General features: G+C 33.2%; 4 protein-coding genes and 1 non-coding gene across 7 annotated transcripts; 2 read left to right on the top strand and 3 right to left on the bottom strand.

The window, feature by feature from the left end:
- Positions 1-20,457: 20,457 nt before the first annotated feature.
- On the bottom strand, positions 20,458-33,270 carry LOC145255520 (uncharacterized). Of its 2 annotated transcripts, none has more exons than XM_080113981.1 (3): positions 32,492-33,270; positions 25,884-25,948; positions 20,458-21,633 (listed from the first exon to the last, which is right to left on the bottom strand). In XM_080113981.1, exons 1-3 carry the CDS (start codon positions 32,542-32,544, stop codon positions 21,377-21,379), a joined length of 375 nt encoding a protein of 124 aa, XP_079970107.1. In that variant the 5' UTR covers positions 32,545-33,270; the 3' UTR covers positions 20,458-21,376. The 2 variants fall into 2 exon arrangements, with proteins under 2 accessions (XP_079970107.1, XP_079970108.1); XM_080113982.1 differs by lacking the exon at positions 32,492-33,270 and adding an exon at positions 32,246-32,401.
- Positions 28,898-28,970, bottom strand: Trnaa-agc (transfer RNA alanine (anticodon AGC)). Its single transcript has one exon. It is a non-coding gene; the product is annotated as a tRNA-Ala (tRNA).
- A 3,786-nt stretch (positions 33,271-37,056) lies between the features above and the next one.
- On the top strand, positions 37,057-37,416 carry LOC145255500 (uncharacterized). The gene has a single exon (XM_080113963.1). The coding sequence runs from the start codon at positions 37,057-37,059 to the stop codon at positions 37,414-37,416; it is 360 nt and encodes a 119-aa protein (XP_079970089.1).
- A 7,770-nt stretch (positions 37,417-45,186) lies between these two features.
- Positions 45,187-47,966, bottom strand: LOC145255646 (N-alpha-acetyltransferase 20-like). Its single transcript, XM_080114187.1, has one exon. It carries the CDS (start codon positions 47,638-47,640, stop codon positions 47,119-47,121), a length of 522 nt encoding a protein of 173 aa, XP_079970313.1. The 5' UTR covers positions 47,641-47,966; the 3' UTR covers positions 45,187-47,118.
- Positions 47,967-53,736: 5,770 nt separating this feature from the next.
- Positions 53,737-121,679, top strand: LOC145255647 (cell cycle checkpoint protein RAD1-like). 2 transcript variants are annotated; one of them, XM_080114189.1, is made up of 9 exons: positions 53,737-53,878; positions 64,189-64,344; positions 94,404-94,498; positions 98,032-98,143; positions 103,123-103,245; positions 106,961-107,025; positions 113,641-113,785; positions 115,229-115,312; positions 118,385-118,520. In XM_080114189.1, the coding sequence occupies exons 1-8, from the start codon at positions 53,816-53,818 to the stop codon at positions 115,268-115,270; spliced, it is 801 nt and encodes a 266-aa protein (XP_079970315.1). In that variant the 5' UTR covers positions 53,737-53,815; the 3' UTR covers positions 115,271-115,312; positions 118,385-118,520. The 2 variants fall into 2 exon arrangements, with proteins under 2 accessions (XP_079970315.1, XP_079970314.1); XM_080114188.1 differs by lacking the exon at positions 53,737-53,878 and adding an exon at positions 54,940-55,097 and having other exon boundaries at positions 118,385-121,679.
- Positions 121,680-131,477: the final 9,798 nt, after the last annotated feature.

A 131,477-nucleotide genomic window follows, 5' to 3' on the forward strand; every position in this document is an offset into this window, starting at 1 on the left:
AAAAGACAAAAACACTTTTTTTTCTTCTTTTTTTAATTAAAAAGTAAATGTTGTGGTAAGGGTTTTTAAAAAATTGGTCTTGAACCTTAAAAAATACAAAAGAATGAAATTCTTTAATATAATAAGGATGAAACTTTTAAAGCTGCGGCGACTTTTTTTTTTACTGTAACCAAGCTTATAATATTAATGACACTAACATCTAGTTTTTAACATTACAAAAAATGAAAATGCGACGATAGTTTAGTGGAACTGTAAACAAAGTTGCTAATATTAATAATACAAAATGTAGTCTTTACACGGCAATTAAGAGAATCGTTTCTGTTTTCATATCAATTTACGACACTAAAACCAACGATATTTTCATTAAATTAACACATTTCAAAAAGAAGCTGCGGCAACTTTTTTCTACATTTTTTAGGACTACTTTTTTTGTTTAATTAAAGAATAAATGTTATGGTAATGTTTTTAAAAAATTAGTCTTTAACATCGCGAAAACGCGACGAAAGAAAATTATAATTTTTCAAACAAAACTTTTTGATAAAACAAGGATGAAAATATGAAAAAAGGTTACTTTTTTTTTAAATTTTTTATACGACCTGCCCCAGTGTAGTTATAAATACCCCCAATCACCCCATGTTAAGAACTACTTTCGAGGTTGGGGGATGTTTTTTTTTTCGAAAGCCATTCTTAACATGGGGAGGTTGGGGTGTTTATAATACGCTGGGGCAGTGGGGCACTGGGGCACGTCGTAAAAATTTAACTTTTTTGTTTCTGAACAAAGCTTAGTTTTTAAAATAAATAATAAATCGTAGGTTTTTTTTGTTTTTTGTTTTTTAATAAAAATTACAATTCCTCTACAACTATCGTCGCATTTTTCATTTTTTGTAATGTGAAAAGTTTCGTTACAGTAAAAAAAAAAAAAGTCGCCGCAGCTTTAAAAGTTTCATCCTCGTTTTATTAGTTTCATTCTTTGTATTTTTTAAGGGTAATGAATAATTTTTTAAAAACCTTACCATAACATTTACTTTTTAATTAAAAAAAAAAAAAAAAATGCCGCAGCTTATTTTTTAAAATGTTTTCATCAAAATATCGTTGGTTTATTGGTTTTAGCCTCATAAATTATGATATGAACACAAAAACGATTCTCTTAATAGTCGCGTAAAGACTACATTTTGTATTATTAATGTTATCAACTTTGGGTGCAGCAGCTGAGATAAGTAGGTCCAGCAAACAGACGAGCCTCGTTCTGAAAAATCTGAACAGTTAGGTCACGTGAAATGTGACACCGGTGCTTCTACCATTATTGACCCTTTGAATGATGGATATAGAAAGAATGAGCAATTTTGGAAAATTTTCACTTGTTCGTTATGTTTCATTTCTTTATGTTTATAGTAATAAATGTTCGAAGTTTCTTTGAATTTTTTCTTTCTTTAATCGTTTGAATTAAAAAAAAATGTTTGTACTTTTAGCTTAACTTGCTTTTATATTTCACCATTTCGTTTTTTATTTATTTTTTATTTTTAGTAATAAATGCTTTTCTACATTAAAAACCGACCTTATGTCTAACTCTGCCCTCGTTGGGAGGCAAGTAAATAGGAAGTCATATTGCGGCTGAAAAATGTTGTTCTAAGTTAACTAGCCACTACTTGTGTTTCAAACTTTAAGAAAAAAAGCACTTTAAAATAGTAAAAACACTGAAGATTTTTTTCGTTTTGGAAGTGAGTTTCAGGCGCCCCTATTATCCCAAAGAACCAACTATGTAAAGAAACACTTTGCAATATTTTTCAATAATTATTTTTAAAAAAATTCTTTACAATCAATTTTTATTTAAAATTAACAAATTATTTTCTAAAATATTTTGTTTATATATGTTTTCATTTTGTTTTTAAGTAAAATTAAGAAATTAATTTTAAAAAATAGTGTTTATATCCATCTTCATTCAAAAGAGTTACTTTTCAGTAGCTTCAACGGTTGTTAACCTAAATTTTCCGAATGTTAGAACGAGGCTCGTCTGCAGGACCTACTTATCTAAGCTTCACCCAACTTTGTTACATTAAAAAAATTCGTCGTTGCTTTCTTTTTTTTTTTTTTTTTTAATTTAATAAAAATATCGTCGCATCGAGCGTCCTAAATTATGAGATGAAGAAATGAACAAATCTTTTAGTAAATGACACACAATGACAATTGTAAAAGAGCTTCCGACTTTCATAAGTTTTCGACTATGCTGATGATTAAAATCTCATTTAAATTTGGTAGAAACAAGTACTTTTCGATGATTTGGGGGTATCTATTCCGAAAGCAGTTCTAAACATGCGGCGGTTGAGTGTGTCTATTCCGAAAGCCGCTCTTAACATGAGGAGGTTGGGGGTTGGCCACTAACAATAACCGTACTTCAATTTTTTACAAGGCCGGTTAACGGATCCTGCTAGTAATGTCACTGAAACGTTCCGATTAGGAATTGACTGTCTAGTGACCCGGGAAATAGATAACTATTTTGCGTTTAATTTATTCTTGAAACTGATCCCCTACGCTAAATTCTGAATATTTTAAGTATATAAAACTAGGCAAAATACTGTTAGAAACTCGCTCAATATATATTACCGTGACATAGGTTGACATATATTTGGTGTTTTTTTAATAGTATTTTGTCTAGTTTATTATTTATAGGTTGTTTACATGTAATCGCCTGAAAAAAAAATATATCATTTTTTAATTTAGGGTGGATTGACATACGATGTAATGGCACAATTCGACCTTTGTACTAAAATATGGTTTGAGTACAAATAAATTACGCATTTCATAATAATTTAGGTAATTAAAGTAGAAATGAACCCATATTTTTAACGTAAATTAAATATCCACTTACAAACACCGTTTTAAAAAATATAGCGTTTTTGGACATTGTTTACTGGTCTGATGGAGATAACTCACTTTTACGAAGAGATTCATTGATTTTTTTTTTAACGAGAATTTGGACGCTAAAATCATCGCAATTTCGAGGAATTGTAAAAACAAAAAATGTGACTACTTTTTTTTTTCGACAATTTCTTTAAAAATCTTAAAGTTTTAAAAAATATAATCTTTAACAAAATAGAAAGGAAACACAACCATAATTGCAGAAGAATTGTATTTTTTTTTTTTTTTTAATAAAACGTTTTATTAAAAAAAAAAAATGGACGACGTGTCCAAAAGCGCGTTAATAAATAAATAAATAAATAAATAAATAAAACAATACGGAGCGTTTTAATTTATTATCAATTTCAGAAATAAGTTATGGGTTTGAATTTATCGCCTTTCCTTAACGGATCATTTTCGAAGTACTCTGCTTAACAAGTCTGCATAGCATGAAATTACTGTTTATAAAATAGCAGTGGAAGTGGGCATTTTTATAATAGCTAATAAAGGAAAAACGGGTACTTCTACAGTTTATCGCCGAAAATTGAGACACCATTTTTTTTTTCGCGCACCTGTTGGATTTTATTCCGAGGGAGAAATCAATATTTTAGACTATGACCGAAGCATGAAATAAATACTTAAAAAAAATTAAACTATGTAATGATTTTTCGGTTTCATTTAAATTAATTTGTCGTTGACCCTTCAAATTTGCTTTAATTCAAAATGTTTCATCAAAGTTCAAAAAACAAAACAAACAAAAAAACTATTTTATAAAAATCCTATGTTGCTTTCATTACAAAATTGTTTTTACGCAAACTTTTCAATAAATGTTTTTACAATTATTTTTGATAAATTTTTATACAGTAAATGTTTTGGTTTTCAAATGGCGTTCGCCCAGTTTAGACAATTATGAATATGTCATTTTCATTTTCATTTTCTGTTTTTAATAAAAAATATATATTTGTTTCTTACAAAACTTTCCCGTTTTCATTCAAGTAAAGATTAAATACCCCGTAGCAGACGACAAAGATAGGCGAATATTTCAAGGGACACCGGTTGTTCGACCTTGACATTGTCGTTAGTTGTCACGTCAAATAGCAGACATATTAGAATGTTCGCGAGCAAGATTTTAAAAAAATATATTTACAAAACTTATAAAGATTTAAAAGAAAAAAAATATATTTACAAAACATTTTCTTTATATTAAATATTTACAAAACTTTTAAGGATTAAAAAAAACTTTTTTTCTATTTACGCAAAACATTTTAATGTAAATAATAAAACGAACGTATTTAAACAAATATACTTAAATAAATGGGTGTCTTTCTGAGTACGTTCTTTTTTTTATATATATTTACAGAACTTTTCAATAAGGGTTTGTATTACTGTACACATAAATTCGAAAAAGTTGTCAAAAACATAACAAATAAATGTTATCAAAGGCAAGATAAGTTACTTTTCTACCTAACTGGATATGTTTTCAGTGTTTTTATTTAATGTAACATGTTTATTCAGTTCGAAAAACATACTGTTTGCCGATCTATTGGAAAATTTAAAATGGCGCCCGACTCTCTCTTTAACACAGTAAGTTTGGGAAAACGTGCTATAAATATAAAACTAGGCAAAATACTGTTAGAAACTCGCTCAATATATATTCCCGTGACATAGGTTGACATATATTTGATGTTTTTTTAATAGTATTTTGTCTAGTTTATTATTTATAACACCTTTTCCCGAACTTACCGTGTTAAAGAGAGAGTTGGGCGCTATTTTGAATTTTCCAATACATCAGTAAACAATGTATGTTTTTCGAGCTGAATAAACATGTTACATTGAATAAAAACACGAAAAATATATCCAGTTTGGTAGAAAACTAACTTATCTTGCTTTTGATAACATTTATTTGTTATAGATTTGTTTTTTTGACAACTTTTTCGAATCTATGTGTACAGTAATACAAACCCCAAACCCAATATTTAATATTAAAGAAAATGTTTTGTAAATGTATATTTTTTCTTTTAAATCTTTAAAAGTTTTGTAAATATATTTTTAAAAAATCTTACTCACGAACATTCGAACATGTCTGGTATTTGACCTGTTTGCAAACAACCAACGACAATGTCAAGGTCAAACATTCGGTGTCTCTTGAAATGTTCGACTATCTTTGTCGTCTGCTACAGGGTATCTAATCTTTACTTAATCCCTAAATCTAAACATTTTCAATTAAACAATGACGAATATATGTTCTCTTTCACTTTCTTTATTTACTTTTTTTTATAGTTCTTTCCGGAAGTAATTAATATCCAGTTTAATTTTTTTTGTTATTTATTTCTAACTTCGGCCATAGTTTAAAATACTGATTTCTCCCTCAGAATAAAATCCGACAGATGCGCAAAAAAAAATAAATAAATAAATAAATAAATAAAATGGCGTTTCCATTTTCGACAATAAACTGTAGAAGTGTCCCAAAAAGTTGCGGAAAATAAATATGCAACAAATAAATGTAACCAAAGGCTACCTTCTACCTACTTGAATAAGTTTTTTGTGTGTTGAAAAGTAGTGTCAAGTCTGAGTTAGAAGAGGGGAAAAATAGCAGTTTCGTTACAGCCATATAGACAATCGCTCAAAAATCGAAAATTAAACAAAATACTAGTAAAATATTACATTTTCGCACGATTAGTAACATTTATTTTCTGTGTATTCTACAAGTCTTTTGCCTGAATCTTCGATGGGCTTAATTGGGTGGGACGGAATGGATTTTTTTTTTTCGTTCTAACTCAAGACTTGTCAATATTTTAGTTTTTCAGTAAGTAAATAAACGCGTTAAAATAAATTAAAACACAAAAATCTTATCGACGTAGATAAAAGAGTAACTTAACTTGTCCAATAACATTTGTTGCATACTTATTTATTTATTTATTTTTACAAAAATGCTCATTGTTGAATTTGAGATGAATCCCCTAAAAAGGTATTTTATTTATGGTATCGATAAAAAAAATCACTTGAAATAATTCAATTCATTTATGTTAAAACTTTTTGATGGAGTTCCAGTTTATTATGTAAATCCATTTTCACGCGCGCCAAATATTCTGGAAAACTTTTGAAACAATTGTTAGACAATGTGGTTATGTTGATTCATCACGTCCGATAGCAGCCCAGGGTCATGTGACGCGTGTTTATGTAAAACCCGATCTGCCGAACTGAATGAAACTGAAACGAAATAAATACATTATAATTTTCGGACTTATCGAATCCGAAAATGATAATGTATTTATTTTGTTTCCGTTATATTCAGTTCGGCAGATCGGGTTTTACATAAACACGCGTCACATACACTCCTAAGCTGCCATCGGGCGTGATGAGTCAGAATTTGTATGATGTACGCACCCGTGAAAATGTCATATTCCGAAAATCACTTAAATTTGATCGAGTAGTTTTTTATGTATAGAAAGCAATTTTGTACGATATTTAGCGACTTTAATAGTAAATCGTAACCATTACAAAGCTGATTTTTATTTCTGTAATTTTAAGTTGTTTCTCTTTTATTTATTAAATTTGGCGCATCAGGACACAACATTCTCACTTCCTCATGACATTTGATTTTTTTTTTTAATTTTCAGTGGCGAATATGTATAAAAAGATTTTTGTTTATTTTTTTTTATTGTTTTTTAATTAGATTGAACTCTGGACTTGCGCAAACTTCTGAAACAAGACGAAGTTTCATTTTTGCAAATTTTTAAGTTGAAAAAAGCTAAGGGATAGGGGGCGGATAGACTAATATACAACAACAAATCTTTTTAACAGCAAAGTTAATGCTTAGTTGTAAAATTATTTAAAGTAAAATAAGATTCACCAGGTTTTATTTCCAATGTTTACAAAATTATTTAGGTTTATTTAACAATTTTTCATTAAACAAAATGTATTTATGATTATTTTATGAAATTGATAATATTTTTAAATTACGCTGGAAATTAGTAAAGGATTGAATAATTCTGCACCTGTGATTGAATTAAAGAAACTGTTGATGAGGATTTTGTCCAATCGAGAGTTGATATTTTAAAACCACATTCGCTGCTGCTGTTGATTCCTATAGGCTTTAATTCCTCTCTCTCATTCATATATATATATATATATATATATATATATATATATATATATCAGGGGCGGAGATGGGACTAGTACCACTTGTGCCCGGCACGACCAATAACTCGGTCAATGTTATTCAAAATGGATTAAAAAATAGATCATTTGACCAGAGAAATGTAGCCGAGAAGCGAGAAATTATCGAAGTTGGGCGCCCAACTCCTTTATTGGTGAATAAGGTTAGAACTCGTTCATTCCAATCCAAATGGTTTAATGATATTGACTGGTGTTAAGTGCGAGTAAATCTGAGGAAAAACTCTATTGTTGGCCTTGCTTTCTTTTCACGTTAAAATCAGGGCAATCATGGACTGATACTGGCAAGGTATGTTAGTCAATCTGTGCTATACAATGGAGTGTCACACAATAGCAACTATGATGACTTACTTTGGGTCCACGGACCATGGGTTGGGAACTAAAGTTGACAGAGGGTAGTGGGGGGCACGAGTAGCAATAATAGGCTAGAGTCGCCACTGAGATATATATATATATATATATATATATATATATATATATACTAGCAAAAGTACCCGTCGTTGACTGGGCTCAAAAATAGTCTACAGAAAATGAACTCTGATTTATGAAGGTATGATAGGTTATACAAAGGAAGGCTTGTAAAGAGATGGCTTCGAATTTGGGGGTATCAAAACCAAAGCAAAATATGATGAAAGTAAAAATAAAATAGATAAACCCCATAATTTATTATACCATACCTGTTCACACTGAAACACTTATTACAATATTTTGTGGATCTATATTAAAAAACCTTGTTAAACTTTGAGACATATTTACATTCTATGGAGGTCAGGTGCGAACAAACACCCCATGATTTTATTATACCATATTTCTTCAAACTGAAACATAATTATCAAAGTATACTTACGCAGATAGATATGAAAAGTCTTTATTAAAGTTTGTGCCTATTTCCATTCTATGGAGGCCAGGTGCGAACGCAGACCCCACAATTTTATTATACCATCCCTATTTAAGTTAAAACATACTTATTAAAGTATTATTATGTACATCTATATCAAAAACACTTGTAAACGTTTTTTTTATGATTTTTAAATTTTTTATTTCCATACTTTGTGGATGCAGACCCCACAATTTTAATGAATCATCATTATGCCAGATCAAACATACCCATTCCTGTGTCTCGATACATCTTCTATCATTATATGTGATCAGTTTTCTATAATAGTCAACCATATAGGAGCCTGTTCGTAACCAGACACACACAGAGACGTTCAGCTTTATATTATATTATATATAAATCATTTCTTATTCTTTTATATTTTAACTGAAATTCTCACAATTAATAGCATTCTGTCATTTCTAATTATGGTGGACATTGTTGTTGTTGTTATTATTATTATTGTTATTATTATTATCTTTCTGATAATTTTCTGTCAAGGCAGATTTAAAAAAAATACATTTATTAACTCATTGATTTTTGTTTTTCTTCCTAATAAAGTAATTAATATTTGAATTTATTTTCAACAGTTTATTTTGTATCACATTGCTTTTTTTTTTTTTTTTGCACTTGTATTTGCATAGGTAATACCATTAAATTAACAATTTAGTCAGTGGAGATATGAAAAATGAGACTCCTATATGATTCGGACCCGTGTTTACGCAAGAGATACTCTATAGACGCACATGGATTTGTATCCTGTACGAGTCTCATTTTTTACTTTGGGGTTTTCTTTTGTTTATTTTTCAGTCCAGGGGACTAAATTAACCGTTTATTAAATGTTATCTATGCAACCACAAGTGTCAATAATCAAACATCACGGTACATAATATAATAGTGCATTTTTTTTTTGTTTTGTTTTTTAACAAATTGCCAGATGAGATGGTGATTGCAGACAAGATTATCATATTGAATTGGATGAATCCATTAATGATGTTTAAATGAAAATAATTAAAAAAAGAAAAGGAAGGAGGATATTTCTGAGAATGATCAGATAACAAAATATTAACAGGGTTTTATGTATATGCAAGACTCTTGAATCAGGTCGATTTTTCTAGTATATATAGACAAAATGTTGATAAATATATAAATCCATTAAAATGAGTGACATTTTGTGCTCCAGAATTAATTTTTTTTACATAGTCACCTCTATTTTTGATGCACTTTTGCTAGCAGTGAATGGTGGCTGTGCATGGGCATATGGAGCTCACTTTGTCATAGTATGGTCGTTCCAAAAGTAAAGCCTCCTATTTAACAAAAAAAATCTTTTTAATTTAACTTAAAAAGTTAAAGAGCTACAAAGACTAGAGCAGTACCATTAAAACAAGCAACTTTTTGGGCTTCACAATTTATTTTTCTACATTGTTACCATCATTCTCAATGGACTTTTACCAGGAATTCAATCACGCATCTGTTTCTAGTACACGTTTATGACAGGGGTTGTTTTCTTAGAGTTTCACACCGTCAATATCTGCAACAGAGAGATGAAACTCAGGTCATAAATGTATACATCATAACAATGCAAATTTCGAATGGAGTAAAAAAAAAAAAAAAAAAAAAATATGAGGTATTACTTTTGGAACGCCTCTCGTAGTTGTTTCCATTAAAAAAACATTGTTTCCACCATTAGAAAAAAAAGATTATTTTATTGAAGCTTTTCTTACAAAAAAAAAACAAAAATATTTCTTAGATACCTCTGTAGAAGGAGTGAAGTACACCTGTAATCATCCAACATCAGCGACCGTGACACATTGCTTTGAACTGTTTGGACGGCTACAGACTGACCATAGCTTCACACCACGACCTCCTGCATTCTAGAAAGTAAAGAATTCCAGCTGAGAGAAACATTTGGAAGATTGAAAGAATGCATCTCATGCATGCTAATCTGAAATACTTTATGAAGATAAGTATACAGTGGATGTTGGAAGTTTCATCAAAAATACACACATACATACATACATACATCGATAGAGAGAAATGAAAAAGAAAAAAGGAACAAATCATCCACATTTCGTCTTTACTGCAAGACTTCCCCTGGATGAAGTCTCGCAATAAAGATGAAACGTTGATGAACACATAACTTGGTTTGTTCCTTTTTCATTTCTCTATTTTGTTGGAATACTATTTCCATTATTCTCATCAGATATATACACTCTACATGTTTTATTTTCTCTTTTTGTTCATATATTAACTGGTTTATCCTTTGGGCTTTGATAAGTAGTAAAAAAAAAAATTACTTGTCTGTCTAAAGATAATTGATTTTAAGATATGTAAGGGTTGTACATAATGATTATTATTAATGATTGTGCTTTTTTTTTAAATGGAGAGACAAACAAATAAGCAGACTGAAGCCTTTTAGTCACATGAATTTTACTTTCCTGAAACCCTAATATATACAGTTTGTTAATATATACAGGTTGTTAATATATACAGTCTGTTAATATATACAGGTTGAACCAAAAGTAGAAAATGTTTGTTGAAGCAGAAGAGGCAGACTTTAAAACTGTTTAAATCAAGAAGAAATACAATTTGAGCACATTATTACAAGAAAAAGAAAAAGATCACTGATTAGCATAAATGTGAAATTTTGATTTATCTAGTATCTTGAGCTTTCTGTTATCTCGATAGATCGTAATGTAAAGATAATATCTATCTTTTGTTATTTTAATTATATTTAACGAAACGTGTATACTTGGTTTTATCAGTTGAAGATCATTTGGCAGTTCTTTATTTCATAGCTGTATTCTTGAAAATATTTTTTTTTAAATCTTTTTTTTTTTTAAATTGTAACTTAAGGCCTAATTTTTTTTTTTTTTACACATCTTTCGTTAAAATTAATCTTTACAGATCCAGACTTTCAGTTTTCCATAAAACAATACTTTTCTCATTTCGGTTGTCATTGACACAATGTTTCACCTTTGATAGCCTCTGAGCTTTTTTGTGTTCAGTTTGTAAAACTTGTGAATGTTTACATTTAAGTCGAGAACCTGTATGGAATTTTGAACACAAACGGTTATACAACAAATAATCAAATTATAATGGGGTTTCCTAAAATATGTTTGTGACTTTTATTCTGCTTATTTCCATCTCAATCAATCGTTTGATATTCCAATGTTTTTTAATTTTATTTATTAGAGGAAATCTTGTACCTAAGAGTTTGGTAACAGTTGCAAACAACTACCTTATGTTTTTCTATGCCTTTTGTCTATGAATTTAATAAAAGTTTTCCAAATGTGTGTAAACAAAAGAAAATGTTTGTTGGAACTTTTTACTTTTAAAACCATTTTTTAAAATTTTTTCTTGGAAAACTAATATTTTAAGCGCTATTCTTTCATGAAAAAAATATTAAGCTTCTTTTTCTTTGTATCATTTGGATTATTCAGACTATTATTGTTCTCACTCCAGATTTTATTCTTACAATTTTTCAGCTGCTATATTTCCAACCTTCTTCAAATTTTTTTTTTATATACACCATCACTTTTCAGTGTTAGTATCGCACGTAAAAAATTAACATTTTAAGGGAGATAACTGTTGAATGTTTACACATTTTTATTTTTTTATTTTTAATACATCATCTCTTCGGTAGCAAAAGCTACTAGTGACTCTAGAAGTAGCAGTATAGCATTAGCCACAGGAACTGTTATCACTTATTATAATCTGGATGCAGATAGGATTTCGTACAGTCTGTTAAAAAAAAAATAAATAAATAACGCTCTAAGGGAGATAACTTTCGGATCTTTTTTTTTTTTAGGTTTATTTTATAGTTGAACTTTCGGTTGCATCATATAAGCAAAGTTAGGAATGAAGACAGCTTAATACACGACTTTCGACAGATGTAACCTCCATATTTTCTATAATATATAATATTTAATTAATTAAAATCCAGGATGAGAACAGTAGTCTGAATAATTTAAAAAATCCGAAACATAAAAATCTGTCATTGTTGAATTTATAAATATATTAAAAGTTTTAATTTAAAACTTGTGTTTAAATTGTACAACTTGAACAAAAATTGTATGTAAAGAATTTTTAATTGTTTTTAAAAGAAAAAATTATTTTGTAAATTTGAAGTTTATATATTGTTTAGTATTATGTTATTGACCTTTTGTCAACAGTAAAAAAAAGATATATATATATATATTGCTTTTTGAGAAGAAGAAACCCTCCTTTGAAATATCAACATCATGATTTTTTTAAGTAAATATTGCATATTATTATCTTCAATTATTTTTTTTAGCCATTTTTTTCTATCAATCTTATTAAATACATTTTATATAACTTTATATTTAATATAAAAATAAAATGTTTCTACCCAATATTGTCAGTCTTTTCATTTTGGTATTTGTTTCACATCATTTTTATCTATTAAAAAAAAATAGTAAATAAACAAAAATAATGTGTAAGTCACATAGAGACGAGGAACACATAGATACACAAGAATTTAATAATGCATAAACAATAGGACACTTAATTGTTTCCTGGTGCTATCAGATCAGAATATCAGAAGCATTGATGTCATTTTTTTGTGCAGAAGACAACCAAACACCATGAATAAATATTTGAACATATAAACAACTTGATACATATAAACGTTTTCTAAAATGGCTGAATTTGAAAAGGGTTGATAAAACAAAACAAACGTAACGTGAAACATAAAACAACCAAACTAAACACCATGCATAAATATTTGAAGAATTTAAAGCATAAAACATTTTTCCAAAATTCTTTTTCAACATTAAATAACTTGAAAAGTGTTGATATGCCATAAAACAACCCAACCCAATTCTTTATTATTTTATTGGTAGATATTGACCCACATATGCGACTGACGTTGTTGATTTAAGATAGAGATGAACACCCTTAATCTCCATACCCCATTTTATCTAAGATTTCTCATACAAATATTTTGTAGTCCAATAGAAAAAAAAACATGCATGGCGTGGCATTTCTTGTGCCTACGTGACAGGAAGTGACGATCGCGTTAACATAGAACATCAACTAACGACGATATATGAACTAACCACATTGACACACCAGTTATTGTTAGATCACAAAACTTAAGCAACCTTGATCTTGGTCAGTACTAGACGGGTAACTATTTGGGAATACTAGGTGCTGTATGTAGAAGAACGTCGACACTTCTCTGCAAATTCCCCACGCCATTATCTCATAACCAGGAGATGCATGCGACTGAGGACCGCTTGTGAACTTAATAATCCCATGAAACTTCCTATGGAGGAAACTGGTTTAATCCCCCTACAATTCAATTATTTATTTAAAAAATATGAAATATTTCACAAATTAGGCACAAGACAATCAAAAGTGTCTGTTTAGTGTTTCTGAATTTTTGAAGAATTGGTTATTCGTATTGTTTGGATTCTTTGAACTACTGTTCTCATCAGGGACCCATGGTGTAATGGATAAAGTACTTGGTAAAATTTAGTTGTCATTTACACTCTTCTGGAGGTCAAAAGTTCAATCTTCAGTGTGGACAACTTGGACTTTTACTTGATTATGGTTGATGGTTCAAGCATCCAGATTCTTGAGTTTGAAAAGATACACCTGAAGAAGGTCAAAGGCTACATTGACCAAAATGTTGAGAGAATAACACTCAAGATGAAAACAGTAGTCCGAAAAATCCAACTAATACGTTTTTTTTCATTCTTTATTTTTATTTATTTATTTTTTTTTTAATACTTTCTCCGGTGGCACAGCTGCAAGTGGTTACAGGTTGGCAGTACTGCTTGAGTCATCGAATCTGTTTTACCATCCCTAGTTGATGACGCATGAGGAGAGTATTGCACATTGTAGGCATCTTTCTTCTTACTTTTTTTTTTTTTTTTTTTTTTTTTTTTTTTTTTGCCCAGGAAGTTAGACACAAGTTCAGGTAGGTATAGATTTGTAAAAACAATCGCATTAGGAAAAGTAAACTCTGACCAGCAAAAAAAAATGTGTGAACAATAAACTAACTTAAGTAAAATCAAGCAAGGTGGACCTAAAAATAAACAGAATCATACCTAAGATCGACAGACAGGATCAGCATCCACTCAAAATTGACCACGACTCTCTCGGGCTAGTCATTGAAGACGGGTCCTCAACTGGTTTTACACCTGCTCAAGACCTGGCCGAGCGTTTCTGTTAAAAGTTAACATTCTAAGGGAGATAACTGCTTGATTCTTCACAGCATTTTTTTTTTTTTTTAATGTATACCCTGTCCGATGGCAGAACCTACTGATCGCTACAAGAGTGACACCACCGTCTTAACAACCGAATTTGTTTTACTAGTATTTATTGAGGACATAGTATCGCACATTATATGTTAAAAAAAAAAAACAAAATAATAATAATATTCTAACTGCTGAATTGTTCACATATATCTTATATTTAAAAGGCACTTTGTTGGTGTGGGTGTGTGAGAGAAAGAGAGTGTTTCCCTATGGACTCGGAAACGACTGGGCGGATTTTTAAAAATTTACACAAATGTACTTTAGGTAATGTCTCGGATAATTATCGATAATTGAAAAGATCTGATTAAAGAAGGAATAATCAGATTTTGACCAAAGTTAACACCCTTATACAGCCTACATCATAAGTGCATTTTAGAAGTTTTATAACTGCACAAGCAGAAGTACCCAGTATATAAAATCAACAGTAGGTATTTTGATAAGACAGGGGCGTGTTTGAAATGAACGTTTCTGTTTAGAGTACTATTGAACCCTGATACTTCATTTTTTAATTTTAAAGTTTAATTGAAGCCATTATATAAAAAATGATTTCATAAAATCAACAGAAGATTCGTGTTGATGACAATAAGTCACTGCAGGGAGGTATGTCAAATATTCTGGTGCACTGCAGCTAGAGCAGGCAATCAGTCGATTTGATTGTAAAATTCGCAATTTCGCCAATTTCAATGACAATAAAAGTATTGGAATTGCAAACATTTGTCGATCCTTATTCAATCCTGGGCAACGTTAGTCTTCCTGCTAGTATATATTATAAATAGGATTTCGAATTGAAGCAAATGTTAAGCTCAATGGAACAGTCAGAGAATGTATATCATTATTTGTCATGCCAAAATCAGATGTATTTAATTCAAGTTTTTATTTATTTATTTTAAATGAATAAAAACTTATGAGTATAAATTAAATACATTTTTTTGGTTTTGGAATTATAACTAATGATATACTTTCTAGCAGGCTACCCGGTGTTGCCCAGTCATAAAATATGCATAAATATTATATTTCATGCAGATCTCTTATTATTATTATTATTATTATATAGCCAATCCTCTACTGATTATTATCCAACATATAGTAATGACTTCAAAAGTTTTTAAAAAAATATCACTTAGGTACCATCCGCCAGAATCGAAACCAGAATGCTTAGTGCTCCAGCTGTAGGCATTATGTATCGCAGCTGCATCATTACCATCTGAGCTAGGTTAAAAAATAAAAGTAAAAAAAAAGGCTAAAAATAAGTGACTTTGAGCTATGAATGTTTAATTTTGGCAGAAAAATCTAGGTTGTCCTCGATGGTCGCACATCTAAACAATATGATATAAATGCAGGAGTGCCTCAGGGGTCTATCCTTGGACCTCTATTATTCCTAATTTTCATAAATTACCTCCTTGACAAAATTGTCTGTGAGATGGGTATATATGCTGATGACACCACGCTCTATAACAGACACAACAGGAAAACAAATGAACACATATCTAAAGAAATGGCAGAAACATTAGAGGATGACCTCCAATCTGTAGTGGAATGGGGACAAAAATGGATGGTCACATTCAATGCTGCCAAGACTAAACTTGTTTCCTTCAATAACTACAAGAAACCTTCTCTACCACCAATAGCAATGGCCAAAGACTCTTTATCTGAAAGTACATCTTTTTAAACTCCTCGGCCTAACGTTTTTTAAACTCCTCGGCCTAACGTTCACAGAAAACATGAGTTAGAAAAATTACATTGAGAGCATTGCCAGGACTGCTGCGAAAAAGGTAGATTCTCTTTACCGTGCTAGAAAGCTACTAACGCCCAAAAGTATCCGGTACCTCTGTAAGGCCACCATTCGCCCATGTATGGAGTATTGTTGTCATATTTGGGCTGGTGCATCTGCTACTAGTCTCTCACTCCTGGACAAGTTTCAAAAGAGAGTCGCCAACCTGATAGGTCCTGAACTGTTATCTAAGCTTCAGCCTCTGTCCCATCGACGAAATGTAGCATCCATCTGCCTGTTCTACAAGTAACGGTGAATGCTCCGATGAACTGCAAGCGTTGTACCCCCTCGACATAAATACCCCCGACAAACCCAACAAGCAGCAAATGCCATCCCTTCACAGTTGAGATCCCTAGATGTAAAAGAGCCTTCTACTCCAGTAGTTTATTCCCCACAACCGCTAGACTTTGGAATTCCCTTCCAGGTTCCTGCTTCCCCAACTGTACTGACATGCAGAAGTTCAAGTGTAACGTGAACCGACATCTTGCTGCCCAACTCCTCACATAGTACCCCTGTAGCTTATGTCCCTGATAGTAGCCCCCTACATCAAAGTGGCAATGTGCCTTGTCTGGGGTGAAAATTTAATTAAAAAAAATATATATATATATATATAACAGCAGGAGTAATGTTTTATTCAAGGACTCCTGATGAGATCAACTGTTTTGTTTTCAATTTTGATTCCTTAGAAGCAATTTTTGCTGGCTGAAAATCAAATCGAAAGTGTGCTACAGTCCAAATACAGTATATGTCAAATTTAAACCCTGTAGATCAAATATTCAGAGAGGAGTTTGGTAGAGACTTTTCACACACACACACACACACCAACAATGCCACATATATACAAATATATATATATATATATATATATATATATATATATATATATATATATATATAAATATTTCCATGCGCCAGAACATTTTGTATATTGTTAGTTGTCAATCCAAAATCAGCTATGTTTAATTCAAATTTTTATTTATCTCTTTTTTTTAAATGAATAAAAACTTATGAGTATAAATTAAATACATCTTTTGGTGTTGGAATGATAACCAATGATATACTCTCTAGCAGGCCGCCTGGTGTTGCCCGGTCGTAAAATATGCATAAATATTATATTCTAATTCATTATTTCAAAAAATGATAAAAAAAAAAAAAATATGACTTGGGTAACACTAGAACGTTTTCAACTTAAATTCAATGCAATCATGCAGAATGTAGAAAGTATGCATAATTCAGCATAATAATGAAATGAAACCAATCCTCTAATAAGCAACCATAAAAATGACTAAGTAACTAATGAATGTTCGTTTTTCAAAGGAATATGCAAATTAGTTAACTTAATGTAGTTGCTCACATATCCATGACTGAGTATATTACGAAGTTCATTTTAATAAATTTTAAATAGGAAAAGTAGGCTTTTAATATCAATATCAGAGCGAGAAAAACTTAACAGGTATGTATTACTGTCCACAATCCTGCGAAAAAGTTGTCAAAAAATCAAATATATAACAAATAAATGTTACAAAAGGCGAGATAAGTTACTCTTCTACCCAAGTAGGTAGGTTTTTAGTGTTTTTACAAAAATATTTAATAGGCTTGGAAAGCAAGCATTTTCAAAGGGTACACGACCACAAGAAAAAAATGGCCATGTACCAAATACATCGTGGCCACTTTCTTTGTGATTGTGTACCCTTATATATATATATATTTATAAGTAATTTAAGAACCCATTTCTTAGTGCTTGTTTGTAACCAACGCATTTCAGGTGAAAACATTATTACGTACATACGTGTCATGGCAAAATTAGTATAAATTTAAAAAATGGTCCAGTAGAAAAATAACTCCAAGTAAAAATAGAATTTATCGAATTATCGAGTTTTACCGATATTTTAATGTGGAAGAATTGTGCTACCAATTCAGTATGATAAACTGACTTATCTCCCTTGACTTAAAAAAATTAAGCATCCGACATTTTTAAACAAAAACCCATAACATAATTGTAGATTATTATTTTATTTATTTATTTTTTTTTTTTATACATAGCACATCTACTGGATCATTTTTTAGAATTCATATTAATTTTGCAATGACACGGAAATCCGTAATAATATTTTCACCTGAAATGTTTTGGTTTAAAAGATTGTCAATGGAAACAGGCACTAATTACTTTCATAGTGATGTAAATTTATCTAAAATATCTTCTCATTTTTTAAATTTAAAATTTTTATTTTTGATAATTATCTTTATAAAACTGTTTCGTATGAATTACCTCCCTTCTACTGCATTTGGACCGAAAGAAAAAAAAGAAAACTTTCTTTTAATTAATGAATTAAATAAAGAACGGTCTCATCAAAAACGTAATTACGTTTTTGATGAGACCGTTCTTTATTTAATTCATTTTAATTAATTTATTGATTTATCTTTTCTATATGATAAAATTATCAGATCAAGGTGTGTGTGTTTGTGTGTGTGTGTTAACCTTTCTATGTGACTATTCAGTGTTCAAAATTCAAATATGCTTGAAGCTATTGATTTAATGACTAAACTATACTCTAATAAAAAAAATAATTTAGTTTGCACAAAAGTTTTTTCTTTTTAAAACCAAATAATGATTATTTACGTTTTTAAAAATTATTGTCAAAGTTCACACACAAGAAGTGTATGCTTTTCCCCCCTCTTTTTTATTCAATGAAACTTTTTTTTTAATCAAATTAAGAGTTAAAAAAAATAATAAAACAAAAAAGCATTTGACACTTTTTCTGAAAATTACGATAATCCAGTAAACAACTGATTGTTCTAAGCGGGGGGGGGGGATAACTATTAAATTACATATCGAGGTTTTAGCAGAGAAGCCAATAAACGAAAAAAAAAAAAAAAAAAAACCTGGTAAAAAATGTGTAATATATAACAAATAAATGTTACTCTTCTACCTACCTGGATAAGTTTTGTGTGCTTTAACATATTTTAAAGCTTTTATTTGATTCGAAAAACAAGTCAGTAAGTCAAAATGGTCGACAAAAGTATGCCGTCTTTGGAGTGTCAGTAATAGCGCCCAAAAGTTCAAAAATAAATGTCATCTTGACACTTATTAGGTAGATTTCGGTACTTGTACAGTTTAATCAAGACATTAAAAAATGAAAATATTGAAAAAAGGTTATATTGTACGTATCCGTTTTGAACTGAAGATCTCCAGAAAAAAAAATTTCACTTGATCGAGTATTTTTTTTTTTTTTTTACAGTGGAAAAACACGTTTTTATGACAGCACGTTGAAGGCAGACATCTTGGAATTTCCTTAATTTTTGTTTGGAGTTTAAAACTGATATGGGGAGATAACTCCAGTTAAAGCGCCGACACTCCCTCCCCATTATTAATGCCTTTTAAAAATCGAACCTTTTGCTCGGTATCATAACAAACTGTTTTTTCGCTGTAAAACAAAAACTACTTGATGAAATTAAGTGAATTTTTTTTTTAAAGAACTTCATTCCATAACGGATACATACAATTTAAACTTTTTTCGATATTTTCATTTTTAATGTCTTGATTAAACTGTGCAAGTACCTAGATTTCTATCGGTATTTTGTTTGTTTTGATGAGTGTAAAGAGGACTGGTCTCTTGGGGAGACTTATTGTCATCCAAATTCCAGTGAAATCAATACCAATGAGTAATCAATGGCAAATGGCTGTTGTGATAATGCAAATTCATTTGCATAGATTACTGACAGGGATGGAGAGTACTGGAAGTCTGGAGAGACTTGTCACTCAGACTCCAAGGAACACCACCAGTTATTATCCGTGAGCAATCTGTGATGATAACCTGTGTGAGAAGTGAATCATAACAAAAATAAAAAAGAAATAATAATAATCACTTACTTTAAAATAAATTTTTCCAAAATCCGATTCGTCTTGTTTGGATTACTTGATAAAATTTTATTATTATTATTATTTTATTCAATTTTTCATTTTTTTTTTAACTTTTTACATTTTTATAATTTTACTCAACATTTGTGTAAATATTTTTTTTTCATAGCTGTTTAATAGTTTTCTTGTATTTAATCTTGAAATCATATAAAAGCAATAAATAACCACAGCAAATTTCATAAAAATACAAACTATCCTGTAAATAGTCATTTTATATTTTTTCGTTTTTCTTTTCTTTCCGATTTCTTTTTCATTTAAAAAATAAAATTCTAATTTTTTTATTTTTTTTATTATTATTATTATTATTATTATTATTATTATTATTATTATTATTATTATTATTATTAAGGTTATTATTACTATTATGAAGGTTATTATTACTATTATTATTATTATTATTATTATTATTATTATTATTAAGGTTATTATTGCTATTATTATTATTATTATTATTATTATTATGAAGGTTATTATTACTATTATTATTATTATTATTATTATTATTAAGGTTATTATTACTATTATTGTAGTAGTAGTAGTAGTAGTAGTAGTAGTAGTAGAAGAATTTTGATGTTTGTTATTTTTTCATTTTTTTTTTCATTAAAAATATTTTTACATTTATTTTTCAATATTTTTTCACATAATTTCTTAACACTTTGTTTTATTTTGCTTTTATTATTTCTTGAAAACTTTTTAGTCCAGAATTGGCAAAAAGAGAAAGATAAAAACTTAAATAATTTTCTTTCATTTATTCATTTATTTTGTTATTTCTGTTTCATTCATTTGTTTTCTTTTCATATATTTTTAATCCAGACTTTGCTAAACTTAAATAAAAAAAAAAAAAGAAATGAGCTTTGTTGTCCTTGATATTTTATGTATTTCAGATTCTGAAATTTTGAGATGAAGATGGATTATTTGGATTCTTCAGAGTATTGTTCTCATCTTGGGTATTATTTGCACAGTTTGTCGGTCAATGTAACCTCCAACCTTCTTCAGGTGTACCTTGTCAAACTCAAGAATCCGCACGGAATTCTGAATGCAAGCCTTTATTTAATCCACAAATTACTTAGGACTTCTACGCAGTCATGACTGACGGAGTGAGAGCATGCTGACTCTGTGCATTAAATAAAAGCTTCCGTTCGAAATTTCATGCAGATTCCCGAGTTTGACAGAAAAATTACCGAATCGAACAAGGTACACCTGAGAAAGGTCAGAGGTTACATCAACCGAAACGTTGTGAAAATAACACACAGGATGAAAAACAATAGTCCAAAGAATCTTAATTAAATTTTTAGGTTTGATTAGTACTCGGTTATACAGGCATATATGAGAGCTGTTTCGAAAACAAGGCCTCTTATTTTTTAACTCAGAAACTAAAATGTTGAAGAGCTAAGAAGACGGGAGTGGTACCATTAAAACGAGCGACCTTTGCTGTTCCAGAATTTGTTTTTCTACATAGTCACCACCATTCTCAATACACTTTTGCCAGCCTGTTTTGATGCCTTGATCGTAAAAGTCACGACTTTGAAATCGAACCCATCTCCTAACTGTACTAACATCACCTGCATCCGCTTCGTAAACATTAAACAGGCACCAGTGAATTTTGATCGGTTCGTTCGTTTTTCTGCATGGAGAAATTCAATGATGCGTCTCTGCTTCTGATGCACATCCATGACAAGGGTTGGTTTCTTAGAGTCACTGTCAATATCTGCAAGAGAGAGATATGAAACTTTCAGGATAGAGATGCATAAGGTCAGTCATCATAATAATGTAATTCGCAATCCACTCGGATCATTTCCGGTGCAATAAAAATATAGTCATTGCTTTGGATATATATAATAAGTGTATAGTATTCAATGGGACAATATCGTAGCGATCGTTAGTAGTGGAAATTTGGTAAAGGAGTTGTAGAGAACATAAAAGGGCATCCCCCCCACAAGGCTACAAAGTCTATTTTGAATTCTGTCAAGGCAGGATAAGGTGCTTCTAACTGTGACAACAGTATTCGATGTACTTAGCTCTCATACAGGTAGAGAATTGCATCAGCAGTTAGATATCTACTGAAGCGGTAGAACGATCCCACCATTGTTTCAGCTGCTTTGGCAACAGATTTGATATATGTGTTCCATTTCAGATCAGGAGTAAAGGTCTGACCCAGAAGCTTGTCAAAACATGGAGCCTCCTCAAGCCATTCATTTCAATTGATGCCAGAAGGGGATCAGAGTGTTGATGATGTAAAGATAGAAGCTTGGTTTTAGATACATTACATTACATTGGAGAAAGCCAACTCTTTCTCCATTGCATCACATGCAATTTATATAGTATGCATATATACTAGTGTTGAGACGATTGATCGGAATCAGGAATTAGAAAAATCGGAGCTTTTTTGAAGTATCAGAATCAGTATCGGAATCGGAAAAATTTTAGCCTATTTTCCGATGCCAAAACCGATTCCTTAAATTATCTTTTTTTATTTGATTTTGGTTTAAGAAACATCGTCAACTGCTTGTAGTAATAATAAATATTTATTGATTTAAACTTCCAGTAAGACTAAAATCTCTAGATCACCCCCTCACAAGTGTGTTTTTTATGTTTGAGAAAATATAGGCACATTTAAGATGTGTTTTTACAGTAATCGAGACAAAATAAGAATTTTATAGTTAAATATTTAGAGGTTTATAAAGAATTGGAATCGTGAATTTAGTACGGAATCAGTCATTGTATTGGAATTGGAAAAAATTTCGGAATCGTCCCATCACTAATACATACATAGTATACATATCTATATCTAGTATATCAGCAGAATCAAGTAGGTGATGATGGTTAAATGGTTAACGGCACGGATATTGACCTGAGTTTTTCAAGTTCAAATCCAGCTTGTTTCACCTGGCAACCTTCATGTGGTCCGTCCTCTAAGTACTCAATATCCTTCTAGAAAGATATCAGAGAAACGAATGCCAACAATAATCATCTGATTCATACAAAATAAATGAATGATGTTCAATGTTTCCTAGGTTTTGAGATGAGGATTGGTTATTCATATTATTTAGATTCTTCGGACTACTGTTTTCATCTTGAGTGTAATTTTCACAACGTTTCTGTCAATGTAACCACCGACCTTCTTCAGATGTATTGATCCGTGGTATCGTCAGGTTAGAGTACTTGCAAAAATGAATTGTAAAAGTGATAGTCTTCTGAAGGTTGAAGGATCAATTCTCAAGGTGGACGATTGAAAAAATACAATTGCGAATTACTTAGGACTGCCATCTATCCGTGGCTGATAGAATGAGAGCATCCTACCCCCGTGAAGTTATAGTAACTATTACAGCTGCTATATAGGTTTCGCGTGTGGCGTGAACACACAGACACAAAACAAGTGATGCGCGTGCAACACACAAACAATGTTGCCCTGTTGATCTGATATTCTGACACAACCGGCATCGAGGTCACTTCCTTTTGACCTTTCACTTCCACCTTTTCTTTCTTTCTTTTTTCTCGTTGCAATCCTGACACGCGACTGGGATGATGTGTTTTTTTTTCTCAGCCGTTTTCCCCACAAATATGAATCCTAATGAAACAACTTGTATGCAAAATCTGTTTTATCCAAGGCTTAATTTAATTTCACCATAAAAATTAATGGACTATAATGAACAATTGGTCATCTCACAACAATGACTCATGAACATTTCAGAAAGCATTTCTAATCACTAGGGTTATGACAACAGAATATTCTTTTCATTGTTTTGATTCTCGAAACAAAGTTAGATGCAGTTAGCAGAGATAAATAAAACTGGTATCTTCCTGTCTGTGTTACGTTTCTGTCAGAACGTGTGTCGCCTTCCTTGAATTCTATTTTGAAAATTCTACTCTACCTAATTTTTAACCTTGCATGAAAATTTACTGTTCTCTCTTTTATGTAGTCATTTCTTATCTTGATGCTGAGATGTTTCCGTTTTTAAAAGAAAAAATTTACAATTTTGCAAATGGGAAAGTCTATATTAAAACTGATGATGATAAAAAAAATTGTCTCTTTGGAAATAGCCAACATCTAACATCATGAACAGAATTCCTTTCATTCCTTTTTTTTTTTTTTTTGTATCTTAAAACGTTTTATTTCATCAATAATTAAAAGAATTTTTAGCAGTGATGGGACGATTTTGATTTTTTTTTTTTTTATTCCAATACAGTAACCGATTCTGATTCTTTTTAAATTTCTAAATATAGAGAGTGTTTGTTTGTGGGGGAGTCAGATCACTGTAAAAATTTAAAAAAAAAACTGATGCAATGTATTCATATATTTTCTCAAACATAAAAAATACACTTGTGAGATGATTTTAATTTTACTTATAGTTTCAAATCAATAAATATTTATCATTTCATCATTAATATGAGTCATGGAAAATTAAGTTTTAAACAACAAAAAAAATTAATTAAAAGAATGACTTTTGGAATGAAAAAATAGGCACAAATTTTTGGATTCTGATTAATCATCCCACCACTACTTTCGAGATATGTGTCCAACTTTCTACAAGGCTGTTTAAAACAAGACAAAGAAAAGACTGGAAAAACAAAATTTTTGTATTTTTGAAAAAAAAAAATGTAATCTATAAATATAAAAGCGAAAATGTGTGTATGTATGTATGTATGTATGTTCGCTTTTTGTGTATGTCTGTAAAAGGCTTTTTTTCGAGAAGCAATCGTTTGGCTCACAACTTCTTAAAATTTTTATATTACATATAAATCATAATATCTACGAGTTAACAACGGAGGTCACCTGTCTATTTAATTTGCTTGACTTCGAAAAGATAAATATTCAACATTTTTCGCTCGCCGCATGTGGATTAGGCTTTTTCGTATAATAAAAGCGGCACTAATTCTGGCGGTATTTTTCCGGTCACGATCGCCGGAAATATCCGAAAGCAATCAGATTTGATCAATGTGGAAATATTTTCCTTATATCAGACAATTGCTATTCAAATTGGACAATGGGGAGCTGGTCCCCCTCCCCCAACATCTTTGGAAAATAAAAATAAAGAAGCGTTCCCACAGTAAATGAAATACTACCCCACAGTCAAAGTTGACCTCATTAAGTCATTAAAACGTGCACCTGCCAATTCTATATACTTAAATAAATTCAAACGTGTTTCCATTAGTATTTCGTGGTGGCTCAATTGTTAATGTTGCATGTTTTTTTTCACACTTTAATTTCAAACTTTGCCTCAAGGGTTCAGGTTCGATCCTCATTCTTACCTACCAAAACTTTTTTTTTAATTTTAACCCCCCCCCCCCCCGGAGTTTTGATTTACCCAAAACCACACACACCTCCAAACACCCAGGCAACGCTGGGTACCTCCCCGCTAGTTATTTATAAAATACTTAATAAATGGATTTTACAGAATTGTTATTGTTTTTCATTGTAATCATTTTAACTTTCTTCCTTTGAAGATTGTAACATTGGGTATGGAGCAGCCAAACCAGCTGTCAACATTGCCCTGCTTTTTATTGAAACCAACCGAGAGCTCTTTTTAGTATCCTTGCTGTTCCCTTAAGTGCAATTATCTGGATCTCTTTTGCACTTGGTTCACCAGGAATATTAGGTAGGACTTCATGTTTTTCTGCATGAGCCCTGTAGCACCTATAATAACTGGTATGATTGATATCTCCTTAAGATTCCAGTTTCTTTTCATATCATACATGAGACCTTGATATTTGGTCTGTTTCTCTCTTTCAGCTCTGTTCAGACCTCCATCATTAGGGACCCTCACTTCAACCAAGATTGCCACTCTTTCTGGCTTATTTCTTAACCCTTTATGACCTGAATTATGATGTAGAGGATTAAAAACATATTTGTTAATGTTAGTTAAAGGGTAATGATGCTATGATTGTCTTCAAACTGGAAAAATTATGAACTTCAATATTTAAACTACCACTGAGAATTTTTGTATTCCATAAACTTACCTTGATTATTATCCATCATGCTTGAAAAAAGTATGTTTCTGACAACAAACAAAATCCTCCACTCTCTGAAACAGATGGCAGCATACTGAATGTAAGCAATGGACAGTTGCAATCTGAAGGTATCTGGCATCTACCCAGATACTGAACTAATACGTACAAGGCGTGCTTGAATCAGTTCCCACTTTATATATGCCATTATATTCATTTATTTACCACTGAACGAATTAGTTCAACCTGGTCATAAAGAGTTAAATTCATATTTATCGATCACTATCTCAAATTCTCTAAAAGACTGTGTGTGTGTGTGTGAGAGAGAGAGAGAGAGAGAGAGAGAGAGAGAGAGAGAGAGAGAGAGAGAGAGAGAGTTCCTCCTCATGAACTCCAAAATTGCTGGGCTGATTCTTTTCAAATTTCACATAAATGTATTTTATGTGCCTGGGAATGCTTTTAGATAGATTTTGTATTGAAATGCTTCTGATAAGTATAGAAAATTGCTAATTGGAAAAAATCTGATTAAAGAAGGCACAATCTGACTTTGACCAAAGTTAACACCCTTATACAGTCTAATATCACAAGTGTTTTTGAGAAGTTTTATCATTGCATAAGCAGAAGGGCTTGGCATACAAAATCAACAGTAGTTTTTTTTTTTATAAGACAGAGGCACTTTTGAAATGAATGTTTCTGTTTAGAGCACAATTGAAGCATGGTACTTGACTTTTGCATTTTAAACTTTAATTGAAGCCATTATATATAAAAAAAATAATTTTATAAAATCAGTAGTAGGTTCTCTACATTGCAATATAGACTACAGTGTATTGTGGAGTAAGTCACTGTGGGAAAACATATGAAGCTTCCTCTTGGTGCATTATGGTGAGTCTCTGATTAGAGGATGCACTTGATTTGATTGAAAAATGGGTGTTAAAATGTTTTTCATTTATAATGAGGGTATGACCCCAATGATTTTGACGATCTTACTTATAACTTACGATTAGGACAATCAACCAATGAGAAGTCTCCAACTTTATTTCTAAAAATATCGAATTTTGGATTCAATTCAGTTTGCTGTCAACGTCCGTCTTGAAACAGCTGAATCATGACTACATTGATTCTTTGCCGCCATCTTTGTTATTACGAATTACTCAACATTCGAGATTGTGACTCCATTGATTTTTCGACGATTTGATTTACTACTGCCATCTTTGTTCAACATAATGTCTCAACACTTAACAATGGGCGATTTCTCCGCATTTTGATGGCAATAAGAGTATTGGAATTGTGAAACATTCATTGGTCCTCATTCAATCTCGGGTAATGTGGGGTTTCCCTACTAGTTATATGCGTGTGTGTGTGTGTGTTAATAAAAAAATGCTTATCATTGGTATTCATTTCCCCAATATTTTTCTAGTTAGAATTCTTCCTAGAAAGGCATTAGGTACTTACAGAAGAAACCATATGAAGGTTGCCAACATCCTGAGGTGAAAATATTTCTATGGAACGAATTGGATTCGAACTTAGCACATCCAGGTTATCAGTCCATGTCGTTAACAACTTAGCCACCGTCACCTTGCTGTCGATGCATATGAGCAATTTTAGATTTTTTAAAAATTGTAATTAAATCTGAACAATATATGGAGATGTGTGTAGAACAGTTGGTTTAGTCACATTGAAAGAATTGGTGTGCAGTTCTTGGATCAGTCGATATAGAGCAGTCAATGTAGCAGATGCAGTTCACAAAAAAAGTCAAGTGAAACCTGAGAGAAAATGATGACGATGGATTTGAGAGAAAGCGGGATAAATAAAGATCTGGCTAGAGATGCACAGTGCCTTCAATAATATACACATGAAACTGTAGTTCCCTTCAAAGTAATCTCCTCCGGCTGCAATGCATTTGTTGTATCGTTATGGAAGTCCTCTTGTGTGAGCGTGTCAGTGATCCTTGTCACAGCCTCTCTCATCTCCTCAATTGTCTCATAATGATAGCCACTAGCATTTTCCTTGAGCTTAGGGAATAACCAAAAATTCACAGGGAGCAAGGTCTGGACTATAGAGAGCGTGACGAACTGCCTTGATGCCCATCTTGATCAAATAGTCAAATGTGACAAGGATGGAGCACCCTTGGGACAAATCTTCCGCATCTTTAGTTTCTTACGAATAATTATGTGTACAGTTCTCACACTGAAATCAAACTGTGCACTTTTTGTTTCTATAGATACACGATGGTCCTTATCCATGAAATTCTTTATTTGTCCAATCAACTCTGGTGTTTAACTTCCTTACTCCTCCTACACCTCTCATCATCCCTTACAGACTCCCTGCCTTCCTTGAATCTCTTATGCCACTCCAAGCCTGATACTGAATTCATACAAGATGGTCCAAAAGCAGTCTGAAGCATTCCATACTTTTCTGTGGCATTTTTTTCCAAGTTTAAAAACAGAATTTTATTGCATATCATTCTTCTAAAGTGTCTTCACACCCAGATTGCATTTTTGAAATTCACCAGCTGTGACAATCAGGCTTTAGTAGAGTGTATTCCAATTCCTGCTGTAGCTGTTCATTTGAACCTAAAATCATAAAAATTGATCAGTCATCTTATAAGATGTATAGCAATAACATACTGAATTTTCAAGTGTCTATGACAATTTTAATGCCTGTACAAAAAAGTCTTGAAACTTATAGAAGACTCATCGTAGATTAGTTTGGAACTTAATTTCGAAAAGCCATCCAACACATGCCAGCACATAAAATGGATTTTTTTGTTATTTTTTAAAGGTGAGAGTTAAAGTGGAATAAAAGTAAAATTAAAAAAAAGGTTCTATTAAACAAATATTTGGTCAAAACGCCGCCAAGCAAAATTATCATCAATCAGAAGGTTGATGCTCAAACAAATTAAAATTATCATTTTGAAAATTTCATTATCAATAATCCATATTTACTGTTTGATAGACATTTTCACTTTTTCTCTTAATAAATATTTAATAAAAAATTAAAAAAAAATTAAAAAGATAATACACCACTGGAGAATCCGGGCATCGATCCCGGTACCTCTCGCATGCTAAGCGAGCGCTCTACCATCTGAGCTAATTCCCCAACCTCCCTTAAATCTGCCGTACTAATCTATATAAATCATCAGAGTAGAGTTCTATACATTTTTATTCATTTATAAAAGTTTCATTTATTTAGAATTTTACTAGATCGAATATATATATATATATATATATATATATATATATATATATATATATATATATATATATATATATATATATATATATATATTTTGTGTACAGAAAGTTGTTAGTTGAGACAGGTCATTGGTACCGTCGGTTTCAAGCCCGATAATAAGGCCCGTTTAAGGTATCCTTATCGAGCTCTCTTCAGCCAATATTCAGACGAATATTGGCTGAAGAGAGCTCGATAAGGATACCTTAAACGGGCCTTATTATCGGGCTTGAAACCGACGGTACCAATGACCTGTCTCAACTAACAACTTTCTGTACACAAAATATAAGTACGCTCTTAAAATTTGGATTTTCCTTTTAATTGAGCACTCTGCTGGAATTCTTTTTCCAAAAAAACTAATCATTATATATATATATATATATATATATATATATATATAGAGAGAGAGAGAGAGAGAGAGAGAGAGAGAGAAAGAAGGGAAGAAAGTGTAAGAAAAATATAATAGGTTCCCCTATAGTAGATGTCTCCCTAATTCTATATTTGATTTTTGTCGCTTACATCCTCCTATTCCGAATTTGTAGTAGTGTTTGATAAATGTCATTTGTGTACTTGTTTTTTGTACCAAAACAGCCATTACCAATATGTTTTTCAAACTGATATAAAAATAAAAATAATTGAATGAATAATTGAAAAAAAAAATCATTTTTATTATTTCAAATGTTATCAAACGCAAGATAAGTTACTTTTCTACCTAACTGGATAAGTTTTGGTGTTTTTAAATGTTCATTCGGTTCAAACATCGGTATATTTGAAAAAGAAGATAAATAGCAGAAGCAGCGTGCTCGCCGTTGAATAAAAATGAGTTCAAACTGTCACAGTAACACACGTTGAGTTTCTAACAGTATTTTGTATAATTTTTCTAGTTTGAACTTATTTTCCCAAACTAAATGTATTCAACAGGGAGTACGCACGACGCTCAATTGTCTTCTTTTTTTTTTTTCAAATATATTGATAAATACTATAATGTTCGAACCGAATAAACATTTTACATTAAATAAAAGCACTAAAAACTTATCTAGTTAGGTAGAAAAGTAACTTATCTTTCCTTTGATAACATTTATTTTATATATATTTGTTTTTTGACAACTTTTTCGTATCTATGTAAAGCAAACTATTACAGTCAAAAGTTAACATTACCTTTTTTTTTTTTTTAAACATTAATACTAAGCCCGAGTGACAAGGTTGTAAAGTCACACATAATCGCTTTAAAATGTTGAATACCTCCTAATAAAAAAAACAAACAAAAAAAAAACATCCAAAGCTTGGCTTCTCCCATATCAAAAAGAAGAAAAATAAGGGTCACTGCCCTAAAACGCTAGAATGGTTCGAAAATGGATGGTCATATAACATTAAATTTATATATGAAATTAATTCCCAAGTTTACATTTTAAAATATTATTTTTTTACTTTCTTTCCGACAAGTTTTTCAAGATTGTTCAATGCACACGTAATCTCCTAAGAAACGTAAAATCTCATTCTCTTGTGCATAGGAGGGAGAATAATTCAGCTGACAATAATTAGTTACATTTTTGGAGTTTGAATAATCGCTCATAAATAGAAAATTAAACAAAATAGAGGTAGAAATCCAACCAATTTTTAATTATTTTCTCTGTGCATTTCAGTATTTCACTGGCACCCCTCCTGCCCTACGTATGACCAAACTAAAAACTTATCGAAAAATAAAAAAATTTTTTAATGTTATTTTAAGTTCGCTCATTCTTGAAGGGGCATTTTCGGAATATTCCAACGTTAACAGTTAAAATTGCTTCGTGTTTGCTATGGGATGTAAATTTTGTGGAAATAAAGGTCGTGATTACGTGTGGTTTACGACTTTATAACTCGGACTTAGGGTTAGTGGTAAAAAATATACACATTTTTATTGTATTTTATTATTAATCAAATATTTTTGTAATCAGAAAATAAATAATGAGAAAACCATAACGAATCTTCAAAAATTATATTTTAGAAAAAGGTGTACACATAATTTGAATTATTATCTTTTGTTATTATTTATTTCAGTTGGCAATATGTCTCTATTCGAAAACGCCGGCTAGTCTGAAATAAAGCGAAAATGTATTTTAAGAAAGTATATAAAGTGATTTTCAAAGCTATATTCAATTCAAAGATGGTTCTGTATGTTCTTCAGACAATTTAATGGGTCGGCAATAAATATCAAATTTCTTGGTGTCTTTTTTTTTTTTTTTCTAAGCAAGTAAAATGGCGACCGCTGTTCTTTAATTATCGTCACCTTGACAATATGGCTGCCATCATTTTTTCTTTTAAATCTTTTGTCTTTTTTTTATTTCAATAAATCTATATCAAACTGTAATGTAAACAAAACAAGAATTAATTATAAATTAACTTCAATAATAAAAATTGATTAAAGTACTATTTATAACTTATTGTTTGTTTGTTTTTTTCTTTATTATTATTTTTTTTTCATATTCACATAAAAAAAATTCAAAAAAAACGCGCGCCATTTTTTAGGGTGACGGGGAAAAAATGGCGAATTGCTGGCCGACATTAATGGCCAACTAACGTCTTCATTTAATTTAACAATTCTGACTTTGATTAAATTATATATTTTTATTTCATGAAACGTTTACGAATGGGAAGTGATGTAAATAATGTTATTAAATAAGAAAGGAATATTAAAACAAAAGTAATTGACGAATTTAATTTAAATACATGTGGTTCCCGTTTCGTTTAGTAGTCTTTAAGCTTCCATATTTTTTTTATTATTAAATGCAACCTTATATAAGTTTTATTATATATTGGAGCTAAAATTATGTGGCTACGTGTCGTATGTATGTAGGATTGATTTTGTTTCTCGCCTCTACGTAACTTACATGTTATTTATTTTTATTTTTATTATTTATTTTTTATTTATTTATTTATTTTTTTTTTTACTAATTAATCGAATATATATTAAAATTTTAAAAATGCAATAGCGAGAAAGAAAACGAATGTTTTATCTGCCATTATTACCTAACTTCTGTAATAATTAAATTTAGCTTTGGAAATCTTATTCAAAAATGATATTAATATGATAAAAAAAAAAATTGAAATTCATTTAAAAAGAGATAAAAATCAATAAATAAAAAAGCTAAATAAATATTTACTTGGAGGCGCAGTAAAATCAAGAATAAGGAAGTTTTATTTTTATCCAAACACAATGACAAAAAAACGCGGAACTTGCATCTAAATTTGTCTTCATGGGGAGGCAAATGAATAAATATTTTTTTTTTTTTTTACAAAGGAGTCACCACATATCAAGGCCCGGAGGCTACTCGAGGATAAGGGTTAATGAGTGTACAGTAGTAACATGTAGCAATCGTTAGTAGTGGAAATTTGGTAAATTGAATTACTTAAGCGGATGGCTCATGAAGAATTTGTTTATGTTGGACTTGAAGACTGCCATATTGTAGTCCCTCGCTGGACTACAAAGTCTATTTTGAACTCTGTCACAGCAGGATAAAATCTTTCTAGTGGCTCCTGCCTAGATGTCGTAACGGTAGTCCATCCTTGGACATACTTGGCTCTTATACAGGTAGAGAATTGCATCAGCAGGTAGATATCTACTGAAGTGGTAGAACGATTCCACCATTTTTCCAGCAGCCTTGACAACGGATTTTATGTACGTGTTCTATTTCAGATCAGAAGTAATGGTCAGACCTAAAACCTTATCAAAAGATGGAGCCTCCTCAAGATGAGAGCCATTCATTTCGATTGATGCCAGACGGGGATCAAAGCATTGATGATCGAAAGATAAAAACTTGGTTTTAGATGCATTAAAATTAACCCGCCACCTTTTTCCCCATTGCACCATGTGATCAAGATCAGAGGAGAGAGAATCCTGGTTGTTTACAACCTTTGAACTGCTGGCATAGATGGTAGTGTCGTCAGCACAAATATCTACAAATGATCTTAGGATGTGATTTGGGAAATCATTTATATAGAGCAGGAAGAGAGTTGGGCCCAGGATGGACACCTGAAAACTCCAGCATTAATACTGTGAACTTCTGATTTCTGCCCATCAACCACTATTATGAATCTATCAGAGACCATCAACCACTATTATGAATCTATCAGAGAGAAATGATTTAATAATTGACAAGACATTTCCAGCTATACCGTAGCTGGAGATTTTGTGGAGTAGACCTTTATGCCATACTCTATCAAAGGCCTTTGATATGTCAAGCGCAATTGCTCTAGAAATGAAGCCTCCGTTGAGAAATTCACTAAACCATATGAGATATAACTGTTAGCAAATCTGCTGTAGATCTAGCAGAACGAAAACCATATTGTATGTCACTGAGGAGGTTATTTTTGTTGAGGTGGTTGACTACTTCTCTATTTAACACAGATTCCAGCAACTTACTCATGATTCACTGGAGACATTTGTCTGTATTGAGAGGGAGATGACCGATCACCTGAATTTTTAAATACGGGACATACTGATGAGGTTTTCTAGGGTGTTGGGAAGCAATACTCCTTAAGATAATGCTTAAACAGCTTTGTAAGTATGGGAACTAGTTTTGGTTGAAGTTTTTTGAGCACTATAATTGAAATGCCGTCAGGACAAGTTGCTTTACTGAAATCGAGGTTTTTGATTAGCTTGGCAACATCTCACATAGATATTTGTATGTTACATAACGCGTTTTGACACACAGGAGGAAATATGGGAGGTTGGCGGCCCTGATCACAAAGAATAGAATTAGCGGCAAAGTTTTTGGCAAAGGGTTTGGCTTTGTCTGATGCTGAGGAGATTACCTTAGGTCCATTGATGATGGTTGGGATAGAGCACACACTTCTATTCAGGACCTTTGTTATTTGCCAAAATTGATGGGAACCAAGCCACTGCTCAGCTACTTTGGACTCGGCGGATTGAGCATACAACTCTCTTGCGTTTGCGGGTGATATAAAAAAAATAAAGCATACAAAATGCTTTTATCTGAAACATTATTACATGATGAGTCATTTTGTGTAAAAATTTTATTTATTTTACACATTGAAATTTGAAAAATGTATGGTTAAAGTGTAAACATTTAATGAATAAAAAATAAGTATGGCTGTCCTGTTGCCATTTTGTTGACTGAAAAACAGCCTTGACCTTGTGATCAAAAACCAAGATTGAGTCAAAATGGAACGAATCGATGAGACTTCGGTGAATCTGTTTAGTTTGTATCTTTATGAAATTATATGGAAAGAGCTAGTGGGCACAAATAAATTTGGTGAAATCTTTTGCTGCATCGCGTGAATTTATTCTACATAAAATACTTTTCATTTTAAATTAAAACTAAATTTTACTTAAAAAATAAAAGTTGTTTAAAAGTTGCTTAAGTTATTTCATATTTTAAAGTATAGAAGAAAAAAATTTATTCTACATAAATAGAAAAAAAAAAAAGTTGTTTTAATCGCCATGACATGCACGTGATACAGCAAAGGGTTTCGCCGAATTTATTAGTGGCCACTTGCTCTCTCCTGCTCTCTCCACATAAATTCATAAAGATACGAGCTAAACAGATTCACCAAAGTCCCCTCGCCTCATTCCGTTTGACTCACTCTTAGTGTTTTATCGCAAGGTCAAAGCTGCTTATGGGCAACTGGACTGCCATGTTGATTTTTTATTCATTGAATGTTTACATCCTTTAACCATGAATTTCTCAAGTTTCAATCGGTAAAATAAATTAACTTTTTACTCAAAATGACTTCTCATGTAATAATGTTTAAGATTAAAGAAACATTTTGAATGTCTTATTTTTCGCATATCACTCGCAAAAACTATCTAGCAACATTGCCAATAAATTACATTTTTTTTTTTTTTTTACACAGGCATCACCACATTATCAAGGCCAAGAGGCCACTCAAGGATAAGGGTTAAAGAGTGTACAGTAGAAATTGGACAATATAGTAATCATTAGTAACGAAAATTCGGTAAATTTGATAACTTATATGGAACAGCTCATCAAGAACTTATTTACGTTAGACTTGAACACAACCATATTGTAGTCAGCCGGAAAGCAGGAAAACGAAAGACAATTCCACAGGCGTGCAGTTCTAAGAAAGAAGCTTTGTTCATGGAATCTACGCTTAGGTTTAGGCACAGATAAAGAGTGGGGGGAATTATTGATAGTGTTTTCATCTAGACGAGTATTTCTTGTGAAAGTTAGGCGAGGGGGGACCATAGACTGAAGCTCATTCGAACATTTTCCATGAAAATAACGATACATCAGAGACAAACTCGCAACATCTCTTCTGTGAGATAGAGGTTACAGGGAAGAGAAAAGGACATCTCCTACGAGGCTACAAAGTCTATTTTGAACTCTATCAAGGTAGGACAAGTCCTTTCTAGCAGCTCCTGCCCAGATGTGGCAACAGTATTCCATCCTTGGACGTACCGGGCTCTTATATAGATAGAGAATTGCACCAGCAGTGAGATATCTACCGGATTGATAAAAAGATCCCACCATTTTTCCAGCGGCCTTGGCAACAGATTTGATGTATGTGTTTCATTTAACATCAGGAGTAATGGTCAAGCCCAGAAGCTTGTCAAAACTTGAGGCCTCCTGAAGACGAGAGCCATTCATTTCAATTGATGCCAGATGTGGATCAGAATGTTGATGATGTAAAGAGAGAAGCTTGGTTTTAGATGCATTAAAAGTAACCAGCCACTCCTTTCCCCATTGTACTACGTGCTCAAGATCAGAGGAGAGAGAATCAGAGAGAACTTGGTCTGGACAAAGTTTTAACTTTATTAATAGCCTTAAATTCGTTTTTAAAAACATTTGTGCGAGTGAGAGAGAGTGAAAAATGTTAGACTTTTTTATGTCTAAAAGTTTTGATTTTTTTTAAAGTAAAATTACATTTCGTTGAAAAAGAAAATAAAAGAAGAATCAACATGGAGGTCATTGAATTATAATTAAATTCTCAACAATTTACAAAGTAATTTAGAATTTTATTCCAAGACAAAACATACAACCAATTTTATTCCTAATTTGGATTTTTATTCTACAATTAAATAAATTGTTTTTCTTGATATATTATTAAAGGGTTTCTGTCAGCTCTGTTATTACAATGTTTTCAATTGTTACAACTTGTAATGCACCTGCAAAACGAATCTCTTTGATGAGCATCTTTTTTTGGAATGGGGGGGGAGTAAAAGTCATAAGGAGCAAGATCAAGTGAGTAGGGCGGTTGTCACAGTATAGCTGTATATTATTATTATTATTATTATTATTACTACTATTATCATTATTATTTATTTATTTATTTACGTTAATGGATAAAATGCTATCATTTAATTTTGAAAGAGAATGGATACCTCCAGTAAGGAGACTTACATACATAATTGTGAATCAAGTGTTACACAATTCCCAATCATACCTCTTCTGGATCAGCACTGCTTGATTCTAATGGCAACCAAGCCAGGAGGACAGGAAACGATGCCGAGATAAGCAGTGAGGATCTTCTGCATACAGTACCTGGTATTCCCAAATAGTGTCCTATTTTAGTACTCATTAGATCCAACGTTACTGATAACTGAATGGCGTGCAAAAATGAAAAAATAGTGTAAAAGAAGTTTTTTTTTTTTTATAAATATGCCATCTTTGTTGATGATATTGTGTTATTTTATTTATGATTCTTTTACTTTTATTCCTCTCCAACAAGGCATATCGAGAGAGCCAATAACTAGCAGACCAACACAACACTCACGTTTTTTTTCAATACCACAAAAGCCATCTTTGGAGCCTTAGCACAGGGTCAAGCTTCCCTCAAAAGTAAGGATGGATGAATACTGCTCAAGAGTACTTCTGCCATTAACTTCAGATGGAGAGAACACTTCGAAGGGCTACTGAACCAAGCCAATCCATATGACGACTATGTCTTGAATGCCATTCTTCAAATACCTCTCGACAAATCTTTTGGCAGAATGCTGAATCTCCAGGAAGGCAAGGAGGCAGTCAAATCCTTAATGAATAACAGGGCTCTCGGATTTGATTGTATCCCAACTGAAATGTACAAGATTGGTGGAAACCTCTTACTGACCCAACTGCATCAGCTCATCATAAAAATATTGGAAAACCAAAGAGATCCAATGGACTTCAGAGCTGCTGCCATCGCCAAGATCTATAAGATGAAGGCTGATCGGTCGGAATGTGGGAAATACGGGGCCATATCTCTCCTGGTTACTGCTGGAAAGGTCCTTGCTCATGTGTTACACGGTCGCCTCTCTCTACTTGCTGAAACAATTCTCAACTATTCAACTCCAGAAGTGCAGAGAGAAATATGAACCTCTCTATATGCTTCTCTAAGACGACATGAATGACACACTTGTCTCTACTGACAGCACAGAAAAGTCCTTCAAGGTTAAAACAGGCATCAAACAGGGCTGCGTCATTACCCCAAGGCTTTTCATCACACACATGGTCAAGAATGACCTTCCCCCAGGATTAGACATCGTCTTTAGGACAAACGTGTGAGATTTCAATCTCTCTCATCTGAGGTTGAAAAACAAAACCACATTTACATCCCTGATGAAAATCCAGTGCACCGATGACAACTGTGTGGCGTCCATCTCAGAAAAAACACCTACAATAGGTTTTGAATGACTTCAACCGCGCCTATACTCAACTTGACCTTGCCATTAACCCAACAAAAACTCAGATCTTGTACCAACCAAAACTTGGGGATAGTGCTGATGCTGCAGCTCCCTCCCTCAACATTGGCGACAAACCTTTGGAGAACATGGATCATTTTCCATACATTGGAAGCCACTTGAAATCTAAAAATTTAGACACCTCAAAGGTGCGTAAGCTTGATCTCACATCCCTATATACTAATTAAGAAATGCTCAGCTGAGCTAACCCCAATACTTTCCAAACTCTACAATAAATGCCTTGCTGAATTTTGTTTTCCTAATAGCTGGAAGATGGCCTCTGTGGTACAAGTGTACAAAAATTCTGGTGAAAGGACTGACCCTCTCAATTACTGCCCTGTCAATCTCCTCCACCTCTTTGCTAAAATCTTTGAGATCTTAATTAATCAAGCGCTAGTCCAACACCTCACAAAAGCTAATCTTCTCTCTGACAAACAGTACGGATTTAGGCAATGTCATTTTACTACAGATATTTTAAGTCATCTCTGAACGCATATACCATGTACTGGATAAGGTGGGTAAAGCCAGGGCTGTAGTCCGTGATATATTCAAGGCCTTTGACAAAGTCTGGCACAAATGGCTGCTAATGAAAATTAAATTGTATGGTATAACTGGATTTATACTAAATATAATTAGATTCTTCTTAGACAATAGGACCATCCAGGTTGTTATTGATGGACATGCATCCAAACAGCATAACATTAATGCAGGAGTGTCTCAGGAGTCAATCCTTGGATCACTATTATTCCTGATATTCATAAATGACCTCCCTGATAATATTGTGTTCGAGATGGGTATATTTGCTCATGATACAATGCTCTATAAGATGCATGAGGGGAGAACTGATGTACACAAATTTAAAGCAGTGGCAGAATCGTTAGAAAATGACTTCCAGACTCTAGTGGAATGGGGCCACAAATGGATGGTAACATTTAATGCTAGGAAGACTAAGCTGCTCTCCTTTAACAATTGCAAGACGCCTCTCCAACCACAGATATCAATGACAAATAACACTCTATCTGAGAATTTTTCTTTCAAACTCCTCAGATTAACATTCACGGACCATATGAACTGAAACAAATACATTGAGAATATTGCAAAGGCTGCTGCAAAAAATGTGGGTTCCCTCTATCAAGCTAGAAGACTACTCATACCTGAAAGAATTTTGTATCTCTACAAAGCCACCATTCGCCCATACATGGAGTATTGTTGCCACATCTGGGCTGGTGCATGTATCACTAGCCTCTCCCTCTTGGATAAGGTCCAAAGAAGAGTTTTCAATCTAATAGGTTTCACTCCATCAACTAAGCTCCAACCCCTGTCCCATCACTGCAATGTTGCATTTCTGTGCCTGTTTTACAAATAATTTAATGGAATGTGCTCCGATGAACTTGTTGCACTTGTGCCCCCTCGATGTACATATACCCGACAAATTTGCTTAGCAACAAAATCCCACCCGTTCACTGTTGAGGTTCCTAAATACTAGAAAGCTTTTTTTGAACAGCTAGACTTTGGAATTGCTTTCCTGCTACCTGCTTCCATTAGTGTATTGATATGCAGAAGTTTAAATGTAATATAAACCAACATCTTGTTAATCTTTCCTAGGCATGGTCCCGAATAGTAGGCCCTAAAAGCCAAGTGGCGATATGCCTTGTTCGAGGCTATCGTTCCACTTTTTTTTTTAATTACATTTTCACCCCAAACAAGGCACATTGCCACTTTGATGTAGGGGGCTACTATCAGGGAAAAAAGCTACAGGGGTACTATGTGGGGAGTTTGGCAGCAAGATGTCGGTTCATGTTACACTTGAACTTCTGCATGTCAGTACAGTTGGGGAAGCAGGAACTCGGAAGGGAATTCCAAAGTCTAGCGGTTGTGGGGAAGAAACTACTGGAGTAGAAGGCTCTCTTACATCTAGGGATCTCTACTGTGAAGGGGTGGGATTTTGCTGCTTGTCGGGTTTGTCGGGAGCATTTACATCGAGGGGGTACAAGTGCTTGCAGGTGGTCGGAGTATTCACCGTTCAAGTACAGACGGAAGGATGCTACATTTTGTCGATGGGACAGAGGTTGAAGCTTAGAATAGCAGTTCAGGACCTATCAGGTTGGCGACTCTCTTTTGAATCTTGTCTAGGAGTGAGAGACTAGTAGTAGATGCACCAGCCCAAATACTTCATACATGAGTGAATGGTGGCCTTATAGAGGCACAGGGTACTTCCGGGCGTTAGTAGCTTTCTAGCACAGTAGAGAGAACCTACCTTTTTCGCAGTAGTCCTGGCAATGCTCTTAATGTAATTTTTCCAATTCATGTTTCCTGTGAACGTTAGGCCGAGGAGTTTAAAAGATGTACTTTCAGATAAAGAGTCTTTGGCCATTGCTATTGGTGGTAGAGAAGGTTTCTTGTAGTTATTGAAGGAAACAAGGAAACTTGTCTTCTGATTAGAACACAAATCCGTCGAAAAGCCCAGCATATTTTGATGGCTTACAATTCTGTTGATACTACTGCTCATTCAGTGTTTGTAGCTTATGCTACGTTATAACTTCGGACATTAAACAAACTTTGTTTCTGAATTTTTGAGATGAGGATTGGTTATTCGTATTATTTAGATTCTTCAGACTACCGTTCTCATCTTGAGTGTCATTTTTACAACGTTTCAGTCGATGTAACCTCCGACCTTCTTCACGTGTATCTTGTCGAACTCAGACATCTTAGTGTGGACGACCAAAAAAATATAATTGCAAATTACTTAGGACCTCTTTCCAATCATGGCTGACAGAAAGAGAGTATGCTACCCCGTGAAGTAAATAAAGAGTTCTGTTCAAAATTCGGTCCAGGTCTTCGAGTTTGACAGAAACATTCCAGAGTTCAATGAGATATATCTGAAGAAGGTCGGAGATTACATTGTTGTTTCTTTCTAATGACTGCAAGATAATGGAACTCTCTTCCTGCTCACTGTTTCCCTTTTATCTACAGCCTTGGTGTTTTTAATATTAAGGTCCATAGGCATTTCTTGTTTTTGCAATAATCATCTTTCATTCTTGTTAGCTCCTTACATCAAGTGGCTTCATGGCTTGTCTTGAGCGAATTCCATAAAAAATAAATTTATATTTTTTACATAAATAAAGATTTAAATAGCAATAAAGTAACCCCCAAGAAAGAAAATAAAACCTGAGAAGATGAACCTCCTACAACTGCACAGAAGCATATTTAAGCCAGACAGATGAAAGATCATCATGTACTAAAAAAATAATCTGGGGGTTTATGATGGCTAAGTGCTGAACAACACAGGCTGAAAACCTGGATGTGCCAGGTTCAAATCCAGTTTGTGCAACAGAAAAATTTTCATCTACTCCACACATGCCCTTGTTGTCCAATTATTGAAAAATTGTAACATTTTTGTTAATCTTCTTCAACAGTGCTGTTATCTTTTAGCACCCAGACCCAACACGGTGTACCTGAGTCAGTTGCAAGGAAACAAACAAAAGGAAGAAATTCAACTCAGCATTTTTTTCAGTTTTAATAAAAGGCATTATTACTGGTACTTTCCAACAATGCATTGTAACAAAAATGTGTAAGGAAAGTCCTTTAAAAAAAAAAAGAATTACTGTGCCCTCTGTAAATGTATAAGGAAAACTTCAAGATGGCGCCCGACTCTCTCTTTAACACGGTAAGTTCAGGAAAAGATGTTATAAATGTTACCGCACTTCAATAACCATTATACACCGGTTCTGCACGGAATCCAACAACGGTAAAATATCCTCACACGGCACGAGAAGCAACAGCCACACGATTCCCCGGCCAACTCAATCGTCGCTCTCCCAACGTCTTTTCCATCACCCACTTTTATCGTCGTTCTAGGCCGGCTAAATTTGCATATTCCGAGAATTCGTGTGACTTTGCGAGACATCATACTTTACAAAAGACGGCGGCCGCCATCTTGGTCTTTCTTTTCTATTTTTGGTCGGTAACGCTGAGCTGGTCTCGAGGTAAGTCTTTTCCCCTCGTCCGTCTCTCCCACATACCCACACAACATGCAAACACGCGGGCGCTTATCTCCTGGATGCACGTTACATGCATTGCATATTGTTTTCAGTCTCTTATTTCGCTAGAAAGTTAACAAAACCCTGCCATCTCAACATGTGCTTAAAAGTCTCTCACGCCACCATGTCCCCTTATTTTTTGTTTCTTTTCTTTCTTTGTTGTGACATCATTTTGCATATTAACTCAGTCATCTGCATATGTTCCATACGGCTGCTGCTGATACGAACACATCCGCGGCTGTATTACAATATGACTTAGCCGCCATCAGACTGATTGTGAAGATTTCTATGTTCAATATTTTATGGACAAAACCTATTCAGGCTTTGCAAGGTAAATATTTTCCCAGTTTTGTCTTATTTTACTTCAGTCGAAGTTCTCAGAGATCAAGGGGCCCACTACCTGGGGTTGACACTTGAACTCTATACGAGATACATAGATATTCGAATGTTCCATTAAAGTTCTTTATCTCTCAAGCACTGAGTTAGTAAAGAAATTGAGAACATAATTTTCCTCTCCCCAATTAACCATTTTTATACGTTGTAGTATATCTTTCATGTTGGTGTCATGGTCTTACTGGATTCCAGGACAAGAATTTATCTAGTCTGGTGGAGTATCCAGCTTCGTTCTATTACTTGAGGTAATATCACTTCGAGAAAGTGCACGATTCCTCGGAAAAGTTGTGGGATAGCCGTAGTGAGATCTTATTTGGGCTGCGAATACTATGTGATTTTGAATATTTGGTCTGGGTTTACTTCTATGGAAAAAGTGTCCTCATGCCAGATTGTTCTGACAAACCCCTGTACAGAGAGAGCTTAGACACTCGAGGATAGTGTCTAGTAGGCATTCATCTGTCATGATATGATTTTTCAAGTTGGTATCTCCTCTTTTGGAGGACCAGTATAATATATGTTTTTTGTTTTCTTTTTACTAGGAAGTCACTTCTTATCAAGGCGTTAGGACCGCTTGAGGATAAGAGTTAATTAATGTTTTTTTTTTTTTTACAAAGGAATTACCACTCGAGGATAGGAGGGTTAATAAGTTTACAGTGGTAAAAAGGACAATATCATAGTAATCGTGAAAAGTGTAAAAATTTGGTAAATTGGATTACTTAAGGGGAACGGCTCAGCAAGAACTTGTTTACATTGGACTTGAATATGGCCATTTTGTAGTCAGCTGAAAAGCAAGTAAAGAGAAAACAGTTTCACAAATGTGCAGTTTTTAGAAAAAAGCTTTGTTCATACAATCTATGTTTAGGTTTAGGAACAGATAAAGAGTGGGAGAAATTATTGATAGTGTTTACAGCTAAACAAGTGTTTCTCATGAATGTTTGGTGAGGGGGACCAGAGATTGGAGCTCAGACGAGCACCTGCCATGAAAATGACAATGAAATAGAGACAGGCTCACAACGTCTCTTATGTGAGAAAGAGGTTGCAAGGAAGAAAAAAGGCATACATGAGTCATAGAATTGCATCTACTAGCAAAAGATCTAGCTAATTTACATATTCTTTTAAACATTCATTTTAATTAATTCCCTATTAGTTTTTTCAGTTTTCTTATACGATGATCATCTTTAGTTAACTATTATGTGTAATTATATACATGCTGATATTCTACATGATTTATATTTGCGTGAAAAGGTTATAGTAAACACAAACCTCTTTCCACATATATATATATATATATATATATATATATATATTTGTTTAAAAAATTTTGCCTTACAAACTCCTGTCAGTTTTTAGTCTAAACACATAAAATTTCATATATACGGCATTCGACCTATGCGAAACTTAATTTTTGGGTTTTCACTAGGGAAAATTGGTGCGAAAGTGTGAAAATTAAAAAAAAAAAAGTCCAACAACGGCATTATGATAATGCATGCGTAATGTAGTAGCCATTGGTTCATATTTTAATTTTTAGCCTTGTAGCAAATATGTCTTCATAGGTCAGGCATTAACGTCAAAGGAAAAAGTAAATCGTAAGCTGAATGTTTTGGTTTCGATTCCCATTGGAGGCACACAAGTCATTTTTTTTTTTTAACTTTTTAAATCATTAATATATATATATTGAATCCAATATAATATAATAATAAATATAGAATCTGCTTTAATCAAAATATCATATTTAAGCATATTTTACGACTGGGCGATGCCGGGTAGCCTGCTAGTTTGTCAAAGACAAGAGCTGTTCATTTTGTTTGTCAAGATATTATCCTACGAGATACAAATAACCAATAGCAAAAGAAGCTAAAATCTATTTATTAATACCATAGTATTTTTAACAACGTATGTACGTGTATCATAGTTTCCAGATCATAAATCATTTGATCAGGAGATCCTATTTATTAAAAAGGAAGATAGGTGATAACTAGGACTGTAACAACAGAATATTCTTTTCATTCTTTTGACTCTCAAGTATATATCCGACACAGTAAAACGCAGTCAATCAACCAAGAACCACATCAGTCTATATAAAAACGTAAGATATTAACGGATATATACTCAAGAGTCAAAACAATGAAAAGAATATGCTGTTGTCACAGCCCAAGTGATAACATACTATGAACATAAAATTAGTATACAGATATGCTAATTTAATATCCATAGTATATTATCACCTATCTCCCTTTTTAATAAATAGGATCTCCCTATCACCGAAGACGCAATGTAAAAAAAAACAAAAAAACTTAAAATTAAAACAAAAATGATGCCACGTTTGGGCCGTATGTGAAACTAAAATATACCTCCTGAGTCTTTTGGCTAGGATCCAAGCGTAGTATCTGTTCTGTCCTAAGACCTTTATACCTTTGTGTGCAATTGATCAGTTTTATTTTTATGAAAGAAAATCATTTTTAAACAAAGCTGGTCTTGCAAGTTTGAATTCTTATGAACTTATATGCCCTTGCTTTATTTTAGGATGGCGACATGAGACAGCCCATTTTTTGCTTACTCATAAATTTGATTTTCTCCGTTGAAAATAATACTTGATCAATTTATGCAATTTTTGAAATATGATATTTTCGTTCCGTTACAGGCACAAACACCATAAAGATTTTTCTGCATTTTTTTTTTTTTTTTTTCAATTAGCTTGAATTCTAAACAAAATCCTTTAGGTTTCTTTTTAATGCCAATGTCACATCACTTCAGTTCTTTTGTTTCCATTTTGCTACGCTGACTCAGGATTTAAAAAGTGCAGGTGTTCTTTACAATTGTACATCAAAAGTAAGTAAGAATTTGTGCACTTTCCAGAATAGCTAAAATAAAAATAAAAAGGGGAAGGGAATTAATATCCTTTTATACTTCAACCTTTTCCTTGTTCCTTCTGTCATAATCATTATGAAACTTTATAAAAAAAACTTTCACAAACTGTTAAAAACTTTTTTATTCAAATAAGATTCAATTCATATTTGTAGTTTCTTTTAATGCATTAACCTGCAAAATTTATTTTATATTTTGCAAACCTCTTTCCTCTGATGAGAAGAATTGCATTTTTCGAAACTCCACGAAATAAGGTCTTTCAAGTTTATTTGTACTCCTTGTCGGATAATTAAAAATTCTGTATACTTTCTTTACAAGTTTTTACTGTTTTTTTTTGTTTTTTTAGAATTTGAATTAATTTTCAATAAGATTTTTTTATTTTCTATATTACATACGGTAAATAAATGTTACCAAAGGCAAGATAAGTTACTCTTCTATCTACCTGGACCAATTTTGTGTTTTCACTTGTTTTTAAAATAAGTGGTGTAAAAATTGTGGAGTTAGAATGAAAAACAAAATGGCGGTCTCAGAGACTTAACCGAGTCTTGATAATCGCTCAAAAACCAAAAATTACACTGGTAGAGCAGATTTTTGCACGATCAGTGACATTTATTGAAGGAGTTTCTCTATAAATATTTTGTTTATTTTTTTGTGCATATTTTTTTCGAGAGACTAAAATGTGAGCACCCCTTTCAAATGTCGGAAGAAAGACTAGTTTATTTTTATTTATTATTTTTTAAAGATAATCTGGTTTAAATAAATAATTAACCACTGACAAAATGCAAAAAAAAAAAAAAAAAAAATTAACAGAAAAAAAATTAGAGAGGGGGTCACGCTCGTTCAGGTCCACCGAAAAATTGGTCTCTTCATGTGTCAACGTCCATCTTAGTTGAATAACCCCTTCGTAAAAAGTGAATATTTGAGATGAAATAATGGGAATTTAAAACTACTTTATAACGCCCCAAAAAAATGTGCCATGTAGGTATACAAATAACTTTTATTGGCTACGGTAACATTTATTTATTGAATATTTGATATCCCCCCGCCTTATTCGTTTGTTCCAACGGGTGAAATTATAGGTGCTTACTAAGATTGGCACGTAAACAAAAATTGGTGCTAATGCAGAGAGTGATTCTCGCTATTTTTTAAAAATCGTATTTCCACGTTTAATTAAAGTTTTCCGATATGTTTGTTTATTCAATTGTAAGGTTAAAATACAGAATAGGTGCAACTGCAAAACACCCTCCCCATGTTAAGAATAGCTTTTTAAATACGTTATTATTTCAGCACGGATCTCTCTGCATGAGTACCCAAAAATTAAACTAAAAAGAATGTATATTGTACCTACTTGTCACGGAATGAAGATTGTATAGGTACAAGTGCAGTTGATCCGCGCTATTTTTTTTTTTTTTTTTTTAAATAGTGTTTAAGTTTTTATGTTTTTATCAGATTGTAAGGTTAAAGTACAGAATAGATACAAAACACCCTTCCCTCCCCATGGCTTTCTAAATAACATTATTTCAGCACAGATCAACACGTGCACTGCACTAGTTATCATTGTATATTCCAACAAAAAAAAATTGATTAAGTAGTTTATTTATTTATGAAAAACAAATTTGCCATTTTTTTTTACCGATGACAGACGAAGCCACATGACGCGCATTAAGGTTGTCTGCCCTTATCTACAGCTCCGTCGATTAAAAAAAAAATTTTTTTCACCTTCATCGAAACAGTAAAATTTGATTTTTACTACTAATAAACTACTTTATCAAATTGTATTATTTTAAAAAAAATTTCATCTTCGTTCCGTGACTGGTACGTACATCATACAGACATTTCTGTATTTTCTTTAATGTTTAATTACCACCCTAAGTGCCAATCTGAATAAACAGTAAACACCAATATATAGTTGTTTAAATTATGATTGCCAGTTTCATAGTCACGTTACAGCAGTCCGATCAGCATTGTAACGAAAGTGCACAAGAAAAGACAAGGCAAGCATGAAAAGGCTGAATATTATAAACAACACCAGCCATAGTCAGTCCAGTTCTTCCGGCCGCACCGGGTGGGGCAGTGGGATCACAGATTTTTTATCTTTATCCCGGGACAGGGCTTTCCTCATGTCGAAGGCGTCCTCGTCGTCCTGACCAGAATAATATTCCAAGACCCGACGGTAGACAGTGTAGCCGAGTTTGTTGTACATGTCGACGGCCACTTTATTGGAGACTCGGACGAACAGGTCAACGAAGAAGCACTTTTTACGTTCGGAGATTTCCTCGAGGGTATTCATAAGTTTGGCCGCTAATCCGAGTCGTCGGTGTTCCGGGGAAACGGAGAGGGCCGTCACATGTCCGTGCCAGTTCTCTGCCCGACCCTCGGCTTTACCCATAATATAACCCATGATCTCGCCAGACGGCGATTCGGCAACCTGGAAATATTCGGGCCATTGCGCCAGATACTGCATATAAAACGCCAGACCGTACGTCTCCGTCAATGGGTCCAAATTGACATTGTTGAATTTGAAAAGGTCCGAGCAGGTAAAGGGACGTATTGTAGTCATGGCTGGAGAATTTTTTTAAATAATTAATTTAATCATTCAATGCAATCAAATAAATAATAATAAATAGATTGACTTCTGTAAATTGTGCCGTTGATTAAGGACTCGCCGGAATTCGATAACTTTCTTGATTCCGTCAGGTGAAGAGTTCTCCATAATCGAGCGGAACTTCCGGTATTAAATTCACAAAATTCAATCTCTGTAATTATCAGTGCCTTGTTTTTCGTCTCAACGTGACTTACACATTATTATTTTTTTTTTTTTATGCATAGGATTAAACGATTATTTATTGAAATAAAAATGCCATAGGGTTATCCCCAAGTTCCGCGCATTTCTTTTTACTTCCGGTTTCTGCTGACCGTTCTGCCCTGGAAAAGTCTCTTCTAATTATTATTTACCAATTTAAAAATATTCTTTTAATCTAGAAAAACAGCCCAGTTCGTTTGCTTATTTTAAAACTGGTACTAAACAGTAATCGAAAAGGACTTTTCCATGCATTGATAGTGACGCAGAACGGTTAGCAGAAACCGGAAGTTAAAATAAAAACTTTAGGTTGTACCTAAAAATAAATACAACCCACACAGAACTTGTGTATAAAAATATAACAATAAAACGAAAATGTAAAAAAAAAAAAAAAATGCCACAAGTGTACTATAACTCGAACTAAGTATTTTTGTTTCTATTCTAGAAAGAGTTATACTAGCGCGGAAAGGGAAGATAATCCAAAATTAATGCTTCTTTTATTAGATCAAACTTTTCTAGTAATTGAAAACAAGTTTAAAACAAATTTAATTGAAATTGTTTAAAATTAGCAACAATATTTAAAAATAAATTATATTTACAGTTTACAAATAAATTATAACATTCTTTATTTAAAAATAATTCTTTTCAAAACAAATATTTGTGATGCTTGTCAGTTAACAGATCAATTTTTTCAAAATATGTTAAAACAACATAAAAACAGCAAAAAAAACAAACAAACAAAAAACAATATTAGGTACTTAATTGTCATGCCAAAAATAGTAATATATCCAAATATTACGAAAAAAATCATCAAGTAGAAGTTTATTTCTAATCAAATGTAATTTTTACGGAAAATTGAGTAAAATCGCATTTTCTTAGAAGTTATAAAGTAGGCAGTAAGAGGCTAAATGCAGGGGGCATAACTCCGAGAAGAATATTTTAGATTACTTGTGTCGTGACGGTAATAGTTTTTTTTTTTTTTGGTAAAAGTACAGTATCTTCCCATCCTCAAATAATCCTTTAAAATTACCACTTAATAGGTTTTCGATGGCGCTGAAAACGAAAATAACGTTTAAAATTCCATGAAACGAGTAGTTTCAAAGATATAAAAAAATTATAGTTTTAAAAGTGGGGGATCACTTTTCTGTATTAATTTAACGTAAAATGAGCCCCACTAATGACCACCTTTTTTTTGGGGTGGGGTCTGTTAATTTTGGGGAGGGACGGTTATTGTAGTCTGGTAGACCAACACAAAACCTACCTTACAAAACTTAGTGTGTAGATTTAATGAAGTATCTACTTAAGGGGGCTGTTCATCAGGAATTTGTTTACGTTGGACTTGAAGACATCCAGGTTGTAGTCAGGTGAGGAGCAGGCAGACGGAACAGAGTTCCACAGGCATTCAGTTCTAAGAAAGAAGCTTTGTTCATGGAATCTACGTTTTGATTTAGGCATAGATAAAGAGTGGGGAAAGTTTTTGACAGTGGATTCAGGTAGACGGGTGTTTTTCGGAAAAGATTGGCAAGGGGGGACCAGAGATTAGAGTTCAGACAACCACCTGCCATGGAAATAACGATAAAACAAAGATAGGCTTGCAACGTCTCTTCTGTAGGAGAGAGGCTGCAGGGAAGAGAAAAGGGCATCCCCCACTAAGCCATGAAGTCTATTTTGTACTCTGTCAAGGCAGGATAGGCTGTTTTTTAGCAGCTCCTGTCCAGATATGGCAGCAGTATTCCATCCTTGGACGTACTTGGCTTTTATATAGATAGAGAATTGCATCAGTAGTATCTTCTGGAGCGGTAGAATTAAGTAAATTAGTAAATTAAAGATTGTCTCTTACAATGTGATTTTATTATTTGTATTGAACTGTGTAGAATAACATTATTTTCTGAGTATTTAATGTATCTCATTTGGATCCGTTCTGTATTTAAAATGCAATTTTTTCCCCTGTTTCTTTTGAATGTTACCTTTTTGTATGTGACGTTTTGCTGACTTCTTTCTTCAGTGAAGAACATCTGCACATCAAAATTACAGCATTTATAAAATTGCTCCTGTTGCCTACAGATTGCATGGTTTTTACTCCCCCGCAATGCTTAAATACCACCCTGTGCTGTGGCTGAACAGACCAAACCTGTGATGATATACATTTACATTAGACACTCTGCATAATCACACAGGTGAGATGTACCGGCGATTTACTTTCACATTGTGTTCTGCAGAACTGAATGTGCTGCCTCGGAATTGTGTGAATGACCATGTATAGTGTGTCCCACTTTAAATTATCTCAACTTACTACATGAATACGCTATGCTGCGTTCCCAGATGTTTAGGTATACAGAATGGCACTTCCAGCAGGATGGAGCACTTCCCCACTATCATCATGACATAAGAGCATATCTTGATAGTCACCTGTGAAACAAATGAAGAGGAAGTATCGAGTACTGTCCACGCTCACTGAATTTGACCCCTTCCCCATGGATTTTTCTCTTTTTAGGGGCAGGTGGGGGGGATTGGGGACATGTTAAACACAGGGTTCACACCACAAAATGAGCTATAATGAATGAGTTGAAAGCATATATTGAAAAAAGATATGTCAACATATCAATTGAACTGATTAGGAACGTTTTCGATTCAATCAGTGAGCGTTGTTAGCTGTTCATGGACCACAATGGTCAACAATTTGAACACTTTCGATAATTAGCTGATTTCTATATTTGTTCACAGTATTTTTGTGTATGAAACTTTTTTTTTTTAATAAATGTTGGTTTTATGGTCATCTAAAGAGTGTGTACATTTTATTGATACACCCTGTATTCACTGTCATATTTTCAGAGTTCTGTATTGGCTAACTTTTGTCATATTTTAAAGTTTTATGCATTTCTTAATTAGCTTAGCAGCTTCTGTCTATTGCTAACGATTATATGACAATGACTTCATAAAGAAAATTATTTTTGTCTTTTTGCATGGATATATCATAATTAAGGCTGTGACAATATTCTTGTCCAGATATTTATATTCTCATGATATGCTAGAAATATTCTTCAGGCATATGCTTAAGAATATGTTTATTTTCACGGGGATATGCATTTTAAAAAGAATATTCTTTGGAACGGAATATGCTTTTTTTTTGGCTACCGCATATATATTTTTTTTTTAATCGCATGTTTTCAGCATACTTCTGGCAAATACTTGCATGCTAGGTAACTTAGTTTTACTTTCTTTTTTTTTTTTTTTTGACATAGGCATAACCACTTATCAAGGCCCAGAGACCACTCGAGGATAAGGGTTAAGAGTGTACAGTAGTCAAGCAACAATATTAATTCTTTGGCTTTTATTTTATGATATACGTTTACTATAGCTTGTGGTAAGTGCTGTTAAAAACACAGTATTATTCAGTAGTTTACAAATTCTATCGAAGATTTTGCAAAACTTTCAGTTAATGCAATAAAACGAAGATCAGAAAAGATATAGAAAAACAGGTTCTTTTAATGCTATAAGTACTTTGAGCAACTAAACACTCTATAAAACTTAAACAAATATTTTATTCATTGCATTTTACAATTAAATATGTTTTCAAATTATCAAAATTAAAGCTCCTTTGGTTGTCCACCAAAACAGTCTTATATAGTGAAAAAAACTTGTTCCACTTCGCAGGAGACTACCAGAGCATACATGAAGCTTAGTAGCTTCTGTCTATTGCTAATAATTTTATGACCATGGCTTGATAAAAAAAATTATTTTTGTTTCTTGCACAAATGTATCATAACACACAGTTAACAGTCCAGGCACAAATGCAAAGCTAAATCAAAACTCAATCTAACGCATGATACTGTGCATAAATTTAAACAAAATAAGTCCCTTACGTAACTGTTACTGTGGCAGCAATGTTTACGCTTTGGCATCAAAAATAAAAATACTTAAATTTATTTTTGCACATGTCTTTCTGTGCATAGACTTGTTTGAATTAAAAACAAACAAATAAATACATTCTAAGCCAATCAAATGCATTTCACCGAATTTATGGTTGGATCATTCTACCGCTCCAGTAGATATCTTACTGCTTGAAGCAATTTTCTACCTGTATAAGAACAAAGTACATTCTAGGATTGAATACTGTTGCCACATCTGGGCAGGAGCTGTTTGAAGCAATTCTCTACCTATATAAGAACCAAGTACGTCCTAGGATTGAATATTGTTGCCACATCTGGGCAGGAGCTGCTTGAAGCACCCTATCCTCCCTTGACAGAGTTCAAAACAGACTTCGTAATCTAGTAGGCAGTGCCGTTTTCTCTTCTCTGCAACCTCTTTCCCACAGAAGCCTGTCCTTGCTCTATCACTATTTTCATCATATTTGTTCGACTGAGCTCCAATCTATGGTTTCCCCCCCTCACTAATCTTTCACAAAAAAAAACTTGTCTAGCAAAAATCACTATCAATAAATTCTCCCACTGCCTATCATTGCTTAAACTTAAACATGGATTCCATGAACAGAGCTTATTCCCTAGAATTGCCCACCTGTGGAACTCTGTTCCCCTGGTCTGCTTTCCAGCTGATTACAATATCATTATCTTCAAGTCCAATGTAAACAAGTTCTTGTTGAGCCGTCCTCGTAAAATGATCTAATTATACCAAATTACTTCTACAAACGATTATTACACAACTATCCCAATGATTACATATTACTAATATATATATATATATATATATATATATATATATATATATATATATATATATACTAGCAGGGAGACCCGACGTTGCCCAGGAATGAATGAGGATCAACAAATGTTTCATACTCCTTTATTTTTATTGTCATCAGAATTGGTGAAATCGCCCATTTTTCAATAAAATCGATTGTTGGGGATGCATCGCGGTGCACTGGGAGGAAGGTTCACATGCCTCTTTGCAGTGTCTTAGTCCACAATACATTGTAGTTTATATTGCAGTGTTGAAAATCTACTGCTAATTTTATAAAATTATTTCTATCTATAATGACTTGAATTAAAGTTAAAAATGAAAAAATCAAGTATCATGTTGCAATTGTGCTTTAAACATAAACATTCATTTTCAATGCACCATTCAGACTTAGGGTTAATGCTAGTTAATTAACAGTTCTGCCTGGGAATGGCAGCTGATTTCATACTAAATTTACATAAAAATCTATAAATTCTAAAATAATTTTTTTTAATTTTTTTTATTTACAGTAACGTGTTTCAATCGATTAAGAATGATTTTCTCACACGTAATCGCTTAAAAAAGTAGAAAATCATTTGGGGGGGGGATAAAGGTTAATTTAACTGAGAGTGTTAATCTACAAATTTATTGTGGCTCCTTAGGCGATTGGCATTCAGCTCTCTCCCTCAAGGAGAAGGTTTATGTTTAGGATTCACCTTAATTTACAAAAAAAAAAAAAAAAAAAACAGGTGCTTCTTTGTTATAAGAGTGAAAATTAAAAGTAAAAAAAAAATGAATTTTCATCAAAACAAAACAATGATATTTAATTGTCATGTTTCAATTAGTTTGATATTATTGCATCATTACATAAAACATGTACTTTGACAAATCCACGAATCAGTGATATCCGCCACTAATTGTAACAAGACAAACTTCAGTCACTCCTCAGAGTCTTCATGCGGTTTATTTAAGCATTAGTGCAGTTTACTTTGAAAACTATTTTCATTATTAATTAATTTTTTTACTTTATTGTTTTCGTAATTTTTTAATATGTTACTAATTTCGACCTGGCAATTAAGTAAATACCATTGTTTTTAATTGAAATTCAATATTTCGATTTTCACTCTAATAATGAAGATGCACCAGGAACAAAAAAAAAAAAAAAAAAGAAAAAAACAACTACAGAAAATCTTTATGATCTAGTAAACTCGTCACAAAATGGAACACGTACATCAAATCTGTTGCCAAGGTCACTGGAAAAATGGTGGAATCCTCCAGTAGATATCTCACTACTGATGAAATTCTCAATCTATATAAAAGCCAAGTACGTTCAAGGATGGAGTACTACTGCTGCCATATCTAGGCAGGAGCTGCTAAAACCCTATCCTGCCTTGACAGAGTACAAAATAGACTTCGTAGCCTAGTGGGGGTGGGGGATGCCCTTTTCTCTTCCCTGCAACCTCTTTCTCACAGAAGGGACGTTGCGAGCCTGTCTCTGTTATTTCCATGGGAAGTACTCGTTTGAGCTCCAATCTTTTACGAAAAACACCTGTCTAGCTGAAACCACTGTCAGTAGTTTTCCCCACTCTTTATCTGTCCTTAAATCAAAATGTAGATTCTATGAACAAAGCTTCTTTCTTAGAAGTGCACACCTGTGGAACTCTCTTCCGTTTGCCTGTTTTCCACCTGACTACAACTTGGATGTCTTCAAATCCAACATAAACAAGTTCCTGATGAACCGCCCCCTTAAGAAAGACATTTTCTAGCGATTACTACGATGTTGTCCCATTGATTACTGTACACGCAATAACCCTTATCCCCGAGTGGCCACCGGGCCTTGATAAGTAGTGACTTCCTTGTAAAACAAACAAAAAAATCACATTCCAAAATCACGTAAATTGATCAAGTACTTTTATTTTTTATAAAGAAAATACTTTTTAAACGATTTAAAGCGATTAATGTGAAATCGATAGCATTAAAAGGACGATCTCTTATTTTTTCAAGATGGCGACGCGAGACTATTCCTTTTTTGCTTACTCAAAATTTGATTTGCTTTATTAAGAATACAACTAATTGATCAATTTACGTGTTTTTTAGAATCTGACATATTTGTCCCGTGACAAGTACGTACGTCACATATCACTGTACATCATTAAGATTTTTTTTTTTTTTTTGTAAATTTAATGAGATTAAATTCTAGATAAGAACCGAAGATAATGGCTGGACCAAGCCGGCACATAACTCGACAATAAAACCTGTTGCTGTCAAGTTTGTGGGAATAATTGTTTGAACCTCTGACCGGACGAAGAATTCGTTATAATTTAGTTAAAATAAATAAATAAAATATTCACACTTCGGTATAAGAGAATAACGGAATACCGTTCGTTTTTTGCATTACTCGAATGAACCAGCAGATGGCGTAGTTGCAAAAAATGGCGCTCTCTACGAAACGTCCTGACGATGACAGTCAGTATGTATTAGTCGCAAAAATGGACAATGTACGGAACTTGTCTAATATTCTCAAAGCCGTACATTTTAAAGAAGTAAGTGAAAGAAATTAAGGTAGCGTTATATATTAGGACTCCATACTAGTTCATTAAAAAAAAAATTAATCCGATCCTACTTTGTTTTTTGCGATTATATGTAAACACTCCTGAAAAATTTGGCGGTAAAAATATTTTCAATAAAAAATATTTTAGATTTTTTTTTTTTAGTTTAGCATGTAACATAAATAAATGTTAGCATAACGTAAAATGGTCACTTATTAGATAACGTTTGAACAATATATATAACCATTTTCTGCTATTAATTAATTTGTATTGGGGTGGGGGAATCTATTGCCATCTAGACTTAGGGTTAATGGTAGAGTTAAATGAGAGCATATCATAATTTTTTGTTGTTGTTTTTATCCTCAAATTCCGCGTGTTTTTCTGTTGATTTTTTTTTTTTTTTTTTTTTCGGTTTCGCTTCACGTGAATGCTCTGGAAAAGTCAATTCTAATTAATGTTTATCAGTTTAAAAAATATTCGGGTTTGTATTACTGTATACATAGATTCGAAAAAGTTGTCAAAAAACAAATATATAACAAATAAATATTATCAAAGGCAAGATAAGTTACTTTTCTACCAAACTGGATACATTTTTTTGTTTTTATTCAATGTAACATGTTTATTCAGCTCGAAAAACATGCAGTGTTTACCGATGTATTGGAAAATTCAAAATGGTGCCCGACACATGGTAAGTTTGGGAAAAGGTGTTATAAATAATAAACTAGATGAAATACTATTTAAAAAACACCGAATATATGTCAACTTACGTCACGGTAACATATAATGAGCGAATTTCTAACAGTATTTTGTCTAATTTATTATTTATAACATCTTTTCCTGAACTTACCGTGTTAAAGAGAGAGTCGGGCGCCATTTTGAATTTTCCAATACATCGGTAAACACTATGCTTTTCGAGCTGAATAAACATGTTACATTGAATAAAAACACGAAAAATATATCCAGTTAGGTAGAAAAGTAACTTATCTTGCCTTTGATAACATTTATTTGTTATATATTTGTTTTTTTGACAACTTTTTCGAATCTATGTGTACAGTAATACAAACCCGAAGGGACTTTTCCAGGGCATTTATTGTGAAGCAGAACGATCAGCAGAAACCGGAAGTAAAAATAATGATAAAAAAAAAAAAAAAAAAACAATAAAAAATTTTTTAAAACACGTGGAACTTGAAGATAACTAATTTAACGCAAAATGATAACTCACATTTTAGCATTTTTTTTTTTACATAGGCATCACCACTTATCAAGGCCAAGCGGCCACTCGAGGATAAGGGTTAAAGAGTGTACAGTAGAAATTGGACAATATAGTAATCGTTAGTAATGGGAATTCGGTAAATTTGTTAACTTAAGTGGAACGGCTCATCACGAACTTGTTTACGTTAGACTTGAAGACAACCATATTGTAGTCAGCTGGAAAGCAGGAAAACAGAAGACAATTCCACAGGCGTGCAGAGTTCTAAGAAAGAAGCTTTGTTCATTGAATTTACGTTTAGGTTAAGGCACAGATAAAAAGTGGGGAAAATTATTGATAGTGTTTTCAGCTAGACGCGTGTTTCTTGTGAAAGTGTAACTATTTTCTGGTTGTAATGGGTTTTTTTTGGGGGGGGGGGGTCTGTTGCCACCCGAACTTAGGGTTAGTGGTAGAGTTAAGGGAGCAAATATGATAATTTTGTTGCTTTTTTTTTTTTTTTTTTTTTTTTTAAAGAAAACGTTTTTCGGTCTACTCTTTAGAAATCGTGGATGTTTGTATTTGTTGTTGTACAATAATGTTCTTGGTTAGATGTCCCTAAAATGGTATCCGGTTAGAAACTTCGGTAGTCATTTTACGTTAAATTTCTATGCAGAACTGGCGGCACTGGCCCCCAATTTTAAATTCTAAAATAATTGTTCGTTTGTTTTTCACGTTTTCCTAGAGGTTACATGTAATCCACATAAGTCGAATCCCGTTTTTTTTTTTTTTTGGAGAGGGGGGTAGCATAGTCATCATGTCGTACAATTTTGCTGAAATTAAAAAAATATAAAAATAAAACAAAAAAATATGTCGTTTTAAGCCAATGCAACAATACTTGTCATGTCGAAAATAGTAATATATTCAAAAATATGAAAATTCATCGGGTAGAACAACTGCTATTGTGTTTTTAGTAAGAAAAAAAAATGTCTATCATGGTCTAAAACAAAACGTCAGCCATTAAAGTGGCAAAAAGGGAGCTAGTTATATCCCCTGTATTCGCAAACATCAAGATGTTTACCTCTAGGGAAATACAAGCCTCCACTTCCATTTTCCATAAAAATTTTCACCTTAATATTTTCCTTTAAAATGACTACTTGTATATATTTTCAAGTATGCTGAAAACGAATATTTAAATTTTCCACAAATAAGGGGTTTCTGTAATTTGTTATGTTTTATGTAATTTTTTATGTTAACACTGGTGGCCATTGTTGTACGTGCAAGCACGCATATTTTTTGGCGCTTGTGTGAATAATAATTTCTATTACATTAAATAATTTATTCGTCCCCCGACAAAAGGAGGATGGACCTGTAAATTCACCCTTGTCCGTTTGTCTGTTCACACTTTTCCCAATAACTATGCCTTGGAATTTTTTGAAATTTTGCACAAACATTAAACATTATATGAGTAAAAAAGTAACAACGGAGTTTCCAGGAAAACTCTGGTTGGTTGCTCCTCTAGAGGTGCCTTTCGGGTTAAAATGGTTAAAATTGACACTTTTGTGCTTAAAAAACCTGATGCCTTGGATTTTTATAAAACTTTCTGAATAATTGTGACTAACTGATTTCTATATAATTTTGTTTGTCTATACTTCGCGATAACCCTTGGGTGTGCCCCAGGGGCTCTTTTAGGGCTAATAAAAACACTTGATTTTTGGGACTATTTTACCATATTTGTCCACAATTTTCTGTGTATGTCTATTTAGCAGTTTTGCATGGTACTGAACTCCAATTTAAATATGTTAAGGCCTTGGGGACTTTTGGGGCTAAATGGTGGGGGTGGGAGAAGCAAATGATGGACTTAGTCATTTTTTTTTTTTTCTTTTTTTTTTTTGCATGGTGCAGAACTCAAATTTACATATATTCAGCCTGCACTATTTGTTTATTTTCACCAGGATTTGATGTCCCCTGGGGACTTTTTGGGCTAAATAGGGTGGGGGTGGGGGGAAATGCTGAACTTAGTCATTTTTTTAATGTCTCATTCACTGTGCACTCACGGGAGACCATGCATGCTTCACTTGTTATTGATGTCTTCATAAAGTGAAATATATATTTATATGTTTGTATATGTTGAATTCACTTCTGTATTAATCAAGCAAAAAAATACCATACCCATAAAGAAAGAAAGAAGAAATGTTTAAGTTAATACTATTTATTGCTTATACCCGCCCTGGGATGGGTGTATATATATATATATATATATATATATATATATATATATATATATATATTTATTTCTGTGGAAATATACTTTATTTCCTTATTTTAAAAATTCAAAATGGTATAATGGAAACATATTAAGGGTATTTACAGCTTCTCTTCAAATTTTCGGATTTTAATCATGTCAAATCACACTTTAATTCCTTTTGATGGATTGATTGTTGCTATTTCTTCTTCCTTTCTTTTGATAAGTTAAGGGCATAATAGATTCAATGATTGATATAATAATTGTGATTTATTTTGTGCTACGAAACAGATACAGTTAAGAATTGTAAATGTCAACTGAATTAAAGGAATAAATTATAAGATGGTCAACATCATGAATTTTGGAATATAGTTTTTTGTCATTTATTCACTATCTTGCTCTGTAATTACATTGAGTTCCTTAAATAAGAATTGGTATATATCAGAAAATATATTTCCACAGGAATATATATATATATATATATATATATATATATACACACACACACACACACATACACACCAATGCTTATTTAATAAGCTCAATGAAAAATGGCGTAATGAAAACATAAGGTATTTACAGCTTCTTTTCCAATTTTCGGATTTTTAATCATGTCAAAATGGACTTTGTTTCCTTTTGACGGATTGATTGTTGCTATTTCTTCTGATAACTTAACGGCATAATAGATTTACTGATTGATATAATAATTAAGTGATTGATTTTGTGCTACGAAACAGATACTTTCAAGAATTGTAAATGCCAACAGAATTTAAGGATTAAATTGTAAGATGGTTAACATCATGAACTTTGGAATATAGACTTTTGTTATTCATTTTATTTATTTATATATATATATATATATATATATATATATATATATATTATGTGTGTAAAAAGCAACTATTAACCAGCCTGACGTTTTAACCGACAATTTATCCAAAACAAAACATTAGCATGTCCAGTGTTGCAACCATGTAAATTTGTTTATACTAATAATAAAAAATCTTATAACTGCACGCCTGTGGAACTCTCTTTTGTTAGCCTGCTTTCCAGCTGACTATAATATGGTCGCCTTCAAGTCCAACGTAAACAAGTTCTGGTTACTGCAATATTGTCCCATTGACTACCATGCACGCATTAATCCTTATCTTTGAGTGGCCTTCAAGCCTTGATAAGTGGTGACTTCTTTGTAAAATATATATATATATATATATATATATATATATATATATATATAAACAGAGTCAAGAATTACATATATATACATAAACAGTCAAGAATTGTGAATGTCAATGTAATTTAAGGAATAAACTGTAAGATTATCAACATGAAATTTAGAATATAAACTTTTGGCATTTTTTGTTATAATATATCATATTTCCACAGAAATATATATATCGCTGGTACAACCTTGAAATATGTATATATAGTGTCGTAATAAATATTGTATCTTCAGCTCTCACATCCATGATTGATCACTTTATTGGATTTTTTTCATCATATAATATATACGAGGGGCTTGTAATAAGTAATGCCCCTGACCCACTTCCAGTTGTCTGATCTAGCTGAAATTTTGCATGTGCATTGATTTATATCTCTATGGGTTATTACAGCTCTGAACTAATTTTGGTTTCTGTTTTACAGGTGTTTGAACTGAGTCAGGTGTGAAATGGAGCCTGTTGAATGTCGAGCAGTGATCCGGTTTTTGTATTTGAAAGGACGCACACCACAGGAGACTTTTGATGAAATGAAAGAAACTTATGGTGATAATGCGCCATCATATGACCTTGTGAAACGCTGGCATCGTGAATTCAAACATGGCCGGAAGTCTGTGGAAACAGCTCTCAGATCTGGTCCCCCCCCACCTTCTGCCATTGATGAGGTATCTGTCCGTCAAGTTGAGGCTGCCATTTTGGAAGATCGGCGCATTACTATTCGACAAATAGCCCAAGATGTCAAGATTAGTACAGAGTCTGTGGAAACTATCGTTTATGACCATTTGCATATGCATAAGGTGTCTGCCAGATGGATTCCCAGGTTGCTCATACCATTCCAGAAGCGAGAACGCGTCGAGTGCTCGAGGATGAATTTGGAGATGTGCCAAAAAGATGAGTCAGTTTTTCAAAAGACTGATTACACAGGATGAAACCTGGGTCCATCACTATGATCCAGAGACCAAAGCCCAGTTAATGCAGTGGAAGCACTTGAACTCACCACCTCCAAAGAAGGCAAGGGTGCAGCCCTCCGCTGGCAAGGTCATGCTCACAGTCTTCTGGGACCAGGACGGAGTAGTGATGACAGATTTCCTGGCAAAGGGTACCACAATTACAGGAGCCTATTATGCTTCACTTTTGAGGAAATTAAGGGAAGCTATCAAAATAAAGAGGCAGGGTAAGGTCAGCAAAGGTACCCTCCTCCTGCAGGACAACGCTCCGGTCCACAACTTGCATGTCGTCAGATCAGAAGCACGGGCGTGTGGTTATGAAATCCTTCCCCATCCCCCTTACTCTCCTGACCTTGCACCCTCTGACTTTCACCTCTTCCCAGCCATGAAGTTGTTTTTGAAAGGAAAGCGTTTCTCAGATGATGCAGCCTTAATTTCTGAAGTCACGTTGTGGTTGGAGGACCAACCTGGGGTGTTCTACAAAAATGGTCTCCAGAGCTGCATCAAACGATGGGAGAAATGCATAACTCTGGGTGGTTCCTATGTAGAGAAAGACTAATAACCGTGCCAAGTTTTGTGTCTCTACTGCTATGGGAAGTGGGTCAGGGGCATTACTTATTGCACGCCCCTCGTATATATATATATAAAGACCCCATCTACAAAATAAGGTTTTCCTTTTCTTTGTTTTCCTTCTCTGATGCTATCACCTGATAGGCTAAAACGGAAGTTTTGCTGCTAGTGTGAGTAAAATCTTCTGTTGCAGGTTCCTATCTGAAAAGAACTTTTGCCAGGATCAGTTGCTTAACGTGACGAATAACAGGTGGCTATAGTCCGTACAAAGTCCTGTGTATTGTGAAGACCAAGTTCTTTCAAACTGATGCTCATTTGATGTGGTTCTGCTATATGTCGCATAACACTGCCTCACATCTTTGAAAATGGACTTTTTTTTTATGAAAACTCAAAACAAGGCATGAAGTCACTTGATGTAAAGCACTAAAAAAAATATCACATCAAGGTCACAAAAACTAGCCAACGATAAATGTTATATGGATAGATTCCGACTAAGAAAACAGCAATTCTTCCTCCTTTGTCAGAAATATTGTTCATTTGATGTGAGGACTAGAGGACAAAATAAGGAAAGCAAAAGTTACGAGATGAAAGTAAAGCCAGTGTTCACTTTCTACTCTCCTTATTCAGTTACCTATCTTGAGTTGCTGTGCACGATTGTCAAGCGTTGGGTGAAGAGGATGGCAGAAGGACTCAGCTCTGTGTTGCACTTCTGGAGATAACCCAAAAGTGACAAGAACTTCTACAACTTCATCAGTATGAAGTGCCCTTCTATCCAATCTGCCGGATTTCAACTTCATGGACTATTATATACGGAGCACAGTTGAGAAAGCCACCAATCATATCACTTATAACACCAAGGATGGTGCCAGGATTCAACTGATGTTCAAGTGTCTCTCAAAGTGTACAATGAAGGCTGTATGCTCCAGGACCTGCCTGGAGGCTGCGGTGGCCGCTCAAGTTGGCTTCTTCAAATAATCTGTATTCAACTTACAATCTTCTCAGAGGCGATTTGGATTTTTGAGAATAATAATTATTGGCCAATATATGATTTTTTTTCTTTCCTTTTCAGAAAATTGTCAAATTTGATATATCTATCTGTCAGTGTGTGTGTGTGTGTGTCTCTCTCTCTCTCTCTCTCTCTACACACACACACACACACTAGCAGGCCACCTGATGTTGCCTGGTCGTAAGATATGCTTAAATATGATATTTTAATTCATGCAGATTACGTATTATAGATACAATTCTCTATCGATTATTATATTGAGCCTAATATATAGTAGTGAGATCAAAACTAATATATATATATATATATATATATATATATATATATATATATATATAGTAATTTATAAAATATATATGGTGATTAAGCTACACTGAATATTCGGCGTTTCATCCACTCTAGGATTCCTCAGGCTTATGCGCATAAGCCTGAGGAATCCTAGAGTGGATGAAACGCCGAATATTCAGTGTAGCTTAATCGCCATATATATTTTATAAATTACTAACTAGCTCTACCTACGTATTGAGCACTTTTGAAGTAAATACTTAAAGTTTACGCATAAATCTATACTTTCGTATATTAATTTTATGTGAGTAAATGAAGTAGTTATATATATATATATATAAAATGAAAATTACAATTAAATTTACCAAAATGATCCAAGATGGTAAAATTAAAGTATATTATAAATATTAAAGAATTAATATTTATAAAGTTATCTCAGCCAGATGTAAAAGCTCGATAAAACCAAATAGGAAATAGAGCTTATAATACGAGCAAACAGTTAATAAAACATGTTAAAAAACACTTTGAAATGAGTTAAAAACATATTTAATCTGAAAAGGAGACACTAGATAAGTAGATAGTCCTTAATCCGCGGAGTTTCAAAGAAATACTTTCCTTCTCATCAGAGGGTAGGAATTAGCAAAATGCGGGATCGGATTTTGCATGCAAAAGTATTTGATGAAACAACAAGTAAGTCAAAGATCTTACTTGAAAACCAAAAAAGTGAGGCAGAGGGAATAATATTAGCTATGGAATTAATGTATGAGCATGACCCTTGTGACGTAAAGAAAATAGTTTTTTGTGACATAACAAACATTTCTATGAAAGTATATTAAAATAAAAAAAGAACATAGATAGATTTCTATGAGTCGTTCTGTTTATAATGATTTATTTAAAAAAAAAAAACTTACAGCCATTGAATTATAAGTGGTTTGTGATATAGGTAAATGTGCACTGAACATATACCATAATACTTAAAGTTAAATTCAAATTTTGATATATCTTTTAATTTAAACGCAAAAAAACCCAAACAATTGGGACGCTGAAAATGTACACAGTAAAACAATACGTTTTATTGTCGCGTTGATTATTTATTTGTAATGCAAATTTAAAAATCATTTTCAGGGTTATTTATTTATGTTGGTAGTGTAGAAGAAAATGTATAAATGTTTTTTAAGAAAGGTGTATTAAAAAAAAAAAGGAAGGCGGTGGGTAAATCGCCATTGTAAAATGCTCTTATGGTTGTCAACAGGTTAAAGTAGATTTATCTGTAAGAAAATTGCATTAAAATAACTTAAATGTATTACGGAAATGAACAATGTAAAAAAATGCAGAAAGTATAAACAATTGTTTATTTGGATAATTTAAACACAAAAAAAAAACAATTGGGATGCTGAAAATGTACACAGTAAAACAGTTTTATTGTCACGTTGATTACTTGTTTGTAAGTATGTTTTTTTTTAATTTGCGTTACAAATAAATAATCAATGCGACAATACCATTAGACACATTGTGTGTTTCATGCTGTTTTGGAACTTGTTCTTGAATAGAAAATGAGACGTCTCTATGTATCAGTGATTGTAAACTTGGGATTAGCTCCAATTTCATTTTTTTTTCTCTTGCAATCAGGTAGCCACAGTATTTGCTAGTGATTTGGGTCTAAAGATCACAGTCGAAGATTTCAAATGTGTCCAGGCCAATGCGTTCATCCAGTCAGCCATCTTTCACGAATATACTGTCACAGAAGATCAGATAACCTTTAAGATAAATTTAAATGTCTTAATCGTAAGTATCAAGCTGACTTTTATTAGCAAATTTATAACTTTTTCTATTGCTCTATGTAAAGTTAAGTATACTCATCTCATACCTTGAAAAGTCCTTGAATTTTGATTTTTCCTTTAAAAAGGCCTTATTTCTATTATTACCTTGAAAAATTCTTGAAAATAAGGAAAATGTCTTCAAAATGTCTTGGAAGGCCTTGAAAATTGTATTCTTTATGTCCAATAAAAATTTTTGCTGAAATATCTATATATCTAGAAAAGTGAATATGGTTGTGTGTCTGTCTGTGTACATTTCCCTATGCAATAACTCTCTCAATTTTAAGTCTACAGGCTCGGAATTTGATATACAGGGTACTGAAATTTGGGAAAATCTTTGTGATCGGTTTTCGGCCAGAAATTTGGCTGTTATAAGGGGTCAAAGCAACGATTTGACCTTTGAGAACTCGACCAAACTCCTCCGACAATTTTGGGTCTAAACACTTGAAATTTTAGATATAGGTTTCTTGGACATGGATCTAACTTAATAACTTGATTTGACCCCAAAACAATAAATGTTAAGGGATCATGATAGGGGTTAAAAGTTAAAAAAAATTTTTTTAAAATTGACCTCTGCAGTCTCTACCAAATTACTCAGACAATTTCTGGTCTAAACATTTGAAATTTTACATAAAGGGTATTCAGAGATAGGGCAAGCTTTTTAATCGGTTTGAGTCAAAAATGTTTAGTTACCAATATATAAATGTATGTATGTATGTTTGCATGTCTGCCTAAAACTTTCGACAGAGGCGATAGATTTTACCAAACTCAGTATCGTTTTGAAGTTTGACCTTTCAGATGACAAATACCGAAAAATTGGTTAAAAACATTAATATCTTCACCTTCAATTGGGCACTTTTCTACAGGGGGAGGGGTCGCTTTTTTGCCGATATTTTTGAAAGTCATCGTCTCCTTTTGATTGTCTAGCCTTAATTTAAACATAAGTCACTTCCGGTTTGGTGGTGGTCGTAACAGTAAAGATGTCAGGTTTTTTCACATTCTTTTCCTCCTTCGCGGTACGGGTTCGAGCCTGCCTTCCTACTACCACTTTATTATTATTATTATTTTTTTTTTTGCTCAACAGACACATACAAACACCCGGGCAATGCCGGGCTGAAATGCTAGTTAAAAATAAAATCAAAATAAATCTACTTTTGCTTTCAATTATAATTATTATTTTTTTATTGTCGGGGGCAGGGAGTACTGTGGGCCACCATGAATATCTCCACCCCTCCCCTGTGCTCTAAAAAACTTTCCTTCTGCAGACGGGACTCTCCAATGGCAAGCGCCCCCCTACTCTCCGAATAAAAAACATTCCTATAACCTAAAATGGAGCTGGACAGTCCGAATAAAATAGACAAAATGGTAGCCATCTTGATTGAAAATTTAAAAGCCATAAAGAGAGTTAATATTTGAGATGAAATAAAAAGCATTTAAAACTAATTTAAAAAAAACACCAGAAAATGATGCAGGTAGGTTGTAAGGTAACTTTTATTTCTTGCATATTTGATTTTTATATCACTTTTTTGAATTACTATGGATTGTAAAAAAAAAAAAAAAAAATTTGTTTTGAAAACTTGAATTTTGTCTGGAGAAGGCCTTAAAAAACTTTAAAAAGCCTTGAAAATGGACATTGAAAATCTGTGTGAACCCTGTTCTATCTATCAATCAGTCTATCATTATATAAAATGAATTTGTTGGGTTGATTTTTATGAAATTTCACACAAATGTACTTTATGTGCCTGGCAGTGTTCTTAGATAGGTTTTGTATCAGAATGCCTGATAAGCATTGATAATTGAAAAAATCTGATGAAAGAAGAAACAAGCAATTTTTACCAAAGTTAACACCTTATACAGCCTAATATCACAAGTGCATTTAAAGTTTTAACAACGCACAAGCCAAAAGGCCCAACTTATAAAATCAGGTTCTTTAATATGACAGTTGTATAAAGGAAGTGAAAGTGCAGATGCCTCATTCTGACAAAGAAGGCTCTAAAGAATCAAACAAGATCCTACGTGCCAGAATGAGGCCAAGATGAACTTCAGTCTGAACTACAGACAGAAGTAAACTTTTCTAGCACATAATAATAGAATAGGCAATCTTCTATCTTGGTATTTTCAGCGAATTGTCTTTGGACATCTTTGATGTGGCTCTCAAGCCCTATCCAGGAACGGCAATCTCTGTCGCATGGGCACAGGAAAGAGAATGGTGTACTGGGGTCAGAGGCCTTTTGGCAATGCTTTGTGTCGTATCCTGTTCTCCAGCATCAGGTTTCTATTGTCCTCTCCTCACTCTCCTCACTGCTGTACAGCAGTTTGCCAGGTGGTCATCTGCTAGCTGCTCCCAGCTGCCCAGATTGATGCCAGTCAGTTTCAGTTCGTGTTTGCATACGTCCTTGTAGCGGAGAGCCAGGTGACCTCTAGAGTGCTATCCTGTTGCCAGCTCGCCATACAAGATGCTCTTGAGGATATGGCCATCATCCATCAGGTGGACATAATAATATAATAATGATAATATTTAAGTTGGCATGATTTTATATCCTGGATCTAAAAAGTATGAGATTGTTGACTAACCCCCCCCCCCACACACACATGCGGTCCAGATCGTCTTGGAAGTGAAATAAAAAAGCAATAAGAAAATCGGCAAATTTATTGAACTCCCAAGACGGGATGGCACCCTGGCAGTTTTTATTTCTTCTGGGTTGCCAGAAGGTGATGAATTGAGAAGAGAAATGGATGTAGCCAGTTCCAGTGGTCAGCTAGGAGTGACTTAGAGCAAGGCCACAGAAGGTCACAATGAGTTGGCCAAAACGACTATGAAAATAAGGACAACAGTCTGCAAATAGATAAAATAAACACGCAAATTACTCATGTCAAAGGATGAAAAAAAAAAAAAAATAATATTATATAATGATAATATAATATTAGTAATATTTAAGTTTGCACGATTTTATATGCTGGATCTAAATAATGATATTGTTGACACCCCCCCACACACACACACGCATGCAGTCGGGATCGTCTGAGAATAATGAGGAAGTGAAATGAAAAAGCAATAAGGAATTCACCAGATTTATTGAACTCCCTAGAGTGCCCTGACAGTTTTTTTTATTTTATTTTATTTTTTTCTGGGTTACCAAATAGCGAGTAACTAAGAGAAATGGATATAGCCAGTTTCAGTGACTGAGAGCAAGATGAGACATTCAAGAGTAAATATAATTTAGGGGACCAACCATCAAGAGGAGTTCTGTTCGGGACCTGCAAAAAGTGCCTGGGCAGCCCCGTCAGCATTCTCTGGTCAGAGCGCCTCAGGTGATTAGCAATATTCTAACCTCTTCTCAAAGAAAGAAGCAAAGCCTGGTAAGGTGGACCTCCTAGAACTGCACAGAACTTAACTCTTACTGCAAAATCAACAGAGACTAGATCATTACAAGAATGGTCTAATCTCTATTGATTTTGGGGGGGCTGAGGATAAAAATCCCTAGCTGCTGCCCAACCCATCCTTTCTTCGGATCAAGTAAATAATAGATACCCTGTAGCAGACGACGCCACCTGGCAGTGACCGGCGCACATTTCAACTAACACCGGTGATTCGACAAGCACATGGCATCCGTTGTTTGTAAACACATCAAATAGCAAACATGCTCGAATATTCGCCAGCAATTTTTTTTTTTTTTTTTTTTTAATATATTTACAAAACTTTTGAAGATTTAAAAGAAAAAATATATATTTACAAAATATTTTTTTTAAGTAAGTAACAAAACGAACATATTTAAATAAAAGATATTTAAATAAATGGGTGTCTTTCTGTTTCGGATTTTTGCGACCAAGATTTTTTAAATCTCGATTGTTTATACTTGTGATTTTATTATGCATAAAAATTGCCTCGACCTAGAAGGATTTCTCTCCTTCACTGACCACCGACATACATCGCACTTTAAATAAATATTGAATTGTATTAAAAACGTACACAGAAAAAAAAAAAATGGCCAAAACAAAAACAAAAAAAAAAGAAAAATAATTAGGTGTTAAAGAATGAACCTTTTTTTATATAAGTTTTATTCAAATGGTCTTTATTTGAACTTAATGAACTGTTTTTTTGTTTTGTTCTGTTTTTTGTATTTATTAACTGTTTTATTCTTTTTGTCAAACAAAAATGGAACTTTTATAATGAAATATATATAGTATGGACTGTTTTTCAAACATCAAAATTTTAAATTAAAGTTTTATTTAAAAAAAAAAAAAAAAAGACGAGGTGTTTTTTCTTTTCGAGATATTTTTTTTCACCATTTATCACTTTGAAATTTTATTCAACAATGACATGATAAAAAAAAAACTTTTCGTTAAATATATTTTAAAAAAATTATAAAATATCTATAAAGTCTATTTTTTATGTCTGTAAAAGTTTGTTGAAAGTTCAAATAAAGTTTATAATTTAATTGAAAAAAAACCACCTCGTCTTTTTTTTTTTTTTTTTTTTAAATAAAACTAACTTTAATTTTAAAATTTGATGTTTGAAAAACAGTCCATAATATATGTCATTATAAAAATTCTATTTTTGTTTGATAAAAAGAATAAAACAGTTATTAAAAAGTTCTGTAAATATATTAAAAACGCACTCAGAAATACACCCATTTATTTAAATATCTTTTATTTTGAAAAAAATCTTGCTCGCGAATATTCGTCAAAATTTAATATTTAAAAATATTATTTTAAAAATATATTAATTGTCAATGAAGTTAATGTTTTAAAGAATTATTAAATAAATATTGAATTGTCTTAAGAACGCACACAGACTCCCCCCCCCCCGCCCCCAAAAAAAACACGGTACATAAAAATCAAGCTTGGTTGCAAAAATCCGAAACAGAAAGACACCCATTTATTTAAATATCTTTTATTTAAATACGTTCGTTTTGTTACTTACTTAAAAAAAAAAGTTTTGTAAATATATATTTTTTTCTTTTAAATATTCAAAAGTTTTGTAAATATATTTAAAAAAAAAAAAATTGCTGGCGAATGTTCGAACATGTTTGCTATTTGACGTGTTTACAAACAACGGACGCCATGTGCGTGTGCCAATGTCAAGGTCGAATCACCGGTGTTAGTTGAAATGTGTGCCGGTCGCCGCCAGGCAGCGGCGTCTGCTACAGGGTATCTATTCTTTACTTGATCCCTTTCTTCTTCTCTGCAACCTCTCTCACAGTTGTGGTGTTGCTAGTCTCAGTCTTTTTTTTATAAATACTATTATGACATGTTTTCTTCAGAATTGTCTGATATATTCCCTGCTTCCTTCATTCCAGCTCATTTAACTTGTTCAGTCTAGTGGTCTTCATCAATTCGATGTTTTCACACCTTGTAATACAGCTTCCTATTCCACTGCCTTCTTTTCAAGAACTGGAAGTTTATAGAACTCTCTTTCTGATGATTGTTTTCCTCCTATCTTGGTCTTTTTTAAGATTAAAACCAATAGGCATCTCCCATCTTTGCCATAATCATCTTTTGTTCCTATTAGCTCCTTACATCAAGTGGCTTCACACCTTGTCTGGAGCGATTTCCATCTATAATATAAATTTCACCTGTTGCAATATTTTTGATTCATAATGGAGTATGATCCCACACAGTCGGGCAATTCTATTTATAAACGATGCTGCTAGGAACTGACAAATCAAATTAATTCACGTTCTGCTACCGACCAATCAGAAACCAGAATTACTCCATAAATATTAAACCTTTTCTGTAGCAATTTCGCATGTTTTTTCCGTTTCGACACAGTAAGAATCTTTTACTCTGTGGAACTGTCTACTGCAAACCAGTCACCACTCAGGACTTGTGTGGAACAACGCACCATCGGAAACTGTTCTGAAACTAAACATGGCTTACACTTCTAGAGGTTATGGGCCCAGCGTCATCTTTATTTTGATGGATCCGAATCAAAATTCAAATTGTGGCAAGTTAAATTTCTAGGATCTTCCACTGCTTGTAGTAATAATAAAATAATAAATATTTATTAATTTAAATTTCCATTAAGACTAAAATCTCTACCTCTCAGTCACCTCAAGACTTGTTTAGAACAACGAACCATTGGAAACTGTTCTGTCTACTGCAAACCAGTCACCTCTCAAGACTTGTTTAGAACAACGAACCATCGGAAACTGTTCTGTCTACTGCAAACCAGTCACCTCTCAAGACTTGTTTAGAACAATGAACTACCAGAAACTGTTCTGAAACTAAACATGGCTTACATTTCTAGAGGTTATGTGCCCAGCGTATGTCTTTATTTCGATGGATCCGAATCAAAATTCGAATTTTGGCAAGTCAAATTTCTAGGATATCTACGAATCCAAAAGCTACACAAAGTACTTCAAACACAACCTAAAAACAGAAACGACCCCGACTTCATTGAAAAGAACACAACTGTCTTTGCGGAATTAATACAGTGTTTAGATGACCAAAGTCTATCACTGGTAATGAAAGAAGCTCTGGACGATGGCTGCAAAGCATTGAACATATTGAGAGAGCATTATTTATCGAAAGGAAAACCCAAAATTATTTCTTTATACACTAAACTGACCTCTCTAAAACGAATGGAAGCCGAAACTATTACTGATTATATTATAAGAGCCGAAACCACTGCAAATTCTTTAAAAATGTCTGGTGAAGTTATAAGTGACAGTCTGTTAATTTTCATGGTCCTTAAGGGATTACCGAGTGATTTCAAGCCATTTACCACTGTGATAACCCAGAAAGAAAAACCCATGACTTTTAGCCAATTCAAGGTAGCACTCAGAAGTTACAAGGAAACTGAAAAAATGATTGCAGAAAAAAACGAATCTACAAATATCATGAAATTTAAAAATACACACATGAAAACACTAAAATTAAATTATACCCATGCCAGGAATAAAAACCGCAACTTTGCCAAAAACAATTTTTCTCCTAAGAAAAGTACAAAAATTATTTGCTATAATTGTGGACGACCCAATCACAAGAGTTTCCAATGTAGATACAAGACTCAAAATGGCGACTCCGTTAAAAATATGGAGAGCTCTGTTAGCGAACATACATTTTTATTTTTGTGTACGTTTAATGCTTCAACAAACAATAATAATTTTCTTGTCGATTGTGGTGCCACAGCACATGTTATTACAAAGGATTTTATCAATTTTGATCCCAACTTTAAGCCACAAAATCATTTTGTAAAATTAGCTGACAGGAGTCGAGTAAATGGTATCGTTTTGAAAAGAGGCGATGCTAAAATCTCGCTAAGGAACAATAAAGGTAAACTATGTTTCTGTATTCTAGAAAATGCTCTTCTAATCCCAAAATTCAAACAAAATATATTTTCTGTACAAGCTGCCACTAAACAAGGTGCAAATATAAACTTTAGCCCCAATAAATCAAAACTGGTGTACCCGAATGGAACTGTATTCGACATTAAAGAAAATGGAAGACTATATTATTTAAATAGCGTAGTCCCATCGAAAACTGCCTGCCATGATCTACAGACATAGCATAAAATTCTTGGACATTGCAATATTCCTGATATCAAAAAGTTGTCGACTGTAGTTGATGGAATGAAAATACAAACATCAAAAAACTTCAACTGCAACGTCTGTACGCAAGTAAATTGAATATTAAAGCCGACATAGGTATATTTCTTGGATACGATAAAAACAGTCGAGCTAATTTAGTATTTTTTCCAGAGAAAAATAAAATAAAAAGAATCCGATGTGTAAAATTCACAGACATGTTTAATTTTACAGACAAAAACCCGTCATATGAAGATGAAATTATATTCCCTCAAATAATTAAAACAAACGAAGACAATAAAAATGACGGAGACGAGAGTATCCATGATGATGATGATGATAAAGGCGAAAGATATCCCAAAAGAAATAGAAGGTGACCCGATTTTTTTGTGGTCAACAATATAAAAGATTATCAAATCGACTATTCCTATTCAATGGAAAATGCGCCAAAAAGCTTTAACGAAGCAATTAATTCAGAACATTCTAATGAATGGAAAATTGCCATGAAAAAAGAAATAGATGCCTTAACCGAAAATGATACCTATACGGTAGTGCCTTTCCCAAAAGATAAACATGTTATTTCTACAAGATGGGTCTTTAGAAAAAAGACTACAGCATCAGGTGTAGAACAGTACAAAGCTAGATTTGTTGCTAAAGGGTACTCTCAGATTTACGGTATAGAATATTTTTCTACATTTTCACCGACCACAAACCTAACGACAATCAGAATTTTACTGCAAATCGCATCGCAATATGACCTAAACATCCATCAAATGGACGTAAAAAATGCTTATTTGAATGCCCCAATAGACTGTGAAATTTATATTACCCCTCCATGAAAAATAAAAATAGCGTGTGGCGACTTAACAAGTCATTATATGGTCTAAAACAGAGTGCTCAGTGTTGGAACACAGTATTTCATGATTATATTATTAAACAACAATTTAGACAATGCGCTATAGACCCCTGTTTATATACCCGACACAAAGACGATAAACTACTGATTTTGGTTTTGTGGGTCGATGATATTTTAATCGCATCAAATTGTGACATAATGTTAACCGATGTTAAGAACAAATTAAGTAAAAGATTCAAAATGACCAATCTTGGCAAAATATCCTGGTTTTTGGGGATAGAATTTACTCAAAGCAAACGACTTGTTACGATGAATCAATCGAGATACATCGACAAAATACTGTTAAAATTTGGAATGGGAAAGTGCAAGAAACGCTCTACACCAGTCAAAAATGATATTAATAAAAATATACACACAGAATCTGAAATAATAAATAATACCGCAAAATTATAGGTTGTCTTGTATATTTAATGACTGCGACCAGACCCAACATATGTTATACAGTAACAAAACTGTCACAAAAATTATCACAACCGACAATGAAGGATTTAAACAGAGCTAAACAAGTCCTGCGTTATTTAAAAGGAATTAAAGAACAGAAGTTAGTATTTAGAAAATCAAGAAATCCCCTAAAATTAGAAGGGTTTTCGGATTCAGATTGGGGAAATGACGAAAATCAAAAAAGTGTATCTGGATATTGTTTCAGACTCTCAAAAATTGGGCCTATTATTTCATAGAAATCTAAAAAGCAACAGATTGTATCTCTCTCTACGTGTGAAGCAGAATTTATCGCGATCACACATGACCCAGGAAGCACTCTACCTTAAAAATATCCTAAAGACTATTTTAGAGCCAGAATTAACTAAAAGCCCCATAGTAATTGTGGTAATCAAGCCAGTATAGTCTTAGCACAGAACACGATAATCAACCAAAGATCTAAGCATATAGATAAAATACCATTTCATAAAAAACGAGGTGAAAAAGGAATCCATTATTTTGAATTACATATCATCAGAACAAAATGTCACTGATGTATTCACAAAACCCGCAACAAGAATAAAGTTAAAGTGTTTTTTCTCAAATCTTGTTGGGGAATTCGACTGAATAAATTTTTTTTTTCACGGCCCTGTATGTATATACATTCCTATATATCAAAAAAAAAAAAAAAAAAGTCCTGGATAAGATGTTAAACTGTATCCATTTTATTTGTATTAACACTTTAACCTACTAATGCGTAACTAATACTTTTGCTGAAATAAAATTAAAAAAAAAGTCACTTTTTTAAAAACCTCTTTGTAATTTTACTTTTCGACAAAATACTTTTTGCATGCTTATTTTAAGGCGCGCAGAAATTGCAATTGACTTTTATTTATTTTTTTTGTGCACATTAGTTTTCTTTCTTATTTTTCAAAAATGTCCTATTTTTTTTGCATTGTTTTAATTAACAAAAAACAAAAAAAAAAAAAAAACACTCTTTAAACAGGTACATATTGCATGTATGTTTATTTTTATGTATATTTATTTATATGTATGTGTTTTTTCTTTTCTTTTTTTTACAAAACTGCATAATCAAATTTAAGAAATGGCTTCTTTTTCACATACCCACATTTTTTAAAGGTTAAAATACCTTCCATTTCTTTTATTTCTCTTCTCTGTATACATATATATCTGTTTTGACATTTGAACACAATTAAAAATGGCATCTTTTTACATGCTAAAATTTTAAGATCCAAATGATTTCTAATTTTTGTTATGTATAATTGAATATAAAAATATATATATATTTATTTTTGAGCAGAACAAACACAAGGGACTTCCCCATTATAAAAAAAATAAGGAGGATGTTGCAATATTTTGGATTCATAATGGGGTATCCCACACAGTCGGACGATTCTATTTATAAACGATGCTGCTAGGAACTGACGAATCAAATTAATTCACGTTCTGCTACCGACCAATCAGAAACCAGAATTGCTCCATAAATATTAAAACTTTTCTATAGCAATTTCGCATGTTTTTTCCGTCTTGACACGGTAAGAATCTTTTGCTCTGTGGAACTGTCTACTGCAAACCAGTCACCACTCAGGACCTGTATAGAACAACGAACCATCGGAAACTGTTCTGAAACTAAACATGGCTTACACTTCTAGACACCCCATCACAAGTGTGTTTTTACGTTTGAGAAAATACATGCACATTTAAGATGTGTTTTTACAGTAATTGGGACAAAATAACAATTTTATAGTAAAATGTTTAGAGATTTATAAAGAATCAGAATCAGTAATTTAATACAGAATCAATAATTGTGTTGGAATCGGGGGGGGGGGAATCTTGGAATCGTCCCGTCACTAAATGAAACGCTTATCTTTTGGCGATTGCATTTTTTTCACTGACAATCTTCCAAAGCTCACTACTGAGTGAAAAATATCTTTTCAACTTTTTTTTAATAAAACGAACAAAGTTAAATTATTTAAACAATCCAAATTTAATAGAATATACTTTCTTTTTTTTTATGAAAGCTGTTTAAAAAAAAAACATCTGAAGAAATCAGAATGTTTATACCTTCAAGTATCAACATAAACTTTGTTGTATATTTAGAAATGATATACATACTCGTCACAGAACGATGATGTCATATTCTAAAACTAATGTGGGTTTGGCTAGTAACTTTTCAATTTGGCTAGTAAATGAAAATATTTAGTTGTCAAAGGTCAACTAATGATAAATTTGTCCATAGAGCCATGAACAAGTGTCTTCATGCCTTGTCTAAAGTGATTTCTATAAAATAAAATTTTTTGAAAGATTTACCGGATAATTTAGTTTCTGATTTTTTTTCTATTTTCTTTCTTTCTTTTTTTTTTTTTTTTTTTTTTTTTCAAACACTTAATTAAAAAATAATTTAATAAAAATGTTGCCACATGGACTTAAGGTCAGTTCTAAGGTATTTGTAGAATTAAGTTTTTATTTATTTATTTTTTTTTTGTAAGAAACAAATAAAATTAAACCATGTTTATTAAAAAGAAACCGACAAAAATCAGACAACAAATAATATGGTTTGTTAATTTACCCTATTTTCCACAAAGAAAATTAAATTTTATGATTTAGCAAAAAGGGACTGGCTTGTGCCACCATCTTGCAAAAATAAACAAAAAAAACAAGAGCAGATAAGTACACTATAATACAAACTTGCAAGATCAGCTTTGTAATGCTACCGATTTCACATTAATTGCTTTATATCATAAAAAAGTCTTCTTTTTTTTTATAAAAATAGAACTACTTGATCAATTTTTGCGATTTTTGAAATATGCCATTTTCATTCCATGATGGATGCATAAATCAAAGATTTTTCTGTATTTTTTTTTTTTTTTTTAGGTGAATAAGAACTAAAAACAGTATCTTATCTCAGAAATATTGTCCAACATTATACAACGCTTGTCGGATGAATGGATTCTTTAATCTTAACATCAGTTCAATCAGTGGAGGCGTGAGATGAGGAGGGTTGATGGATGAACTAACCTTGTGGGGGTGGGGGGGTTGTGTGTGTGTGTGTGTGTGGCGGGAGGGGGCGAGATGTATTTATTGAGTCACAAGAGTATGCTGAAGTGCATGCGGTTGAAATGCATGTGAGTGGGCGGATATAATTGATGTGATTAGATCAATTGTAACAAATCAATTTATTTTCCAATGATCAAACCGAGCAATAACCATGGCAACGGTTATCTTAACATCCGGGTGTGCAGAGGAAGAGGGGGGGGGGGGTTCTTTGGTGCAAATTCTTGTGTACGCGTTGGCATGTGTAATGCATTTAACAAGTGCATACATGTGTGAATTTTGTGCCATGTGCATTATATATGTGTGTGTCTAGCAAGGGTACCAGGAGATGCCCAGGAGTGAAATATAGTTATTGATCTCTAAACGATTGGCTGAACACTTGGCATTTTTTTTTTTTTTTTTACTTGGTGTCACCACTTATCAAGGTCAGAAGGCCACTCGAGGATAAGGGTTAATGAATGTAAGGTGGTAGTGTCGTAATCATTAATGGTGTAAATTGAGTAAAATTTGATTATTCATGGGGATGGCTCAACAAGAGTTGTATTCAACCGTGAAGCAGGCCAGCGGAACAATGTTCCACAGGTGAGCAGTTCTGGGAAAGAAGCTTTGTTCATGGAATTTGTGTTTAGATTTAGGCACAGATAGAGAGGGGGGGGGAAACTGTTGACGGTTGTTGTAGCAGCTAGACGATTCTAGATAATTCTTCATTTAGAGAGTGGGGGAAATCATATATCGTGGTTGTAGTAAGTTCCAGATATTGAAATTCAGATATGTTACAAAATGAACTATATTAAATAAAAAAAATGTAATTTGGTGCTTGTGCAGCACTTATATTAAAAAAAAAAAAAAAAAAAAAAAAAGAAATCTGTATAATGTATGTAAATGAGACGAAGCAAAAATAAAAATAACAAAAATTATCTAAATTGATTGAGTAGTTTTATTTTTAAATAAAAAAAAAAATCAAATTTTATGAATATCTGAAGAGTGACTATTTCACCTGCCAATTTGCAAAAATTTCAAGAAACGAAGGGAGATAACTCAACAATAATTCATACTTACTAAATTTTTGTTGCAATGATCACAAATTCCTATAAATCGCATGAAAATTTTCTTTACAAATAAAGAAAATCATTATAATGTATGTACTCGTGACAGAAAGAAAATATCGTACACCAAAAATCATGTAAGTTAAGCAGTTTTACTTTTATAAAGAAAATAATTGGTGCATGTTCAAAATTTGCCCTATATTAAAAAAGAAAAATTTGTATGGTGCCTGTAAATATGACAAAGCGAAAATAACATATTCCAAAAATCATATTAATTGATCAAGTTGTTTTATTTTTGGTCCCTCAACAAAGGAAGAATTGGACCTGGTAATTCACTCCCATTTGTCCATTCGCAATAACCATGTCTTGGATTTTTTAAAAAAATTTGTATGAACATTAGTCATGGTGAAAGTAAATTTTTCACTCATAGAGGGGACCTGTCATGCTTGGCTTGTTAAATAAGATAAACAAATTTGATGGCTAATCTACAATCGATGATCTCTTGACACCATTTTGAAAGCAATCTGAAGGAACCAGGAAAATAATTCCAAATCGAAATTTTCAAAAGCCATTCTTAACATGGATATGGAGGAAAGAAGGGAAGTTAAAAAAAAAAAAACTCAAATTCACTTAAAAATTATTTTGGTTATAAAAATAAAAACTATTTGATTAATTTATGTGATTTTTTTTTATGTACAATTTTTTCTTTTTGTCATGGGCAGGTGCATCATACAGATTTTTTAAAATTTTTTTTTTTTTTCATGGGGTGGGTAGGGGGATTCTGGAAAAGCGCCTATAATTTAAATTCAGATAGCTGCTTTTTATGGTGAGGACTCATATTAGCTCGAATGTTTCCGATTGCGATTTATGGAACAAATCAAAAATGGTTGAAGCAATTTATGATTTGAAATCCAGGGCAAAACAAATAATTTAAAAAGGAAGATGCAATTAAAGTACACAAAAACTGGTTAAATTAAGGTTTTTAAAAAATAAAAAATCCACTTCACAAAAAAATTGAAAAAAAAAATGGTTATATTAGATATTTTTAAATTAGGGTTTTTAAAAAATAAACAATTCCACTTCATAAAAAAATTGAAAATAAAATAGTTATATTATATATTTTTAAATTAGAGGTTTCAAAAAATAAAAAATTCCACTTCAAAACAATTGAAAAAATGGTTATATTATATATTTTTAAATTAGAATTTTTAAAAATTAAAAAATTCCACTTCACAAAAATATTGAAAAAAATCGTGTTATATTATCGATTTTTAAGAGTTTCTTATCTACTTATCTAGCTGGGAGTGTTCTCTAACTTTAACTTTTATTTAACTTCTTTTGTTTATGGGCCGTATTTATCAAGCTGTGGATGTGGGAATTACATATAACACAAATACATAAACATGACTGCTACTTTCTTTGTGGAGGACTCTTTATCGATCATCTTGGGTTGATTCTGCCAACCGAAGACAAACACATGCCAAACAAACACAAGACAATGATTGTTTTTTTTTATAGATACATTTTATTCCACTCCACAGGTATTATCTCAGCAGAATGGAGTGGACTGGTGATCTTGGCATCGGGACAAACCGTCGCACCCTTTTGAGATCTTGATCTCACATGCGCGTATAGGAACTAACTCAACTAAAATTAACTAAATTTTCCTAAACCAGAACTTTTGATATGCCAAGTTCGGCCCTACCTGCTAACTTTATTGTTTTTCACAATTATTATTCTTCAACTAGACAGAAAATGGATATATATATATATATATATATATATATATATATATATATATATATATATATATATATATAATTATTTTTTAAACAGATGGATAGATAAATCTGACTCTGAATAATTATTTTCTAACCAGCATTGCTCGGCAGCTACATAACACCATCACTTTGCTTAAATAGTATTATTTTTCATCAGAAGATAATACTTTATCAACATTCGAAGTTTAGGTTTGTCAGAGAATTTCATTTATGTCAAATCATGACATCCTGACCTTTCATTGCACCTGCAAAGTTTGCTAACCTTACTGTTTTTCACGATCGTTATTCTTCAGCTAGACAGATAAATGGCATCAATTGAAATGAATGGCTCTTATCTTGGGGAGGCTCCATGTTTTGACAAGCTTCTGAGCTTGACCTTTACTCCTGATCTAAAATGGAATATGTACATCAAATCTGTTGCCAAGGTTGCTGGAAAAATGGTGGGATCCTTCTATCGATCCAGTAGATATCTACAATTCTCTATCTATATAAGAGCTAGGTACGTCCAAGGATGGAGTATTGTTACCACATCTGGGCAGGAGATGCTAGAAAGATCTTATCCTGCCTTGATAGAGTTCAAAATAGACTTCATAGCCTAGTAAGAGATGCCCTTTTCTCTTCCCTGCAATCTCTTTCTCACAGAAGAGACGTTGCGAGCCTGTCTCTGCTTTATTGTTATTTTCATGGCAAGTGCTCATCTGAGCTCCAATCTATGTCCCTCCCTTGAGAAATACTCGTCTAGTTGAAACCACTCTCAATAATTTCCCCCACTCTTTATCGGTGCCTAAACCTGAACATAGATTTCATGAACAAAGATTCTTTCTTAGAACTGCACACCTGTTTTCCTGCTTTCCAGCTGGCTACAATATGGTCATCTTCAAGTCCAATGTAAACAAGTTCTTGATAACCCGCTCGCCTTAAGTAATCCAATTTACCAAATTTACACTTCTAACGATTACTATATTGTCCCATTGACTAGGTGTATCAGAATTTTTGTAGGAATTTTTGACACCTCTAACACAAAATTGCGAATAAAATATAAAAAACCTGTAATTTCTCTTTTAAAAGTGGTTTGTTTATTTTTTTATGGATCATACTTCCAAAATAAACTATTAAAGTTGTTTTAAAAGTAATAGAAATATTTTTTTTTTTTTTTTAAACAGTAATGAAATTAATTAAATTTTACAAGCTCAGTATTTTTCAATTTTTAAACTTTAAAAATCTATCAAAACTTTTCTATTGATTCAATTTTTACGATATTTTCAGGGTAAATGTGAAATTTTATGCTCTTTCCAATAAACTGAATATAATATTTTAGACAAACGTTTTTTTTTTAATTCACGCCCCCCCCAATTTTCAAGTGTCTATTAAAAAGTAAATAATTAATTTACTCACCAAAGTATTATATATCACAAATTGAAGATAAAAGATCAATAATATATTCAAATTTAAAACAAAAAAGTGTTTTTTAGAAATTTACCTGTAAAGTCCGAAGTTTAAAACCTTTTTTTAAAAAAAAACACGTTTTTTTTTTTTTTGTTTTTGTTTTTTTAATGAAATCTTGGTCCTTGCTCCTTTAATTGAAAAAAATAAAATTAGGGCTTGAATTAGATTTTTCGAGTAGTTATAAGCTTGGAAAGGTGGGGTGGAATTATTCAATATTTTTCACAAAATTTCTGACACACCTACCCATTGACTACAGTACACTCTTCAACCCTTATCCTCAAGTGGCCTCTGAGCGTTGATAAGTGGTGACTTCTTTGTAAAAAAAAAAATAAATAATTAAATAAAAAATAAACAGATAAACCCGATTCTGAATAATTATTTTCTAACCGCCATTGCCCGGCAGCTAAATTGGCGCTTATAAATATATATATAAATATATACTTTCATGTTAATATTTAAAAATATTTAAAAATGCATGTAAAAAGAAAATTAAAAAAATAGGAGAAAAGGCAGTGCTTATTTAGAATTGCACTTGATTAAAAAAAAAACGAAAATGCAGAGAAATCTTTCATGTACAAACCTGTCACTGAACAAAGATGTTGTATTCCAAAAATCATCTAAATTGGTTTAATAGTGTTTTTTTTTTAAATTTAGAAAATCAAATTTTACAATTTTTAATAATTAAAAACTGTATCTTGAATACAAACAATATCTCTGTAGTCGAATTGTTGCCCTTGAATTTTGACAAAATGTAATATGGTCGGGCTTAGCCTCTTCCTTGCTTCATCATAAAATTTGATTTTCTTAAGTAAAAAAAAAACAAATACTTGATCAATTTACGTGATTTTTGGAATATGACTTTTTCGTTCCATGACGAGTATGTAAATCAAAGATTTTTCTGTATTTTTGTTTTTTAACTAAGTGTAGTTTTAAATAAGCACCAAAATAGCTTATTATGTACTGATATATTAGATTAGAAAAAGTACATAAAAAATCACTCAAATTCATCAAATATTTTTGTTGTAAAAAAACAAAGAAATTTGATTGTAAAATTCTCTCATCGGCCATTTTTCATCTTCATTAAAGTCAGTGTCAAAGGAATATAACTCCAACTTAAAGAGTCAACTAAGCCCCTTTCCCCTCCCCATGTTAAGAACGATTTCAAAATTTACACGGAGATGATATTTATTTATTTATTTTTTTTACCTTACAGATATGTATGAACATAAAGCTTTTCTACACTTATAATTTTTTTTTTTAATGGGGGGTGGGGGGGTTAAACTAAATAAGAACCAAAGATAATCATTCAAAATTCATTAAAATTGAAAAAAATCATGTTTCATTAAATTTTAAGGGCTATGTTAAAATTTTATCCATAAGATGCTTGTCTTTGAAACAACCGTTCAAAAAGTAACCTTCCCCCATCTATATTAAGAACGAATCTCAAAAGTTGCACTGGAGATCATTTGATTTATTTTTTTAAAACCAAAGATATTTGATGAATTTTTCTGCACAGCCATTTTTTTTTTTTTTTTTTTTTTATTTTTTTTAGCCTAACAGGTATGTACACTATAAATTTTATGTGATTATTCATACAAAGGGCTGCTAAGGAGGGTAAAACTTGAAAAATTGGTACCTGAGGGGGGGGTCATCAGATTTTTATCTGTTTTTCAACTGTTTCACGAGGTTTTAAAACACTTTTTAAAGATTGTGGCAAGCTGGCCTAATGGTTATTGTACTTGACTAACTGTCTTTAGGTTTTGGCTTCGATCTCAGCTTGAGTATTTCTTTTTTTTTACTTATCAAAGACTGTTTAGTGAAAACATAATACTTTCATGCACATGTCTAAGTTTCTTTCTGTTTTGCTTTTTACTTCATTTTTTTTAGAAATTTAACGTTGTGTTTAATACCGGGCAATGCCAGGTACATCTGCTTGTTTGTAAATATTTGCCTTTCACTCGTAAATCAAAGGGAAAGCACCATGGATAAATATTCGAAGAAATTAAGATAAGAACTTGAACATTTTTTACTTTTTTTTTTTCTTTTTTTTTCCTTTTATTTCTTTTTTTTACTTTTTTTTCTTTTTATTTCTTTTTTTTACTTTTTTTTCTTTTTTTTTCTTTTTTTTACGAAAAAAAACTAAATTTGATTTAAAATTAACCTTTTAAGTGTTGATATGTTGTGAAAACAAGAAACAAACAAACAAAACATAAGCGACACATTATTTTTGATCAAAATTGACTGATAGCTAATTGTAGTTGTGGGTGTGGCCAACTCTGTCTCCTGGCAACCAATATTTTTTTACAGCCAGTCATTTTGGTAACCCATGAGTATGTGATGCTGACTGCTGCGTTTTTAGTAGTGGTCTCTTTAACTGCGACACATGGGTTAATTTAATTTTTGCTTAGAGAATGCACAGTCGTTTCAGGCATGTGCGAGTCATTTTATGCAGTTGAGTCATCGTGATGATGATGATGTCACAGTTTTGTCTTGTAACGGGGTAGGGGTGGCCACCTTTTTGTATCCCCCACCCCATCACCATGTGCTGATCATTTTCAGTTTTAATTTTGATGAGCTACACAAACTTGTTATACCCGCTTTTAGTTCCTTAGAGTATGCTAATATTATGGAAACATATTCTCTCTCTCTCTCTCTCCACATATATATATATATATATATATATATATATATATATATATATATATATATATATATATATATATATATATATATATATATATATATATATATATATATATTTACCATCTGATGAAACAGATGAGATCTTTTGTTATGGACTAAGTTAATGTTTTGAGTTTGTAAAATAAAACACACACACACACACACACATACATATATATATTGTTTAAAAAATGTGTGTGTGTAGGACTGGTTTCTTCTGTGGAATGCAACCATTTATTAAGTCTCTTGACAAGAACTTCCGGTTTTAACCAACCATTTGTCCAAAACATTAGCATGTCTAGTGTTGCTACCGTGTAAATTTGTTTATATTAATAAAAATATATCTTTCTCTTCTTTTATTGAGCACTCTTAATAACCATTTTAAATTCATTAGTTATCACTCTTGAATATCTTTAACCTGGTATATATATATATATATATATATATATATATATATATATATATATATATACAGGATGCCTACAAAGTCTGGCTACATAATGTAGCCAGACTTTGTGGACACCCTGTATATATATTAACTGTAAGCATTAAATACCTACAGACACAAGTTTGGGAATTATCAGTGCAGATTTGAACCCGGCGACAGAAGCCATCTCTGGCTTCATTATACATTTTATTTGTTTTACGTAAGCATTTGTATGGTTGCTACACATTTATGAGCATGTTTCAGTCTGCCAGTTACAAGTAACTCCAGACCTCTTCAGAATTACAAACTCTACATTCATATAAGCAACATTGCCTGAAAAGGTCTCTAGTTACTTGTAACTGGCTGACCTCTTCAGATTCTGTCTGAAACATGCTCATGAATGTGTAGCGACATATTAATGCTTATGTAAAACAAATAAGTATATCTTGCCCTAATTTGGTATTGAACACACTTGTATGAACCTTGTTAAGAATTCATTGTTTGTTTCACCTTTGGAAAATATTAACCTTGAATAATATATATATACATAGATTTAATTTAAATTGAATCAAAAAATTACCTTGGATTTATTTCATGTAATGTACATTCTGTTGCACTTAAAAAAAAAAATCATTGAAAATTTTATATCTATATTATTAATTGCTAGATGAAAGATGTTTTTAAAATGCATCAAAATGTATAGTACATAATATAAATCAATTCAATAGATTGATTCAATTTAAATTAAATCTTTATACCTTACTTTGTAAAATTTATAAAAGTGCACTTTGAAGATAAATAAATTTCAAATTGAATCTTGTACCTTTATTTTTAAAGCCTATAGTAAAAACATTTTGTTTAACAATTTTCATGCCTTGGATGAAATGCTTTTCTAACTTATATCTTATCTTTTTAAGATTATATTTTAAAACTCTCCTTCTCTCTGTTTCAGTTTTTATTTCTCACACCACAACTCATTTTTGCAACCCCCTCTTTGTATTATTACAGGTCTGAATATTCTCTCTGTTTCAGTTTGTATTTCTCCTCACACCGCAACTAATTTTTTGTAACCCCCTCTTTGTAATACAGGTCTGAATAATGAGAAAATCTGAATTTTTTTTAACAAAAACTTTAAAATAACTTTAGATTAAATTTTTTTTAAACTTCTTTCAGAATAGAAAATCTTTAAAATTTAATAACGAACATATTTCATATAAGTTTCATTAACAAATATTCAGTACATAATGAGAAAAATAGAAATGAAAATTTCAAAAGGACTGTATAACTGGTTACGGTCAATAGTAGTCCTCGCCAGCGAAAGTCTTTGTTATTCTATTACTATTATTATTTAAAACATTTTATGTCCTGCTCTTTCGCGCAAGGACTAATATATATATATATATATATATATATATATATATATATATATATGGTTGACAAGAAGGTTCTTGCAGAATTTGTAATTTTGAGTTCAAATGATGTATTTTCAAGTAAGTTTTCGTTATAATACCTTTACTTTATATATCATTTTAAAGAGTGTTTTTTGTTCTATCTAATCGTTTAAATTACAATTGTTTTGAAACAATTATATCTTACTTTTAGAATGTGGAATACAAGATGGAAAAAAAGCAAATTCATACAATTTTCTTATTTCAATTCAGGCTAGGCCGAAAAGCTACTGAAACAGCTCAACAAAGCATTTGACTCAGAAACCACTACTGAACAGTGGCGGCTTGTGCCTGAGATTAGTGGGGGTGCTGCTTCAAAAATTTTACATATTTTTTTAATATCGTGTAAAAGAAATTCGAATATATAAATAAATATTTAATCAAATAATAAACAAACATTCAAATAAATATTCAAATATATAACAAAGACAAATAATCAATCAGAAGTGGATAATATGCAAAAACTTTTTTATTAAAAATATTTTTTAAATTATGTACATTTTACAGAATAATAAAAAATAATATATACATTTATTCCTTTTAAACTTTTCAGATTAAATAAAAGTTTGCGTTTTTTTTTGTTTTGTTTTTTTGCACACAAACGAAAAACATTTTTAAAAATACATTTTATTTACAATTTTTTAATAACTTATTTTTTTATAAAAACAAAAAAGAAAAACTTTGAAATTTACTTGGCTCCCTATGAGGGTTAATTTAGGAGTTTACTATTTGAAAATAGCGTTTTATTTAATAACAGGTTTATTTACAAAAATTATTTTTAAAAATGTATTTATAACAAAAAGTATTTGTAAATAAAATACAAAATAAAAAAGTTTACATTTTTATATAGTGAGCAAACAAGCAAAAATATTTAAAGATACAAAATTTTATTTACAAATCTTTTAACAACTTGCATTTTATTATAAAAAGAGCAAATAAGCTTGGCTAATCCTATGCCGGTAAAGATCGACATAAAGTGGAGATTTATTATAAGAAAATAGGGTGTCATATATAAGCATTATAAAACATCGAATTTTAATGTAGCTTTCTCCCCAAAGAAAACAAAAAATTAAAATTGTCTCAGTCCAGAAGGATTTCTAATTACTTTTTTAATGCGTATTATCTGCCCCATCTACTAATAAATTCAATGTAAAGTTTAAAAATGCATAATTATAAAAACTTGTTTTTTTTTTTTACTTACAAACACATTTTAATTAAAAAACCTTGTGTAAAACCCCCATTTTTCAAAGTGTAAAACTTCTAACATTGTCCTCGTTGGAGGCAAATACATGCTAATTTTTTTTATATCTAAAACATACAAGTTAAAAAGATTTCTACCTGAAATGTATTTTCAACATAAACTGTTTCTTCGCTTGTTTGCTTCTAGGAAAAAATGTAAACAGCTTTTTTTTAATTTTGTAAAGTTTAGTTGTTGCAAAATAAATAGCATTTAAAAGTACTTAAAACAAACAAACAAAAAGGCAGGTAGATGGAAAAGTAATTTTATTTTTATGGTAAGATTTATTTATTGTAGATTTGATTTTTACCGTTAGTCGCGTGTTAGCTTCACTGCTAAATCCCCGAATACTTTTAATAATAAAAAAAAACAGTTTCTGCATATTATATATTTTCGTCTGCTACCGAATTAAATCGCAACGCTAAAAGTGTGCGTATTTAAAAATAAAGAAAAGAAAAAGCACAATATTTTATGTACAAGAACACGTTATATGCAGATTTTAATAATAATTAAAAAAAAAAAATTGTAAATAAACCTCCTTTTTGTTTTTTTTCAATAACAATGTTATCATATCTATACAGGCGCACACTCTAAGCAAATAACGAATTTCACGACGCGGAACTGCGACAAGCGACAGTTCCTCAAGTGGCTTTCATCGGCTGCCTAAAGCGTCTAAAGCACGCATGCGCACAAGAGAATTTCATTAAGAAAGTGTAACTGTGAATTTCACAGCTCCAAGCAAGTTTTATTTTTGTTTTTATATGAATTTGGAGATACCGACATTAAACTTAATGATTTTATAATGTACACATAGAAAAAAATAAAATTATAATGATAAAAAAAACAAACGTATTATTTTTAATTTTATCATTAATATTGTGTAGAAATAACTTGGGGGTGCTGCAGTCCCACAGCTCCATGCACGAGCTGCCACTGCTACTGAATGCACAACACAATGGTGGTTTAAGAAATTTTGTGGCGGCGACGAGAGTCTTGAAGATAATGAGCGTAGCGTCACCTATTGGGTGTTACCAACAATCAATTAACAGCATTAGTTGAAGCCAATCCACGTACAACTATTTGAGAACTTGCTTCTGAATTAGACATAACATATGCAACGATTTCCAATAACTTGAGAGAGATTGGAAAGACAAAAAACTTGATAAATGGGATCATCACGAATTAAATGACAATCAAAAGAAACACCGTTATGAAGTATCATCTTCCCATCTTTTACACAACAAAAACGACACATTTCTCGACCAGGTTTTGACTTGCGATGAAAAGTGGGTTCTTTATGACAACCGGCAATGCTTGGCTCAGTGGTTAGACGCCTATGAAGCTCCACAACACTTCTCAAAGCCAGAGTTGCACCAAAAGAAGATAATGCTGACTGTTTGGTAGTCTGCGACAGGTCTCATCCATTAGTTTTTTGAATGCAGGCGAAACCATTACAGCGGATAAATACTGTCAACAAATGGATGAAATACATCAGAAATTTTGACAAATACACCCAGCATTAGTCAACAGAAAAGTCCTAATTTCCCTCCACAACAATGCCCGACCACACATTGCTAAAATGACTCTGTAGAACTTCGAGTTGCGCTACGAAACTCTGTCTCATCTGCATACTACCCAAACTTCTCACCTACCAATTACTATTTTTTCAAGCATCTCGACAACTTTCTGCATGAGAAACGCTTAAAAAGCCTAAATGATATCATAGCCTGCCATAACGGAAGATTTTTACATTACTAGTATAAATACGCTTGTTTTGCGTTGGCAAAAGTGTGTTGATTCTGATGGTGCTTATTTCGATCAATAAGTTTTTGTTTGAGCCGAGATATGTTCGTCTGAATTTAAAAGTTAAAAACTACAAGAACTTTCTTGTGAAGCTGATATATTATAATTATTATTTTAGGTATTGATAGTATTTACTTTAATAGTAAAGAGAGTAGAAAGTGGGCCATGGGCTAGGGTTTACTTTCAACCACTTCGTAACCCTTGCTTCCTTTTTGCCCTTACATCAATGAACAATGTTTCTGACAAAGAGGTAAAACTTGCTGTTTTTTGAGTTGAAATCTATCCAACTAACACTTATTTGTTGGCTAGTTTTTGATCTTGAAGTAGTATTTTATTTATTTATATTTAGCTTCTTACATCAAGTGGCTTCATGTATTGTCTGGAGTGATTTTGAATAAAAAAAAAAACAAATAATGCTCAAATAGAGCTAGATAGTAAATAAAAAAAATATGTGTGTCAATTTTCATCATCGTGAGAATTATCTTGATGAATCTTCATGAGAATTAACATGCAGAAAATTCTGTGTAGCTTAATTGCCATAGACTTGTCAGAAGCTCTTAGAAATATCTTTAAAAAATTGAAATATTGAATAAAAAACAAAAGGTCTTTTAAACTACATTCAAAATGCAAATATTTTATTGAAAATCATTCAATTTTGGGGGCTTTTTTTTATTATTAATTTTAGATAGTAAAATATCCATCTTTTTTATAATTAGAAATGTTCGTCTCTTGTGTTATTAATGAGGCAATGGTTTTTGATCTTGAAGTAGTATTTTATTTATTTTTTTTAGCTCTTTACATCAAGTGGCTTCATGTTTTGTCTAGAACAATTTCAATTAAAAAAAATAAATAGTGCTCAATAAAGCTAGGTAGTTAGTTATAAATATATAAATATATAGTTATATATATATATGGCAATTTTCTGAATTTCATCCTTTTGAAGATTAGCCTGATCAATCCTCACAAGAATGAAACGCAGAAAATTCTGTGTAGCTTAATTGGCATAAACTTGTAAAAAGCTCTTAGAAATACTTTTTAAAAAAATTAAATATTGAATAAACAGACAAAATGTCTTTATTTATTTGCGGACTATTAACTTATCTTCATAGTTGTTGTCTCACCACGTTTCGGCCAACCCTCTGCTGGCCTTCATCAGGTGGCTAACTGCAACGGGATAGGAACATTGAGTCTTTTAACTGTATCTTCAGTAATTACTGCCTTCTATAGTTGTCATCGTCTCACCACGTTTTGGCCAACTAATCCTCTGGCCGACTTTGGGTAGGATTGAAACGGCTATCTTCAGACAGTGCTCACCAGGAACCATAGAGATTCAACGTCTCTATCCATTGCACCACTGGGCCCAAGTAAATAAATATACAAATTACTCATCTCAAAGGATTCCAATAATAAAATAATAAAAATGTCTTTAAGATGCAAATATTTTATTGAAAAATCATTTGATTTTTTTTTTTTTTTTTTTTTTAACTTGACTTTTTTTCTTAATTTTGAAATTTTTTTATCATTAGAAATGCTGTTGTCTTGTGTTATTAATGAGACAATGGGTGGATGTTGTTGCACGGTGTAAGGTGAATAACATCTCTTTTTTTATATGCATGATCATGGTAGTGTCATGAGATTTGTTAAAAGCTCTTAGAAGCATCTTTAAAAAATGAAAAGTTTTGAAAAAAAACGACAAAATGTCTTTGAAACCATGTTCAAGATGCAAATATTTTATTTAAAAAAAACTCATTAAACAGTGGAACTTCTAGATACAAAATTAATTGGTTCCAGCTTGGCTTTCATATTCTTTAAATTCTTTTGTATCCGAAAAGACATTTTACACATAAATCGTCTAATCCGTTCCAACAAGGTCAGGGGTGTCCTGTTCCTCATGTATGCTGCACCTTTGGTCGTCTCACTCCCTCCAGCTTATTTCCTCTCTACACCTCCCCTGTGCGCCCGATTCTCAAATACAGTATTCAGGCCACATCCCCCTATTACGTGAAGGACGTCCAGTATCTTGAGCGGGTTCAGCGCCTGGCGATGAGAATAGTGGTTAGTCTTGGAGGTCTATCCTATGAACAACATGCAAGGGCTCTAAATCTTTTTTCCTTTGAGCGCAGGAGGCTTCGAGGTGACATCATCCTTCCTTACAACATCTTCCATGATCAGTATGGCCTGGACCGGGATCTGTTCTTCACCCCTGCCCCGGATCAAGGGCTCTATGGACATGCAAAAAAGGTCTACCTTCGCTGGTTCCAGAAGCTTAAACGCCCAGCAGCGTTCTCGGTTCGGGTGTCATCTTTGTGGAACCAACTACTTGATGAGGTTGTAAACCATCCCAGGTACTCATGCAGAGAGTGATCCGTGCTAAAATAATAACGTCATTATTTTAAAAGCCAGTCTTAACATGGGGAGGGTGTCTTGTGCCTATTCTGTACTTTAACCTTACAATCGAATAAAAAAAACATATCATAAAACTTTAATTAAACATGGAAATACAATTTAAAAAATAGCGCGGATCACTCTCTGCATTAGCACCCCATCCCACACTACAGGTCTTTAAGGTGGCCTTGAACAGATGCTGGTTGGACCTCCATGGTTTTCCCCTGTATAGTTTCTCTTTGTGCATAGTCCTCTAAATTCTCACTGACTTTTTCCCCTTGTAAATGGCAATCACTTGTGCATTTATTCTTTGCCAATTAAATTAATGAATGAATGAAAAACTCTATGAAAATCCTCATTAAATTTTATAATATGGATAAAAAGTGTCTCTGTCATATCAAAGAACCTACTGCTAATTTTATATGCCTGTCCTTGCGGCTTGTGTGGTAATAAAACTTCTCAAATGCACTTGTGATTTTCTGTTGTGTAAGATGTAAACTGTGGTCAAAATCGCCTGTTCCTTCTTTTCGGTTATAGATATTTATCGAAGACATTCTGATACAAAACCTATCTAAAACACTGCCAGCCACATAAAGTATGTTTGTGTGAAATTTCATAAAAATCGGTCCAGGTGTTTTCGAATCCATAGGGAAGAAACTTATGCAGACGCGCACACACACACACAGTGCCTTTTATGTAATGGTAGAGAGAGAGAGAGATTTAAAGATCAGATATCACTAAAGTTTCTCATATCAAAGTGGAATATTTCTAATATTTTTGTGACACTTACGTCACCCAGTGGTGGAATGACCCCGGTTGTCGGTTCTGATGTTTCCTCGGCGATGATGTCAACGGCCGGTTTCCTGAAACAGACTTGTCATGCAAAACAATTGAAAGGACCAAGCCAACAAGCGTTTCCTTTTGTACAAACTTCCTTGTATTTCGACAACAGTACAATCGCAGCTAGCTGTTCAGTTAGGGACTGGCCACTTGTTAACTGCGAGGTTTTCTCTTCTCTCTCCGACAGAGAACTCAATTATCTACGTGACAGGGTCAATCGATGGGGGGAATCTTCGTTCGTCGGACCCAAGGAAGCAAAGCTCTCTCTCTAACTCTAACTGTCAATCTCTCAAGGCTCGCTGCTTATATTGTGGGGGCGTGGACTGGGTCTCTTCCCGTTTCAGGTCGTTGGCCAATCAGAATTAAGGGATCACTGTCCGTCAAATCTTCGCCAGGCGGCCTATACCCAAAAAAGGAGCTGTCTTTCTTTCTCTGTTGGCATTCGGGTGTTCTCTAATGGAACTTGACAGGTCGTAAAAACAGAGATGCCCAACTTAATTATTTTTGAGAGGACATAAAAACAGCTGAATCCGATTCCACAAAGGCCACGTGTCTTTTCAATAGGGTCACTTATCGCCCCGCTGTTGGTCGACACTGTTTGCTTTGTACATCGGAATTTCATTGGTATCCTCGCCACCCACGGGCTGTCATGGCCAATTTAACGTCATCACGTTCTCCCACCATAAGTTATGATCTTATCTTTTTTTCTCTGTCTTTCTTTCTCTTCCTTTCGTCGTTTACAGCTGCCTTTTTTTTCCTTTTCTTTTTCCACGGGTTCACCGCTACTCTTGGCCTTTTGGTCAGGATCAAAGTGCAGCATCTGTTCTTCGGATGCCGCACTTCCATTTCTTGTTCTCTTTCGGTGGAGGAGAAATCCTTCACGACTGGGACAATTCTTATTTTTGTATCCTTGAGCGTCTCTCATTTTTAGGGTTTGCTGAACATTCTCAGTTTTTTTATTGCATAGTTGTCACCATAGCTTTATTTAGAGTATATTTTTTTATTTTAATTTTTATTAAAATAAAATTATTGCAGCGATTGTGTTCTCTCATTTGACTCATTGATCTAGTGGTCTCCATCAATTCACTGTTTTGATATCTCATTGTAATACAACTTCTTATTCCAGTAGCTTTTTTTCCAAGAACTGACATCTTGTGGGACTCTATTCCTCTTAATTGTTTCCCCCCTGTCTTAAGATGAAGGACAGTAGGCACCTCCTGTCTTTTCGATAATCATTTTTTTTTGTTAGCTTCTTACATCAAGTGGCTTCATGCCTTGTGTGGGCATTTTTTCTAAGTTTAAAACAGAATTTTATTGCATATCGTTCTTCTAAATTGTCCTCACACCCAGATTGCATTTTTTAAATTCACCAGCTATGACAATCAGGCTTTAGTAAGGTGTATTCCAATTCCTGCTGTAGCTGTTCATTTGAACCTGGAATCATAAAAATTGATCAGTCATCTCATAAGATGTATAGCAATAACATACTGAATTTTGAAGAGTCTATGACAATTTTAAATGCCTGTCCAAAATAAGTCTGGAAACTTGTTGAAGGCACCTCATATTATTATTATTTTTGCAATAAATTAAAATAAGAGAGAGGAATGAGAAAAGGTTAAGAAGAAATAGAGAAAAAGAGAAGGTGGGAGAGGGAGAGATAGAAGTTTTAATATAGAGATATTACACCATCTGGGAATATCAACTCAAATTAAAGTTTTTTTTTTTTTTAGTTTTTTCTCTTTGCAAAACTTAATCATGTACTGCAAAGCCCCAAATTAAAACAACATTCAAACCCCTGCTGTCCTTCTTTTTCTTTCTCCCTTACTTCCCAGTCTAAAGATATAAACTTTCTGACTTTAAACATAAAAGCTTTTCATTTTACTTTTGAAAAAAAACTTTTCAAGAAATTTACAACAAAAACAATTAAACCTTTTTCTTAGCATAAAATGACCCTCAGAGGTTGAAATGCCATTAAACAAACTCAACTTGACACACATTATTTAGCATTTACAGGATGGAATGATAAAGTTGTCGCCCTAAAGAAAACAACACTCCAGCTTTAATTTAAAACTTTTATTGAAAAAATGAATTCAGGTAACTTGAGCTGACATCTATTCAATATAGCCGACTTCAGCCTCAATCGTTACCTCGATACAGGTCCGGAACTGGGCGAATGCTTTTTCTGCAAGCGCCAGTGGGAGCTCAGTGGATATTTGGTGAATGGTGGTGATCAGGCTGGCTTTGGTGTTGTGGGAAGTAATGTTGGTGATTTTCTCGACGTATGACCAAAAAAAAAGTAGTTCAACGGGTTCAGGTCGAGGAAGGAAAAGGTCAGTGAGAGAAGAGTACAAAGTTGTAGCACTCCTGAAGCCAAGCCTGGGTCTCTTTGGACTTGTGGGCCGGCGCAGAGTTCTGCTGTCACATCCAGGGTCTGCCAGCAGTCACCTGATTGTCCCAGGGGATCACCGCATTCTTCAGCACATTCAGGTACACTTTGGTGTTGACTTTCAAGCTGACTTTGAAAATGTGAGGTGGCATGATGTAGCCCTCACTTGAAACCACACCAAAGACCACTGACATGGCTGGAAATTTTGTTTTCATCACCCTGGGCAAGTCCCTGGGCAATCAAGCGATGCATTTTGAGGATGCTAGCAATGTTTCTGTAGCCATAACTTGGATTGGTAAGGAACATGAGTTGTACAGCGGCGCATCTCCGATCTCGCACATTGAACATTGTCATTTTCAGACATGATAGAAGGCACCTATCACTCTTGAGATTTGTACACAACTGGTCTACTAGTAGATGGTCTGCAACAAAAAAGGAAAACCTGTTTTCATCAAATGGAAATAGAATCATGTTGTCTTCTCTAGAGCGACAATTTCGTTGTTCCACTGTATTTAGTTCTATATGGCCTTAGGAATTACCGAGTAGCCCTGCTAGTCTACATAAATAGAAACTCTGAATTAATTCTTGAATTTCTGATTTCATTTTTAGGAATGTCTGACTATATTTGGTAGTAGTTCCTTGAGTGGAGTACTGACAAGCCTGAAGATGTGCTATAAAGGTTACGGAAATCCTTTAATACTTATGTAAGTATAAAAACAATCACAAATTATAAATCAATTTTGATTTTCCTTTTATTTTAATGCATTTTTTTTTCTTTCTCCTTTATTTTCTATTTTTTTGGTGCTTATTCAAATTAGCCCTTATGGCAGCAATTAAAGTAAAGAAAATACAGAAAAGTCTTGTATGATGTATGCACTCATTACAGAACAAAGATATCATATTCCAAAAATTATGTAATTTAATCAAGTACTTCTTTATTATCTTTATTTATCAAATTTTACGACTATGCAAACCGTAGTATTTTCGTCAGGCATGATGAAAAACAATGAAATAAGGAGGAGACAGATCAAATAAAAGTTTTGAGGTAAAAACATCAGCCTTGTGTTCAATAGTTTAGTAGTAAAATCTATATATCTATAAAAGTGAACATGTCTGTGTGTCTGTGTACATTTCCCTACACAATAACTCTCTCAATTTTAAGTCTACAGACTCGAAATTTGATATACAGGGTACTGAGATTTGGGAAAATTTTTGTAATCGGTTTTCGGCCAGAAATTTGTCTGTTAAGGAGTCAAAGTTCAACGATTTGACCTTTGAGAACTCTACCAAACTCCTCCGACAATTTTGAGTCTAAACGCTTGAAATTTTAGATATAGGTTCCTTGGACATGGATCTAACTTAATAACTTGATTTGAGCCCAAAACAATAAATGTTAAGGGGTCATAATAGGGATCAAAGTTAAAAAAAAGTTTGACCTTTGCGGTCTCTACCAAATTACTCAGGCAATTTCTGGTCTAAACATTTGAAATTTGACATAAAGGGTATTCAGAGATTTGGCAAGCTTTTTAATCGGTTTGGGTCAAAAATTTGAGCTACCAATATATAAATGTATGTATGTATTCATGTTTGCATATCTGCCTAAAACTTTCGACACAGGTGACTGATTTTCACAAGATCAGTATCGTTTTGAAGTTCGACCTTTCAGACGACAAATACGGAAAAATTGGCTAAAAAATTTTCTTCACCCTCAACTGGGCACTTTTCTACAGGGAGGGTCACTTTTTTCACCGATATTTTTGAAAGTCATCCCCTCTTTTTGATTGTCTAGCCTTAATTTAAACCTACGTCACTTCTGGTTTGGCGGTGGTCATACCAGCAAAGACGTCACTTTTTTCACAATCTTTTCCTCCTTCGCGGTATGGGTTTGAGCATGCCTTCCTACTACCACTTTTTTTTTTTTTTTTTTTTTTTTTTTTTTTTTTTTGCTCAACACACACCTCCAAACACCTGGGGAAATGTTGGGCACCCATGTTAATAATTGTAAACTTTGATTTTCTTAGTTTTAAAAAGATATTTGATGGATTTACATAATTTTTAGAATATGATATTATTGTTGTAGATAGGCGATGTGAAGATGCCAATCAACCATACAACTAATAAAGGTAGACACAAGGCAATTTTTTTTATTTTTATGAATTTTTTCCCAAATAAAAATGTTTATTTTATCCAGTTGTATTCCCTGATTTTTTGTTTGTTTGATTTAATTTTTTGCACAATTTTTTAATAAAAAATATTGCTTTTAAATATAATAAGAATATTTGTAAACTGTTGTTTTTTTTTTTTATTTTCCAAATATGTTTTATGGAAGAGTCTGTATGCTGTACGTACCAGTCACGGAATGAACATGTCATATTCCAAAAGTTACGTAATTTGATCAAGTAGTTTTTTTGTTCTTTTTTTCAACTAAGAAAATCAAAAGTTACTTCTGATCCTGTGTGGTCCTAAAGGAAAATATGCTTCTAGCAGATGAACTATCTTTCTCCATGGCTGTGAGATGTAGCCTAGCAGATTTGCATAAACTGGAAGTCTTTGGCAACAACTGTCTTCATAGCATTCTGCACTGCCGTCATGGAGATAGTGTTTCAGTTTCTACTCTCCGCCGAAGACTAAACCTACATCCTCTACCGTCTGTCCTTCTTTAACATTGTCTCCAGTAGTCTGGACTTGCAGATTGTTAATCATAAGGAAAGCTCATTTGCAATGTCCTCTCTTCCTCCTCTCTGCCTGGCTGACGCAAACATATCGGTGGGCAGCTTCCTGCAATGGTGTCCTACACGCACTTAGATCACAACTGATATATACACATGTTGGAGTCCTTTGTCTTTCTTGAATGTCTGTTTGTCTGTTTTCAAACTCTATCTCTTCTGAAACTATAAGTCACAGAGCGATGCTAGAGACCCCAAATGATTGGATGTTTTTTATAATTTTATTTTTTTATTTTTATTTATTTATTTTTTTTTTTTAGAATGTTATGGGTCTTTAGCTGGTTAAAATAGTTTTTAAAGGGGTCAAAATTGAAAAAAATCGTGATACATTTTGTACATTCATCTGAGTTTTTTAATTTTTAATCAGTTCAAATGCGTATCACATTGGTACAATAGTAACGACACCAGCTTCGAATGCTACAGTTTTGCTTTTGGTTTCGATTCTAGCTGATGGCACTCAAATACTTTTTTTTTTTTTCTTTTGAAATCACAACTCTATAATGATATATGCGAAATATGGACAAATTAAAATATCTTATTTAAGCGTATCTTGCGACCGAGCAAAGACCCCCTTCCCGCTCTAGTTATTTTATATACATAAATAGAGGGAATCTACCCCCATACACATTCAAGCGGTAAACTCCATAACATTGCCAGACTGAGGGCCAAAACCCAAATCTTCATTCGTGACCTGTTGTTCGTGGACGACACTGCACATGTACAGAATGTGTTGGAATCTTTTATTTTTCATATGTTTGCATTTTTAAGTTGTTTTATTTTTTTTATGTGTGTACATCCCCTGGTTGTTGTGTAAGCAGTCACAGTGGGTCAGCTGAGCCGGTTCCTCTAACTGAATTCTCTACATTTCGTAGAGACGCCACTCAAGCATGTCCGTTTGAATCCACAGTCGATATCAGGTCCAGTCATTTGCGTTCCAATGGCTCACTCCATAGAGGTGAGAACACAGGATCAAATCAGCAACTTGCTTCACCGTGTTGAGACAGGTTTTCAGCTCACCACCGTGTCGTTTCTTTCAACCCTGGAGTGGGGCTTGGTTGATGGTGGCATGGATGAGGTCATCTGGTTACCGGTGCAGAGTGTGACCAAACCATCTGAGATGTCTTGAAAAGAGGGTCTGTTTGAGGGATGGTATCCAGCAGCGCAAACAGATGGTGACGTTTGAGATGAATTGGTGGTAGCAAACCCAAAGAATTTATTAACCCAAGGCAGAATAACAGAGACCACGTCACAGCTAAAAGAGAAGATGATGGAAACAGCATTGGGGTTTTACATTTGCTGTCAGGAGCATGTGGCATCACATAAGCACACGTCAGAAGAAAAGAAAATGTTCTTAGCAGTTGTGGTAGAAAACGAGTTCTTGTTACCGATGTCTTAGAAGGAGAAACTAGAGATGGACCTACATTAAATATTTTTATATATAATGGAAATAAAATTTTGTTTTCGAATGGTATAGTACTCAACATTTTTCTGTTTTTATTTCCCTGGATCAGGCTTGAAGAAGATGGTGTCCTCACGGACTGCAGCATCAAAACAATGGAACCAGATGAAGTTCTTGATTTTGACTTTTGCAGTAATAACGTTGTTAATAAGATTATTATGAAGGTAAATTGTTTGGGAGTTTTTTTTTTTTTTTCTTGATGAGGGCAGGAAGTAAAGGGATAGATTTTAAAATTTTAAAAGTGCTAAACTTTGCGATTGCCCAGAAAGAAATTCATATATTTGTTTGAAAATAGATGATGTCATAAACAATGAATGCTAGTTTATGAAAAACATAAACGATGAATGCTAGTTTATGAAAAACATAAACGATGAATGCTTACTAAAAAACATTGTGACTTGATAAGGAATTATGTTAATTTATTGAGAGCATCATGATGCCGTAAACGCTTGAATGCTACTTTTTCCAAAATATCAGTGTCATGTCAAAGGATGAATGCTTGTTTGTTAAAAGCATGCCGATATATATTTAGGGAATGTGTTCACACCAGTTTTAGGGCATTTTGTAATGGGAGAAGTATTTTGGAATAAGTCGGATTCAGAGAAATGTTTTCAGTGAAAAATGTTTACAGGGTTTATAATCAAATGTGAGAGACAATGTCATACAGTAAACAAAACAATAATTACAGGGATCTTACAGACTGACAAGTCCTTGAATTTTCACATTTTGCCTTAAAAAGGCCTTATTTCTATTATTACCTTGAAAAATCCTTGAAAATGTCTCGGAAAGGTCTTGAAAATTGTATTCTTTATGTCCATTTGTGTCGAAATTGGCCACCATAAATAAAATTACCCCACATCTCTAAGAAATAGATTCCTTGTGCAGATGGGACTCTCTAATGGTGAATCCCCACCCTTGCAAAAAATTGTGATAATTTAAAATTAGGGCGACCAGGCCCAAAACAAAAAGGACAAGATGGCAGCCGCTGTAATGACTGTAAAGAGAGTTAATATTTCAGATGAAATAAAAAGCATTTAAAACTACTTAAAAATACCAAAAAATGATGCAAGTATGATTATGGTAATATTTATTTGTTGTATATCTGAGTTTTGATCACTTTTTCGAATCGCTGTTGATTGTAAAACAAACCCCAAATTTTGCTTTTAAAACCTAAAATTTTGTCTGGAGAACATCTTAAAAACTTTAAAAAGCCTTTAATAGTCCTTGAAAATGGATATCAAAAACCTGTGTGAACCCTGAATGAGTTAATAAGACATATATATTCACAAAAGATATATTTTATATATGTTTAGAATGGAAGGTTTACAGAAATACGGAAAAAACGTAGAATCTTCATGAGTATTTTTAGAGTTCTTGTAAAAACAAGAGATTCATTAGCTGAAACATTAGAAGTCTGGATTGATTAATTAAGAACCGTGAGTTTCAGAGGTCAGGAAAATCATATTCAAAACTTCTCTACTCATTTTTATAAATTACTAGCAGTTTTGCTTGGGCCCTATGTACATAAAGTTATATATATATATATATATATATATATATATATTAAAAAGTGTGAATATGTAAAGTAATGCCTTTCTGTATAATAGTCTTCCTTAACGACCATAGAGAAAAGACAGACATACATTTTCACTTTTCTAGATATACTAGCATTTCAGCCCGGCATTGCCCGGGTATTTGGATGTGTCTGTTGAGCAAAAAAAAAAAAAGTGGTAGTAGGAAGGCACGCTCGAACCCGTACTGTGAAGGAGGAAAAGAACGGGGGAAAAAAACCTGACATCTATGCTGCTACGACCACCGCTAAACCGGAAGTGACACTCTTTAAAATTAAGTCTAGACAATCGAAAGGAGAGGATGCCCTTCAAAAATATCGGAGAAAAAAAAGCGACTCCCCCCCCTCCCCCACTGTAGAAAAGTTCCCAGTTGAAGGTGAAGATATTAATGTTTTTAGCCAATTTTTTGATATTTGTCGTCTGACAGGTCCGACTTTAAAACGATACTGATCTTGATAAAATCCATCACCTCTGTCAAAAGTTTTAGGCAGACATGCAAACATACATACATACATATATACATTATATATTGGTAACTAAAAATTTTCGACCCAAACTGATGAAAAAGCTTGCCCTATTTCTGAATACCCTTTATGTCAAATTTCAAATGTTTAGACCACGAATTGTCTGAGTAATTTGGTAGAGACTGCAGAGGTCAATTTTTTTTTAACTTTGACCCCTATTATGACCCCTTAACATTTATTGTCTTGGGCTCAAATCAAGTTATTAAGTTAGATCCATGTCCAATGAACCTATATCTAAAATTTCAAGTGTTTAGATCCAAAATTGTCGGAGGAGTTTGGTAGAGTTCTCAAAGGTCAAATCGTTGAACTTTGACCCCTTAATTACCAAATTTCTGGCCGAAAACCGATCACATTGATTTTCCCAAATCTCAGTACCCTTTATATCAAATTTCGAGTCTGTAGACTTAAAATTGAGTTATTGCATATGGAAATGTACACACACAGACAGACAGACAGATACACAGACACGTTCACTTTTATAGATATACTAGCATTTCAGCCCGGCGTTGCCCGGGTGTTTGAAGGTGTATGCTGAACAAAAAAAAAACACGTTCTCTTTTATAGATATATAGATAGATAATTTGTTGAAAGTTGTTTTTGTTATTGTATTAGTAAAATATTTTGATCAGATGGATTGGAAATATTTCAAAGTTTATATAGATTGACAGAATAATATGAGTTGTGTGTGTCTGTGTGTTCATTAATGTTTGTAGGTGTGAGTGGAGAGAAATGTTGTAGAGATGAGTGCCCACAGGAGGGTGACCAGCGACACTGGTTTGTAGATTCGGGTTGACTGGCTTCCACTGGTTTATTGAAGAAAAAATCTGGCTTTTTAAGGATTTAGGTAGTTCCCAGAAAGACCATTTCAAATAAATTCCAAAAGGTTTCTGATTGGTCCAAAACATAATTACAATAAAACCCCAGGATGTGTTTTTTTTTCAGGTGTGGAATATGATGTTTTTCCGGCTCTTGTTTATGGTATTTGTCCCGCCTTATGGTGTTATTTATAATGTTACTTGATTATATACATGTGTATTTAATACTGTACTGTATTTTGTTACTAAGTTTTAATATATATTGTATAAAATTTTGTTTAGGCCCTGCCATACGGCGATTTCGCCTTACGATCCCAATCCCAGAATGGATTAATGCTGTATCCCAGGGTTCTACTTTATTCGTTTTTATTTAGGATAATGTATGCGCAGACAACATGCGTACAAATGCTTGTAGGCGACTACTACAGATAATTTGAAATTTATAATCTTTTTGAAGCACTTTGAATAAACAGAGAAACTGTTTTAGAAAATATGTTAAGATGCAAAAAAAAAAAAAATGTTTTCTTTCTTTTTAAAAAAAAAAAAATGAAATATTCCTTATTAATTTTAGAATGTAATTAGTCTTTTGTTAGTGCAGAAGAACCCGAGCAGATTACTAAGAAAATTCAAAAATAGGATGGAAGATGTACATTTTGTTTATTTTTGTTTAATTGATTTATTGTTTTTTCATCAAAGCAATTATTTGATATTTTATTATTTGTAATAGTAGTAGTAGTATTAGTATTATTATCACATTATTATTAGTATTATTATCACATTATTATTAGTATTATTATCACATTATTATTAGTATTATTATTATCATTATTATCAGTTATCAGTAGTATTATTGTCATTATTATTATTATTCACTAGATGTATTTTACACCATGTAACATTGTAGGAACAAGCAAAAATAGAAACAAAATAAAAATCCAAGTCTGCATTTTTTTTTCTTTTTTAGTGCAAATGAAATGCATTCATTCGTGGTTCTTCCAAAGCAACTCATTTCATTATATTTCAAAAGTCTTTTTGAACGCACATGTGTTTTTAAAATTTTTAAAAGTCTCTGTCTCTTCGCCACCTCGCACCGGCCATCAGCCAGCGCTTTCTCACCCTCGACTTTACATGTCCATCTTGCCCGGTATGCCACTTTCTTCTCTCTTCGGTGACATGATGTCCTTTTTCTCTCCTTTTCTTGTGAAGCATTGTGTATAGTGTGAAAGGAGCTATGTTTGGAGGCTATGACAATGCAATCTGGGGGGGGGGCACTGTGGACACGAGTCAGTGTAGTAAAAGAATAATGACAATATTAAAGGAACTTCAATAATTTTCAATTATAATATATTTAACAACATAGTGTATCGCACAGGATGGTAGGTGTTGTGAATTTCCCAAATTTTCAAGAATATATCTCTTCATCAATTTAGATCATCATGAGTCACATCTTCCGCTTGGTGTGGATTGTGAACCCACGTGACTTATTTTTTCGCCATTCGGTCTGATCCAGAGCAAGTTGGTTGGTAGATGACCAACTGTTCAGAGATGCCCAATCAAAAACATTTTCTCTCCATCTTCTCCTCGGCTTTCCCCTGCCTCTTCTGTCTTCTAGCATACCCGTAAAGCATAGCTTTGGCAGGCCAATGGTTGATCATTTGACATGGCCAAAAAGTTTAATGGTTTTACTTTTGATTTTATCAAATAGAGAGAAGTAGTTTGACAGAGGGTGGATATTTTAAAAAGATTTTTTTTTTTTGATCAGGTGATGTCCCATAATGAAGCGCATTGCGTGATTTTGAAACACCTCAATGCAAGTTGTTTGGTCCATTTGATGTATAATCAAGGTCATATAAAACAGTTGGGAGGACATAAATTAAATAAACAATTTGGATAATTTTTTTTTATTTAATTATTTATTAATTCATGACTAATCATTAAAATTTCACAAAAGGTATCTGAATTTACCCTATTTGCATCAACTCAAACTAAACATAGCCCACATTTGGATCCATTATGCCTAGCAAATGTTCAAAAAATTATAATGATCTGTTAATTAGTGAAGGAGTGAATCCTGCACATACAAACATAAACATACTGAACTTTATAAAGGTACAAATATATAAAGAGTATATTTACTGTTACTGGGGCCCATATTTTTTTTTTTTTTTTTTTTTTTTTGTTATCAATAAAATCGTTTAAATTTATTTTAACTTTTCTTTCTTTTATTTTTTAGTCTGAATGTCTTCGAGAAGCATTTAATGAATTAGATCTGACCAGCAGTGTCTTGGAATTCCTATTGTCTCCAGATCAACCCCATTTTCGACTGTCCACTTTCGGAAATGCTGGAAGGGCACATGTGAGTTCCGTTTCCGCCTACGAAGCTGATTATCCTTCCATTTTTTTTTTTTTTTTTTTCATGAAATTAAACCACAACTACATACATAGGCAAAACAACAAACAAAGACACTTGGCGATAGGGCAAAATTTTAGCAAAACCTGATTTAATGCTTTTGTCACTGAATTGCGAACACATGCTCCTCTCACATTTTGAAAATCATAATGCAGCTGTGATGTTATTGATATCTCCCCCCCCCAAGCATTAAGAATTTTTAAAATAAGAGGGAAAAATGTAACAAAAGGAAATAAGTTTATCAATAGAACAAATGTATAGCAAGTTGTTCACCAAAGAACACAAAAACTGCTAAAATAGGATTGTTATGGTGTTGTAGTAACAAGAACAAAAATCAGTCAATATATTTTAGTTAGTTTTAGGCAATGTATTTTGTGACAGTTTACGAAACGTCTTGAGTTTGCGAAAGTTGAAGACAGTTTCCAGTTTGAGTCAGTTAAGTAAGAATGGTGGCTCGGAGCAGATTGAGATGAACTGACATCAACGGATGAACACAGTCTCAGCAGGCGTCTATGTATCTATGGAAGTTAGCATGTAGAGGGTCGATGGTGTCATACACACACACAAAGAATGCAACTGATATTTGTAGTATGTATTGAAGTTGGTGTTTTTTGTGTTTTTTTTTATTATATTATATATATATATATGCATTTGTGACATATTTGTGTTAAATGTGTATGTGGCATTAATAAATGTCTGTTGTGTTCTTTTCATGAACTGACCGTAAGTATGTAAGTTGTTGTGTGAAGGACTGTTGTCTTCAGACTCTTAATGTATATTTTAGCGGCCCGTGATTCGTTTAGGTGTTGGTGCATGCGTGTCAGGACACATAATACATGCACACAATATGACATGACAATATACCTATTTTTGCTATTGTTTCTTTTGGGAGGTTCTTCAACTGACCTGAGGGGGGGTGCTGGAATCTGTTAAGGAAACACTTCAAGACAGGACCCAAGACAGTGTAGGATTTTATATATTTTATTCACTCTTAAGTATTCGCCATAGCAGAAGGGAGTAATCGAAAATCTCTATTCTGAGGCCCCCTCTCCCTCATAGGGAGACCCGTTTTTAGCCTACCTGTCTTTCTCAGTGTCTCCAATCCAACTATCTCTATCCTTGCACAAACTGGAACATTTATCATGTGACACATCACTTTCAGTTCCTGCTCAGATACTTTCCGGTGCAAACTGATCGGTTACAGAGTTTGACAAAACATGACGATTCAAATCTCTGTTGTCTACTCATCACTAGATAGATAACTAGAGAAACAGATAATTTACTGCTTCTACCCGTCTATTCTTTAACACTGGTGGCAGCTGCCAATGTGATAAACAACAACACAGCCAAAAAAGATGAAGAACACCATGGAAACAGCATTGGGAGTCGGCATTTGTTGTCGAACAGGATAACATGTGGTATGACACTACCACTCATTTCTTATGTTGAGCTCTCGATTCATTCCATTAAAATGTCTCATGCCATTTATATTTACTTCTCACAAAAAAATGTTTCGGAATTTTTACAATGGAGATTAATTTTTTGATTATTTGGACTATTGTTTTCATCTTGGATATTATTCTCAACATTTTCGCTGAAGTAACCTCTAACCTTCAGGTACAAGTTGCTTTCAATAAGTTTCCAGACTTTTTGTACAGGCATTTAAGATTAATTAAATTATTAATTAAATTAGTATATATTATTAATTAAATTATTAATTAAATTAGTATATATTATTAATTAAATTAGTATATATTATTAAATTATTAATTAAATTAGTATATATTATTAATTAAATTATTAATTTAGTATATATTATTAATCAAATTAGTATATATTATTAATTAAATTATTAATTAAATTAGTATATATTATTAATTAAATTATTAATTAAATTAGTATATATTATTAATTACATTAGTATATATTATTAATTAAATTAGTATATATTATTAAATTATTAATTAAATTAGTAATTAAATTATTATATATTATTAATTAAATTAGTATAAATTACGAAAAATAGTCTAGTAGAAAAATAATTATTTTTGAAAGTTGTGATTTTTCGTTGTAAATTAACCCTTTAGATGCTTGAAATCAGGAGGAGATAACTGCTTTTAAGTCGGCCATCTTGCTTATTCTCAACACTTTTTTCTCAAAAATTAGCTCTAGAATGGTTTCTACTGGACGATGTTTCGTGCATTTTGGAATCTATACTAATTTTGACATGACACGTAAGTATGTAACAATGTTTTTCCCTAAAATGCCTTTGTTTTGAAAATACACAATTGGCTTGGACAACACACTATAGTAAAGTTACACTAAAGTGATGAATTATTGACAAAGCATTTCAAGCTAATAAATTTAGTATTGGTATTAGAATGCATATACTTCAGATTGTAAAGAAATTATTCAGAATGACATCCCGATAATAATCAGGTAAGCGGTTAAATACACTTATATACAATATGAATAAATGTGAAAATTGGGTCCATTTCTTGAACTACCAGTAAAATCAGAATAGAAAGTGGATCTTGGGTTTATTTTTGGTAGCCTCGTAACTCTTACTTTCTTTATTTTATCTTTTAGTACTCACATTCCATGAGTGGTGTTTCTAATAAAGGGGGAAGAATTGCTGCTTTCTGAGACAAAATCTAGCCAGCTAACACTTGTTTTTGGCTAACTTTTGACCTTGAAGCATATTTTTTAGCTCCTTATCTTAAGTGGCTTCATGCCTTGTCTGGAGTGATTTCTGCTAGCAACTAATCAGAAACTGGAATCACTCCATAAAAATATTGGATCTTTTAGAATTCCTATACATAATTTTTTTTTGTCCACATGAGAAAAATTTTTATTCTTAGTCTGCTAATTTTAAAGTTCCAGACTTCTACAGATTAGCTACCCACCTAAAACTCTTTTTCATCCTCAGGACTTATACAGATCAGCTACCCACCTAAAATTTTTTTTCATCTTCGGGACTTGTACAGATCAGCTACCCATCAAAAACTCTTTTTCGTCTCCAGGACTTATGCAAATAAGCTATCCATCAGAAACTTTTCGGAAATTAAATATGGCTTTCAATTCAAAAAGAAACCATAAACATTTTTTCATTTTATTAAAATATTCTAGTCAGATTTTGGCTTCCTTCTCCTCCGCCTCACATAGTCTGAAAACTTGAACAAATCTATATCAGACAATACAAGGTCACTAAAAAAATGATGGGATCCTTCTATCGATCTAATAGATATCTACCTGCTGATGCAATTCTCTACTTATATAATAGCCAGGTACATCCAAGAATGGAGTATTGCTGTCACATTTGGGCAGGAGCTGCTTAACAGAATTCAGAATAGACTTCGTAGCCTAGTGGGGGATGCCCTTTTCTTTTTTACCTGTTTTCCAGCTGACTACAATATGGCCGTCTTCAAGTCCAATGTAAACAAGTTCTTGATGAGCTGTTCCTCTTAAGTAATCCAATTTACCAAATTTACACTTCTAACGATTGCTATGATATTGTCCTTTTAACCAATGTACACTCTTTAACCCTTATCCTCGAGTGGCATCTGGGCCTTGATAAGTGGTGATTCCTTTGTAAAGAAAAAAAAAAGGTTTATTTTTATTTATCTATTTTTTTTTTTTTTTTTTTTTTTAAATATTCCAGTCAGATTTTCCGAAAGATTCCGACATGGTAGAATCCTTCCATTGCACGTCAACTCAAGTAAACAGGTAAGAAGTTTTAAAGTTTTAAATTTTGGTTCAAATTAAGGATCAATTAGGTCTTAAAGACCCCAGTAAATGAGTTAAATGAGTTTCTTCTGGTTGACCAACATACATTATAAACAACCTAATAATAAACCTCAGTTATTTTGTTTTTCGTCATAAGCTTGATTTTTAATATAGGGAAAGATTTATTTTAAGAAAAAAAGAGGGAGTACTAAGTATTTATCTTTCGGTACATTTTTTTTTTTTTTTTTTTTACAAAATATTTTTAATAAACAAATAGATCATTGTCCCTATTTGTCAAAAGCAAAGATCCTATTTTTTGTATTTTGTATTTTTTAAGCATCCTATATTCTCATTTTCAAACTCCTTCATTCTCTACAATTTATATTTAAATTATTGTAATTCGAATAAAAAGAGGAATTGTTTATAATACACGCAGATCAACTTGTGTCTTTTTTCATTCAGCTGATTTATTGGGGTTTTTAAAACCTAATTGATCCTAAATTCGAAATTAAATTTTTATGATTGCATGCATTAGATATTTGTTTTCCCTCTTTGCTAACCATGTAGATGTTTCATAACTCACGATCAGGTTCAATTACAACATACATTTTCATGTATTTCTGATTTTTACGATTTCGGCTAAGCGTCCCAACACTAATCTAAATTGATTTGTTAAAACTGATGATTCTTCAAAACAAAATTGATTCTATGTTCGTAGTTTCTGATTTCCATGAAACATTTCTCGATTGTTTTTCCTTTGAAAAAATATTGCAACTAGTCAGTCTTTATCTAGCTAAGAAGGGGTTAGTTTATTTCTAATTGCCTGAGGCACCCGCACTAGGAAATTCTGACAGGACTGCCCAGGCACTTTTCACAACTCAGAGTTCCCCTCCTTGAGATCGCTGACTTCTCAATCCCACTTTCCGACCCTGGTGTCTAAGTTCTTGCAGTGTGAGAGAATTAAAAGAACCTTTATCTAACTGAGTGTCATCTGTTTCATTGAAATAAATAGCAATATGTCAGTTTCTTATTTTTGGTTGTATGTTTCTTTAAACAAATACCAAACGAATCGTTTGCACATGGTGTTTCCAACAAAAGTGCACTTGTGCCTTATTGCTGGTGAGAGATCAGAAAATAAATCAAATAATGAGTCTTCTTACATACATGCGCATTCGTTGGTTTTTCATTTGTTTTTATCAATCATCACTTTCTCATGTGTGACAGTTGTTGATCTTCCGACAAGACAAATCTACTAATGCAGGAAACAAAATGGAGACCTATCTACAGTCAGGATAATAAATGAATATTTATTGAAAACTGTAAAATTATTTACCATTGTTTATTTACCTGCTCACAATGACTGAATAATTTCTGCATTGACAAGCCTTCAAACAAACTTTTTATCGGATGAACAATGCTTCAAGTGAACTATGACATACTTCTTATATGTGGCATATTTCATTAAATAAAATAGACGTTTTTTTGTCTCATCATTCTATTTTTTATCTTTTCCAACTTCCGAATAACAGTCTTCACTTCTGGTGGAAACTGGCTGATGTAATCACCATATTTATTATAAGTCCGAGTACTTTCCAATCCTTCAGGATTCATCGTCAGGGATAAATTAATCTAACTGGTTTTGAACAATTTATAAGTTTTTTGGGTTTTTTTTGGGGGGGGTTGCTCTTCATTTGTTAATTATTTTATTCATCTTTTTTTCCATTGGTTAAAATTAATAGCATCCTGAAATATTTGCAAAACTATTAAAATCAATAACTCTACAAACACTTCAGGATGTTATTACTATTTCTAAAGTTTATTTTATTAATAGTTGGCTTTTTAGATTTTATTAGTAATGCTTCTAGTATTTCAAGTTTCCGTTTATTATTGATTTGTTCAAGTGTGTGTGTATATATATATATATATATATATATATATATATATATATATATATAAAATATTGTTATGAGAGAGACAACCCAATGTGAATGGGCTTTTTACAAATTCTCTTTACGTCTGCCAAGTAGTTGGGGAGGAGGGTTCTCAGTTGTACTTGCAGCATGAATGTGCAGTTTGGTTGTCGTTTTAAGACGGTGAGGATGCATGTTGCTTGGTAAGCTTGTCTTTCTGCATCTTTCTCACAGAATTCTGTTGAATGTCTTTTCTTTTCTTTGTTGTCATTGTTTTTTCATTTGCATAATTATTGTGGTGATATATGTGGTAGAGTTGTTTATTTAGACCAGTGGTTCGCAACCATTTTCTTGGTCCATCCCCCACCTCTAGAAATTTCCCTCAAACCTCAACCCCACCCCCAAATTTCAAAAACACACCGTTTATCCAATAAACAATGCTTCAAGCGAACTACGACATACTTCTTATAATGGAGACCTATTTGACGTGTAAAGGTTTTATTTAGAGAATGATTGTTTGTGCGAGGAGAGACCAATCTAATTCCCATTACTTAATTTGTTTTTTTTTTCTTGACAATCGAGAGACGTAGATGGTATCATCGAGGTAACATTCATTTAGTTTCTCTCTAAATTTTCAGAACGCATGTCATCTATCTCGCCTCCCGAGTCTGTCTAGAAACTCTGTTCTGTGCATCGAACACTGACATCATTTCTATATTATATCATTCGACACCAGACGTTCGCACACGTTGTTTCCAACGAATGCACGTGTACTTATGACATAAACTAAGAGACTTTTAAAACAAAAGGAAACGCATTATTTTGGAAGAACCATGAATAAATGCATTTTATTTCAACCTATAAAAGCTGAATGGAATTTATTTCCTTTTTGTTTTCGTTTGTGACTGTCTCAGATACAACGTGTTGGGTCCGAGTATTAAAATGTGGCAACGTTGTTGAAAAAGAATAACGGCTATGTAATACAAATATTTCATATGAAATGAAGACTTACATTGTGTAAAGAGCTTTTATCGTGCAAAATTAAAGGAAATGAATAAAATAAATATTCTTAATTTAATTCCTATCAGAAAATACTTTAACTGACTAGGAATATTTTTACCAATTACTATATATGGATTATCCTGTCACTCTCTTGCGAAGCTGAAAAGTCCTCTCTGGCACTGCAGAGGATATGATCTATAGTATAAGAGATAATGTTGTACTTGCTTTCAAGTTGACTGGTGAGCCGCCAATGAAAACGCCCCACCCCCTTCCCCATACACACATGCTTAGAGGTAGCAAACACACAACCTTGTTCTAGAATTCAGCTTGAAGGTCGGCCAATGGTTTCAGCAACATTTTATATTTTGCCATACCTCAAATTCACTTCTCTTTCACGCGCCTGAAAAATTATACCCTCCACACACACGCCATTACAAATGTCGTGTTCCACAATACAAATATGTTGTTGATTTTGAATTAACTTTAATCAGAATCCAATACAACCCTTAATTTGCATCTGAAAAAAAATGTATTACCTTGTACAAAAAAAAAATGTATTACCTTGTACAAAAAAAAAATGTATTACCTTGTACAAAAAAAAAATGTATTACCTTGTACAAAAAAAAAATGTATTACCTTGTACAAAAAAAAATGTATTACCTTGTACAAAAAAAAATGTATTACCTTGTACAAAAAAAAAATGTATTACCTTGTACAAAAAAAAATGTATTACCTTGTACAAAAAAAAATGTATTACCTTGTACAAAACAAAAAATGTATTACCTTGTACAAAACAAAAAATGTATTACCTTGTACAAAAAAAAATGTATTACCTTGTACAAAAAAAAAATGGTGCAAAAATGCATACATGCATGTGTGTGTAGAGAGAAACAGATGCTGGAAAAATGGTGGGATCCTTCTATCGATCCAGTAGATATCTCCCTGCTAATTCAATTCTCTACCTATATAAGAGCCAGGTACGTCCAAGGATGGAGTACTGTTGCCACATCTGGGTAGGAGCTACTAGAAAGATCTTATCCTGCTTTGACAGAGTTCAAAATAGACTTGTAACCTAGTAGGGATGCATTTTTCTCCTTCCTGCAACCTCTTTCTCACAGAAGAGATGTTGTGAGCTTGTCTCTGCTTTATTGTTATTTTCATGGCAAGTGCTGGTCTGAGCTCCAATCTATGATCCCCCCTCGCCAAACATTCACGAGAAACGCTCATCTAGCTGAAAGCACTATCATTAATTTCCCCCACTCTTTATCTGTGCCTAAAATTAAACATAGATTCCATAAACAAAGCTTATTCCATAGAACTGCACACCTGTGGAATTCTCTTCTGTTTGCCTGCTTTCCAGCTGACTACAATATGGTCGTCAAAGTCCAAAGTAAACAAGTTTTTGATGAGCCGTTCCCCTTAAGTAATCCAGTTTACCAAATTTCCACAACTAACAATTACTACGATATTATCCCATTGACTACTGTACACTCTTTAACCCTTATCGTCGAGTGGTCTTTGGGCCTTGATAAGTGGTGACTCCTATGTAAAAAAAAAAAAAAAAAAAAATATACAAGCTTTGCTAAACTGGTATGACACTGTTTCGATCTGTAGTTATTAATAACCAAGATCTCATCAGGCAAAAAAAAAAAAAAATGTCTTTTTCTTTAAGTGTTCATATTGAAAAGTGAAAAGTTATGTGATTCAGTTTTAAAATAATATTTTAAAAAAGCCTTTGCTAAGTTTTGAGCTTCAATACATGACTTTCAGTTCTTAATCCAAATTGCTTTTCTTTTTCACTTTCGGCTTTTTTGCCTGATGAGATCTTGATTATTAATAACTAGAGATTGAAACATTGTTATGCCAGTGTAGCAAAGCATATCTGTATAAATAAATATTAATATAGTTATATTTGTTATCAAGCACTACTATATCAACCCAGCAAATATTGTTTGGATTTTGTCCTACGAATACATTCTTAGCCTGGACTATATATATATATATATATATATATATATATATATATATTCAATTTGTCTTTACATAAGCAGTAATTTGTTGCTACACAGTCATGAGCATGTTTCAGTCTTCTAGTGTTTAGCAACTAGAGACCTCTTCAGGCAACGATGCTTATTTACGAAAGCGGAATTCTCAAAGCAACAATCATTCCGCTTTCGTAAATAAGCATTGTTGCCTTAAGAGGTCTCTAGTTGCTAAACACTAGAAGACCGAAACATACTCATGACTGTGTAGCAACAAATTACTGCTTATGTAAAGACAAATTGAAAATGTAACTTGCTCTACTTCCGTATTGAGCACCTTTGTATTAACCTCGTTATATTTCATTGGTTATCCTACTTTTGAAAAATAGCAACCTCAACATTTCAAATTGGGTTTGACCTTTACTCCTGATCTGAAATGGAACACGTACATCAAATCTGTTGCCAAGGTTGCTGGAAAGATGGTGGGATCCTTCTACCGCTCCAGAAGATATCTCACTACTGATGCAATTCTCTATCTATATAAAAGCCAAGTACATCCAAGGATGGAATACTGCTGCCATATCTGGGCAGGAGCTGCTAAAAAAGCCTATCCTGCCTTGACAGAGTACAAAATAGACTTCGTGGCTTAGTGGGGGATGCTCTTTTCTCTACCCTGCAACCTCTCTCCCACAGAAAGACGTTGCGAGCCTATCCTTGTTTTATCGTTATTTCCATAGCAGGTGCTCATCTGAACTCCAATCTCTGGTCCCCCCCTCGCCAATCTTTCACGAAAAACACCCGTCTAGCTGAATCCACTGCGAAAAATTTCCCCCACTCTTTATCTGTGCCTAAATCAAAACGTGGATTCTATGAACAAAGCTTCTTTCTTAGAACTGCACGCCTGTGGAACTCTGTTCCGTCTGCCTGCTTCCCACCTGACTACAACTTGGATGTGTTCAAGTCCAACGTTAACAAATTCCTAATGAACCGCCCCCTTAAGTAAACACTTCATCAAATCTCCACACTAACGTAATGTACTTGCAATAACCCTTATCCCTGAGTGGCTTCCGGGCCTTGATAAGTGGTGACCACTGTGTAAAAAAGAAAAAGAAAAGCTAAACACTTGCCAACAAAAGTGAGTATACACCTTAGGGAAAGTTGTTAATACACTATGTCAACTGTCAATATTTTGTGTGGCCACCATCATTATCCAAAACTGCCTTTACTCTCCTTGGCATGGAGTTTACCAGAGCTTCGCATGTAACCACTGTAATGCTCTTCCACTCCTCCATAATGACGTCACGGAGCTGGTGGATATTTGAGATTTTGTGCACCTCCATCTTCCGCATTAGAATCCTCCAAAGATGTTCTGTTGGATTCAAGTCTGGAGACGTGCTTGGCCAGTCCATCACCTTTACCCTCAGCCTCTTCAGTAAAGCAGTGGTCGTCTTTGAAGTGTCTTTAGAGTCCGTGTCATGCTGGAACACTGCCCTGCGACAGAAGGAGGGGATCATGCTTTTCTCTAGTATTTCACAGTACATGTTGGAGTTCAACTCTCCAGCACCTGCAGCACTCAAGCAGCCCCAGACCATGGCATTCCCACACCATGCTTGACTGTAAGCATGACACACTTATCTTAGTACTCCTCACCTGGTTACCACTACACTTGTTTTTTCTAATTTACTCCCCCTCTCTCTTATTTCTCCTGTTCTTTCTTCCAGGTACAAGCTTTCGCTCATGAAGCCATCAGTAAAAGCCTTGTCCATCTCGTCGCGAGTCTCCATTCGAATGGATAATCGTGGATTTTTATCGCTTCAGTACATGATTAAGAATGAGGACGGTCAAGTTTGTTTTATTGAGTTTTACGTAAGTATCTCTCTCTCTCTCTTCCTCTCTTTTGTTTTCTTCCTTTGTCTGTCTCTCTCTCTCTCATTCTCTGAATTCTGTTATAATACTGCTGGCAGAGACCACGTTGTGTCACAACAGAACATTCAATAACAACTTTAATATTACAGTGGGAATACATCAGGGTTCTGCTCTTTTCTGTGTTTCAATGGAGTAAAATTTTCATCATTCAAATATACTTTCTCCACGTGTAGCTTCTCATTCATCTTCATGTCCTCAAAATTCTTGTGCACAAACTCGTTATCTTTTAAGTCACACTTTTATGGTGACACCATTCGTTGGTGTTATTGTTTTTTTTTTCTATTCCCTTTGTAAAACTCAATCATGTTCTGCAAAGTGAAAAACAACAATTTTCCTCTACAAAAGTTATTTTTTCCTGATTATCATAAAAACGCATTTTGAATGTGCAGATATTTTCTCAAATATAAAAACACTTGTGGAGCAGATGATCTATAGATTTTAGTTTTATTGGTCGTTTGAAATCAATAAATATCTATTAATTTATTATTACTTCCATCAGTGAAAGATTTTGCTTTAAACAAAATCAAATAAAAAAGTAAAAAGAATCATTTTTGGCATTGGAAAATAGGCATGAAATTTTCCGATTCTGATTTTTTTGGTTCCCAATTCCGATTAATTGTCACAACATTACTCTCCCCTAAACCTTGTTTAGTAGCTAACTAGCCTGGGTGCCCAGCGTTGTCCGGGTGTTTGAAGGTATGTGTTGAGCAAAGAAAAAAAATGGGATAGTAGGCAGGCAAGCTCAAACCCGTGCCGCGAAGGAGGAAAAGAATGTAAAAAAAAAAGTGACGTCTTTGCCGTTGCCTCCATAGCCAAACTGGAAGTGGCGAAGGTTTAAATTAAGGCTAGTCAATCGAAAAGAGGGGATGATTTTCAAAAATATCAGCGAAAAAGCGACACCTCCCTGTAGAAAAATGCCCAGTTGAGGGTGAAGGAATTCATGTTTTAAGCCAATTTTTTTATATTTGTTGTCCGAAGGGTCGAGTTTCAAAACGATACCGATCTTGTTAAAATCCGTCACCTCTGTCGAAAGTTTTAGGCAGACAGCTAGACATACATACATACATACATATTTAAACAAACAGATGAGATTTATATTATAGATGGAAAGGGAGTCTTCTGGTGCCCTAAACTATAGTCGACCACTTAGCTTATTAAAACAAAAGTTAAAATGATTGTTTTTAGAATTGGAAATTAGGCTCAAATAATTTTGATTCCTATACTTCAAAAATTTTTCCAATTCCTGATTTCGATTAATCATCCAAATAGTATTTGTCTATGACATTTTGCATATAAAACAATTAAAATTTTTGCATATAAAACAATTAAAATTTTTGCATATAAAACAATTAAAATTTACGATTATTGTGTTTATTTTTACAGTGTGTTCCTGATGAAGAAGAAGCTGAAGAACATGATTTATAATTTTTATTTATTTCTTCTGCTTAAGACATAACATTTTGTTGGGTAAGTCATTAGTTTATTTATTAACTAATTTAATTACTACTTTAAGTCGTTGAAACAAAACTAATCAATAATAAAAAAAAAAAAGATCCTCTCCTCTCCTCTCTCTTTTTTTCACGTTCATTTCGTTTTAGTAATAAGAGAATCCTTTTGTCTCTATATCAAAACTGAAAGAAATTCTTTCCTTTCCTTTTTACTATTATCAGTTATTACTGAGATTAAGCATCCTCTTCTTTTTTCATAAAATCTTGAATTACATACATGAGTGTTCTTTACTATCTATTTTTATTATTATCAGTTAATATGGTTCCTCCTTCCCAAATATTCACAAAAAAACACACTCGACTAGCTACAGCCAGTATATACAATTTCCCCCACTCTCTATCTTTGCCTAAATCTAAATGAAGATTCCATGAACAAAGTTTCTTTCCCAGAACTGCCCACCTGTGGAACACTATTCTGCTGGCCTGCTTCTTGGTTGAATACAACATGGTAACCTTCAAATCCAATTAAACAAGTTCTTGTTGAGGCATCCCGATAAATTATTAAATTGTACCCAATTTACACCATTAACAATTACTACACTATCACCTTACATTCACCCTCGAGTGGCCTTCGTGCCTTGATAAGTAAAAAAAAAAAAAAATTAAAATTAAGATTCTCCATAAAAATTAAATCGCCATACATGATTGTAAAAATTACTTTTTATTTACGTTGCATCTTCAAGGATCTGATGATTTCATTTTTTTTAAAAAAAGGAGGTGGAGGACGATTATGTATCTACAAATATGGAATTGACTTAGCATATTTGATGCTTATCTGTTATATTTAAACCATCCAACTGTAAGATTCTGCTGGAGGATGGCCACAATGTGACACAATGGAGTGTGTAACTATCTCCACTGGACCATCTGTAAAAAGTTTATCGAATGCAGCAGCAAGTCCTGGGAACATATACCAGAAAGAACAGTTGGAAATAAGTCATTCATCATGCACTATGACTGGGCAATTTCTACAACTATAAACCTAGAAAACGGAGCTATTAAACCTGACATATGTGATATGAGACAAGAAGAGGGAAAGAAGCAACCTTAGTGGAAGTCAGTGTCTCCAATGATGCCAAGTTAAACAGAGCTGAGAGGGGGGGGGTTAACGAAATACCAAAGTCTTATGTATGACATGAAAAGAAATTGGAATCTTAGGAAGATCTCTATTATTCTAATAATTATAGAAACAACCGAACACATGAAAAAGAATTTCAAAAACTCCCTGGCAAATATACTTGGTAAACCAAGTGCAAGAGAGAAAGAAACAATTGTACTCTAAGGGACGGTTAGAATCTTTAAATGATCTCTCAGTTGGCATATATGAGATAGCGGGTTAATGTCTGGCATATAGTAGGATGCCCCATCCCCAGCTAGAACAAAATAAGAAAATTAAATCAAAAAATAAAACAAAAAAAATGTATACTTTTATCTCACTTGTACACTAGACAACTAATAATGGCAACAAGAGTACAAGGGTAAAATAATAAACGTGACGATATGACGATACGTGTTCGTTAATTAAAAAACAGAAGAAAAAAAGTAATGTGAGGTATTTCTTCGACATTAGAATGAAAATCGAAATATTAGATTTCAATTAAAATTATATCTACTTGTCATGTCGAAATTAGAAAAATAATTATTAATGAAAATAGTTTTCAAAGAATTTGCAACTTATACTTAAGCTAGCAGGGAGACTCAACGTTGTCCAGGATTGAATGATGATCACCGAATGTTTCATATTCCCATGTTTTTATTGTCATCAAAATCAGTGAAATTGTCCCTTTTTCAATCAAATCAATTGATTGCCTGCTCTAGTTAAGGACCCCCCCCCTCCTACACTGTACCGGGATGAAGCTTCACATGCCTTGCCACAATTACTTAGTTCACAATACATTGCAATCTACATTGCACTGTAGAGAACCTATTGTTGATTTTGTAAAATTATTTTTATATATAATGGCTAGAATTAAAGTTTAAAGCTGTAGCCCTTCATATATCCAAAGCTTTTGACAAGGTTTGGCATGAAGGGCTTCTCATGAAAATTAAATGCTATGGGATTTCTGGACGAACCCTCAACATAATCATACCTTCTTAGATTAGAGAAAAATACAGGTTGTCATAGATGGCCGTACATCCAAGCAACATGATATTAATGCATGTGTGGCCTGGGGGGATCGATACCTTTATTATTCCTGGTATTCATAAATGACCTCCTTGATAAAATTGTGTTTGGGATGCTGATGACATCACGCTTGATAATAGATATGAAAAAAAAAAAAATGAATGTACACATATTTAAGGCAATTGCAGAAACCCTAGAGAACGACCTCCAGTCGGTAGTGGAATAGATCCACAAGTGGATGGTAATATTTAATTTGACTATGGCTAAGCCTCTTTCCTTTAACAACTACAAAAAAAAACCTTCTCAACTAACGATTGTCATGATAAATAACACCCTACCTGAGAGCCCCTTTTTCAATCTCCTCAGCCTAACATTCACAGGAACATAAATTGAAAAAAACACATTGAGGACATTGCCAAGGCTGCTGCAAAAAAGGTTGGCTTCCTCTATCATGCTAGAAAATTATTCACACTTGATAGCATCTTTACAAAGCCACAATTCACTCATGCATCGAGTATTGTTGCCGCATCGGGGCTGGAGCATCCACCAGCCTAATAGTTTATTCTTTCAAACTTTAGAATTCTCTCCCTGTTTTTTGTTTCCCTGACTGTACTAATATGCATAAGTTTTAATGTAATTTGAACAGACATCTCTCTGCCTAACTCCCCACAGTTTCCTGTTAGGCACAATCCCAAATAGTAGCCCCTTGCGTTACAAGTGTCAGTATGCCTTGTTTGGGATGAAAATGAATTAAAAAAAAAATTTTTTTTTTTTTTTTAATTATTTTTCTACTTGATCATTTTTTGTAAATTTTGACGCATAATTATGTAATGTTTTCACCTGAAATGTGTTGGTTTAAAAGATTACCAATCTATACAAACTCCTAATTTTCTTTTCTATTTGCAGATGTTCCAACTGGAATTCAGTCACCCATCATTTTGAAAAAAAGACAAAATGGCCGACAAATCATTTTCAGCTCTAAGTTGGTTCCTTGTTTTCTGCTTTCAACTCAAAACCTTTGTCTTTTTTTTTTTTTTAATATAATAAAAGCCATGTGATGAACTTTTGTAAAATGGAGACAAACTTTTAAGTTTTGGACATTTCTCAGGGATTTTCTTATGGTGGACCAGTTGTCTTCAGTGTGCTAGGCCATATTCTTTTTTTTTTTTTTTGCAATCTTAGAATTGTTGGGAATATTCAGGCTATTATTCTCATCTTTGTTATTTCTTTAATTTTAACAATGTTTCAGCCAATGTAACCTCCAACCTTCCTTAGGTGCTTTTTTTGGAACTTGGGAATCTTTGTTGAACTCTGGAACCTTTTACTTTTTATGGAATTCATCCAGACAAGGCGGGAAGCCACTTGATGTAAGGAACTAACAAAAACGGAAGATGATTATCGTAAAGACAGGAGATACCTATTGACCATTGTCTCGAAAAGACCAAAGCTATAGGGAGGAGGAAAACAATCACTGGGAGGAGATTTCCACAAGTCTGCAGTTCTTGGAAAAAAGCTACTGGAATAAGAAACTGTATTACAATGCGATATCAAAACATTGAATTGATGAAGACCACTAGACTGAGTCAAACGAGCTGGAACAAAGGAAGCAGGGAATAACTGAGACAATTCTGAAGAACACATGCCATAATAGTATCCATAGAAAAAACTTAGACTAGCAAAATCATGTCTGTGAGAGAGATGTTGCCGTGAAGAAGATAGGGTGGAGTGGGGTAAATCAAATTTCTGCAGTTCATGAAGAACCTTCAAATAAGACAGAAATTCACCAGCTCAAATATGACAACACTACTCCATACTAGTGTTGAGACGATTAATAAAAAATGGAAATCGAAAAAATCAGAACTTTTGTGGGTATTGAAATCTGAATTGGAAAATGTAAGTGCCTTTTTTTCCTATGCCGAAAAAGGTTCTTTTTATTGTTTTTATCCTTTTGTCTTTGTCTAAAACTCCATTTTCCACAGCTCATATTAATGATGAAACCGATAAATATTTATTGAATTTAAATTATTAGTAAAACTAAAATCTATTAGGTTACTGCAAAAATGTTGTTTTTTGACGTTCAACTTAAAAAAATCATAACTCCTTTCATAATAAACTTTATTAATCAAAATAAGGACCATTAGAATCGACACATTTTTGCCAACGAGAAACAAGTTCATCTCATTAGCATAGAAATCTGGAGTTCTGGAAGCAATGAAGTCATTGAAGGCCGATTCAGCATCATCTCGATTTTGAAGCATTTTTTTCGCAGGAAGTTGTCAAGATGCTTGAAAAAGTAATAATCGGTGAGGAGGAGGTCCGGTGAATATGGCGCAAAGTCTCGTAGCCCAATTCATTCAGCTTCTTCAGGGTCAGTTGAGCAACATACGGACGAGCATTGTTATGAAGGAGAATTGGTCCCTTCATATTGATCAATCTCGGACACATATGTTGGAGCTTCTGGTGCATTTCGTCAATTTGTCGACTACTTTTCCACCGTAATCATTTCACCCAGATTCAAGAAGCTGTGATCGATGAGACCGGCCGCAACCCACCATGACTTTTTTTTGGTGCCATTTTTACTTCAGGAAGTGGTATGGAGCTTCTCTGGCATCCAACCACTGTACTGTTGTTGTAGAGGACCCACTTCTCATCACACGTCACAGTCTGCTTGAGAAATGGTTTGTTTTTGTTTCACAGAAGGAAAGTAAAAGACACTTCAAAATGACGATTTTTTTGATTATCATTCCATTCATGCGGCACCCATTTATCCAATTTTTTTTACTTCCCTATTTGCTTTAAATGGCGAACAACTATTGAGTGATCGACGTCAAGTTCAACAGCAACTTCTTGTGTGGTTTTGCGAGGACTGGCTTCAATTTAATTTCAAATATTCGTTATCAACTGGTCGTCCGGCCGCGACCGTCTTCATCTTCTTGTGAAATTTCTTGAACCACCGCTGTGCCACATATTCATTAGTGGTTCCTGGGCCAAACACATCATTGATATCACGAGCTGTCTTGGCAGCTTTTCGGCCTAGTTTAAACTGGAAGAAGAAAATTGCGCGGATTTGAATTTTGTCCATGCTGTCAAGAAACCTGCAAAAGAATGAAGAGATTGAAAACGGTAATGAATAACACGATTCGATAGAGCGAAAAATGTGCTTCAAAATGATTAGTAACATGGCTATACATATCAATGAATTAATTCAGAAATCATATATAAAAGTAACGTGAGAAAACGATATTGTTTTTGCACCAACCTAATATAAGTCACACCCATAAGTGTATTTTTACATTTGCGAAAATATATGCACATTTTACATGGACTTTTGCAGTAATCCGCTCCTCCAACAAAAGCAACTCTATATTTAGAAATTTAAATAAAATCGGAATCTATAATTGTATCAGAATTGGGAAAAATATTGGAATCATCCCATCACTACTCTATACATGGTCTGATTTATGCAGAATTTCAAACAGAACTCTATTTAATTCACTGGGTAACTTGTTCTCGTTCTATCAGCCATAGTGTTGATTACTATATTATTCCTAGTTATTATCACTCACAGTAAGGATTGAACCTTGAACCCCCAGGAGACTATTACTTAGCATTGATTGTTAATTAACACTTTTATCCATTACACCACAAACAATATTAACTAAGAATAATATAATAATTAACATTTTTAACCAGTCGTGGCTAAAAGAATGAGAACAAACTACTCACATAGATTAAATAAAAGGTTCAGTTGGAAATTCCATCTAGGTCTGGAGTTCAAAACAATGCATTTGAAGAAAGTCAAAAGTTTATAACTGAAAGAAATCATGAAACCATCTAATGTCATCTTCTTCTATAATATAAACCACACCTGTCTGTTTATATGTATATGTGTTTGTATGTCTGCCTAAAACTTTCGACAGAGATGATGGATTCTCACAAGATCAGTATCGTTTTGAAGCTTGGCCCTTCGGACGACAAATATCAAAAAATTGGCCAAAAATATTAATTCCTTCATCCTCAGCTGGGCATTTTTCTACAAAGAATGGTTGTTTTTTTCGTTGATACTTTCAAAAGTCATCCCCTCTTTTCGATTGACTAGCCTTAATTTAAACCTTTGCTACTTCTGGTTTTGCGATGGATGCAACAGCAAAGGTATCATGCTTTTTTTTTTTCACATTCTTTTCCGCCTTCACGGTACAGGTTCGAGCCTGCCTGCCTACTACCACTTTTTTTTTCTCAACACACACCAAACACCCGGGCAACGCTGGGCACCCAAGCTGATGAATTAAATAATGGCTCCAAAGTTGAACAGAAAAATTCACAACTTTCCAAGTTTGAAAAGATACATGTGAAGGAGGTCGAGGAGAGGGGATACATCGGTCGAAACATTGTCAAAATAACAACCAGGATGAGAATAGTAGCTTGAATAATACAAAATATCAATTGTCATTGCCAAAATTACGAAACATATTACTGGAATTCATTGTCCTATTTTGAATTGTTCTTCAGTAAAATTGTGTTCACCGTTCGATTTTTGACTGTAAATTCCTGACAGAATTTATGAAACTAAATTTGGGGTTTCTTTAAAAACATTAAAAAAAAAAACTTTATTTTTTGAATCGGCTTTTATTTTATTTATTTGTTTGCGTGAATACTTCAATTTATTACTGATATTGGATTGGGTATGTACAATTAGCTTTAAAAACGGTATTTGCCACATTGAGTTAAATTAAACTCAGAATAGTGGAAAATTCCACAAGAAATTAGGGTGCTTGTTTAGATAGTAAACAAATTGAATATTTAGATAGTCGACAGATCGATTTTTGTAAAATGTCATTTTAAGCAAAAACAATATTGCGTGCTTAACTGTCATGTCGAAAATAGTAATATATCCAAAAATTATGAAAATTCATCAAGTAGAACCACTGCTACTGTGTTTTTAGTAAAAATAAAAGTCTATTACTATAAATAACACATAATGCATGCCATGAACAAGTAATCTGAAATATTTGTTCCTAGTTATATCCTCTGTTTATGAACTCTTCACAGTCTATGTCTAAGAAAATTGCAATTTTACCTAATTTTCCGGAAAAGTTACTTTTAACTATAAATAACTTTCTACTCGATGAATTTTCGTAATTTTTTAGATATATTATTATTATTATTTTCGGCATGAAAATTAAGTAGTAATATTGTTTTTTTTTGTTTTTTTTTGCTTAAAACGACATATCTTTAAAAATCGCTCTGTCAACTCTATATAAACAAGCACTGAAGTTAGAAGTAGAACCATGTAGAAGGCAAGTCTGAAATGAAAGAAGAAAGGAAGATGGTGCTTTTGATTTACAAAGTTCTCTAACATCCAGATGCGGTATGGTAGAGCGCTATGTCTTGCAGCTGCATGTATTCTAACATTTTTATTAACAAAAGGTTCCATGTAAAGAAGGTCTTGGATATGACCTTAAACTATATCCAGTTTTTAATTGCCATTGCTCCCAGGTCCACTCTGACCCGGAGTGGTAGTACCTGTTAGGGTCCCAACTATGGGTTAAGTAGAAACCAACTTGAAAACAACAAATATATTCTATTAAAAAATTGTTCTTCAAAATCACTGGATTCGGCATTAAATAAACTGAAAAGGGTTGATATGCCGTAAAACAAAAACAACCAACCAAACCATGTAAAGAAACACGTCATGGTTATGGCATTCATCCTGGGTTTGCTGGGTCGACTCTTTGTGACCATGTCATGAACACTGACTGACCATGCACAGAGACTCAAGGCTGCTTTCGTTATTAGTGCAAGCCGCTAACTGTTCCAACAACGGATCCCATAAAGGTGAGGTCCCAGAATCAGTTCAGCATACCACTTCACTGTCCCGAGCCAGGTTTTGAGTTGTTGGCCTCTGTGCCATTTCTTCCAGCCTGGTAGTGGTACTGGGTCAATGACTTCAGGGATGAAGTCACCTGGGTGTTGGCGATAAACATGGCTGAATCAACAAAAGTGTCTGGTAAGGAGAGATTTTTTAGAGGGTGAATCTTGCAGCAAGCATGAAGATATGTTGGAGATAAACTGTTGCCGACGTAGGTAGAGGATGCGGCATGGAATTAGGATGATGTTGCCGACGTAGGTAGAGGATGCGGCACGGAATTAGGATGATGTTGCCGACGTAGGTAGAGGATGTGGCATGGAATTAGGATGATGTTGCCGACGTAGGTAGAGGATGCGGCACGGAATTAGGATGATGTTGCCGACGTAGGTAGAGGATGCGGCACGGAATTAGGATGATGTTGCCGACGTAGGTAGAGGATGCGGCACGGAATTAGGATGATGTTGCCGACGTAGGTAGAGGATGCGGCACGGAATTAGGATGATGTTGCCGACGTAGGTAGAGGATGTGGCACGGAATTAGGATGATGTAGAAGGTAAGTTTGAAATGAAATATTGTAAAGAAGAAAGGAAAATCTATCTTTTCGGCCAGTGAACCAAGATAAGTTTTTGATTCACCAAGTTCTTTGACATCCAGACGTGGTATGGCAGCACTAAGTCTTGCAGCCGCATGTACTCTGACATTTTCATTAACAAAAGGTTCAATCTTGTTTTGTTATGGGCATGGTTATAGCATTAACCCGTGATCGATTGGATTAATTCTTAGAACTGCACGCCTGTGGAACACTCTTCCGCTTGCCTGTTCCCACCTGACTACAACTTGGATGTCTTCAAGTCCAACAGAAACAAATTCCTGATGAACCACCCCCTTAAGTAAGACACTTTATCAAATCTCATATACTAACGATTACTACGACACTATCCCATTGATTACTGTACATGCAATAACCCTTATCCCCGAGTGGCTTCCGGGCCTTGATAAGTGGTGACCTCCTTGTAAAAAAAAAAAAAAAAAAAAACCTCTTTCCAACAAGTTCACCACATCCCAAACACTAGCTAACGATGCATGGAGATTCAAGGCTGTTTTCGTTATGAGTGCAAGCGACTTGCTGTTCCAACAACGGATCCCATAAAGGTCAGGTCTCAGTATCAGTTCAACATACTGCTTCACTGTCTTGGGCCAAGTTTTTAGTTGGCCACCGCAATGTTTCTTCCAGCCTGGTAGTGGTGCTGTGTCAGTAACTTCACATTTTATTCACACGTTGACAAACGTAACGAATACAAACAACAAAACATACAATGAAAAGGTTTTACTCATTCTTGTGATGATCTCTACCATACGAGGCAAGTATAGTAGGGTCTACAACAGAGTGCTGTATACATGCCTTCTCCTCTCAATGTCTGGCTCTATCTGCCTAAAGGGAAGTAACTGACTTGTGCCTTAGCAACCAGTATTGTTCTCTGTTATTCTCTTACATGTATTCAAAATTGTGCAAAAATAAAACAAAAAACTTAATTGCTTCAAAAGTCTTCTTCTATTATAATAAGAAAAGTGGTCTGTGTGTATTTGGGTGTGTGTGTTTGTATGTCTACTAAAAACTTTTTGTCAGTGTGTTTTTCTCTTTGGTTTTAATTTTCTTATCACTCTGTTTTTCCTGTGGATGGAGCATTCTACCGGATGCCAAACATTCTCCCATTAGTTTAGTTACTCCAACCGAAAGATCGTTTTAAGATTCTACCCGTCCCTTTAAGTGCTATTGTTTGTATTTCTTTCGCACTTGGTTCACCGGGTATATTCGCCAGATAGTTTTTGAAATTCTTTTTCATTAGCCTGGTTGCTCTTGTGTGTGTGTGTGTGTGTGTGTGTGTGTTTACTAAAAACTTTCGTCAGCCACATTGGATCGTGGCGAAACCGATACCATCTGAAAGAGCAATCCCTCGGATGTATATGTGAAAATTAGAAAAAAAAAAAAAAAAAAAAAAAGATTAATTCTGTGGTGGTTAACTGGACCACCTTTTGGAAGGGGAGTCCATTTTCATGTCGCGTTTTTCACAAGTCACGCACATGTAATTTACTAAAATTACATTTACAAAACCTAATTTTGCAACGTCACGATGTCAGATGTCATAAGCAGTCACGACAGTGTGGACAAACGCAATTACCTGTAACTTTTTGCCTTCTTCCTCTCTTTTGCATTTCATATTCGAGCCTGGCTGCCATGGCTCTTTTTTTCGGTTGCACGGGCACTCCCTACTATTTTGATTGAAAGAAAAGTTGTTTTGATTTATTTATTTTTTACTTTTGGAAGGGGCAAGTTTTTTTTTCCAGCGCACGGGCAACAAAAAGTTCTCAATATCCAAAGAATAGCGTCTTCTCTTCATATCCCTTCTGCAGAAATATCTGGTGGGGAGGTTGTCACGTACTACTTCTTTTTTAGGGTGATTACATTTTCGTATTTTTATCTGTCCTTTTATTTTTTAAATTGTTGTGGAGGAATAGATGAAAGTGTTCAATATCCTTAGAATAGCAAGTGTGTCCAAGCAGAAATTTATGTCAAACTGGGCCGGGTATCCATGCTAGTCTATTATACAACTCTGTCTGTGTATATGTTTTGTTTTTGTTTTTTTCTTTTGAAGATTATAATGCTGGGTATGGGGCAGCCAAACCAGCTGTCAACATTCACCTGATTTTTATTGAAACCAACCGAGAGCTCTTTTTAGTATCCTTGTTGTTCCCTTAAGTACAATTTTCTGGATCTCTTTTGCACAGCAGGAATATTAGTTAGGTAGGACTTCAGGTTCTTCTTCATAAGCCCTGTGGCACCTGTGTGTTCGTATGTCCACTAAAACCTTTTCTCTTCCGCATCCTACAGATACCAACGTGGCATCATTAAAAAGAGTGATCTCTTGGACAAAAAATATTGAAAAAATTGGTAAAAAATTGTCCATTATTTTGTGTAGAAATATCGTTTTGTTTGAATGGGGGGGGGGGGTCAAATAAAAACCTTGCTTGTGACATGGTTTGAAAATTGCATGCACAAATCGTTGATAGTTTGTTTGTTTTAAATAGCTAATATATATATATAGCGGTAGGAATTGTTACCCTACACTGATGATTGTGTAAGTATGAAGCGCCGGGATATGTAGATAAAAATTTATAATTATTATATAAATATATATGAACATATAAATAAATAAAACACACACACACACATATATATATATAAAATTACGTCCAAATAAAAAATGGGTGACTTTATAAAAAACACCCAATCTCCAAGGTAGAGATGCTAACCTTAATATCGTTTAAAAAAAAATAAGAACTACGCAAATATATAAACGATAAAAATTAAACACTAAATTATCTATGGCATCATAGCGTATTGGATTAAGATGCTGGACTGAAATACATAAGATCCGGGGTGCGATTCCTAACAACAGTCAAGATACGCTGAAGAGGGGAAGGGCCCTGAAACATGCGTGTACATAGATTACTCTTATATATAATTAGTGACATGAATTGTTACCTACATGGATGATGGAGTCTACTGAGATTTTTTAAAAAAACCTCTTTACACCCCAAACAAAACATCTTGCCAGTTGGAATGTAAGGGGAACATGTCTAACATGACAGTGTGGTGAATGGAGCAGCAAGATGTCTGTTCACATTACATTTAAGCTTCAGCAGGTTAGTACACTCAGAGCAGTAGAAACAGAGAAAGAATTTGAAAGTCTAGAAGTTAGAAACTAGAGTAGAGTAGCGGGCACGATATGGGGATCGCCTAGCATTGCCCAGTTGCAAAAAAAAAAAAAAAGAAAAAAACGTGGACTTGGGTGCCATCAACCAGAGTGAAACCGAAAGTAAAATTTTGTAAGCAAAAAAAAAAAAGAAAAAATGATGCGTGCTGGTTGTAAACTTGCATAACTGAAGTTAGTAACTGAACACTTTTATCGATTGACTCACGAGAACACGGATGCTATAACGTGACAAATTTAGCTATTTAAAACAAACAAACTTATCAACGATTTGTGCATGCAGTTTTCAAACCATGTCACAAGCAAGGTTTTTATTTGACCCCCCCCCCCCCCCCGTTGTAGGAGGAAATACAGGGAGTTGATGGCCTTCGTCGCATAGAGTAGAATTTGCTGCAAAGTTCTTAGCAAATAGTTTGACCTTGTCAGATGCTGACGAGATGACCTCTGGACCATTGATAATGGTTGGGCTAGAACGCACGCTTCTGTTCAGGATCCTATTTGCTATTTGCCAGAACTGGTGGGAACCAAGCCGCTGCTCAGCTACTTAGGATTTAACGGATTGAGCATATAGCTCTCTTGCATTTTTTATTACTCTTTTACAGTGGTTGCTGGCAATCCTGAAAGCAGCTTTAGTCTCAGTGCATCTATTACGTTGGTAGCTATGGAAAAAGTGATTTCTGTGTGCAATGGCAGCAGCACATTCAGAGGAGAACCATGGCTGGCTGTTAGGTTTTTGTTGGAATTTTTTGGATGGCATGAATTGGTTTATGCCTACAAGTAACCATCGAAAAGGTCTTATACTATAGAGAACACATCTTTTTTAAACATGGAATGCAGAGGTAGATCAGATATGAATGTACGAAAGCTATCCCAGTCAGCCATAAAGTATCGGTATACAGTACGGTGAAGAGGTACGTCTGTAGACTTATTATATTTCATTTTTATCTTAACTAATACAACGGAGTGGTCAGAGGATCCCAGAGGAGATAGAACAGCACATGAGCATAGCTCAGGGGAAGTTGTGAGAAAAAGGTCTAGAAGGCTTGCGTACTGACCGGTAGTATTGGGCACACAAGTAGGCTCGCGAACAATCTGAGTGAGGTCATAGGCAATGGCAAAATCATGACAGAACTTCCCCTTATCATCAGTCTTATTTGAGTGGGTCAGCCATTCCACATTGTGGACATTGAAGTCACCGCAAATGTGAATGTTAGCCGTGGAATGAGCAGACAGGATGTGGTCAATTTTCTCAGATATACTCTTAAAGATAGTAACTCCTCTGTTGTGGGGGCAATAGAGGGCAAATATAAATGCGGTGGTTTAAGCAAGTGCAACCCGGAAGCACATATAAGGTAAATTAGGGTCTTCTCTGGAGATATCCATGCCACACGGGAAGCCATCTTTAATGTAGGCACATATTCCATGCTTATGGCGATCTTGGAGGTCAGATTTAGATGTTAAGTTAGAGTATCCATTAATTATGAACTCATCTAGGGAGGTGGTCAGCCCTATTCCAGTTTCACTTATTCGATACCCTTTTGTGCTTATCAATGATTTTTTGACGAATGTCCATTGACAACTCTTTAGTTTTAGGCATTTTTATAAATGAACTGGTTGACTTTGAAGGTGTGAGCCCAAATTGGAAGAATTTTATAAAATTATTTTAATATAAAGCTCTCTGATTGATCAGTGATAACTCGTTTGCTTTATTGCAACACGTTAAACAAAAGTCATTTAAATTTATTTCAGAAAAAGAATTTTTTTAAAGTGTATCCAATACTTTTACATTTGTTAATCTATATTTTTCCTTAAATATAAACTTTCTAAACTTTGATTTTGTAATTACTACTCCAAATATAATTTAGAATAGTAATAGGAATATACTGACCAAATTTTAGGTAAAATCTTGAACCCTAATTAAAGTTATGAAGAAAAATGTAATGTATCCAATACTTTTGTATGGCACTGTATAGCTATAAAACTGAAATTGTCTGTGTGTCTACATTTCTCTACTAAACAACTCTGTCAATTTTCAGACTACAGACTCAAGATTTGACATAATGGGTATTGAGATTTGGGAAAATCTTTTTGATTGGTTTTCAGCCAGAAATTTGGCTGTAAAGTGGTCAAAGTTAAAAAATATGACCTTTGAAAACTCTACTAAACTCCTCCACCAATTTTGGGTCTAGACACTATGAAATTTTAGATGTAGGGTACTTGGACATGGATATAACTTTTTAACTTGATTTGAGCCCCAAAAAATAAATGTTAATGGGTCAAAATTGCGATCAAAATTTTTAAAAATTTGACCTCTGCGGTCTCTACTAACTTACTCAGTCAATTTCTTGTCTAAACATTTGAAATTTTACATAAAGGGTATTTAGACATAGGACAAGCTTTTTAATCGGTTCGGGTTGAAAATTTGGTTGCCAAAAAACACATTTATGTAAATGTTCAAAAGATTTAACACATTTACGTAAATGTTCAAAAGATTTAGCCTTTGTGGTTTTTATTACTCAGCCAATTTTTGGTCTAAATCTTTGAAATTTTACATAGTGAGTAATTAGATATGCGGCAAGCATTTTAATCAGTTTTGGGGCAACAATTTCACTGCCAAAAGGTCAAAGTTGAAAGAGTTCGTCTTTGCAGATTCGACCAAACTCCTCTGCCAATTTTGGGTTTAAAGACTTGAAATTTTAAATGTAGGTAACTTGGAGATGGGTCAAATTTTTTATTTTGATTTGAGACAAAAATAATAAATGTTAAGAGTTTAAAATCGGGGTCAAATTTTAAAAAAATTATTTCTGCGGTCTCTACCAAATTAGACAATTCTTGGTCTAAACAGTTGAAATTTTACATAAAGAGTATTCACACATAGGGCAAGTTATGAACAGTACATAAGGCCCGAGCAAAGCTGGGCTGAACTGCTAGTTTAAAAAAATATTTACGAATAGTTTTTTTTTTTTTTTTTTTTAAATGGGATTTTGTTCAAAACATATTTATGAACTGTTTTTTAATAAATTCATTATATATTCCTGATTCATTTACATAATTGGTAAAAATATTTTCTTTCCATCACCAGTATCACGTTTATACATTAACTAGCAGGGAGACCTGACATTGCCCGGGATTGAATGATGATCAACGGATGTTTCGCACTCTTATATTTTTATTGTCATCGAAATCCGTGAAATCGCCCGGGAGGAAGCTTAACATGCCTCCATGCAATAACTTAGTCCAAAATATGTTATTCTACATTGCACTCTAGAGAACCTACTGTTTTTTTTATAAAACTATTTTATATAAACTTCTTTCCAGTTAACGAAAAAACCCAAAAAAACACATTTACGTAAATTTTCAGGTCTTATAAAGTTCTTTGCAGTTAATGAAAAAAAATTAAGAAATTTACGTGCGGAGTTTGGACCTACAGATCACGTCATGCAGAAAAACAAAAAAACACGCTATCAACTTACCCACAGTAGAATTTTCACGGTCCATTGTTCTATCATTGTTGTTAAGCGACGACATGGAAAAAATGGCTTTACCGATGACAGAAAAATTAAAATAACGTTTTCAATTATCGGTAATTATCGCGGTGTGGGGGTATTCTGAGACAACTAAGATCACTCCCAGACCTATACACTGAAGTTCTGTAAATTTTAAAGAAAATCTCTTTTGATGTTCTGGAGTCTATAAGGAACAAACTCTCACACACATACACACAAAGTTACATTTATATAATTATAGAGATAAGAAAGTCAAATTTTATGGATAACCAAGAAGCGACTGTCACGTGATGCCATTTTGAACAGTCTTAAAAAAACAAGGGAGATAATTCAAACTTGCAAGATTCTTTATTGTAATGCCTATGAATTCTCATTAATCGCTTAAAAATATGTTGTTTATAAAAATAAAAATGCCCGATCAATTTACATGATTTTTGGAATATGATGTTTTCATTCCGTCACAGTTACGTACATCTAAAGATTTTACTTTATTTTTGTTCTGAACAAGCACCAAAACATGTTACATGCACTTCTTAACTCTTTTATTTTATTGTCGGATAACACCAGATAACCATGCTAGTATATAAAGAAAGTAAATACTGAAGACTGTATGCCAAGCAGTAAGTACCAATAAAGACAGTTTCCACTACAGCAGTTCGTTTTTTTTTTTTGTTTTTTTTTGTCATTGTTTTTGCTGAAGGTTATTTGCAGAAATGCTTCAAGTCTAAAAAACTTTCTGTCTGGCAAAGTATGGTAATTGGTATTGCGTGTGTCTTCTAAAGGCGGCAACAAGCTGAGTGGAATATTAGGGTGATTTTCTTTTAAGTTGTTAATAAAATAATGTCAAACAA

Source organism: Euprymna scolopes, chromosome 31 (genome assembly GCF_053919585.1).
Source record: "Euprymna scolopes isolate OS-2025 chromosome 31, ASM5391958v1, whole genome shotgun sequence".
Taxonomy (NCBI): Eukaryota; Metazoa; Mollusca; class Cephalopoda; order Sepiida; family Sepiolidae; genus Euprymna; species Euprymna scolopes.

Bases quoted from the DNA above. Each gene is read 5' to 3' on its own strand.
- LOC145255520 (XM_080113981.1), bottom strand. From the start codon at position 32,544: ATGGCAGTCTTCAAGTCCAACATAAACAAATTCTTCATGAGCCATCCG. The intron at 25,949-32,491 runs GTAATTCAATTT...CATCTGTTTCAG, and splicing joins TTCATGAGCCATCCGCTTAA to AGAGTGGAGGATTTTGTTTG. The intron at 21,634-25,883 runs GTAAGTTTATGG...TCTCTCTTGCAG, and splicing joins CATGATGGATAATAATCAAG to ATATTGACAGTGACTCTAAG.
- LOC145255646 (XM_080114187.1), bottom strand. From the start codon at position 47,640: ATGACTACAATACGTCCCTTTACCTGCTCGGACCTTTTCAAATTCAAC.
- LOC145255647 (XM_080114188.1), top strand. From the start codon at position 54,987: ATGGCGCTCTCTACGAAACGTCCTGACGATGACAGTCAGTATGTATTA. The intron at 55,098-64,188 runs GTAAGTGAAAGA...TCTTGCAATCAG, and splicing joins AAGCCGTACATTTTAAAGAA to GTAGCCACAGTATTTGCTAG. The intron at 107,026-113,640 runs GTAAGAAGTTTT...TCTTTCTTCCAG, and splicing joins ACGTCAACTCAAGTAAACAG to GTACAAGCTTTCGCTCATGA.
- LOC145255500 (XM_080113963.1), top strand. From the start codon at position 37,057: ATGCTGAATCTCCAGGAAGGCAAGGAGGCAGTCAAATCCTTAATGAAT.